This window comes from Streptopelia decaocto (genome assembly GCF_964273445.1).
Source record: "Streptopelia decaocto genome assembly, chromosome: Z".
NCBI classification, from domain to species: Eukaryota; Metazoa; Chordata; class Aves; order Columbiformes; family Columbidae; genus Streptopelia; species Streptopelia decaocto.
The window spans coordinates 40,396,977-40,541,155 of record NC_138657.1 but is presented as its reverse complement, the minus strand read 5'-3'; the positions used below and the strand labels follow the sequence as shown (position 1 = coordinate 40,541,155).

The following is a 144,179-nucleotide window of genomic DNA, read 5'->3' as shown; positions in this document are numbered from 1 at the left end:
TATAAACCATCATACAATTCCTGTTATCGCTGTGGAAGTAAAGAACATGTCCGAACGAATTGTACTGCAGCAGTTTGGTGTGACAAATGCCAGTCTAACAATCATGCTACAAAGACTTGCTGGAGATTGGGAAACGGTCAAGTGAGCGCGAACGGAGTGCGCGCGAGGACACAAAGAACATCTCTGAACCTGTATTACAATCAGCGACCAACCGTGAACCAGGTTTCTTTCACCTCAACAAGCCAAGCACCGCAGGAAGCCTCGGAGTTGATGTGGAGACAGCAGTAGATATAACATTGACCAATACTGCAGTTCATAGAATACCAACAAATGCTAAAGGACCTTTATTTTGACAAGATAGTCTCATTGGAGGCCTATTGATTGGCCGTTCTTCTGCTAGTATCAAGGGTCTTATAGTAATACCAGGGATAATTGATGCAGATTTTACAGGAACTGTTCAAATCCTGGCCTACACTCTGCATCCACCAATTTTTATTCCTTCTGGGAGTAAAATAGCTCAGGTAGTAGCATTAGAAAACTGCCTACCAACGCTTCTAGGAGTTCCTCCAGCATCCTCAATAGAAAGGCGTAATAAAGGATTTGGATCGACAGGTCCTGCAGTTTGCTTCACCTCATCAATGACTCAACGTCCCATGTTACGTGTACAACTATTTCGATCTGATTCTACTGTTGTTGTAGATGTAAATGCAATGCTTGATACTGGAGCTGATGTCTCCATCATTAGTCAATTCAAATGGCCACGAAAATGGAAACTTCAAAAATCAATCTCTTCCACTGTAGCTGGAGTAGGGGGTCAAACTATTCCAAATATAAGTGTTGATCCCATTTCCATTAGTTTCCCTGAAGGTCAATGTGTAACCCTTAGGGTGTATGTAATGGAATTGCCAAGCAGCCTTGAGGCGCTTATTGGACGCGACGTCTTGGGGCAACTTGGTGCCGTGTTAACTACTTCACCTTTTCATTAGTGGTCACTGGAAAGCAGTCGCCCAACCCTCCATTGACCTGGTTAACAGATAGCCCAGTTTGGGTTGACCAGTGGCCATTAACGCAAGAGCAACTGCAAAAGGCACATGAATTAGTAGAAGAGCAATTAGTTGCAGGCCATATCAAGCCTTCTACTCGTCCATGGAATACCCCGATTTTTTGTAATACCAAAAAAGAGTGGAAAGTGGCGATTATTACATGACTTGCGAAAGGTAAATGATCAAATGCAAGCCATGGGTGCATTATAGCCTGGATTACCATCACCTGTAATGTTACCAGAAAATTGGCATATTCTAATTGTGGATTTAAAGGATTGTTTCTTTACCATTCCTTTACATGAACAAGATACACAGCGTTTTGCATTTACACTGCCTTCTGTAAACAAAGCGGAACCAGCTAAAAGGTATGAGTGGGTAGTGCTACCGCAAGGTATGAAAAATTCTCCTGTACTGTGCCAAATGTATGTTGCATGGGCACTTCAACCTATTCGTGCATCATGGAAACAAACAATTATTTATCATTATATGGATGATATTCTGTTCTGTCAACAAGCTGAGTTCACAGAAAGTTCCATAGTCCAAATTACAATCAAACTCAAAGAAAAGGGATTGATCATAGCTCCAGAGAAAGTTCAAAGGTCCGCACCTTGGAAATACCTTGGTTGGTCCATTTGTGATGCACAGATTCGTCCACAAAAAATCGAATTACATACTGATTTACAGACATTAAATGATGTACAAAAATTGTTAGGGGACATACAATGGATTAGAAATTACGTAGGCATTACTAACAATGATATAGCACCTCTTACTTCACTTCTAAAAGGAGGTGATCCAGCTAAGAAAATAAGCTTAGAGTCCGTGCATCTCAAATGTCTTTCTGATATTATACAAAAGGTACAGACAAATAGGTCTAGCCGAAGATTTTCTGATCAACCAATTTATCTTCTTATTAGCAATCTAGAACATCCATGTGCAATCATCTGCCAGTGGCAAAACAAAGATGGGGAATTCCCCATAGATCTTGCTACCGATTCTTCCTTTTGTGCCACTGTCAGATTGAAAACAGAAAATGATTTATGATTATTAGAATGGCTTTTCTTAGTGTCCAACCAAAATTCAGCATTCAAACAAGACCAGAAGCAGTTGGAGAATTGATTCGCAACCGAATCAACTCCCTGCAACAGAACCTTCGGAGCACACAGAGTGAGGCGTAACCTTTGCATTAATTTAGCTGTGACATGTATGTGTAATATAGTTATATAAGTAGGCCTTTAAACACCACTACCTTCTGAGTAAGTTTATCAACACCCAGCACATTGTTTGTTACATGTTAAGTAGGAGTACCATTAAACCAAAGTTCTTGGAATTTGTTTAACCAATCCATTGCGATATTTAAACGGCAATGGAATACCTCAAGTTTACTAAGAAGAAAAATATTAGTGCATGGTTTGACAACCATGATAATTGCTATGATCGCCTTCCCATAGGGCCAGAGCCACAGGAAATCATACTGATTCATTCTTTGAACACCTCTTATTGTATTTTTATAAAAAGAAAAAAGACGATTTTTGGTTTAAAAGGTTTAACAAATTGGCTTGGCCTAGGGGGGTGGATTAAGAGTTTATTGCAAAGTGCATTGTTTATGTTGATTGTTGTTGTAATTGATATGTTATGTATAAGATGTCTTCTATCACGTATCAAAGAGGAATTAGAATGCACAGCTAATCAAGCCTGGCTTGTCCAAAAAGATTTAAAAAAAAAAAAAAAAAAAAGGAGGAATTTGTGGAGAGTTTTTGGGCCATATGCTGTGAACAAGCCAGGGCTTGAGGTGGCTGGGGTGCACTAGGACCATGCAGAAGTAAACAGAAGCTGGTCTGCCCTCGACCCAGGCTGCAGGAGGGTGCCGTCGTCATCGCTGCGCATGTGGACAGTGCCCTGCAGCTAATCACCATCGTGGGGGGGGGAAGAATGACTGCATGTGTAACCAATCGTAGCCCGTGCTTGCCGCATGGCCTTTTGGGTATAGAGTATATAAGGTTTGGAAAAACGTGGTCTCGGGGACATTGATATTCAGTGTTGTTAAGAGTTCATTAAAGGGTATTGATGTTAAATTCATATTGAATTAGATTCATTACTCTCGCCGGCCCACCCGTCGTGCTCGAAGAGGTCCTGCCGGCAATTTTGCATTCTCCACGTCGTCTCATGACAACTTAGATTATATCTGAAGAAGCTCACTTTCTGTATTGCTACTGAGAACCCTCCAAGGACTGCCTGAGAGCTGCAGGACTCCTTTTTCACAGTCTTTGCTAAGCCGAGTCTATTCTGGCTTTGCAGGACACATTCTGGATTCAGCACATCACATGGCAAACCTTTTTATTTAGGAAGACTTGGCACCATGCAGCAGCTCTACAGCCACGTCATCATTTTCTACAGATGGAGGCAAACAGCCTCTCAAGAGATCTCCTGCACCTATCCTAAGAGCAAGAACAAAAAAGTATGTGGTACGTGGATCACAACTGTGTAGGCTTGGCAGATACCAGCATGTCATCACCATCAGTCCATTACATTGCCTGGGAACCTGCTTTATGCCAGCATATAGTCCTGTATCTGCTCCCCCAACTCCTTCCTGCCCCAGTGCTGAAGTCTAAAGGTTTAGAATAACTCCTTGTCCTATGTCTCACTGTCAAAAAAAAAAAAAAAAAAGTCTGGTTTCATATTAGTATAAAGTCACATTGGCACTGACAACAAACTTAGGAAGCTTCAATCTCATCTACAGAAAAGATCTATTAAAAAAATGTGGAAGCTGCTTGAAACTGCTTGTCTAGGCTTAACTGCAGATGTCTAAATGTCCCTAATTGTTATGAAACAGAACAAAATGCACATTGATTCCACGCATGAATCAGCAGCCCTTGAATACTACCCAGCAATCTTTTTTTTTTTTTTTCAGAGAGCTATTTGGCAATTTAAAGCCTGAATGATAGCAATGCTACAAGATTCTAAGGTGATTTTTTCAACTAGCTAATTGAATTAACTAGAAACCAATTATATTGATTCTGATAGTGTGCATCCTCAGCAGCTAGGCTACTGGACTGGGGACTTTTGTTGTGTTGTCCCTCCTCCTCAGATAACCAAGCCTACTCATGAAATGACTTGTCAGTTTCTCTACAAACAACTTGGTAGATCAGATTTCTTACTCTCCTGTTCTATAGGCGTGGTCTTCAGCTCCCAAATTAATTGTGTAGCTCTTTTCTGGCCTTGTTCCAATTCTTCAATGCTCTCTGGAGTGTTGACACTGGACTAAGCAGTGTTCCTGCAGTGGCCTCCCCAGCACATTTCTCCCCTGCTCCCACCACTCACCTGAGGACTGCAGCCTCCCTCTCAAGCTGCAGTATTTGGCTTGGCAGTTGTGTTAGCTACTTATCTTCCAAGTCCTTTGCACCATCAATGTATTCCAGATAAGGCCTCCAGCCTTGCTTGCCTCCATGTTTTGCTCCTAGATTTACATTTAACAGCACTAGACAAGACCAGCTTTTCGGGTGACTCAGCTCTGCTCCCACAACTGACTTGTCGTTTACCTCCTCTCCATCTGCAGAATCTCCATGTTTCTGCAAACAATTATTTGGTATTTACATCATTGACAAAGCCACTGGGTAATGCAGGGCCAGGAACAGATACCTTCTGTACTTCTTTACAAGCATCTTCTTAGCTTCCCTCCTCCCTGGTGAAGGATGACTCTCCATCTGCAGCCATTTAATGAGAATGATCACTTCCCCTGAGCTGTTTACAATAAGCCACTGTGACTTTGTTTAGTATGTACTCCTATATCACCAGAAACAAAGTCAGAAGCCTCCAAATCTATGTATAATTATGTCAACACAATTTTTATCAGCAAAAATCATACTCTTATCAAGAAGTGGGGGATTGTATTTGTCTGACAAGGCCAGTTTCCCATTGAAGGAAACTGGCTAGCATTATCCTGCCTTCTCTTAGCTTTTTACCAGCTGCAAAGCCCATCAGCCTTTTTAAGGTTTGAGCAAACTAAAGTTTGGGTAGCCTGACAAGCTACCCAGCTCCTTGTCCCAGAATAATGCTGATACAGTAGGGTTTTTCCACTCCCTTGGAAGTTTTTCGAGTACCTATATTAATGATTCAAAGACTTCTTGGCTTAGTCTCTAAATATTCTGGATTGTAAGTTAACCATTGTTAATGTTTTGTACATTTAAAAACACTGACATGTAACATTTTTCCTAACTTACAGAAGTAATTTCTTACTGGAGCAGAAAATATGTATTCAAATCTCTGCTACAGAAACACATTCAAAACTCCCTCCAGTAGTCCTGCTGAGATCCCAAAGCAGTTTCTGGAAGATTTCATGTCATGTTTCATTTATGCTTTTGGTGATGGTAGTCACAGATAAAGCTATTATATTTTTACCAGGGACAGCTGTGTTTCTGTTTTTTGAAAATGTGTGCTTTCACTCTCCTATTTGACACCATAACTGCACAATGTAAGAAAAAGACTGCAAAAATGTGAACAGAGGGCCAAAACTGTGGAGCTCAAAGTAAGGAGTGAGGAAGAACAACTCTCACTCTGCTATGTACTTTCTCTTTTCCTACTGGTTGTTTGTGCAGCCCAATCAAATGCAAGTCCTTCAAATGACATCTGATGGGTTTTGCATTTGGATCAGCAGTGATGCATATCTGACACATGTACATTTCAACTTGGATTTTGTTTCTATCTAGCAATCAGACAGAACCCTGATGCTGAACATTCATGGCAAAAAGAAAGTAATTACTCCATCTACTGCAAATAAATGTATACCTTTTAATCTTGGTCAGCCAAAGAAGCAGTCTCCTTTGGAAAGCAAAGGGGGACTCTCAGCTAGGATGGTGGGTTTTTGCAGTTGTCGATGTTGCTCCTTTGAAAGAAAAATACCTGAAGCCATTTCTGAAGCATGGTGAACTTTGTTCTTGCTGTTCACAGCACTGAGAGCTGTGTTAATTAAAGTCACAGATGCTAAACTGGATTCTTCATTCAGTTAGGAGATTCAACCAGCCTGTTGGAGAGCATGTCCATGGGGCTTTGTAGTCAAGGAGCAGCTACAATCAGAGCTGCAGATGGGGTGACACATATCACTAGTCAGGCAGCAGTACTAAAAGTACTAAATTCCTTAGCTTAGCATTGATAGTATCTGCAGTATCAGTTTTGGTTCATGAAAAATCTATCTATCAGATATAGAAATAAATAGAAGTGCAATTTGTTTTTTATATTTTTTGAGTACTTGATGAGTCTGGTTTTCACATACTTCTTTGTGATCACAAAGGGATCAGTGCCTGCTTTATGAAAACTGGTTGTCACCAAGGTCTGTGTGACTCTTGGCTTGGGAAAACAATTAAGTAAGCAATGTTCTATTTAGTTCCATGTGAACTATAAAATTCTGCACAAAAAAAACCTGCTGAAGGCAGAAAAACCTCATCAAAACTATTTGCCTGTGTCAGGGAATAGTGATACTCACTACCTGTGGGATAGTGTTTTTTTCAGGAGCCTCAAACAGCCTGCCTCTTATACCACTTGTGCTTTCCAAGGAGTAGGCTGCTGGCATTCCTCAAACCCATGACATTCACACAGCAGACTCAGAAAGTTCTAAACTCAATACTTGCCCTTCCTGGCTTGCAAGGGTGAAAAGCAGACAGTGTTGGTCCTCACTGAAACAGAACTCGTGACCCTGCAGTCTCACATCACCGGGTTCATCAGGACTCCTACTACCAAACTAGGCTGCTAAACATCACATAGAGAGGGCAAGGGAACAAGAGGCAAGCAGCTATTTTGCCTGTTTAAGACACAGACTATGCAGAGGGAAACTCTCAGAAGATCAAGGTGGTGCAGGCAGTAGCAGCTGCAGGAAGGAAGTGTGAGATGTGTCAGGAGCCTGGGCATCTTTACAGCTATGTCTAGCTTCCTCTTGCCCCCAGCAACACTGGAGAGCATGACAGATCACCAGCTGGCCTGAAGATGCGGGAGGCTGTGGAGACGTTGGTGCGCAGGGAGAGCTACAGGGAAACAAGACCACCAGACTCAGTGGAAGAGGAGAGGCTGCATAAAAAGATCGAGTTTCATAACCCAGCATCTTCACAGCCAAAAGAAACCATAAGCCATTGCTTTTGAAAGAAGACTTATTTGCCACTTAAACACAATACTTACAAATCAGTCCCACAATTCTGCTAACCTGAATTTCAGTTTCCAAGGTGCCCAGCTCATGCAGTCTTGCCAAAAATCACATCCCAGGCTTTCCAGGGTGCTCCAAGCATGGCCAGCTGGAGAATGGGCCAGACTGCATGGGGGCCCACAAAAAGATGTCATGTGGAGAAGGGGTAGGGAAGGTTTCAGGCTAGGATCTCCCCACTTTAAATTATGCAAATACTTATTGTGCAGCGGTACCAGAAGGCACAGCATAATTTACTGGTACAGCACAGAAACATTGCCAGTCTGACACAGTTTCATGTAGGCTTGCTGAGTGGTGTTTCTGGTTCAATGAATGTGTACTTGGCTAAGGACAGCATATATATGTCACTAGCCTCCCTTCCTGTCTGTTGTACCACAAGGTCGAACACTTCCGAGGTGTGTATTACATTACGTGTCGGGTTACTGCTCCTCTGTTCTCACAAGCCTTGCATGTTCTTTTATGTGCAACTCAAGTATCAAGTTTATGTTGTTGTTGCATTCTAATTTAATCACATTTTCACTGAAGTGGTGCCAGCAGCGAGCCATTTCCAGAGAAGCCTTGTCTGTCAGAAAGGGCATAGATGCCACCCAAAGTCAGTAGCAGGAGGGTGTGCAACCTCCGCTGTAATTTACTATGACAAAGTATTCTGTTGAAACAGAAGGTCATGCTCTCACTTGCTGCCCCTGTGTCATCAGATGAGGAGGCTCCTGTGTCAAAAAGCCTGGCTTGTGCAAGTAAGAGCAGCTCCTGGTGACCTTGATTTGTGGCAGAGCAAAGGTCACTCTCCAAAAAGGCCTTCTTCAGCAAAAGACATCATGAAAGATGCATCGAAAGTCACATCTCAGACAGAGCCTGAGTATGCACCAGATGACAGCCCTTCGGTCCCTTTGATTACCTTCTCAGAAGAAAGATACATGTACACTGGAAGACAGGTCAGAGCTGAGCAAATGCAACCTGGTAAGAAGAGGTCACTTCAAGTAAAACAAGGGTATGTTTTATTTATTGGTTCTAGCACATGATGGACCAAGCAATGTGGATGCATAGGGGAGGATAAACTTAGTTGTTTCAAAAAGCTACAGCAACAAAATACCCAAGAGAGGAGGAAAATCGAAAAGAACTATCAAAACATTCAGTTCAATCTTGGGAAGGGACAGGCAACAGTAAAACTGCAACAAGGAAAAGCAAACCTTTACCAGCTTAAATAAATAGATAACAATAAAACAAGGCAAAGACATTGAAACAGCAGTCACTTTGATGTTTCTTTACTCAGCAGGTGGTAGCAAAGCAATCCAGCCCAACAACTTCTTGCATGGGATAAATTTCCAGCCAGAGTCCAGCACCAAAAAAGGAAGAGGAAAAAAAAAAAAGGAAGATATGAAAAAATTCTTGGTTAGGCAGTGTGTCATCTAAAAGCATAGGAACAGTGGAGGGTATTTATCTATGTTTTGCAGACAAGAAACTGAAGCATCAAGCAACAATGTGATTTGACAAAGGTGATGCATAGAAAACATCTAAGTCATGAAATAAGTAATTTAAATGTTGGCTTAATATACCATTTAGAAATCAAGAAGGTGTGAGAAACGTGCAACTATACCAGTCAAGAGAATGAGAATAACTTCAAAAGTCCAGCTGACATGTCTTCCTAACACTATTTTCAGCTATTGCAGATATTAAGATCCCATGCTTTCCTAATGCGTAGAGAGTATATGCTTATAATTTCACTTCCTTCCTCTGGAGAGGCTTTGAAATTACTGCACCATCTGACTTCTGCCATCTGTCATTGCCTTGGAAAATAATTTGTCAGGTCAGTTGGAAATACGCTTCAAATTAAACACTGCTCTGAAAGATAATACACAATTTCAGTTGTTGGTGCCACACTCCTATCACAGGGCATCTGCCTCCCAGGAATTCCCAGTTGGTGCCTGCTTCATCTGTGGGGAAAGAGTTCTTCCAGCAGGATCACTGCTGCTTGTGCCATCTCCTCATTGCAGTGGGGGTGCTTGGCACATGGGTATGCTTTGCATCTCACCCACATGCACTTCCCTGTGGCCTTCTCCCCACTGTCCACCTGGAGATGACACAAACACATCTCATGCTCCAACTCTGTGTGCAAAGGCCAGGCAGGTTCCTCCAGCTTGCCATCAGAGGAGAGGCAGACATACTACCAGTGCCAGAGTGGGAGTCTGCAGCTGAAGCGGCCAAAGCACAGACCAAAGGGCACAGATCACTTCTGTTGCAACTGTGAGCCTATGTGCACAGTCACCTTTACTGGGACCAGTCAGGGCATCATCCTGTAGGGCACTTCTGGGGAGAGAAGGGTCAAGCTCTCTGGTGGGACTAGCTGTGTCCCTTCCTCCCCAGCTTATAATTACAAAGTCATTCTGCAAACCATCCATCACTTTTTCATTTGGTGGCTCCACTCTTGTTCTCTCTCTTCTCCAGGTCTGCAATCCTTTTCCTTGGGAAAAAAAGTTCACTGAACAGCACATGCTACCATTCCAGGCAAACACCTTGTCTGGTGCTTGGCCATTGGAGTCTCTCTAGCTGCTGTAGAAAAGAAAAGCCCATGGAAAAGCAGGAGGATGCATGTGACCCGCCTTTTCCTGCACTTAGAGGCGAGTCATCGTGTCAGCTCTGCCTAGGAGGACTCTCTCAGGAGAGGGAATCAACCTCTGTGAGATGGTATAGGGTTCATTATGCCTCTTGCTATCCATGTAAATAAGCAACAGTATATTTAGATAACTTGTGGCTCACAGAGGATGTGAAAATCTGTTTGGGATTCATGTTGTCACAGAGCACTCCATGCACACTACCTCAGGTATTACCTGTGCAGAAACATTAAGCTCGGCACACACTTGCTACATAGAACTAACTACACCACTCAAATTCACTTGCTAGTGAGTGACAGAACCAATTCGTGTCCACTATGGCATAAGGAATATGGAATCATGTGTGAGATAAGTCTTGCAGAGAATGGCACTGCACTGTATTTGTAGAACCACTCCAAATGTTTTTTCTCTTTATGTGTACTTTTTATGGGTGAGCTCTCCCTTAGTCACTGCATCTCTTCTCATATGTAGTTAGACTTATGAAAATGGTTACAAGAGAGGGTAACTTTCTGTATTCCCTCTAAACACAGATCACACAGAAAGCCTGGGTTTGCAGGTAGCTTTAGGTACAATCCTAAACACACAGCAGCAGGTAATCAGTCAGCTCGTGAAAAATTTGTAGCAGCTGATCCTTTCTCACCAGCTGTATTGCTTCACTGTTACCCAAGAAAAATTTATTGTACTTGAGCTCTGCTACTGTGGCTGTGAAGGAAGAGGAAGACAAGCCACACCCTGTGCTAGTGCTCCACTCTCCCCTCTTGCAGCAATGAGACAGGGATTAATTGCCTTTGCCTGGGCACTGGTTCTGAACAGAAAAGGCAGCAGTGCTGATCAAGGTGGGCACATATTACTGTTTTGCATAGAAGTCAGTCCCTAGGAACAAGCCCACTACACCACAAATGGAGAAGGGACATCTGTGGTGATAATATAGAAATATTACCTGAGTTTTTCCTGCAGAGAAAAGCAGAGTGGAACAGATGATTCCTGGTGAATAATGAGCAGAATGTTTTCTGGAGATCCATACTACCCTACCTGCAGCCTGCTTTCTTAACACTGACAGGTAGGATTCCTGAGGAAGTTGTGGAAAGGAGACACTGATTTTTATGCAGAGCTAGAACAATTTAAAACTGCACTTCTGTGTGTTAATTTAAACTTATAAATCAGAATGCTCCACTTCCCTCCTCCAAGCACACACTGAATAGATGAGCTGGCTATGTGCAGAGCAGGAAGGCTACTGAGCAGTGAATAATGGAGAAACACAGTGCTCAGCCAGGGTCCCATAGAGAGAGAGAGGTGTCGTGTCAGTTTGCACCAGTGGAGAGCCTGGGCTACGTTCTTCAGAACTTGCAAGCAACTTGGAAAACTGAAATTCTAGTTTGAAGATGATAGACACACCCAAGTCCTTGAAGCTGAGACCCTACAAAGCTCCACATGCTGAAGCCAAATGCCCACCTCCAGTCTTCATCACCGTAAGCTGCAGATGCAGGTCCTGCTGGACTCAGCAGTGGCTATGGGCATAAGCAGAGCTGACTTGCTCAGCATTGCACAGTGTGGCCAGGTACTGATGTGCCAATGACCCTGAATGGGATAGACACCAATTTCCAAATCAGTCACCTATGTTAAATGAAGATGAGGTCAAAACCTCTGGCTGTGCCTTGTTCAGAATAGTCATCTCACGCTCCCTGCAACTCAGGGCAAATCAGGAGGATGGTATGCCTGTCAGACTGCTTTTTATATTCCCAATGGGGAGGACATGATAGAGTTACAAACTTTTGCCAAGCCACTATTCACTCTAATTCCACCAAGATTTAAGTAACTTCGTGATTTAGTTGAACCCTCAAGTAATTGTTTTTACCCCCAGTTACCACACAGAGTATTCAAGAGTTAACTTTGCCCTCATGCCCGTGAGTGGGACAGGACAACACGTGGCTCAGTTGCTTCCCTTTCTTACTCCCTTAGCAGCTGAAAAACCCATATTTAATGTGCTGTTGACACAGCATGCCAATATTTTGTGATGCTTCCAAACAAGTGTCATGCCCTGCTAATTATCACTGCATGTCTTTCTTTTTACTGGGTCTGATATTTTGTTTGTATTCTCCACCCTGAGATAGTTTTTAGAACATCTTCTTTACAAGCCATTTGGAGTGTGGAGAGAATGGCATAAGAAACTCTTGCAGTTTAATTTAGGCAAGAGAAGACAGACTCAGTCACGGCACGAGCTATGTACTTTAGGAAGAGACTTCCAGAATATGAGGTCTCATTAATCCTACTGCCCTCCAAAAGCCACTCCCACCCACAAAGCTCAAACAACAATATCTCCCAGCCTTCCCCTAATACCCGATGAATGAGTAAGATTGTACTTGAGTTCAGAAAACAAGGCACAAATGTGTAGCTGCTGTCATTAGTCACTGGGATGTGAAGTCCTAGGCATATAGAAGAGTCTGTATATCTCGAGGATTTTAAGACAAAGCTGGGTGTTTCAGAGGTGTCTCCACTCAAACAGAAGGCAAGGTCTTCCATGGGATTTTTCAAGAGCACTTTTGTAGCCTGAGCTTTGCAAGTTTGAGAGACAAAAAGATTGGTCCTTCATCGTGTCCTGGTGAATAATGTCTCTACACTTGCCTTCAATGGCAATTCTTACCCTGGCTCTGGACACCCAAAAAGCCCATTGCTCCTACACTCAGAAATTTCCAACCCGTATCGGGTGGTAATTTTTAAGGCTATTTTCATTGACTAGGCAAGTAGTTAAAGAGTCCTTCACCCTCATACGTATGAGGCTGGCAGCAGCAAAAAGGCCAGAGCATGTATCCCAGTTCTCAGAGTTACCCATCTGCAGTGACAAACTTTAGAATGAATTTCAACTGAGACATGCTTTATGGTAGCATTTTGAACATGCAATGTCAGTTGAAAGCCAGAGATGACAATGACTGTTGGGCTGAAAAGATCAGTGATATAATTGGATATAAAATGAGAGTATGTTTTGATGTAAAAAGATGTCTCAGGCTCATGCCCTTGTATACTCTCATTGACACCTCAGATCTCTTTATTGTTGCCTTTTAAGGAGAAGCTGAATCAGAGCTCCATCTTCTTTATTGCATCTGAGCACACATTGCATTGACTGTGTTGAAGTGCAGTATTGCACCAATGATCACTAAACCCCACCTTTGATGTTGGTTATGAATGTACTGCTTTGCCAGTGGGAAGAATGTAAACGTATTTGTATTCTGATTATTGTCTGTCATTTCTAGAAACAACAATGAAAGATGGAGAAGAAAGTGTGAATACTTAATGGAATGAAAAATTCTGCTGCTGCCTGTCTCCCACCATCAATTGTCAGGCAGTTTCTGCAGAGGCAAGGCTTAACGCTTGGCACCATGCTGAATTGTGGGGAAAAGGCCCAAATAGGTTACATGGAGCATAACCCCTGGGGAGTATGACCAGCACAGTGGTGTCTGTGATCACTTTGATCACTGTAAAGGCAAAGCACAGCAGTTCCACTGGGGAGGAATGCACTCATGTCTGCAACATGTCCTGGGACACTGATGGATGTGGAAAGACCCAAGAGCTATTGGACTTTCCCCACTGCTCCCCAGTATAGATCCATTGCCTGGCTACAGTCCAGCCCTTTCCAAACTGTCGCATTTCCTGTAATCTGTCTTGGCATTTACATTATGCTTTGCCCTTTCATATCCAACTGCTTTGCAGTACAAGAAAGTCAACTATGTGGCTATATCTGTCACCAGTAAAGGACTGTTATTGCTGAGGACTCTCTGATTTTATGTACCTAAATAAACCTGATGGATGGAGCTTCAGAAGGAATCCCAGCACAGTCCTTTGGTTCTGCAAGGATGAGCAAAGTCTGTGTGCTGTGAAAGAACATTTGTATGGAATAAACATACCATTTATAAAAAACAAATCTTTCCACAAGAGAAACACTAATTTCAGAGAGCAGAATCAAGCAGAATCACAGGATGGTAGAGATTGGAAAGGACCTCTGGAGGTCATCTTGTCAAGCCACACTGCTCAAACATGGAAATGTGGTAGGATGAGTCCCACAACTGGAGTGCTGCATTGGATAAAATCTTCAAAAGTGATAAACAAGGAAGAGAGGAGGTGGGGTAGCCCTGTATGGTTAGGGAGTGTTTTGATAGTCTGGAGTTTGCTGAGTATAATGATAGGGTTGAGTGTTTATGGGTAAGAATCAATGGGAAGGCCAACAAGGTGGTTATCCTGGTGGGAGTCTGTTTCAGAGCACCCAACAAGGATGAAGAGGCAGACAAAATATTCTGCAGGCAGCTGGGAGAAGCCTCTCGATTGCTAGCCCTTGTTCTTGTGGGGGAAATCAACTTACCTGATGTCTACTGAAAATACAACACAGCAGAGCATAAACAGTCTAGGAGGCTCCCGGTGTGCATGGAAGAAAACTTCCTGGCACAGCTGGTCCCACTGGACCTGTGAATACAGGGTAGGGTAACATGTTTGTTGGAGGTCACCTTGGGCATAGTGATCGTGAAGACTCCCCTGGTCGACAAAGTGTCACCTGAGGATGCATTAAAGCTTGAGTCATCAAAATCAAGTGTTTTGAAAATCTACTCTGAAATCCCTGTCTAGACATTGAAGTTCCCATAGCAGTTGGAAAGCTCTGCAATGATCCTGATTTTGCAACGGGGCTGGTAAGGCATTTTTCTACACTCTGAGCCATAGACATCAGATCTCTAGAGTTCTACAACAGCTGAGAGCTGGGATCTCGACTGGACTCTAAAAGCTCCATGTCCCCGGGGAGACCAGGCTCTCATTAGTGAGATGCAGTGAAGGGATTTGCCAGCCGGGGATGGTGACTCCTGTAAAAATAAACGAACAGTGCCCTCGTGTGTTGGAAAAAAAAACAACAATAAACCCTCAGTTGTGTGTTCCACCTCTTCGTGCTCCATGCTCCAGATGCCTATTTCAGCTGGGTCATGGCAGCACCAGAGAGCAAGAAAACAAACCATTAAAAAAAAGTGACGTGGGAGGAAAATTTGAAGGCTGAAGGAAGACTGAGATCTTGAGCTTTCCAGCTCTCACTCCTTCACAAGTTAATCCGTTGTTGTTTACTACCGTGACACTTTCCCATGGTCAATGTTCTTTTCACCCTGTGTATGCGTAGAAACAAAAGGTCACAGACTCAACTTCCTGCATGTATTTAAACCAAACACCAGATTTGTCTTCCTTAGCCCAGGAAGATGTCTCATGGGCTTCTCAGTAGCTGGTATATGACACTTTATACACAAGGAGGGTTGTCCCTCACCTTGGGGTCAGCAGGGACAACCCTGAACAGACTTTTTAAACATCGTTAAAAACTTCTTCTGTTTAATGTTATTGAAATAAATAACTTACGCTTTTTCTATGGATAAACAACATTTAATCCAATTCCTTAACTGTATTCCTTAAACATGTGATCATTAGAGCATAAGCAAAACAGTGCTGGGTGCGCGGGGGATTCGCTCCGCCCAACATGCACACCTTTTAACAATAAGAAGTGTGCTTAAATACAGTAAGGTATTACATATTCATAATAACCCCAGGAATGCCTATACATATTCATAACCTTTCCCCACTTCTTATTAAAATGAGTCTCAGATAACCATTTCCATAGTCTCCTCCCTGACTCTCCCCTGTTGCGCCTGCGCAGTGTCACTTGGTGATTTTGAGGAGGGGTCTTTGGGGGTCTTTGGATGACGGCTCCTTCAGCTTCATCACAGTGGACTTTTTACCTTTGGCTCATTATGTTGAACTGACTGGGACCCAAGCTGCCAAGTCGATTGAAACCAGACTGGCGCCCCCTTTTGCTGTAAATCTTCATTATCTTGTCTCCTCAAGTTTACAGCTAGGTGCAGTAAAACTTCTTATCTTGGCATTCGATGGGGCTCTGTTTTTCTTAACATAAGTTTACATAAAGGTCTAAACTAAGCATTTATTGTTTGGCTAAGCCTTAAAGTGTTAGTTCGTTAGTAGGCACCCTTTATATGTTTAGTTAACCCTTAAAATGTTAGTTCCCTCTGTCAACATAACTTCAGCATAAACAAGTTTCATAACTTTTTACATAGAGCTTAATCACCTTTTTTCTTTTTCCAGGTTGAGAGTCCATGCCTCATTTGGTTATATCTGTAAACATTAAACATCTTAGCCCGAATCACAACTGCATTTTTCACATTATCTTGCTGTGGCAGCATAACATAGCAGAGCTAAAGAGAACAGCATTTTACAAATGAAGAACAGTAGAGGATATTAATTGTTAAGATGATATTGCCAAGACAAAAAAAAAAAAAAAAAAAAAAAGAAGAAAAGAATTTTTTTTTTTTATTATGCGGGAAAACAGAAAACAACATCAAGTTCTATCAGGGCCTTTGTTAAGGACTGTGTAGTTTGTTCTTACATGCCCCATTAACACTCAGCCCAAGTTGCTACCTGCATGTCCCAGTGAGCTTAGGGGATGCCAGGTAAGGGGATCCCCAGGAGATCCCAGGTAAGTAAAATTTCCAAAAAGGAAGCAATTTTTAAAATTATACTATTTTTCTACACACTATTTTTTAAAACCCTAAAATGTAACTACCCTCTACAGCCATCATGCTTTTTTTATCTGTGCAGTGGGGATTTAGCTGGATATCTCCAAGCTCACAGAGATGGGCATATGGCAGCTCAGTCTAAGACTGAGATGAAGCATGTAGGAAAAGTTACAAGGTCTTTTATACATGTTCATGGATGGTTTTAATTTTTCCAGCATAACACAGCTAAATATTTTTGCCTTGATACTTCAATCTCAATAATGAATAACCAGTGATGTCCTTGATTTTTTCTCTTAAATGTTTGTTGTAGTGTACAAAAGTATAGACACACATTTTTTTTCAGATATTTTCTAATAAATTTTCTTTTCAGACGTCCACCAGCTAAAAAAAATAGTGCTGTTTCTGCACCATGCATTTTCACACTTAGTTTAAGCTGATCCAAAAAGTAATGAGCCAAACTTGACCCTTAAATCATTCAAAGGACAGCTGGAAAGCAAAGATGCTTCACACAACTTCTTCCACAAACTAGAGTTCAGGATCAGCCAGAGATGGGCTGAGGTGAGTGTTTAAAACTTGGAGTATTGCTCCAACATTACCAGCAACAATGAAACTTTCCCCAGGTAAGCTGTTCACTTCTCTGAAAAAGATTTAGAAGTCAGGCCAAAGATTTTCTTAACTCTCTCCTCTGATCACGGAGAGCAAATGAAGTAGCAGAGATATCAGGAAGTTCTGGGGTTCCTCTACTGAGAAGGAAATTCTTTCTTTTTATCTGAAAATGAAACAGTGACATTCATTGAAGTAGTTGCACTTCTGCCAGTAGCAGCTTTAGTGTGTGAGTCATGTGTTACAAAAATAATACTCAGATCAGCCTTCACAAAACAATATGCAGACCCTAAAACAAGGAAGATCAGGAAAGATGAGGAATGCAGTCTGCACAAAACTTCAAGTGGCAGCACTGTTAAGGAATGCTTTCAATGCTTTTAAAATTCTATCTTGTCTGAAGAGCTTTTAGAAGTCATCAACATCACATTTTTCTCTGCACTAGAGTGAGATTTTCAAAACAGCTCAGTATAGGCCTCATTCTTCTCCTGCTGATCCCAAGGGTAAAACAATTTCAGTGGCAAGTGCCTATCCTTCTGAAATCCCACTTGCTGATATTCTCTCAAGAGAAAACCTGCAAATTCCAGGGATGAGATGTCTCTATTTATTAGTAGTGAAAAAATACAGGCTGCTGCAGTGCAAAGACCTTCAGGGTGCTCCCCTATGTATGCAGCTCAAGACAGACCTAGAACATTCATGTGCTGAGGCAAAGAATCTGCTCTGTCTTGTCTCAGTTGTCTATAGCTGGCTGCAGTCTCTTCTGCTAAGAGCTTTTCACAAAGTGCAGGTCAGTTTTTCCTACATCCTAACAGATTCGTGAGCACAAATTCCCTGTGAATCTGTAGGTAAGACTTACAACATATCTGTAGCAAATTTGCACAGCTAGCTAACTAACTTTCAAGGTGCCAGTGCTATTAGACAACAAAGGAAAATCTAAAAATGTAAAGAGGTAGAATTGTTACTAATGGACTGCATGTATCTCTTGAGACATAACCTACTTTGCTTTTCTGGCAGAAGCACACACTTCATCCACAGCTTTGCTGATGCAGAGCTACCTAGGTAATATGATAACTTAATGGAAATGCTGCACTGTTCTCTGCTGTATCAGGGAGATGAATGTGGAGATAGCTTTAAGAATAAATGCAGGCAAGTAAGTGGAGTCCAAGGTCAGATGAAGGAGGAGCTGAGATCACTGAACAGGTGATACACACCCTAAAATGTCACCAAAGCACAACAGTAAAGATGTGCAGAAACTCTGGGCATAAGACATGGAGAAGGAGAGGACATGGTGTCAGCCACAGGGTGGGGAAATAAGAATATTCAGCCATGGGGATGAAGAAGCCAGGTCCTACTAGTACAGCTGAGGAACTGTGCAGAAAGGAAAACAGAATACTGCGGAGCAAGTCAGGAGTCAGCGTGGGAGGCAGCTGATGTATGGGGGTACTTATGGTGCTAAAATGACAGTCAGTAGTGTCCTCACACACTGTAGTAGAAGGCACTGATATTTAGGGAAGCTGTTGCAAGAGGAAGAACAGAACACAGATGAGTATGAAGCTGTCAAACCCACAGTCAATCATGACTGTCATGTATTCATCTATGAACAAAGACAAAAGAAAGCAAAAAAGTTAGTTAGTTTATTCCTACTGAGGAACAGAGGAAGCTAGGCAGAAAATTGCCTTTTTCCAAGTCAGCAACCAGAAAGTTTTAGAGCAGAGTGGTTTGGTTTGCTTTTATTTTCTCAGACACTCTAAAAACTGGGTGTCACCTGCTTTCTCTCCTGAGATTTCCAGTAACTTGGTGGTCTGGAATGAACGTAAAGGCTTTCAGCAAACATGTTAAAGCTGAGGCTTTCCTCGATATTAATAGTATTAAGTAGTATTTCCAAGTCTTCACTCTTTTCTTAAAATTTTAAAGACATTTTTAAAAAATATTCTGAGATGAGTCCCTTACTACCATGTATTTCTTGTCTGTCCTCCTTTCATGTCCCGGTAATGTATCCAGAGGATGAAAAAATAATCTCTGTTTGCAAAACTCTGAGCAGAGTTTTACAGATTTAACCAAAATGATATGGAAATAAAGCTCATCAGAAAAAGAGCATGTCCTCTTAACTTTCCCCACAGCCCTAGGATTAGGGACTAAATACTGTTACAGTTTTGGCATTTCCAGTCTGGTACTTGGCCTTTCCCTGACCTGGCATGTCTTTGCTGGAGATCAGCCTCCATCTCAAGGGTTTGTGATGAATCTATTCAAAATCCCTGAGCCTCAAATCACAGGAAGCTGTGAACCTGTTCTAAGAAACTACAATTTCCCTACACTCGCACAGTTCTTCCTTTTACTGAGCATCAGTTATGTGCTCTGCGTGAGAGAGAACAGAGAATTGAGAGACACTGTGTGTCACCCAGTACAGCTGTTATTATTACATTTGCATACAATATAGTGTCTGCAAATCTCATTTACGATAATATTGTGGATATCAGTAGAAAACCATATATTTGATGCGTACTACTGACGAGCTTGGCTGAAATATATACAATTATGGGGATTCTGACATAGATGCTTCAGAAGTGTGAAAGTGGCATGCAATTGCTGTTAATAAATGTCAATGTTGACTTATGCCATGTCTCTACTTTCAGAATCTGGCCTTGCAAAAATCTCAACTTTAACATATCCACATCAAAAGACTTTAATTTTATTGTATCTGTGGAACACACTCATCCACTTTCCTAATTAACAAGCAATGCAGACAGACCAAGAAAGAGAAGGTGCAGGGCAATCATGTCCATATGTTGCATGTTACAAGAATACGGTATTCAACTCCAGTGTAGATTGTACAATGAATCAAAAAGTTTAAACCAAATGAGAGTAGGGAGGATAGCCTTTATCCACGATGAGGACTACTGCCTATACTTTCTAAGCAGAATACCAAATAGCATTGTAATATAAATAAACATTTTATTTAAACAGGTAGGATATCTATATTAGTGCTTCTTAAATCACATCTAGATGTATGCTTGCTCAGCATTTCATGACTGGCAGCAGGAAAACTTTGGTTATCAGTTACAATCTGCAAGTTAATGGTTTGCTTCAGAGCCTGAGTACTGTTTTTCCATTAACATAAAACTTGGGTGAGTGTGGAGAAGGGAGAAGGACCACAGTAGAGTAGGGTGACACAATAGATGATGCGACAAGTTGTTCAAAACTCCATGGTTGCTCTTGCTAAAAAGGCCAAGTATGGCTAGTAATTGGCTGCAGTCCACAGAGATATTAAATACAGAAGGGATGCTCTGTAATAGAATGTCTCCCTACTCCTTTCTGTACAAAACCCATGCCTGACAGCACATACCCCTTATTTATCTTATGTCTCTGCTTTGGTTTGTTTTGCACACTGTGACATGCTGCAAGGTGATACCTAGCACAAAGGACAATCAAAGCTCCGGATAGTAAGAAATACGTCATTAACAGCCATGTACGCAATATGTACTAGCTGCTGTTCTTCAAGCTATGCCTAAACAAAATTTTTCATGCTTTGTTTTTTTGTTTTGTTTTGTTTTAGTTAATTCAGTTAATTCTGTTTTAATTCAATAGAGTTAAAATTTACTACAGTTAAATTTTTTCTTATGGGATTCTAAACTGAATACAGAGAATACAGACCACTGGAAGTGCCCAACCGTTTTGCCAGATCATCTGCAGGGAAAAGCAAAAAACTTCACATTGTATGTTCTGCCTGGAATAGCTTTCACACCAGTACAGGAAAGATTCCCAGCTTCTGCAAAGCCCTGAAAAATGCACATCTCCTTCCAGTTCCTATGCTGACAAAACTATTAGGGTTTTAACTAATTTTTAAAGGAGCTCATTCACCTAATTACTACAGTCAATGAGACTTCTGTTACCAGTAGTTGATGCCTGCCTCAGAAGCAAAAGTGATGTAGGATCCAGAGCAAAGATACGCATACTGACATGTTTTTTTCAAAGTGGAAGATATCTGCATATGTTACAGCATCATCAGCTGCCCCAAGTCATGTAGCAGATACTTGCTACACCCCTCCTAGAATAAGCATGCACAGCATTTGTTCTGGACCCACAGCATGGACTGGGCTCCTCTAAAAGCTAATAATGGTAACTAATGGTATCCTCTGGCCTCCTCAGCTTGCAGTCTCACAATTAAACACAGCACCACATACATCCATGAAAGAAATGAATACAATAGATTGTTGGGAGTGATGTGCTATACAAACCATTTTCGCTAGGGATGCCAGAAGAGAGAAAGAATCAGTACAGTGGTTACATAGCTTAGGCAGAAGTAGTGTGTTGCTCACTGCAATACAATAACATGCTTGAATTCTGCAGGGGGAATGGAAGGAAGCAGAAAGGAAAGCAGAACATCTCACTTCTGAAGTGCTCTTGAAAGCGATAATTATGGCCATTAAATATTTTTAAATAATGTCTTTGAAAACTTAGCTCCCTCTCAGCCATATATTATATTCTTTATATTCCTTTCACAGAAGTTGTTTGGAAGCATTGAAAAAGCTGTGACATGTGGAGCACAAATAACAAAGATATCAAGGCAGCACAGTTTGCATGGGGACCCCACCATCAGCTGCCATCCACACTTGGATTTCTACCTGGGGAGATGGGAAGGCATAAAATTGGTAATATCCTTACAAAGACCTGGTGGTGGGAGGGATGCAGCTGCTGGAGCTGGTCTTACTCGTACAGTGAAGCTGTAAAGGAGAAAGGCCATGAGCTGCACCATACACTCTGGCACCAGTGCAGCAGTGCTAAGTATTGCATCACGCTCCCCACACTGCCAGTAGGATCAATCAGAGATCTCACAGCTGTCAAGGAAACTGAAGCCTGCCCATTTCCCACACAAGAACTGTTCCCAATATGAGCAAGTGCACGTCTGCCTCCCTCAAACTTAGTTATTCACTGTTCATTTGATACAACTGGATTTCTTTGGCTGTTTTCCTTATGTCTATAGCTGAGTTCATTGACAACACAAGAGGAAGGATAGTGCCTGTGGTTTGCAAAGTGTGTGCAAAGCTGTACACTGGCAACACTTTTCTTTTTTACTAAATTTCATGTTTGCCTTCCTGTTCTGCCTGCCTGATGGCACTTGTACCTCTCTAGTTCCACTTTTTGCACCCCAAGCCAAAAATCTGGAGTTGGTGTTTCCACCTATCTGGTCTCACTGGCAGAATTGCCTCTAGAATCAATGAAGGTGCAATACTTTGCTTCTGGCACTCGTTTCTTCTGCAGCTGGGAAGAAAGTGGAGACATGGTGACACTGCTTCCACTCTGTCTGGGAACAGTCTGTGACAGCTCTGCAACCTGGTGCAGTGGGATGGTTTGCTAAGACTTTCTCAGTGCTGGCCTGAGATTGTCTTAGGTTTAAAACATATTCTAGCAAGTGGTGGGTACTTATTTTCACACATATTTTCTGTCTGCAAAAGATTTTATTTTAAGAAGCATTTTTCCCTTTTTATTTTTAATTTTTCCCAATTTACAAGTCATGTTTCCCCAAAAAAATCTGTTATATTTGTCTGTTACATCTGTGCCATACAGAAAATTTTTCCAGAAAGCTACAGCCTGAACTATGCAAAATAGTTTTTAGTTTAGATGCATTTAAGATTTTCTACATCAGGCTGAGCAAGTACAATTTAGCCTAGTGAGTGCTATTTTTGGCACATCTCTTGCACATTATTATTAAAGAGCAATACTAATTCTAAAACAGAAGCATCAATACCTCACTTTTTCTATAGCTGATAGAGTATTTTCCAAAGAGCTGTTCACAATGAAACTGGTAATGGTAAACAGGCAATGAGGCCTTAGTTCCTATCTGCAAGGGCAGTTAATGAAGTCCCCACTGCCTCTGCTCTGTTGACCAGCAATGACTCAGCCCTCACTGCAGCTCTGGCTACAGTACTAGAGGTACTTCTGTGGGTCAGCAGCTTTTGGGTGAACCTGGACATGTAAAACCACGGCAGGGATATGCACACACAGAAAGGTTCATTTAAGCTGTGGTGGAATGCCACCCCCCTCTTTCCCCTTGCCCCCCTTCAGTTTGGAAGGAGTGGGCGCATCTCCCTCTTTCTCTGGTACTTGAGGCTAACAGCTTCTTTTGTTTGGCCCCAGAGCACCCTGGCCAGGGCCATTAGGAGAAGGGAGTGCCGAGGCGCCACTGAGCCGCTGGGTGCCTGCGGCCAGTGTGGGGGACGTTTGGAAGGCTTCAGGGGCACCCACAGTCAGTGTGGGGGGTGCAGAGAAGCTTCTAGAATGCCTACAGGTCAGATCTGATCAGCCTATAAAAACGGGACTCTCGTCAGCTACTCCGCCCATTGTGCGGGTCCCTCAGAGCACGAGCTTGGCCACTGCCGCCGGGAGCCACGGGCCCCCCCACCCCGCTCCCCGGGATGGAGACTCCACTTGCCCTGCCGCCACGTGTGTAAGTAAAACTTCTCGCAGGATTGCGAGCATATTTATACTTTCCGTGCGCATTTGCACATGTATTTCCCGTGCACATTTGCACGGGTACTTTAAATTAATCCTCGCACAGTCGCGAGTGGCCGCTGAGAGCCCCTTGCACAACCATGAGTGTATTTTCCTCCCGTGCTTCCATATAAGCACGTGTAGGATTCCTTGCACACCGGCACGTGTAAGTAAATTATTTCCTCGCACAATTGCGAGTGTATTATAAATTTACCCTCGTGGAATCGCGAGTGCACACTTCCCGTACTCACTACGAGTACGTGCATCTCTTTTAAAAAAAATAATCCTGCACCATGTTTGGCAAGTGTGTGCTTCCCCGGGACCCACGGCCGGCTCCGGCATTGTTTTGGTGCAGCCACGTGCATGCACACTGTGGACCGCCTGTTGTATTAGTTGCTGCCCCCTTCAAATTATTTCCTCAACTGATATCCGAACCTGTATTTAAGTCACTTGTGGAGTGCAAGAACCCTGTTTCTCACTGGTTTAATAAAAGTTGTTGTGGACTCTTTTGTCCCTTAAATTAACCTCGGGGTGTCTCCGTGTAATATTTCGTGACATAAGCTAAGCAGAATTCTTAGAAATGCAAGATATGAAGGCACAAGTCTGCCTGAGTTACAGTGATGCAAACACACAGCCTAAACATGAAAATGTCTCTGGCACTATAGCAAATAATTCCTTCATATGCCACTTAAAAGAAGAATGCTCTTCTCTTCCTATCCACCCTTTTTCTGAACTGCCAAGATACTAATTTCCCTCCTGTCTTGTGTCACAGTGTCTCTCTCAGCCTGGTATTCACAAGTATTCTAAGCATTTTCATCAGTACCAGGAATATGTCTATCCTGAAGGTGTATTCAGCAAAGAGGTAAAAGGTAGCACAGCCTCTTTTCTTGCTATAAACAAAAATATTTCTATTAATTCTCTGATATTACAGAGGCATAAATGGATTTTATTAACTTAAATGACACATATTTAGCAAACATTGAACAAGATATGGTGTCTTGAAAAAAATCCATTCGCAAATCTTTCAGCTTCTGAACTCTCTCAATTTGTATAATTTATATGCATATTTGCCACGAAACAGGAAATTATTTGCTTGCTAGTGAGTATATGAAGTAACTCAAGCAATTACTATCACATATAACTTAGTAATTGTTACAGGACACTCTCTGCTTGGAGGCAACGCATCAAGTTTTTTTGGATGAATTTGTAAAGGAAAAGAAATCAAAGATAAGGACTTTGTGTAATATGTTATTCCTTTCCCTTCTGTCTCACAAATCACAACTCCAAGCTATAGTGTCTGCTTCTCCAGAATTGATGATAAACACAGAAAGAATCACAGAGAAAACTAGAACCATGAAAACTGCAGATCTACTTCAGATAAGTTTCTGCATCAAAAATTTAACAATAAAATTATTCCTTTGAGGGCTTCACTCTGCTAAGAAAAACTTAAGCTTATATATAACAGCATCTTCTGGGAACTTTCACAAAAACTGTAAATCCTCTTCTGTGAACCCAATGGCTTGACTGCCACAAATTTACTCCAGAGGCATTGTACTTCTTGGCAATGTATCTAGAATATCTGTCATGTAAACGTAAGACTAAAGGACCAGGCTAGCACTAATTTTTATTTTCCTGACTTCCCTCCAGTTTCAGGGAACTGGTCAGTCAGTCTCCAGTGTCATGCAGGGTAGCCTCTGGTGGGTTGCAAATGTGCCACCACTCTGTTCTGATACTGTTGTAGCACTCCTGCATCAAGCCTTATTCATACATTTTCTTCACAGTCCTGCCACAAATAGGCTCCTTGTTTACCTAGTAACACCTGCTTGGACACAGGACACCCAGTCCTGTATCAGATATCACTGGAAGCATGCACAAGCATTATCTCAAAACAGGGATTCAACTGAGAGGGAAAGCATGACTGCACCCAGCTAAGACATTCCCACCACTGAGGTCCCCCGGAACCTTCCATGGACTCAGCAGAAGAAGATGCTTCTCGTGTCTCAGTGCCCAGTTTACCATTCTGCATATTGTTTTCTTTAGTTACCTGTTCCACTCAGCTCCCAGAGTCCTCAGCTGACTCATGAAAGACACAGATGACTTGAGAAATCAACTCTTCTCTTGACTCACATGGAGGAAAGATGCCTTAGAGATAATCAGTCACAGATATGAGAAACTGAAAAGAAAAATACATGCCAGCACTCCAGGGTGATAATTCCAATGATATGAAATGGATGTGTTGAAAATAGAATACATCTACTTAAAATTAATACCTTTTAAGGAAATGGATTTTTTTGGCAGAAGAAGAAAGACTGCACATACTAACACACTAGGAAGCCAAATAAACAAGTGAGGATTTCAGGGCAGGTAACCACTTCAGCGTGAAGAGTATTTTCAGTTTACTGTGCTGCAGTTGTACACCTCAATACGTGTATTAGGTACATGCTAAATTCTTTGCCAGGGCTTGCATTCTATTAGGGTCACTAAGTTTTTGGAGCAGGGCTATGATAGGGAGCACCTTGTCACCTAGACTCAGTACCACACTAAGCGCATAATAGCAACTCTGTGTGCATGACCCATATCCAGACACCCATATTTCCTCGTAAAACTGGACAGATGAGTGAGACTTGGTTGGCAAAAATTAGATCTGTGAGTTAAAAAGCATAAGCTGCTGTCCGATGTAAACAGGTATCATCAACAAATTTAAAGACCCTAAGCCACATCAGCAGAACTGTATGCTAAAGGCAGGTAAAAAAGTGTTGGGACTCAGACAAAATTACACATATGCCATTAGTGCAAAATAATTGTGCCTCCAGCTGTGTGAGTGAGGTAATAGGATTTACCACTCAGGTCTTCCCAGCTCTCTAAACAGAACTGATGAGTTCAATATCAGAATTCCATAAATTGTTTAAATACCTATGCTTTTAAGGGGATGGTAAAAATAGATTGTCGTAAACTTTTAAAGGGGTGTCAAAAATAAAACTAAGAGACTGCCATGCGGAAAGAAAACAAAGTTTGAGGACAGCTTTACGGTGTAAATGATTCAATGAGCCTGAGCTCCTTATCACCAAACAAAAATCCAGAAGATAGAAGCCTGGCTTGATTACAGAATACAGGCAGATTCACAGACTAAAAAAAAAAAAAAAATCACCAATATTTAAGGAATTTTAAACACGGACTAAAAAAGACATGCATAAACTCATTGGCTGGGACTTAATGCTAGAAAAATTAGAAAAAAGGAGCAATTTGTAATGGCAAGGATGACTAACCTTTAGGACAAGCCATTACTGTAAGCACTGAATTCTTGTGGGTTTTTTTTTTCAAATTCAGAAATATTATTATCTTGGCAGTTAAGTTTATTCCACAAGGTTATGGTCCTACACACAGCAGTAATAGGCAAAAGCAAATGATCAGGCTGGGCAGGACGTCTGCAGAAGGCTGGGCTGGATATCTCTTCTGGCCTTCATATCTGGCCTTCTCAGGGAAGAACTGAAAAATACCTGACACAATGCTTACAGCAAATAGAGTTTGAGGGCGAGGATTAAACTTGCGAGACTATTTTTATCTAACAATGGCCTTTAATCTGGCTACTAATGGACAGTTCACCATACTGTATCTCCAAAATGAATGCAATTGGGTTAACGTTAAATTGGTGAGATTCCCCTGTTTAAGGCAAGGTTAGCTGGAGTGAGTATAACATCTCAAGTCCTTCTTCAGTGAACTGCTGTGCTAGGGATATTTTTCCTACAGTTTTTTCTAGAGAGCAGAATAACTGCAATCAAAAAAGTGCATCTTTTAGATAGATTCAATAAATATCAATGACAGAAACCTTATGTACAAAATCATAGAAAATGTCATATATTTATAGCCACACAAGTGACCAACTTTTCTACTGTTACATCTGTTACATATAAAGGAATTTTTTTTAAGCTTCATAAGAAATCAGCTTGAACCTTGCCTTTTTCGGATATCCACATATGAACTCCATTTCTGACAAAGTGAACTAGAGTGTACTTCCAAAATTATTCAGCTTGAAGGTCACATCAGTTGACTGCCTGCTTCCTAAATTCAGGCTGGTGAACAGTCCTATTATGTACAGAGGGAGAGCTTCCTGTAGGAGCAAACACAAATCGTCTATGTAGATTTGCTTGGTCACCCAAAAGGATATGCAGGGACCAATAATGGAGCAGCTTTTCCTAGATTCTGCAGAGAACAAGTTATATCTCTGGGAAGTCCTTATACTATGTATGTTTGATGCCTTTCACAATAGCACATATATGTTTTGCATACATACAAACCAGTTATACCTGCTCTCACAGCCTACCAAGGATGGCACCAAACTGCAATGATAGGGCAGTCTCCAGTTGCACAAAAATCAGCGTTTGTTCCCTGCATCATTAATTAATAATCATATTACACCACTGAAGTTTTTTAGGTTGCAGTGTATGGTGTCTTTGATTTGCTAATCCCATTTTACAGCCAGCATCTCCTTGGGTAGTCCTGGATTTGAGCACACTGCACCGGTGAAAGGATCATTGTGAGTTGCTACGTCACTCCCAGACCCTGAGACTGATCATCTGAGCACACTATTGAAAATGAAACTTGTTATTCCTGAGTGATGCCACTTGATGAGTTTGGCCGAGGAACAGTAGCTTTCTTGCTACCAAACCAGCGTATGTGTTTCTGTGGAAATAGGAGCCCGCAGAATGCATGCTCATAGCCACTAATTTGCTCTGGTATCCATGAAAATAATCAATGCACGGGTGAAAAAAGTCATAATGATTACAAAGCAATGACTGACTGGCAGCATCCCTCCACGTTTTTTTTTTTTTTTCCTTCTTCTTTATTGTTATGAAAAAAAGAGGAAACTTATGATGATGTCTCAAATGCTTGACACAATAAGGTCAGGGTAAGAAGTCATGAGAAGAAGCTCCCAAGAGCACAGACAGACCAGCACCAGGCTGCTGAGAGATATCTGGGATGGAAAGTGTGGGTTTGAAGTTTGCAAAGAAAGGTGGGAAAAGACCCACCCATCTTGCAAAGATGGTCTTGTTACATCCAAACACAACCGCTCCCAGACTGCCAGACTTGCAGCACAATGGTAAGCAATGCATCTCAGGGGGCAGATTTTCACTTTCATGCCTGGTGAGACAGCTCAGAGGTGACAGGTGTCTTGGCACATGTATTAAAGCCAAGGAACATTCACCACTTTCTCAATCCCCTCAGGTTCCTAAGTTTTCTTCTCAGATGAAACTGGCTTTATTTTTTTTTTGCACTTCCTTTATTTTTTGTCTCTTACAGGAGTGTAGCAGACTCATAAAATTACTCCAACACAACTGCCTCACTTCCCATGACTTGACCTCCATGACTTCACTGCAATGAAACAGTGATCGATCCTGTGAAAATCAGCTGAGGATTTTCCCATTTTTCTGCATGTGACCTGGAGACTTATCCTATGAGAAGCTTCACAGTAAGCTTTGGCATTCACTCACTCTCTTTTCTTTACTCCCTAGGGTCACTAGCATTTTGACCTATGTGTATTTTTGCAAGAAAAATCCACATGGGCACTTTTTATTTTTGTCAGCAACCACCATTCAGGATTGATAGTTATTGTTTCACCTCATCATGTCTTCTGCAGACATCCTTCTCTCCCAGCTTCTTCTGGTAATGCAGACAGCGATATCCCATCAGGTAGTGGTACACTGTGCAGAACAAAGCCTGCACTGCACTGACATTGCTCTCCAGTTTGTCTCAACACACAGATGGAGACATGCTACCATATCCACAGTACATCAAAGCCCATCCCACTGCCTGTCTTTGGGGATGCAATGGAATCTACTTTCAGCCAACATTTCATTTTGCAAAAATTTTGAAATTATGGCATTGAAAATTCAAGGGAACAGAGTGTCAGGACAAGATGCAATACAACTGAGGAAGACTGGCGATATGGAAAGGTGTCTATTATGTAGTAGAGATGAGATCCTGTGCCCCCGCAGGTATAGTAGTATGGTTAAACTCTTGAAAGTATGGTTAAACTCTTGAAAATTTAATCCTTTACCTGACTTTGACCTGCAAAATCGATCCCAGGAAGCATCCTTACTGGAGTACACCTAGTTCCAGTTTCCCATTTTCTCCTTTGCCTTCAGGGCAATGGATTATTAATAGCTCTGGTGTGGTTGCTGTAACTGCAGTCACAAGTGCTCCTTACTGTGGTGGCTATTTAAGACCAGGAATCCTCCAATGTGCCCCACTGCCTACTTCTGCCACACAGCTGTGGAGTGAGACATTCCCTTCTGGATGGTGTACTCACTTTCCTTTTCAGGGGCAGAGACCTTTTGTGCTCAAGCTGACTGACTGAAGGTATTCAGGTGGTTGTTTCATCTCCTCACAACAAGTACACGTAAAAGTCTCCTTTCTGCTCGGGGAATTTAAATAAATAAAACTCACTGCTAATAATTACTTGACTATAATAAATACATGGCAGGAAATAATTGTGTGACTTACCTGAGGAGCTCAAAATGCCTTTGGAATCTCAGACTAGCAAAATGGGAGATCCTAACTTTCATACTGCTTTCTAGTTGTTCTGTGCCTGCCAAAAAATCAGATCTAGCCCACTTTCAATAGGATTTAGGAACCTGGGGCAGGAAGATATCTAGGGTTCCCACTAGTGGTGAAAAACTGGAAGCTGCAATTATTTTATTGTACTGCCGTAGTGCCTAAGAGCTTAATAGTGAAACATATTTCCACTTCCTTCTTGCCCACCATCTCAGTATAGTACTCTATATTTCCCTAGAAAGTTCAGACACTGATTAGGAGTTATGGGACAGAGGTGAGACAATACTGGCACTAAATATTTGCTGAGTGAGGAAAAAATCAAGTGCAACAATAGAATTCCGTGCCAGAAATGAATTTTAAGAGAAAGCTGTACTTTATTCTCAATTGTGTACTTCCAGAATGGAAAGCCAGGGTAAAGGTGGCTAAAGTAGTTTTAAGTCCACAATCATAATTAAATGCTGAAATACCATTTTTTTCCTTCATTTTAGTAGAACAAAAGGCATACTTGTCTCACTCCAGCTGTCATAAAAGCATAACAGAAAAATTCAAAATCCAGTAGATTAATGAGCACAAATCCAGGAAGTGCCAACGAGCATTATAGTCATAAAAATAATGACCTAATAAACACTTTACAGGCCTTTCAGATTGTTCCTTGTCAGTCTTTCTGTGCCTGTCTCTTCAGTTCAAAAACAAAAAACTGTCCCTCCTTCTCTGAGGTACACACAAAGAACTTCATCCAAGAAAAAGTTTGTTTCATAAATCAATATTTTTGTTAAAAAAATCTTGCTTTGAAAAGCAGCTTCAGAAAGAGAGATCCCATAATATCTAAATCAATGTTAATGTAAAACCAAGATCAAGTAGATCAAGACATAATAAACCCATTTACAGAACAGCTGGGAAAAGCAGAATGTGAAAGATTAGAAGAACGAAAATTTGACACTGAGCAATAGTTCAGCCAAAGTTCCTTGCTTGTATAGTAAAGATGTAGCAGAAATATTGAGAACTTCATAAATGCCTGTTATTAGACGTTCAGATTAGTTGCTGCATCACAGTATCACAGTATGTTTGGGATTGGAAGGGACCTCAAAAGATCATCTAGTCCAATTCCCCTGATGGAGCAGGAACACCTAGGTGAGGTCGCACAGGAACATGTCCAGGAGGGTTTTGAATGTCTCCAGAGAAGGAGACTCCACAACCTCCCTGGGCAGCCTGTTCCAGTGCTCTGTCACCCTTACTGAGAAGAAGTTTCTTCTCAAATTTAAGTGGAACCTCTTGTGTTCCAGCTTGATCCCATTACCCCTTGTCCTATCATTGTTTGCCACCGAGAAGAGCCTGGCTCCATCCTCATGGCACTCACCCTTTATATATTTATAAACATTAATAAGGTCCCCCCTTAGTCTCCTCTTCTCCAAACTAAAGAGACCCAGCTCCCTCAGCCTTTCTTCATAAGGGAGGTGCTCCACTCCCTTAATCATCTTCGTTGCCCTACGCTGGACCCTCTCCAGCAGTTCCCTGTCCTTCTTGAACTGAGGGGCCCAGAACTGGACACAATATTCCAGATGTGGCCTCACCAGGGCGGAGTAGAGGGGAAGGAGGACCTCTCTCGATCTACTAGCCACCCCCCTTCTAATACACCCCAGGATGCCATTGGCCTTCCTGGCCACAAGGGCACAGTGCTGGCTCATGGCCATCCTGTTGTCCACCAGGACCCCCAGGTCCCTTTCCCCTACACTGCTCTCTAATATGTAATCTCCCAACCTATACTGGAACCTGGGGTTGTTCCTGCCCAGATGCAGGACTCTACACTTGCCCCTGTTAAATTTCATTAGGTTATTCCCTGCCCAACTCTCCAGCCTGTCCAGGTCCCGCTGGATGGCAGCACAGCCTTCTGGTGTGTCAGCCACTCCTCCCAGCTTAGTGTCATCAGCAAACTTGCTGATAGTACACTCAATTCCCTTGTTCAAATCGTTAATGAATATATTGAATAATATTGGCCCCAGCACTGACCCCTGAGGCACTCCACTAGATACTGGCCTCCAACTAGACTCCACACCATTGACTACCACTCCCTGGCTTCTCTCCTTAAGCCAGTTTGCAATCCACCTCACTACTCTGTTGTCTAGACCACACCTCCTCAACTTAGCTGTGAGGATGCTGTGGGAGACTGTGTCAAAGGCTTTACTGAAGTCAAGGTAGACCACGTCCACCGCTCTGCCATCATCCATCCACCTTGTTACATTCTCATAAAAGGCTATGAGGTTGGTCAAGCATGACCTACCCTTGGTAAAGCCATGCTGACTGCCCCTAATAACCCTCTTATCCTCGATATGCCTTGAGATGGCACCAAGGACAAGCTGTTCCATTACTTTGCCAGGGACAGAGGTGAGGCTGACCGGTCTATAATTACCCGGGTCCTCCTTCTTGCCCTTTTTGAAGACTGGAGTGACATTTGCTTTCCTCCAATCCTCGGGCACTTCTCCCATTTCCCAAGACTTGGCAAAGATGATGGAGAGCGGTCCAGCAATGACTTCAGCCAGCTCCCTCAGCACCCACAGATGCATCTCATTTGGACCCATGGATTTATGGATGTCCAGACTATTTAATTGCTCCCTAACCCAGTCCTCATCGACTAAAGCAAACTCCTCCATTGACCTGGATTCATCCGGGGTCTCAGGGGTACAGGGCTCCCCAGGACAGCCTCCAGCAGAGTAGACAGAGACAAAGAAGGCATTCAGTAATCCTGCCTTCTCTGTATCTTCTGCCACCAGGGCACCCACCCCATTCATCAGTGGTCCTACATTGCCTCTGGTATTAGTTTTATCTGCTATGTATTTGAAAAAGTTCTTTTTGCTGTCCTTGATGCCTCTCGCCAGCTGTAATTCTAAGGAGGCCTTGGCTATCCTAGCTGCCTTCCTACATCCTCTAACAGCAGCCTTATATTCCTCCCCAGTGGCCAGCCCCTGCTTCCATGACCTGTAAACTATCCTCTTCTGCTTGAGCATACCCAACAGATCCCTATTCAACCATGCAGGCCTCCTGGCTCCCTTCCTTGACTTCCTACGTGTGGGGATGCTCTGATCCTGAGCGTGGAAGAAGCAATCTCTGAATGCCACCCAGCTATCTTGGGCCCCTTTTCCTTCAAGCAGTCTTGCCCATGGGATTTCCCCCAGCAATTGCTTGAAAAGGCCAAAGTTAGCCCTGCTAAAGTCCAGGGTTGCAATTCTTCTTGCTATTCTGTTCCTGCCACACAAGATGCTGAACTCCACCATCTCGTGGTCACTGCAACCCAGGCAGCCCTCAACCTTTACTGCTTCGACCAGACCCTCCTTGTTAGTGAGGATGAGATCCAGCAGTGCACCTCTCCTAGTCGGCTCCTCCACCATCTGCATGAGGAAGTTATCATCAATGCACTGGAGGAACCTCCTGGACTGTGGCTGGTGGCTGAATGGTCCTTCCAGCAAACATCAGGGAAGTTAAAATCACCCACAACAACCACGGCCTGTGACTGTGAGGCCACTCTCAGCTGCCCAGAGGAGGCCTCATCAACTTCCTCAGCCTGATCCGGTGGCCTGTAATAGACACCTACAACAGTATCACCCCTGCCAGCCTGCCCCTTAATTCTGACCCATACACTCTCAACTCGCTCCTCATCTGCTCCTGGGCAGAATTTAGTACACTGTAGCTCCTCTCTCACATAGAGAGCAACTCCACCACCACGCCTGGCTGGCCTGTCTTTCCTGAAAAGGGCATAGTCATCCATGACCACATTCCAGTCATGTGAACTGTCCCACCATGTTTCTGTAATTGCCACCAGATCATAATCTCCCGACCGAACATAGGATTCTAACTTCTCCTGCTTATTCCCCATGCTGCGCGCATTGGTGTACAGGCATTTCAGGGAGCGAGCAGAGCACACCAGTTTCTCCCTAGGGGCATAGGAGGCCACCCGGTCCTCATCAGTTTTAGAATGCAGCCCCACTGGGACAAGCCCAGATACAACCCAATCCCCCTTTGAGCCTAGTTTAAGGCTCTCCAAATGAGCCCAGCATCCTTTTGCCCCTGCGAGATAAACCTTTCCCTTGTAACACTGTCTGGACTGGTGTCTTATAAAACCAACCATTATAAAAAAATCCAAAGCCCTGCCTGTAGCACCAGTCTTGGAGCCAACCATTTAGAGACTGAATTTTCCTATTCCATCCCACATCATCACTTGAAGATGGAAGGAGTGAAGAGAAGATCACTTGAGCCCCTGAGTCTTTCACCATCCTTCCCAAGACCTTGAAATCGTTCTTCATTCCCCTCAGACTACAGGAAGCAGCTTCCTCCCCATCTGTCTGGAAGACCAGCAGTGGGTAGTAGTCTGTCGGGTGCATCAGTTTGGGGAGCTCTCTAGCGATATCTTTGATCCGGGCTCCAGGTAGACTACAAACTTCCCTAAGATGAGGGTCAGCTCCCAGCATTACATTTAACACTGCAATAAAGTTAGAGTGAATTGGGAAGAAAGATCTGCAGGATGAGTCTCCACAGGGTAGTAACTCTATGTGTTGATATTTCCATTTAATGGATGTGTATTCTTTGTGCAAAAGACAAGTGAACTGTGATAGTAAGAGAATTTAAAAAGCATAGGGGAATTTATCTCCAAATCACATGTACATCAAAGGTTGGGCAAGTCACTCCACTTTCAAGAGTGTATGAAAACATAATCTGCATAACACCAGCAATGTCAGAGCTTCACTTTCTATGTTACCCCGAGGCAATACAGATAATGGAAGATGCTCAGATGGAAGATTGACATTGCCCATATTCTGCACTGCCTGCAAAGCTATGCTAAAAATCTCACTTTTCTAATATGGCCATCCATCGTAGAAAAGCTTGGATGGTGTGAGGAAACTGAAATGCACAGGTACCTAGATGTGTGCTACTTCGTTTACTTTACATGGAGCCTGTAGGGTAAATTTACTCAGGTCCACAAAGTAAGAATTATCATACCTGCTTCCTTTGCAGCTGCAGACTGTCCCTGTTGGGGAACTGCCAATCGTCTCTAAAACGCAGGAGGAAACACAAGCTCTCCTGCAGGAGTATGGAAGGTACTGTGGTCCAGGTATAGGGTGATGCCTGCCTCTCCAGCAAGGGTGGCATGTCTGCATCTCTACTGTAGAGATCCAGCCTCTGCAAGCATCCAGAAACACTGCCCTCACCAATGTAATCTTTGTGGCATCCTTAGTTTTGCTGGCTATTCAGACCCCATTCTGCCTTGAGGAAAGATGTCCTGGAATCTACTATGGAACCTGTCACTTACCCTCCCAAACTGTAGAAATGGCCTTCCTTTTCCACAGTTCCCGTTTTCTCTTCATGTTCACCCTAGCGTCAAATTTCCCTCCAGTTCAAAGAGAACAGAAAAAAAACTAACACATAACTACCAGAATAAATTTCTGCCCTTATGTATAGCTTCATTTTTCTCCTAAGACTTCTTGTGAGATGCACTGCTGTTTACACATAAGACTAGAAAAATATTTTTACAAGAGCTGCCACTTTTTTTATCTGTCAGAAACACAGGTAGAAAATCTGAGCAGAGGGCAATAGGTATACTTACAGTCAGTAGGTAATTTTAACTTTCTGCTCCTATACTTTCAAAGCACGTAATTTCTATTTATACGGGCTTCAAAATGATTGCTTCAAATATTTGAATTATGAATTCCTAAACCAAACAAAAGACATGTGTTTCCCATTGCTGTGAAAGCCAGCATCCATTCTATATCCTTCAAGGTTTCTCACCTTGCTAGGCTCCCTGCCATAAAGGGCGTCCCAGCTCCTGAGGAAGGCATATTTCTTGCTGCTGTGTCCCTCTGAATGCTTTCCCACTGAGTGCTTTCCCACAGACTTTTGATCCCTTTCTTCAAAATCTGGACAATGAAGGGTTTCCATGCATCACTGTAACAGCTCTCACCAAATCCCCTCTGAGTCTCAGCTAGCTAATGAGTACAGCAATATCACTGTTTTTTCCTTTCTTCCTGTGAAGTGACACAATAACCTGCCCTGATGCACACAGTCTTTTTTCCAAATTCCAAATTTCCAAATTCGACTTTTTCTCTTCTGCTTCCCCCCTCCAGTATTACTTGAATCCTCTCATTTTTCCATGCCAGGCTCACCAGAGGACCTCACCCTCTTCAAGCTTGGACCTTTTTACCTGTGGAGATCCCTTCAACATAGCTGAAAAGGCATGCTTTATTTCAGCATAAAGATGGAGAAGAGCAGCTTGGTTTGGCTCTGTTTTACTGGCAGCTATAGAACACAACAGAATTTGAATGAGGGTATATGTTTGAGGAAGCAGCCTTCCATCCCATCTGAGGGAAGCTTCAAAAACACACCCCCAAACTGCACAGGCTGCAATGAAATTATCCATACTGGCAATACTAGTCTGACCCAGGTTCCACTGAACTCAGTGGAAGGGCGAGCTTATGTAGCATGATTCAGCAGCATATTGAGAAACCTAACTCAAGAGAAGTACAGGGAACACTTTAGCTTGGCGCTTTACATTGGTTATTCCATTTTACTCTTTGGCTAGACTAATTAGCCTCAAACAGATTGCTGTACTAATACACCTGCACTAACATATCTCTGGAACCGAGATAATGCACAGGTTAGGCAAACTCCAAAATTATTCTAGTTACGCTTGAAGATACAGAAAAGTCTCTCAAGAGGAAAAGCATAGTTTATGGAAGAAAACCTTAGCTTGATTTCAATGAAGAGAGGGATGCATATTAATTATGCAGTGGTCTGGTAAGCAAAGGTAGGATGAAGGAGACAAAAGACAGAAGGAAGACACACAGATGCACTATGTACTTCTCATTAAGCTGACACCAAATATCTCATGTTATCACTTGTCTCCCACAGATTCTACAAAAATAAGTGCGCTTTCAGAATAGATGGAGTACACACATGTTTGTATGGAAATTCTTGGTCTGTGATACCTGCTTTTATCCCAAGAATATGCTGAAAAAGAGTATCAGGTAATACCAATACTTAGTCAGGAGGGGTGACATACTTCCCTTAACTTGTAAATATCAAGGGCAGACAAACCTCTGCAGGGACCCTTGAGTGGAGACACGATGCAGGACCCATGGGTGGAGGAAAGGCTGGATATTGGTATCGTCAAGCCAAGTTTGCATGACAATAATTTTATTTAAGGTAGTTATGGTGCTAATTGCAAGCTTCTACCTCTGTGATCCTGGTACATGTTCATGACATACTTGATACAAGTCCTTGTGTGTGCAAAGCAGCTGGTACCATTAGAATGAACAACAGCTCACAGTTCAGGCTTCATTGCCTTCCTGGTTGTGTTATTGTATGTTACCAACCACACACCCAAAACACTTTAACCTCCACCTCACCTTCTAAAAAGCAACAGCAAAGGTGCCTTTCAGTGTCCCTCATGCTGTAGCAGGTATAGCTGCATTGCATGTTGTTTGGACTGAATTTTTCTCCAACCTCTCCACATTCAAATGGCCCTCATGCCCTCCTTTTTGCTTACACTATCATTCATTACTTATTACCCGATACTTGCTTCTTCTAAGATGGCAAAACAGCATCCCCTCTAGTAAAATATCAATTTGTTACTTTTGGGCATCTGCTTCAGACGTTGTTTTCAGTAAATATTCATATTTTTTTGAAAATTACTTCTGATTTGAGTGTCACATCAGGAATGGGCCTGAGACCTTCCTTCTGTATCTTCTTCCAGGTTAATATGTAAAGGGGATTTTGCTGTAAGAGAAATTTTAGAAAAAGCCTCTCCATCCTTGATTAAATCAGGCTTCTCAACTGCCAAAATTCTTTCACTAATCTCTGACATATTTCTGAAAAGGCAGGACTGAATGTGCTGGTATTACCAAGAAACTCAAAACATTACAGAATTTTTGCCCCTCTCTTTCTGTTTCAGGGTTATGACTGTGAGATATTTCTCAGGGTTTTATGCCTAATAAAACGTTACTGTCTCTCACTAGATTCTGTCACTTTAAATTGCTCTGTAAGACTATAAAATGTGTCTTTTTTTTTCCTTAAAGAAGTTGCTACAAATCACTTTGTTCAGGTCTAAAATAAGCTCTCATTCTGCCTCCCACAGCAAGCAGAAGAATCTCCACACACCCTTGCAAAACTCACATGTTGCAGAATTTTTTGGATTTCTTCTTGGAGTCTAGCCTTGCATGACCATGAGCAATGCCTCTAATAAGCAGCTGGCATTCAGGTAAAATGAGGTCCTGGTGACTAGCCCTGCCTGGGGTGCACCTACAACACCCTACTCCCAGTAAGCCAGAGAAGAAATCCTGGAAGAGCTTGTGGTGCTCAACAAGCATGCACAAGTGGACACATGGCTCTGGTCAGGCTGCTAAGCAGAATAAGAGATGGAAGAAATTGCTTGCCCCTCTGCTTTGCTCTCCAGCAAAACTGATCTTACCACATACAATGGACAAAATCACAGAATCACAGACTGGTTAGGGTTGGAAGGGACGTCTGGAAATCATCTAGTTCAACTCACCTGCTAAAGCTGGTTCATGTAGACCAGATCGCATAGGAATGTGTCCAGGCGGGTTTTGAATGTCTCCAGAGAAGGAGACTCCACAACCTCTCTGAGCAGCCTGTTACAGTGCTCTGACACCCTCAAAGTAAAGGTTTTCTTCATATTCAGATGGAACCTCCTGTGCTTCAGTCTGTGCCCGTTGCCCCTTATCCTGTCATTGGGCACCACTGAGAAGAGTCTGGTCCCATCATCTTGACATCCACCCTTCAGATATTTATAGACATTGATAAGATACCCTCTCAGCCTTCTTTTCCCCAGGCTGAACAGACCCAACTCTCTCAGTGTCTCTTAATGAGAAAGGTGCCTAGGCCCCTAACCATCTTTACAGAGTACTGCTATGAACTGGACTCCCTCCAGTAATTCCTTATCCTTCTTAAACTGGGGAGCCCAGAACTGGACAAAATGCTTCAGATGTGGCCTCCCCAGGGCAGAGTAGAGAGGAAGGATAACCTCCCCGATGTGATGGTCACACTTTTCCTAATGAACCCCGGGATAGCATTGGCCTTCTTGGCCACAAGGGCACATTCCTGACTCATGGCGCAACCTGCTGCTGACCAGAACTCCCAAGTCTTTGTCTGCAGTGCTGCTTTCCAGCAGCTCCACCCCTAAAGTGTACTGGTGGCTGGGGCTATTCCTCCCCAGGTGTAGTACCCTACACTTGCCCTTGTTAAACTTCATCAGGTTCTTCTCTGCCCAGTCCTCCAGCCTGTCCAGGTCTCGCAGAACAGCAGCACAGCCTTCTGGTATGTCAGCCCTTACTCCCAGTTTGGTATCATCAGCAAACTTCCTGAGGGTGCACTCAGTCCCTTAATTCAGGTCACTGATGAACAGGTTGCACAGGACTGGACCTAACAGTGAACCCTGGGGAACCCCACTAACTACAGGCCTTCAACCAGACTCTGCACCATTGATCACAACACTCTGCTTAGCTTCTCTCTTGCTGTTGGTGAACTGATAATGAGGAGGATATGTGTTGGTCCTTATGACTCTCCTGCTGGCTTCTCCTATACTACTCTGCCTAATGCCACAGGCATGCAGCTGTGCTGCAGACTGCTGCCACTTGCTGGTAGTCTTCCCCCTGCATTATGTGAGAGAGCAGCTCTCCCTCATCACCGCTTTCCCCTCCTAAAATGACATAGTCTTTCCAGTAATCAAAAATGCTACAGCCTGGCCTGGACTATTTGCCTGGTCTAGTTTCTAGGAGGTCACTGCCATGCTTTGCTTCATCCTGCTTCTCTCATGCCTGCCCTTGAAATGCATGCTATGCATGCCAGGGTTAGTTTGCACCCTGTTAGCACTTGTAGCTAGCACTACATTTCCCAAAGAATTCAATTTCCACTTCCATTTGGAAAGTACAGGGTCCAACATCTCAGCATCCAGAAACTGTTTGGTCTCTAAGGTCACTGATTGAATTTCTCAAGCTGCCAACATGATCTGGGATATGTCATTGAGATAATGTCCTGGAATGGTCATTACCTTTTGTTTAAGGATAGCAGCCAGCAATGAATGAATTTCAAAAGCTGTTAACAGGAAATTGTGCAGCTATTGCCATTCAAGCACATCTGGATCTCAGAAATGAAGGATGAAAGCTGTACCTTATCATGGTGCTAGCCCACCTCTCTCTTATCCAAAAAATCTTTTGGCCATAACTTTGAAGGCTGAAATGGGGTAAAGTAGGAGAGGTGTGCAGGAAGGAAGAAGCAGAAGTTCAGCATCTGGGTAAACCATGCATTTAAAAGAAGATAAGAGTAACTGAAATATGATGAGTAGGGATTTGATGCCATGAATGGCATGGCCTGCAGATGGTGGGGTGGGGCGATGACTAACAATTGGGTGGGCTTGGGCAGGTGAATCCTACAGAAGGTGGTATTAGAAATGAGCAAGGAATTTAGTAGGAGAGAAAAAAGACTGGATTTTGAAAGTGAGAGTAAAAGAAAACAAATCATACATTAGAAAGTCAAGCTAGGACAAAGCAATGCCATGTGTTGCAAACAGGGGTGATTTGAACAGGTCAACCTTCCAACACAAGAAAAATACACATTACTTAAGGGAACAAGGACAAGTCACTGTAATCATTCAAAACCCCTGGATTTCTACTCTTCAGGTCTCCTTTACAGCCACAATTTGCTGGCCATAGATCCAGCCAAATTGTATTGGTCAAGCTGTGTGTCAGCCCTGACACTGCAGAAGGTGTTGGAAAACATTTTTGCATAAGTACAAGATCACCCAGGATGGAATTTCTTCTTCCTTTTTTAAAAAAAATTTTTTTTTTTTCTTTTCTTTTTCTCCCCACTCTTTTTCCTGATCCACAAATGACTGTCTTCTCCCCAGCTCTTTCTGCCCGCAACATGACTTCTTGTGTTCTTCTGCTATGGGTTAATATCAAATGGGAAAACAATTTTATTTGTAAAATATACTTGCTGTTAGCAATTTGATTTGCCTAAATCCATTACATTGATCTTAGGAAGAGGGTGAGGGGTAGTCTCACTATTATGGAACTACCTTGGGAAAGTTGTGGTGTGCTCAAATAATACACACGGTAACACAGACACAAGAAGACCAAGTCTCATTGCAGAACAAGCAACATCTAACTTGTATTTCTCTCCCTACAAATTAAACCATCTACTTTTTGTTCTTCTCTTCTTGGATACAAAAGACAATAGATGATAATTCTCTTCAAAACAATCCTTTTACTGTTCTGATGATTTACCAAGTCCTGTTCAGTCACTCTGTTTCGCAGATCAAACTCAAGTACTTAACCCTTTCTTGAGAGCTCATGTTTTCTAAGTATTTTATCATTCTCCTTTTGGTTCTCTCTAATTTGTCTGCACCTTCTTAAAACCCGGTGCACAACTTCAAAAGTTACTGAAATACAACCTTACTAACCTTCAATTCAGAAGAATCATATATTTTTTTTCTCACAGACTGTGAAAGAAGGAAATTTGGCTTTTTCATAACAGTATCTTCCAACGAACCCAGGCCAAGGCCCTGATATCCCCTCATCTTTTTCCATAGTGCTTATGTAAGACCTCTTATTCTTCTATTGTAGTTGTGCATTTGATTTCTCTTTATTACTGAATTTCATCTTTCTCATTTAGACTTCTTTTCCAGTTCATTAAGAAAAACTTGATGTATATAAGAAAGAAATCAAGACGTTGATTTAAAGTAGGGGGTTTTTGTTGTGTTTGTTTGGTTGTTTTTTTTTTTCTTCCAAAATGTGGAAATAGGGAAGCAAACACAAGAAAAAAGGAGAAGGTTAAAGAATATTTTTAAAAGGTACACCTTCTTTCAGCTTCCTTTGCTACCACATTTTATTGCAGAGAATGTCCAAATGTTTGTTGCAAAACCAAACATCATCTCAAAGCAGACAGTCTATGGAAGGAAATCAAGAATAGAAAAATCTCACAAGTAGGTCCTCACTGTTCTCCAACCAAGAAAACAAAGTTACAAATTAAAACAGGTGGTCATAGAGGAATATGCCGACCAACAATGCTACCATATCATCATCTGCTCTTGCAGCAGCTTAAAACATCACCAAAGAGCAAGATTCCAAATAAGTGGTGAGAGGCATACCTCACCCTGCCAAATTTAGACACACATACCTGAAGACGGGATGCTAAGTGTAGCAAATGAAAATCTTGGATGTACTGAACTTCAGGATGGTTGGAGTGTCTTTTCACTCTAGGTATCATTTGTAGGTATAGCAGCCAGAGTCTAAGTGAGTTTATAAAAATAAATGAACTACCTAAGACTAAAAACCAACTTCAAAAAAGTTTTTTAGTGGAGTTCAGATCAATAAGAAACTGTTTTCTGGAATAGAAAATGATGGTTAGTAAAAGCAGTAATACTTTATGGTCCTATGGGAAGAGAGGACTTCTGTCTACTTGCAGATGGCAGAAAATACCTTGAAAAGGCTGGAGAAGACCAGGAGGTCCAACTCATCAAGTGTCAGGAGGCGAGTCTCCAACTGTGAATCTTTCAACTTTGATCACTTGTAAGCAATTCCTCATCCATGTTGCTTCATTGTCTGGGTTATGATCATCTGCGCAAGATTTTTTTATGCTAGTACTGGAGAAGCAGAACAGTGCCACTTGGTGGCATTGGAACTTTTGTAAGCCTATAGATGGGATAATAAATTCTGCTGTTATATTGTACCATGTGGCAGCTGAGCACAAGCCTTGGGGGAGGGAAAGGAAGACTGGAAATGCAGATTAGCTGCTGCTGTTTGCCAGATGGGGAACTGTAGCATAGAGATCAGTGGTGTCTTCCAGGCTATTCTATGGGCCTGTGAAAGAACAGATCTGATTCCCAGGTCATGAGTTCTGACTTACCCAGCAGGAGCAAACTGTGTGGGTCTCAATCTGGATTCAGAAATGACAGTGCACATCAAAAATCAGCATATAATCTTTCAGGAAATGCATGCTAGATTTTCATCTTTGCAGATCAGAATAGGGCTACGTCAGCTAAGGATGTGGCATTATGTTTCTTCTAGATCCTTAATTTAATAGCATCATTTAACAGTAGTCCATTTTTTCTGCTGTACTGCAGTGTCGTGAGATGGTTGTCTTAGCAACTGAAATAGCTCATAACTAAAGCTCCCTTTCCTTAATATTGAAGTAATCAATTCATTCCAAGTCTTATCAAATGAAAATACAGTGGTATCAGAGCATAGCATAGAAGGAAGCTTTCCTGCAAGATCATTCCAAAACCTATGCAGTTCAGATTATGTTGTTTCTTTTAACAATTTCAGCATAAAGCTCATTCTCTTTTCATACATTTTTACAATGACTTGAAGACCTTCTGAATCAACCAAATTTTGTGCAACATGTGATAGCACAGTACATAATGTTTAGTATAAAAAATCCATTTCCATTTACCAGAACAACAGTATTGTCAATACAGTATTGTCAAATACAGCAAGTAAATAACTTCAGTACAAATTAGCTGTTATGCTGCATACTTGCCTTCTCTGTGTATTCTGAACAAACAAGTTATTGGCGGGAACATAAAAGGAGTGAGGTCTGTGTGAAAACATACACTGAGTCAACTGTGAATAGCAATGTTTTTCTACATTTTCAATTTAAAGAACGGAATCAAATAAAATCAAATATTTACTATCAAATACTTTCAATAACCAATTTATAACTCAAAAAGGATCTCAGAAACATAGCAAGTAACCTTTTAAAAAATCGAATGAATAAAAGAGTGCTGCTAAACATAGGTGTCCCGGTATTCTTTCTTCACCCTTTTGTCTCTCAGAAAGTCTGACATGTTTTCTTGTAGCAATTTTCCACTTTCAGTAGATATCTATAAGTACTGAAGAAGACGAAATCGTCAAAGATGTATTATATTTTGTTTAGAAAGTGGTTCACATTTCCTTAACTGTAGAGACTAAACTTCTGCATAAAGGGGCAAGCGTACATGCAGATATTGCCAGCAATTTACTGCAGTGCCTACTCAGGGAATACCAGATGAGTTATATGTTCACCGAGTTTTGCAGAAAGCAGTAAATTTGCAGCTTTTATGCTGACTGGATGGCTGAAAATTCATTTGTGGTCGTGCTGGGCCTAAGTTAATGTCCTGTGCCTATGCAATAACTCTTCCCTATGTACATGTTTATCTAGCCATATCTTGTACACTGGATGTGGCTCAGAGCACAGAATGAATGATGATGTATCTGCTTCCAGAATACCATGTAGACTAACCTTCAGAAATGAATCAAAAACAATTTTTTAAAATTTTATTTTAAACAGCAAAAATGTTTTAAGAAAATACATTTCAGGCATAGCTAGATCACCAGTAAAAAATTACATGAATCCATTCTGTGTCTGGGGGCTGTTTCAGGGGATAAATAATCTCTTAGGATTTGTTTTTCTTAATTTTGAAAAGATTACCTATAGACAGCATGTTGTTAATTCTGATTGGTCCTTGTCACTCTACAAGACTGCTGAGGCTGTACGAACGTCTTTTCTGTCACCTTCTTAAGTGCATATCAAGAGTGCCATCAGAGGACAAGTGGGCTGTGTAGAAGACAGCTAACTGCACCTTTGAGCACTTGGGAGAAGCCATAGACCTGCAGTACAATGATGCTATGAGCGTATCACTAATTAATAAATGCTGCATGTCAAATCCTTAGAGGATCACAGAATAATTTATGTTGGAAGAGACCTCTGGAAGTCTTCAGTGCAAGACCTCAGTTTTGAAAATCTCTGTGTTTGGATTATCCTTATCCCTCTGGTCTCTGTCCCAGGGCAATACTGCTTTCAGATAAAGAAATTTTTTTTTCAGTTTTTTCAGTCAGAAATTTCCCTTGCAGCACCTTTTCCCCGCTATTTCTTGTCCGTTTAGTTTGTGCCTCTTAGAAGAGCCTGTCTCTTCTCTGTAACGTTCCAATGAGCAGTACAAGAATTAGAATTACAGAATCACAGAATCATTTAGGTTGGAAAAAACCCTGAAGTACATCAAGTCCAACTCACTGCCAAGTCCACCACTAAACCATGTCCCTAAGCACCACGTCTACACATCTTTTAATTTCCTCCAGGGAAAGTGACTCAACCACTTCTCTGGGCATCCTCTTCCAATGTCGGACAACCACTTCAATGAGGAAATTTTTTCCTGAAAGCAAAGCTAAACCTCCTCTGGTGCAACTTGAAGGCATTTCCTCTTGTCCTATCACTTGCCACTTGGGAGAAGAGACTGACACCTACCTTGTTACAACCTCCTTTCAGATAGTTGTAGAGAGCGATACAGTTTGCCCTCAGCCTCCTTTTCTAAGATCCCTCAGCTGCTCCCCATAAGAAGCGCTCTAAAGCCTTCACCAGCTCTGCTGCTCTTCTTTGGATGCACTCCAGCACTTTAGTGTCTTCCTTGTAGTGAGTGGGCAAAAACCGAACACAGCATTTGATGTGTGGCATCACCAGTGTCAAGTACATGGGGATGAGCACTTCCCTAGTCCTGCTGACCACACTATTTCTGATATACGCCAGGGTGCCATTGACCTTCTTTGCTATCTGGGCACACCAATGTCTCATGTTCAGCCAGTTATCCACAAACAACCCCCAAATTAGACCCCTTGATAGCATTTTCTCTTTAGGGCTAAACAAACAAATTTTCTCCCAATAGATACCATGTTCTCTGCCAACTGCTCCAACCTATACACTAGCTTCTGCTGGACTAACTGCAGGTTCTCAATATTTCACTTGCACTGAAGAGATCAATGTTATACACAACATTGTAGATAAGGCCTCAAATCTGCTGAGTGGAGGAGAATATTTACTTTCCTCCATTTGCTGATTACAGTTTTCACAATGCATCCCAGTATGTGGTTATCCTTAGTTTCTACAAGGGCACACTGCTGACTTATATTCTGCTTGCTGGGTTCCTTTTTGCAAATGTGCTCCCTATCCACTTGGCCTCCAGCCTGTGTTGTTGCTTGTAGTTACTCCAGCCCATGGGCACGACTCCACATTCCTACTTGCTGAACTTCTTGAGATCCTGTCAGCTCACCTCTCCAGATTACAAAGTTCTCTGAATGGCAACCCCACCCTCCAGTGTATCAGTGGTGTGCTCTCATCCCCAATTTGTCACCCACAAAACACAAGAAGTGCACTTCATCCCATCATCCACATCATTTATGAAAACATCTGCTTTGGTATTGACTCCAGAGGAACTCCACTCCCTCAAACCATTAACCTACAGGCTCCCATAAAGTGTATCTGCAAACAAACCCACAGAGTCATTCCTCTTCATCTGCACCAAGACAGGCAGACAGAAGATGTAAAGACACCAATCCTGTTGTCAGCTCTCTTCAGGTCACTGAAGAGAATCAGCAGATTTCAGTTACATGAGATACGACAGGCTCTTTGTGTACTGAGAAACAGAGGCTGTTTGTGCCAGGATCTGGTTTTGGCATTACATTAGTTCATAATGCTAACATCTCACCTCAAATCAAACACGTGTCCTATGCTGAGTTGTCCTGTTCTGTATGTATATTTAAGAACAGATTGTGATCTCATATTAACTTTCTATCAGTGTGAATATGTAAGGTGCAATAGGACGCATTCAAAGAATGTGTTGCTTCCTTTTCAGTAGGACAGATATGGTTTGTGTTTCTGCTCTATGTCCTGAAAAAGAAAGGTAAGGTCAACATGCAAATCTTTATCTGGCACTCTATAGCAATTTCAAGACTACTTTAGTGTTTGTGTTTTCTCTGCTGAAATATTCATTACTTGGGAAACATGCTTGTAATAACTAACTAAATAGGTGAAAAAGGATGCTGGCAGAATAGTTACTCTGGGTTTTCTGGGGCTTTCTCATGACTTAGCATTTACCGACATCAGAACTGTGCCACTGCCTTTGGTGTCTGCTTTATCAAAGATTGTAACACTAGGAAAAATTATAGACATTCATATTTCACAGACAGACCCTTGTAATCTGATTATAACAAAGAGGTGTCCCAGATACCTACTTTTGAGATGGCTTTGCATGGAATGCTCTGAGATGAATATCGATTTAGGCTTTGGTGTCCCAGGCATGGAAGAATAACCTTGTAGCAGCACCACATCAAAAAAGTAGGTGTCAGATTCCTCTGGCATTGTCCTGAGCTTTTGCTGCATTACTGATGCTCCTATTAGCATGGTTTCCCTGTCAGTCTGGAAAAATACCTGATGGTATAGGATAGGGACAGACAAAAAGGGAAGAAAACTTTCACTTCCATCTCTCACAACAAATCTGGATGTTCTTCAGATCATACAGCCACATTATAATCTGCCAAATGGCTGAAATTATAATATTTTATCTCCACCCATGCCAAATAGCCAGGAAATTAGTCTTCAAAGGCTCATGCTGCCTAGAGAGCACACTCTTAGATGGCAGAGATCACTTCTCTCCCATTGCACTCTATTACATAACTTTGTGTGCAATCTAAGAAATGAGCAGATAGCCACAGTAGAAAAAATAAATTTTACCCTGACACACAGAGACAGCCAAAATGTTTGCTTCCTAGAACCCATCACATTTGGGTAGTGCAGACAGTTGTGTGAGTTTCTCTCACCTTTAGCTCATTTTGTGGGACAGGCAGCCTCTGCCCTGGCTACCCCACTGCCATAGCCAAGCAGAGATAAAGGTTCACACTTCAACAGGAGAAACTGTGTTTCAAGCAGCACAGTACATCCAGCACAGACAGAACAACCAACCACCTAATACAGACATACTAATCTGGCTCCACCAGTCATGGGTTCTTCAGCAGTACAAAACACACAAATTTAGGTAGGCTTATTCACATACAATTCTTCAGCCATTTTCTTAATATAACCTCACGCAGCTGTTCGTGACGAGGAAAAGCGAGGTGGTGAACACAATGGGCAGTGGAAAGTTTGCATCTGCTTTTACCATCCAAGCTTGTGAGGGTTTTACTTCTTTCTGGCAAAGCAGGGGAAAGGGAAGAGAGGAAAGGATGCGGCAAGGAAGATGAGGCTGCGGATAGGAAGTGAATGGTAAGGGAGGATTCCAGTGAGCTGGGTTATTCAGCACTTAAAAGCTAGGTGGAGCCCTTTCAGGTTCACCATGTAAAGTATCATGCATTATAAAGCAGCCTATCTGAGTATTTACTACTTAATAATTTGGCCCTCTGTTGTGGCCATTCACTAACAACATTCAGATTTAAAAAAATATATTTCTAAACTTGAAATAAATACCAGCCATGTACAATCCCAATCCAGCTCCTGAAACTCTACACTGAAGCAAGCTGAGTTGTGTTGGATCCCATATTGCCTTCTAAATCCTTTCAGCTACTAGAAATTTGTGCTTAGAGGTATAAGCCATACATTCAGCAGTAGACACAGACTGGCAGTAGAAAAGCATGCTGCCAGCCCAGCAAGGGAAAGCAACAGCCATCAACCATTGCCCTCTGACTGAAATGAGAAAAGGTATCTGCCTTCTCTTTTTATCACCTGTATGATCCCTTGGGATGAATCCTGCCCATAGAAAAGAGTCCCACAGTCAGTCCGGAAGAGCCAAAGCAAATTCCCTGCCTTGATGACTACCCACGGAGTCTTCGCACACTACCACAGCAAAGCTGGAGCCTGAGCAGAGCTTCAAGCTGCTGTAGTAAAGGGTCTCTTATGAGAAAGTTAACATTGCCACAAAGATCATGGCCTTCAATGTTCATCACAGCTGAGCCTGCCATTTGATGAAGGACAGCTAAGGTTCCTGATAAATGCAGACTCTTGGTTAAGTCATTAACAACTTGCCATTGGTGAATACAAAACACTCCATCTCCTGAAAATTAATTGTTACATGTAAGACATAGAGGAGGAGGGGGAAAAGTAGCAATTCCAACCATTTCAGAAACGTGTAGGCCCACTACTGTAGGCTAATGTTTCTGGGTCATCAGACATAGATTTCATCCTTCGGAAGTCTGCATACCCATGCCAGAGCCTTTCAAAAGCCAACCACACAGTTCCTCCTGGCATTTTATGAGACCTGGACTCAACCTTCCATGCTCAATGTTTGTTCATGTCCTTTGTGAGTCTGGCATTCATTATCAGGACAAGCAATGTCGGGCATGTCATTTACTCACCACACCAGGTTCCTCAGAGTAACTGGTAGACACCTCATTTGGAAAAATATGCCAGAGAGGGGGAGTTGCTTTTCATGCCTTTCAGGGTTTGCAAAGCATCATTATGTAGTCATTCAGCAGGAGGAGAGAGGCCATGGTGTAGTTATTAGTTTAAAAGGACAACTGCCTCCTTAGAACATTTGCTCTCAAAACTACTTTCACCCCTCAGACTTTACATATAAAAAGACAGTGAAACTATATGTACCCTACATGTAGTTAGTATTTCTTCCCCATCTTGTTTTCTTAGCAGACAGAGGAAGAGTAAGCAAAGTCCTACCAGGGCGATGGGTGCTCCCAGCAGCTGGAAAACAGCAAAGGACATGTTTCAACAGAATAAGAGCAGTCTGAGTGCCACTCTGCAGCACAGTCACTGGGAAGGTGGGAGATGGTGGTGTCGCTCGTAGGGCTCTAAATGCAGCTGTTGTCAGCAGTTGTCCTTGCAGGAAAAACTCTGCTATTGGGTGGAAAAGTCCTATCCAACACACTCTGATTAAATTTTCCTGTACATTGCTGAAACTCATGTAAGATTTTTGCTGGTGGTGATAAATGTCTTCTGAACTGCAGAACCACACCACACGGTGGAATGTGAATAATTGTTCCCAGAAGTTCCCACACGAAACTCTGAGTGTAGCTGAGAGCTCATAATATTTATTCTTAAGGTCAAGGGTATGTGCACACTTCCCTGCTCTCACCAACATGCACACAAAGACATCATATTAACGATGCCTTTTCCACATGAAAGGAGAGCTGAGGCTGTTTGCTTTTGTGCATCACTCAAAATCTTGCTTATTAGCAAACATACTTTCTCCAATTTGTCTTTTTGTTTTGCAATAATGGCAGTTTTAATAGCAGAGCTTACTTTTAATTACACAGAGGTTATATTCTTACTTAACGTAAAAGTATGAGCCATTGTTCTCAAAATCTGTTTCAATTCCCCAAATACCTTTATTATAGTTTACCACATTCATACCAAGAACAGTCATTACTTCTACGAGGCACTTTTGAAAGCTAATCCTTTAACCTGTGTCTCTTATGAGCAAAGGAAAATGTCTGCTGTTTTATTGCATTTGCCTTCAATTATGTATAATGAGAACAAATGAAATCATATGGAAACATTTACCAGCCTTTTCCCACAGAATTTGCCTGGATCTAAGATGTACTTTGTTTGCCATCAACAAAGGAGGATTTTATCAAACAAGCCCCTCCCAAGATGCAGTGAGATTCATAAGGGGAGATAAAGAAGAGTTCAGAAATCCCTTCATACTGTGTCCATACTACTCAGGAAATGGTAGAGGATAGAAGACTGGACCCTTTGGCCAAGAAAGATCAGGCAACTGGACCCTCAAGGTAATGAATCTTCATTTTATGTGTAAGGTTGGTCTCAGCATCCCTCCTGCTGAAATCTAAAAATGCAGTTAATTTTACCAGGAATGCTGCTGGTGTAGAGAGGTCGTTGTGCTTTCTCTGTTACTTCTAATTGCAGGAGTGCTCAGAGTTAGGCAGTGTGCAACCAAACAATCCTATACGGCATGGGGCTGTGCACCAGCCACACCGTGATCATCAACAGCTCTATCAATCTTGACCGCAATGAATATGGCAGAAGGTCAGTACGCTCTCTCCCTCTCTGTCTCATATTTTAATGCTTCTTCCCTTTGCAAGGAATTAAGTAACAGAGCTTAGCTTCAGTGTATGGCATTATGTGACACATATTACAGTGATACCTAAATCAAAAATTAGTAAGAAAATAAGTTAATAAGAATAAGGGTCATAGATTTTAGGCACTTACCCTTATTAAAATAACAATAAGGTCACAGATGTTAGGCACTTATTAGGCATTAAGTCACAAGAATGGTATTTGTTAAGCAGGAGAAGGTTAGGAGACAATGTGCTTGCTCTCAGAAGATACAGTGGCAAGATCAGCACAAGAACCGGTTCATACCAGCTGAAGAACAAAGGAAGTGTGCTTGCCCAGGACTTGAGTTCAACCAGGGGGCAGCACTAGAAGGGCTACCTTTCTCCTCCTAAGACCCTCAAAAGACCCTCGACTCATTGAACTGCACATGCACAAGGGACATTTACGTATGCTAAGTGGTTTCAAGAAATGTAATGCATACGTAAAGCATTTCCTGGAAATGTAATGAATATGTATGATCTGTGTGGATATAACCTTTGTCTGGAACTCTTTCATGGTCCTTGCTAGGTGGAACTATCCTGTGAGCCTGGTGCCAATAAAGAAAAGCTGCTTCTAAAATCTGAAACTCTGGTTTTAGATGTTTCTTTAATTTACTGATTTTACAATATTAGTTCTGGCGACTCAGATGGAACCCCATTTTTGAACCTCAGCGGTTCCTGGGATTGTAGGACCTCCAGCAGGTACTGACGGATTCTCGAGGAGCCCTTAATCCCTGGATACTGGCTGAGCTCTTGGGCCAATGACCATCACATCAGTTTATAAGTATTGCTTTTTTTCTGGTTTGGATTGCCCACTTGTAAGTCATGGTGAAAGCCTTGCAGGGAATCTTGTCTGCCCATTACTCGAAAGAGCAAAAGCTTCACAGGGTTAGGCTGAAAAATCCAGGTGAAAAAGATTTGGGGTTAGAGGCCTCTAAAAGGTGAAGGGTGAGAGAGACCCTTAAAAAAATAAGGTTTGAGAATAAGGTTGAGGAAAAAAAAAAGGGAAAAAGCAGTTGTTTAAATCCTAGTTTTAGTTTATGAGTGCAACAAGTATGTATTAATTGTTTTATTGGTTGTTGTTACAACTGATTCTCTGTGGTATTGTTCGTGTAAATGTGCTGTAAGCTCCTCTTCTTCCCCTTCCTCCTGTTTTGTGCTTACCCCTTCTCTCCCCCATTCCTTGTGTTTTTGCTTACAATATGGGGTTGGGAATGCCTGTTCCTAGTGGTGTTCTTAAGAAATCAGTATTAAGGTGTGTCTGGGGGGAATACAACGAATCTTGTGAAATATTGTAATAAATGGTGGCCGGTCTATGAGTCATATGATGGGGAAAAGTGGCCGGAGGATGGAACCTTGAATCATAATACCTTAATGCAATTGATTTTTGTTTTTAAGGTGAGAAGGGAAATGGGATGAGGTTAGGTATGCAGAGATGACTTTCTGTTTGTGGAGGCATTCCAACTGGCAAAAAGAATGTGGTATCAGTTTGGCTTTGGAAAGGTGCTGTTCAGCATGTGAACTGCAAAAATTGCAAGGAGATGATGTTAGGGGCTTGGAAGTTGTTCGGAGGATTGTGTATCATGACAGAGATTAGCAGAAAGAAAAACAAGTAGCTCGATTAATTGTGACTCTAGAGGGTTTTACTGTCAAACATCAGGGAGTAAGCCACAGTCAGGGAATGACTCGAGGAAGAATTAAAGGAAAAGGACAAAGGTTAGGCACTGGACACCAGCAGCTCAGAGAAAATCAGTATGCATATTGTAAAGGAGAGGCACACTGGAAAAGAAATTGTCCTTAGTTAAGACAAAGAAGGGTCCAGAATTAAAAGCCGGTATTGGTTTGTTTCTGTGCTTAAATTAGATTGCTGAACTTAATGAATGACAGGGACCAGGGAAATCTTCCCCAGCAGAAACCTTTGCTTTGAATTAAACTGTGGGAAGGATCAGAGGTTGAGTGTCTGGTAGATATTGAGCCTCACACTCAGTTTTGAATACTAAGAATTCATCCTGATTGGAATGTCCTCTGACAGAGCGCCACATTTCCTGGTAACTTTTTTTTAGAAATAAGTAGAATCCTCTTCTGATAAAAGAAAGTCTGAAATTATAGAGTACTTAATTGTGGCTTTTGTATAAAAATATGGGATTCTAAGTTACAGTACTATATTGCATTAATGTAGTTCTGCAGAAGTTTGGAAAAAAGGGATGAAGTACGGTACTGTATATCAATTTGTTCTTACTGTTATGTAATAGTTTTTTGACCAGCACTCTATTATTGATGTTGTGTGCTCAGCTCACTACATGAAATGCCTGTACACCAATGCACACAGCATGGAAGGAGCTAGAAACCTGTGTTCAGTCAGGAGATTATAATCCAGTGGCAATTACAGAGACACGGTGGGACACATGACTGGAATGTGGTCACGGATGGCTATGTCCTTCTCAGGAAAGACAGGCCAGCAAGGCGAGGTGGTGGAGTTGCTCTTTACTTGAGAGAGTAACTACGATATATTGAGTACTGTCCAGGGGCAGATGAGGAGCGAGCTGAGAGACTGCGGGTGAGAATTAAGGGGCAGGCTGGCAGGGGTGATACTGTTGTGGGTGTCTATTACAGGCCACTAGATCAGGATGAGGAAACTGATGAGGCCTTCTACAGGGAGCTGAGAGAAGCCTTGCAATTACAGGCCCTGGTTATCGTGGGGGATTTTAACTACCCTGATATTTGCTGGAAGGACTATTCAGCCAACCATCCACAGTCCAGGAGTTTCCTCCAGTGCATGGATGATAACTTCCTGATGCAAATGGTGGGCGAGCCAACTAGGAGACGAGCGCTGCTGGATCTCATTCTCACTAACAAGGAGGATCTGGTTGAAGCAATAAAGCTTAAGGGCTGCCTTGGCTGCAGCAAACATGAGATGGTGGAGTTCAGGACCTCATGTGGCAGGAACAGAATACCAAGTAGAATCACAACCTTGGACTTCAGCAGGGTGAACTTTGGCCTTTTCAAGCAATTGCTAGGGGAAATCCCATGGGAAAGGGTACTTGAAAGTAAGGGGGTACAAGATAGTTGGTTAGCATTCAGGGACTGATTCTTCCAAGCTCAAGATCAGAGCATTGCGACACATAGGAAGTCAGGGAAGGGAGTCAGGAGACCTGCTTGGTTAAACAGGGAACTGCTGGGCAAACTCAAATGGAAGAGGAGAGTTTACAGATCATGGAAGGAGGGGCTGGCCACTTGGGAATATAAGGCTGTTGTCAGAGGATGTAGGGAGGCAACTAGGAAAGCTAAGGCCTTCTTAGAATTAAACCTTGTGAGAGGGGTCAAGGACAACAGAAAGAGCTTCTTCAAATACATGGCAGATAAAACTAACACTACAGGCAATGTAGGCTCACTGGTGAATGAGGTGGTTGCCCTGGTGACAGAAGATACAGAGAAGGCAGAGTTACTGAATGCCGCCTTTGTCTATACTGCTGGAGGCTGTCCTGAGGAGCCCCATACCCCTGAGGCCCCACAGGAAGTTAGGACAATGGAGGAGTTTGCCTTGGTTGATGAGGACTGGGTTAAGGAGCAATTAAGCAATCTGGACATCCATAAATCCATGGGTCCTGATGGGATGCACCCATGGGTGCTGAGGGAGCTGGTTAAGTCACTGCTAGGCCACTCTCCATCATCTTTGCTAAGTTGTGGGAAATGGGAGAGGTTCCTGAGGACTGGGGGAAAGGAAATGTCACTCCAGTCTTCAAAAAGATCAAGAATGAGGACCCAGGTAACTAGAAGCCAGTCAGCCTCACCTCCATACCTGGAAAGGTGATGGAACAACTTATCCTTGGTGCCATCTCAAGGGTATCAGGGATAAAAGGGTCATTAGGGGCAGTCAATATGGCTTCACCAAGGGGAAGTCATGCTTGACCAACCTCATAGCCTTTTACGAAGACATAACTAGGTGGATAGATTATGGCAAAGCAGTGGATGTAGTCTATCTTGATTGCAGTAAAGCACTTGACACTGTCTCCCACAGCATCCTCACAGCTAAACTAAGGAAGTGTGGTCTGGACGATCGGGTAGTGAGGTGGACTGTGAACTGGGGAAGGAAAGAAGCCAGAGAGTTGTGGTCAATGGCACGGAGTCTAACCGGAGGCCTGTATCTAGTGGAGTCCCTCAAGGGTTGGTACCGGGACCAGTATTATTCAATATATTAATCAATGACTTGGATGAGGGAATAGAGTGCACTGTCAAGAAGTTTGCTGACGACACCAAACTGGAAGGGGTGGCTGACACACCAGAAGGCTGTGCTGCCATTCAGCAAGACCTGGATAGGCTGGAGAGTTAGGTGGGGAGAAATTCAATGAAATATAACAAGGAAAAGTGTAGAGTCTTGCACCTGGGCAGGAACAACCCCAGGTTCCCGTATATGTTGGGGAACAACCTGTTGGAGAGCAGTGTAGGGGAAAGGGACCTGGGGGTCCTGGTGGACAGCAGGATGACCATGAGCCAGCACTGTGCCCTTGTGGCCAGGAAGGCCAATGGCATCCTCGGGTGTATTAGAAGGGATGTGGTTAGTAGGTCAAGAGGATGGAGCCAGGCTCTTCTCAGTGATGACCAATGATAAGACAAGGGGCAATGGGTGCAAAGTGGAACACAGGAGGTTCCACTTAAATATGAGAAGAAACTTCTTCACAGTGAGGGTGCCAGAGCACTGGAACAGGCTGCCAAGGGAGGTTGTGGAGTCTCCTTATCTGAAGACATTCAAAACCTGCCTGGACACATTCCTGCGTAACCTGATCTAGGTGTTCCTGCTCCAGCATGGGGATTGGACTAGATGATCTTTCAAGGTCCCTTCCAATCCCTAACATACTGTGATTCTGTTTAAGAATGCAACTTGTTAAACTCTGATTTGCATGGAATTTATACGCTAGCTGGAGATGTGAGAAAGAAAACTAAATGCTGTGATGAATGTGGACTTGGGAGAGGTTGTATTTAAAAGCTGCTAGAAAAACTGACAGCCCGCTGCTACAGTGGCAAAGGGGGGGCCTTCCCCCCTGCCACAGCAGTTTCACTGCTAGAGAGCTATAATACTGAATAAAGGAGTCTGGACATGAATTTAAAAGCATCCCCAGCAGGTCCCTGGTTCCAATGAAGCTAGGAAATTAAACTATGGATTTTTTAATAGGGTCGGGTGAAACTTATTCTGTGGTAACTACTTGTAAGGGACTTCTTAGTAAATTCACCATGCCATTTGTTGGGGTCATGGGAAAGAAAGAAAGGCCATATTTGAGACAAATAGAATGCTAAATTTGGAACAAAGTTTTAACACAGTTTCTTCAATTTGTCAGTCTTACAGCATCAACAGTGACATTTGCTCTGCACATGGCAGAAAGTGCTTAGGGCCCTGGAGTTGCAGAAATAAGCAAGTAGAGCTGAGCAGGACTCTTTGTTGCTGATGTCACAGCAGGCTGGTAGCAGTCCCTGTGTTCTCCACAGCTGTTGAGGATTTGATGAAGGTGAAGAAAACTACACACATCTTCAAAAGCTGTGCATACCCATGCTCAAATGAACCTTAACAATCTCACTAGAAAATGTGCAACATGTTAACTGGCTGTGGGCAGCATGTAATTTCTGAGAGTTCATAACCCCATTCAATTAAAAACAGTGCTTCTGGAGAAAGTTTCCAAAGTCAAGGTTCCTCAGTGAAGCTGATTTCCAAACTCCTGCCCTGGCTGTTTATTCCAAGGACCTATTAATAAGCACAGGAGGATTCTTTCTGCAGTTGCATAAAGCAGATTTCATAATTCTTGTTGGAACTGGAGAAGGGTGAGTGATGCTGAGACTTCAAAAGAAGTCACCCAGATAAATCACAAAAATTTGTTTGAAGAGGTGTTGAAGAAGCAAGCTAGCAGCGGAGAGTAAGTGTGAGGTCAGGGCATCTTTATTAGACCATGCCACTGTCAGCCCTGTCAAAATACTGCCTCTGCTTTCATGATATGAAACACTGGAGCTATGCCTTAATTGCAAAACAGGCACTGTTTCAGATTGAAGTTTTCTCCAAATAAACTGAATGGTAAGGTGTACCCACTAAATTTGATGTGGGTTTAAATCCAAAAGTTCTGTCACTTTGTATGATGAGATCCTGATCACATGATCCAGACATGGTCAGCAAACAACCCTAACTTACCACTACCTTCTCGGATACTCCACAGGCAGCCTCTGTGGCACTGTCACAGTGACAAGCTCCCACAGCATGACAGAAACGTGATGCTCGTCTGCCAGGCTTGGTTACAGCTTGTCCAAGGATGGATGTTGCTTGGCTGCACCTATCGTTTTGGTGATTGCTCATTGTTGACAGTACAAAAACCTGACCTGTTCTGCAGCAAAGATGTCTCCAAGTAACTCCTGCTGGAAATAGGTGTTCTCCTGCAAAAAAAGCTTGCAGTGCAGCTCAGATCCCACTGTATTTGTCACAAGCACAGTGTTAACAAGGAATGTGAGGGGAGCTCTCCTTCGCTGCAGAATACCTGCCTCATCCTCGTAGGGGTCTGAGAACAATTATCCACTGACCTTTTTAGAAGTATGTTTTAATGCAGGGGAAGACATGCCAAAGACACATTGTCTCATCCTTTGCTTCTGTTTCTCTCTCTGGAAATTTTCTTTCAATATTTTCTGATTGCATAATTTCTCACCTTTAATTACTCTTTTTCCCTCCTGTGGACCAGTCTTTTTCTGCTTTCCTAAAATGAGACTCATCAGTGCTGAGTACAGGACAATAATTGCTTTCTCCACTACAAACAGAGAACCAATCTGCTGTTACCTGTGCTAAGTACTGCTGGCACATTAGGAGGGGGAATCAGGAATCTGTCCCTGTGCTTTGTCTCCAGCCTCAGTCTCATCAAGATGTGAACCCAAGATGGACAGTAAAAGGGGCAGCTACAGAGAATGACTGTCACACTTTGTGAAGTGATTAAAAGGGAAAGTGAGCATTAAAATGGGAGAGAAACAAGCGCAGTCCCAGAAGAGATGTGTGCCAGACTAGTGGGCAGTGAAGAAGCTGTGCCACACCAGAGAGACAGAAAGGCAAAGAACAGATAAAACCACATTTCTCAGTTCTGAGCAGTTCTCCAAGTATCAAGATCTCATGTCTGCCTGCTTTGGTGCTTATGTCTTGGAGTTTGGGGCTTTTGTTTAACTTGCTTCTCTGAAGGCACTGAATTAGACACCATATTACTGTCATCCCCAACATCCATATGGAAAGGGAATAATTCTCGTGGGAGATATCTGGAGTTTCATTTCGGTCATGTTCCATTTAACAACACAAGAAATCAGAAAGACAAAAGAAAATGCCTGCCTGCATGAAGAGGTACATGAGGGGAAGCAGAATACAAACCAACTGCTTCGAAGTAGAGAGGTAGGAGAGAGTTATCAGCAAAATGAAACCCCATGTCTTGCTTAAAGATAAACCTATACCAACAGAGGATGGAGAGGGAGATGAAAGTCCCATGAACATTCGAAGGAAGAAGACAGAGGAGGACAACAAGACAAAGAAAGGACAGGCTTGAGACACAGGTAGGCTATTCAGAAGAGGATAGAGTCCTGAGCACCACCAGGCAATAGAAATCGCATTGAAAATGGAAAGTGCAAGTCACTGAGCATGTCTGGATACCTAGGCACTTCTGCTATGTGTGTTTACGTGGAAGATGAACTTCACTGAAAGTGTGGGCACTTAAGCGTTAAACCATACATTCCCTGCTCCCACAAGCAAAAGACTGCAAGTATCAAGAATTTCCAATGGATGTCATTATGTCATTAATGTCTTTCAAAAACCATTTCCTTTCCTTGGGGATGTAATCTGTGAGCAGCAAGGTTGAGGAGAGTTTGAGTCCTACCTGTGAATCTTTTGTACTCTTGGTTTGTGTGGGAGTCTCTGTGGCAGATGCACTTGATGTCCTCCCCAGACAAACCAGCAGCAGTTTGGTACAGACTCCAAAGCAGATAAAGACCCGAGCTGCAGTCAGGCCAAGAACCCCTTTTAGGAAACCCACAAGGAAGCAGAACCGCACACTGAACACCAATAAGTTGTGGGTGCAAAGAGTCTCGTGCTTACTTTTCCCACTGTGTGCAATTTTACTATGAGTCAACCACTTTATTCCATAAATATGACAGCCTGTGTGAGCCTACTTTGAACCCTCTCTGCTAAACAAGCCGGCTGTATGGCAATGATTTTTTACTACTCACAGATCACTGGATGAGCCCAGTTTAAGTTTCATATCAATCATTTAGCTTAAGTAAATGCGTACTAAGCAGAATGAATCACTTAGAATTATAAGGTTGTGTGATTTTTAATATAATGTCTGCTTCATGTTACTTAGTTAGACGAATTTGCTGAAATCTTATGCTGTATGCTATAAAGTTCTGCTCATATTTACCAAACTTGCATCTACTTAATGAAACAAAGTGGCTACAGTGGACATCTGTGAGATAAGTCCTGTTCTGCACTTTGCTGGAAAGTAATAGGATTCATTCAGTCAAAACAGCACCTTCAAGGCTCTGGATTACAAACAATACCTACCATTAAACAAAACAAAGGCCACCTAAGGTCAGTGAAAAGGTCCAATGAGAAGCAAGAAGACTCCAGACTCAGATATTGCTTTTGGACTGAAGGGTAGGTAAATAGTCTGTACGGGTATAAAACCCCAGAGATTTCTATACTTGGCCGAGGCCTCTGCAAAGGCATCTAGCTTGAGTGAACCCTGCTGTTGTATTATTTCATTTAATCATTTATTTCTACAGACTTCGATGCCTAAGAGTTTGCCTCCAGAGACGTAGGATCCAGACGTAGGATCAGGAGCAACCTGACACCAGGCCCCTGGCGGCGAGGTAAACAGTTTGAAATGCAGAATAGTGAAACTTAGAAATCCTAGCCAAGCGATATAAAGAATTGTGTGTGTAAATACAACCCTTTGGCCATAAATACACATAATCCTTCACCTGTTTTTCCTTACCCTATTTGTCCCCTAGACACCAAGTCTGGGGCTAAGTTTGGATCCAGACACAACTAGGCTCCCCTGTGAGAAGGAGTTTAGAAACCAACGGGATCCATTCTAAACCTTGTGATTCAATGAGAGCGCCCCCCTCTATCCTTTCACATCTCCTGTCTGCATAGAAATCACTCTAAAACAAACAACTCTCACCTAACTCTGCTTGGCATATTTTGTCCATGCAGTAAGTGAGTGAACCTTGCCATCAAACTCTATTAAGTTGCACTTTTTTAAAGTAATCTAAACATTGCTTTGTGGCAAGCACAACCCCAAATCACTCACCTGCAACAGTCTCACAAACACGTCAGTTCCATTTTTAGGGTTTCTTTATCTTCTGCATGTCATGCTGTTGCTCAATAATTATCAGTGTGCCATTTCATCAGGAAATAATACTGTTTATTCTCTGAGAGACTTTGCATGTTCTTCTTCATATATCATAAGCTTCCATTCTGAGGCTTTAGCACCTAAGCAACAAAGGCAAAGGGGAAACATGAGGAAAAAATAGACAGTTGCTTGACATTACATTTAGTTAGCAGAAGGAACTACTCTCAGCAATTTAAGGTTACATGATTTATTTTAGGAACCTGTTCAAAGTTTTGTTTTTGTTTTTTTTTCAGGGCTGCAATGAAAAATAGAAAATGAGGTTTTCAAACATGTACCTAAACCTCACTTCTGTAACAGGGGACAGGTCAATGCCAAATGGTCATAACAGAGCAGGTGTTAGAGAAGCAGTGTAATGACTCAAAAATATACACACACATAACCAGATTAGGCCATAACTAGCAACTACAAAGACTAATGCAGAGTGGCAGGTCTTGTGTGATGATGACTGGACAGTTTCTGTGGTATTTCAGATAAGTCTTCCCACAGTCTTGCTTTTGATAATGCTCAAGCACGGGCAAGTAGGTAAAAATCTTTCTTTGCACACACTAGGTGGAAGTGAAGCCCTCCCAAGAGACTGATACAGCCAGACCTTATGGTGGCTCTCTGAGCCATGGTCAATGTCACATGCCAAACTACGACTGAGCAGAAGTAACACCCCCAAACAACATTCCTAAACTCCACTCTCCCTGATGCAAGCAAAAGCCTGGCCTTACCTGTTATGCCATCACTTTCGGCACTACCTCTGACTGGGAGTCTTAGTATTTCAGTTTCTTATATGCTTCACTGGCTAATGAACTTCTCTTTAGTTACCACATATAAGACTAAACGTAGTCAGGCACTGTTATTAGGATCTCCTGTGTATCTCAATTTGCTTAATATTTAACACTTAACCTCATACTGAGCCCCCTAAACTATTTTGACTCATCACTTTTTTCCAGAAAAGCCTCCCATCTTTTGCTCAAAGACCACACAAGAGAGACGTAATTTCTTTCATGGCTTTGTTTCAGCATGGTTAAAAACACATATAGCTCTCTTCTGGCCTGAAATTCTGATCTGACTTCTAACAGTTCCCTGTATGCCTTTCTTTTCTACACCAAAAGCACCCTTCTGGTACTTGTGTTCTGATGTCACTTGCGGGGATGGAACAAACGTGGTCTCTTGAATGCTTTCCAAGCTTGCCTGCTCAGGGACTATTGGGCAAGATGATCTGAATTAATGCTTAGAGTGACATTCCTTTTGGAAATCAGCAGTCAGAGTGAAAGGCACTGCAATTAAATTTTGCTTCCTTTTCTGGTGGAAGGACTTATTTTATAATGAAGTAAGGTCACACTTTTTGAATGATGACCTGTAAAAAGCAACCTTGCAGACCTCAGCCTTTCTAAAATTCAAACCTGCAGCTAATTCGAGCAACACTTTCAAATATTGCAATAAAGGAAAGGCCCAATTTCTGCACTTCAAGACAGTTTTTGCCTCTCACTCCCTACCCCTGATTCCCACATCATTATCTCTCATCTGCAGTATTTCCTGTGGTCCTGGACAAATGCTGTATTCCTGTGTTGAATTCTCAGCATAATTTTAGTCTTCATTTCTCAATTACATATATCTCCAAAGACAACACTAGATCCACCTGCTGTGGCATCAACTGCATATTCATGTTTCAGCTGTTTTATCTGCTCTGATGCCAAAATTACTTTCCAGGCTGCTAAACCCATACTCTGCAGGTCAGGCCACCATTCCCTGTCCATACATTCACATCCTTGCACTGAACAGTATCAACCCATTTGTCCTCAAATGGCTTGCTGAATAAACCTGATGGCAGTTTTTTGCCCCTGGTTTTGCAGCCATTGTACCTGACATTGTGTAAACTGTATGTTTCAGTGAGTTTGTATTTTCCTTCAGAGATTTAGAAAGATGCAGAATAGGCTCAATAGCAAGTTTTATAGAACACACTGAAATGACACATATTTATGATAACTTCCTTAGACACCACTTGTGGCAGCTAGCTGATTCTTAGTGCCTACACATTTTGAGTGTTGAATAGCACATGTTCCTGTATCAGAAAGATCAAAATTATTATAAGATCAAAACTCATTACAAAGAATCTTATACCTCCATACCTGCTTTCATCAACCAAACTTACATGAAGGAATGAAATAAATTCTGTTTGACAAATCTTACTTTGCATAAAACTATGTTGACTGACATTAATTACAGTCCTACCCTTTATTTCTCTACTAATTGAAATCTGTATCAGTTTTTTTCTATTATGTTGCTCCAGAGTGAGGTCAGGTCAACTGGTCTATAATTTTCTGGGTCATTTAGTTTACCTACTAATAGCTAGCTTTGAGTCTCCAGAAATTGTGTCTATGCTCCAAGTATTTTCATGTTATTTTTTTATACTATCAAGAATATATCTTCTTTTTCAATGAGGGAGAGGGTATTGCCCTTTCTTCTTCCTCTCTTCCTCTCTTCCCCTCCCCTCCTCTCCCCTCTCCTCTTCTCTTCTCTCCTCTCCTCTCTTTTCTTTCGCCTCCCTCTTTCTCTCTCTTTCTCTCCCTCTCTCTTTCCTTCTAGATCATCAGAGCAAATTACTTAGATTGCTGATTGAAAATACCAGTTGACTTACCCTTGGTTTCCAACAGAGTAGGCAGCATTTCATGCTGCTTCTTCCAAGCACAGAAGATAGAAATAGCTGGAATAGTTTTACCTCTTCTGCATTATCAACATCTTTACTGCTCCCATGTAGGAACTTATTTGCCTTATATGCCCCACACTGCCTTGGTCCAGCTAAGCATTGAATTTCTTCTGATGGCCGTGGCCTTCTTCATAAACTTTTTTATCCCTCAAAATAACACACTTACACAGTGTTGCCCATCTTCCTCCCTCTCCCATCTGTTTTTTATCTTCTGTTTTATCTTCATCTGCAGCCCTTGGTCATTGCCATTAAGAAAGGCTTACACAAGCCATCCTGGATTTGCACCTTTGAGGGTCAGCAGATGTCTTTTACTAAGATCATTAACAGCTCTCTCCACACTCTTGTGCTGATCTCCAGTCTTGGAGGGTTCTTAAATTTGCTTTGCTCTTTTCCCCAATAGCAGGAATATACACGCAGAATATTGCATGCACTTTTCTCTGTTTTTCTCTTCTCACTCTATAAAAAGCCATACTCTCCCCTGCCACACACACAGCTGCAGTACCCTCTCCCTTATGCATGTTCTGCCATTTCCTTGCTGTGTCTCCCTCTTCATTCCCAGACTCAGTATCAGTCATTCATATAATTTCAAACTCTCACTCACCCTCTCTGTTGTTTCATTCACACTCTCTGCTATGCCACAGAGATGCTGTGATGCAGGGAGACATTATTTCTACATGCAGCAAATCCCAAGTGTGGTGCACTCCTCTGCTCATCTCATAGAAAACAATAAGGCTGGCAACCTAGTGTCTTTGCAAGCACTTCACAGCTGATGTGAAAAAGCTATTCCAAAAGTGTATTTGAGGAAGCACAAGATGGCTTAACTTAATTGTACTGGCATTGATGTTATTGCTCTATGAAATGAATGAAAACGATTGTCAGAGCTTTCTGTGTTTTCTTGAAGTTTAAGAATGAGGTGTGGAATACTGCTGTTTCAGAAAGAGGAGGTTTGGGAGATACTGCAAGAACATGACAAATGGCAGCTAAAGATAGTCTGTGAAGATAAAACTATCACATTTGGAGGCTTTTCCTTTAAATGATTCCCAACACTGACTTACAGATATATCTCCCAAGGCTGGAGATGGTGATGAAACCAGTATAAAATATGTATATATAATTTTTAAATCAAGATTTTAAACTTCCTAGTATAGAAAACTAATGTCCTCAGAGGATTCTGCACTGAGCCTTATGACTTGCTTCATGTAACTCTTGGCTGAGTTTGAGCTTGGCTCTCAGTTCTGTAAGGACTGTGGAGACCTTTCATGAAAGTTCATGCACAAATACATAATGGAAGGACACTGGCACATCAGGTTTTTGAGAGATCATGTAAGTAATTCAAAAATCATAACAATTTGTTTCTGCTTTTCTGGGAAATTAGCAAGCTTCCAGCATCTTTGGCTCAACATTAAAATTCACACTCCCAAGATCTCATTCCTGGCCAGTGGGTTTTACTGATTTCTTACCTCTGGACCTTCTCACTTCTGCATACATAAGCCTTCCTGATTCTGGTAAAAGCCAACGGTGATTAATATCTCAGTGCAGCTCTTACAGGTTTTGCATGGTACAGGGACAGAAAGGTACCTCATGCAGAGTAAAGTTTGTGAGGAAGTGGTTCAGACTATCACAGTGGCCCTGTTCAGGGGCTTCTGGCGTGTTCTGTGGGTTGATACTTTGAAAGTATGTTCTCCCAATCCCTTGATCCTTCTGTTAAGAAAAAGTGATACTTCTGCTTTCAAAGGGAAGAGCATTAACTGCCATGCTCCATCAGAGACATGCAGGGTCACCACTACTGATGAACACAACACCTCTGTTACAGGCCTGTGTAAGGAAAAAATCAGGGACCATGACTTGTAGCAAGAGCCCAAAGGCTTTCAGCTGGGACCACTGGCACACATAGAGCTGGTACATGGATGAGAGTAAAATGGTAATCCTGGCAGTGACTTCCAAATGCATGCTGTGGTGTTTAGTCCTCTGACATTATGTCTGAAGCTTGTCCTAAAAGGTGACATTCATCTCCCCACAAACCACCTTCCCAGAGGTTACAGAACACTTGCAGGGCCTGTGACTTATGTGATGGTGGTGCCTTGTGATGGAGTACTCCACAGTGATGGCTAACGGGCTTCGGCTGAGCCAGCTGCAGAAACAGGTACAGATGGTCCTGTGCCAGTGATCCCCTTGCCCTAAGGATATATTCTCAGCAAATCCTAGTTATCCTGTGTGTATGCTGTGCCAATGTGACCACTTCTCTTCCAGAAGCCAAGGGATCTCTCACCACACACATGGACAAGTAGCATGCTGCCTGCAGATGCCCTTGAAGACTTCTGTGCAAGGCAACACTGCACAATGTGTACTCATCAGCAGCCTTCATCTGAAGGGTTTCATCAGAGACCAGACAGTGTGAAGGGCAGGCCTCTGTGTTGAAGGATAACATGTCCTGTATCAATAAATACTACTAGCAGACGCTATTTCTGACTGCCTTGCTAACAGCCCGGGAAGGCACACCCTGGTCTGGAACAGGGGGAAGAAATGGCAAAGATCCTGGTTAAGTGTTTGTAAAAGGCACGTGCCAGTACCAAGAGGCTCTGGGTCTGCTACAAGCAGTGAAGCCCCCTTCTGTCACTGGAGTCGGCAAATCTGGGCCCAGGACCTTGGGCTCATCTGCAGGGTCCAGTCTGTTTGGGGACTTCCACAGAGTCTCAGATACCTTATTCTCTGATTAAAAGAATCAATTCAGCAAGAATCTCTGAGTTGTTTGTTTTTTTTTTTCAAATAAAGGTCATTCTGGTTAGATCCTGTGGCAGAAACTGAGGAAAAAGTGACCCAACTGCTAGCAGTTCTCAGCTTCATTTTAGCTGTCCAGTGCTGCATTATGTCAAAGGCCATTGTTTATTCAGAAGAACTAGAGGGTGAGATAGCATCCCAGTTATGTGATAGGATCAGTAGGTGCCTTTTCTATGACAGCAACTTTTTTTTCTATTTTTAAGGCCTCATTTCTGAGCACTTAGAGAATCATTTCTAATGTTGCACCATTATGGATTGTTAAAAACATCAAAGCACTACTAAATTATCTGTTAAAAGACACAATTTTTGCAATTGCTATTATGTTAATCTAGTTATAATCTTTTTATTTTACATAGTCACAAACTCCCATAGCTAAAGAAATCTAACTGCATTAAGACAAGGAAAATAGAGTTTCATGGAAAATTAGTAACTTGTTAGTATAGGTAGTTTTATTTTCCTTATCTTAACTTCACAGGCCAATGGCTTCTTTCTATTAGCTGCTTCTGGGAAGCAAGAAAACAAGATGCACATAGATACACAGGTGCACATATCTCACTTTCCTCTCAAAAAGAGTAACCACCACAAAAATCGCTTCGCACAAATCAGCCACCTTGCTCCTTGGCCAAGTAAAGCAAAACACCTACTACGGCTACTGCTGCTACTACTAGTACTAATCATCATAATCTGATCAAAAGTGTCTTATACTGGCAGAATGAGCCAAGAGAGGGTGAAGTACAGTTTATCAAACAAAACCCATGAAAGAACACCAAGGGAGAGGGACTCATCTTGCATATTTGGAACCTGGTGCAACACAAATCCAATCAAAGCATTCGGCAACCCTGGGAAAACCAGAGACATGTTTCAATCTCTTTTTAAATCATAAGTGTTCTCAGAAATAAGTGAACAAGCTCAGAAGTTAGACTGCAATCAGCCACACAGAAGTACAGGTATATACTTTTACTATGTTTTCATTGAAGAGAACAGAAAGAAAACAATGGAAAAAAAAGCCACTGCATTAGATTAAGTTCTGTATTTATTAGAGAGAAGAGATGGTCACCACAAGGGCAAGGGAGTGTTTACCCTATGCTAATTCAGTCTTTTCTATTAGGTATCTTCCAGTAGAATATATGTCATAAATACCTACAAACCACACAATAACGAGGATGCTTTTTTTAATGCCAGGGCTATCAAGACACCCAGAGGAAGCTCAAGCTGTACCTTAGACAGGCTGCTATCTATACCTACGAGAGAGAAACTGACAATAAATATTGTGAAAGCAGAAAATCCAGAGTACACAGTTTCTCTTGTACCAGGCAGAACTGGCAGCAGAACTGAAGAAAAAGGCAGCATATAAGAGAAGCTTCAGGCTTGTGTCTGCATTTCTTTGGGTCTGTGAAAGGACTCTGCATGTAACCAAGAGCGAATGAAAGCTGTCCAGGCATTTCTGCTCCCAGTGGCATATGAACCTGCAAGCCAAAGAGGGCAAAAGTTATTTTGTCTCCAATACATAATGAAAATAAGGAGAAACTCAAGCATGAACGTGCATGACGTGACACTCTGAGGGGGCAGAAGGAGGAGAAGGAGGGAAATAGGCACTGATTTGTATTAGAAAGTTACCTGTAGCATTGCTCAGACAGTAAGAAGATTGGTTCCCCTGGGAACTCCATTCAGAAAGGGCCAGGATGGGCCAATATCCTGTACTGTACAACAGCAAAACCAACTAGAACTGCTCTCATGAGAAAAAGAAGAAAAACAGGGTTGCTCTCAAGAAAACAAAAAAACCACATGAAATTCCAGGTTCTTCCAGAACTGCAAACCTTTCCAGATTAAAAAGAGCCAATACATGTCTTTGGGAAAACCCCAAATATCTCAAAGCACCCGTATGCAGCTCTTGCTCAGGAAGTATGGCCGTGCACCCACAACTTTCTCAGTAGGGTGTAGGACAGCTGGATTTCATTATCAGCAGCCCAGAGCAAATATGCTGATTTGAGAGGAACACTGATTTTAGGTGTGCTGCCCAGGTGTAGGCAGATGTGCATGGCTGTTGCCTGGTCTTCCACAACAGTTTGTGGGGAGATGTGGCTCTTCCCATCACAGGGATGTAGCAAACTACTTCCCACTATGCACTAGCTGCAGAGACAGACTGAACAGGTAGCTCAGAGCCTGTGTGGTACTGTAGTCAAGTATGCCAAACCTGCAATCTCCCTGCAGCTTCCCTACAACTAACTCTTCCTCTCCAGAGTGAAAGACAGCAGGAAGAAATACAGTGACCATTTCCTTACTGGCCCCAGAAGACATCCTGGTCCTGGCCCACTACAAATAGGTGCTGTACCTTGCGCTGTCATCTATCAGTCTGGGATTAAGGCTGCAAAACCATACTTCAAGCATTTAAGCCTGAGGTTATTATCACTATTACCTGGAAAGCAACCTGTGATCCCTTAACTAAAGAAAGCTTACTGTCACAGGTTTTTAGGAGTTGGTTGTTATAGGTCTGATTTAACCTTTGCTTTACCTGTTTCTCAACATTTACCAATAACATTGCATTAGTGTATGTTGGTATTTAATTGCACAAGTTTTTTATTTCTATACTAATTATGCTATTTTTTTTACTAATTTATTTTACAATGAAACACAATCATTTCCTGTAATATTCCTCCCACTATTTAACCTAATTAACAAATTTCAGCTCCCTGCAACATGTAACATTGATTCTAATTTCAAAAGCAGTGAAAGAATTTTAATTCTTTGCATTCTTATCTCAGACATTTTAGATACGCTGGTCTGAGATCAAATACAGAGCTATGATCCTCCAGACAGGGCAGTTTTGCTTTTAAATTCTTAAAATGTAATATCAAGGGAGAAAATCAGTTAAAAAAGAAAATACATATATATAGAGAGAGTCTTTTGTTTCTATTGTGTTATTTGATTCCAATCTTCAATTAAAAAACGAACTGGCCAGGTGCAGTACATATTCTCAAGCGTTAAGCAGCCAAATGGCCGGTGGTTTCTAATGCTTAAGAATACGTACTGCACTTGTAATATGCAGGTTTTTAGAGGATAAAGAATAGAAGTGCCTTGCTTCCTGCAGCTGAGCATAAATATCACAGTACTCTATAGCTGAAATTCAGGAGCCAACACTGGAATTGTAATAGCATACAGGAGGTTGAATGAGGAATAGGATCTACCATGCCAGATGTAATACACACTCACACATTTCTACAACAAGTATATAGACCAGGCAGAAGGTAAGAAGAAAAAAAGATTAAGTACTTAAGAAAATCTGCCGACCAGGGGTAAAATCAAGTAAAACATTTAGATTGCTGAACACACCTACTAATTAACATTAGCAATAAGTTATGTGTGTCCCTGTATGGAACCAGGCTAGAATATAAAAGAAAATAATCAGGAAAAATATTTTATGGTCTTGATCTGCATATCTGCGTACTTGGCATGCATCTACTTGCTATGCACAAAGCTGCTATTAGCAGAAGTCCTGAGTCCAGCCCCTCTCCTGATTCTTTTCCTATTTGAATTAAATCAGCATCCTGAAAAAGGACAGGACATGCATCCTTGCTCCTGCCTTCAAAGAAGAAAGGACACTCAACCTCCAGCCACAAGTATGGGAAACACCCAGCCGATGCATTTTCCTACCAGCATCTTGCCTTCAGCAATGAGGATTTAGCAATTAATTATACGACTGTCATCCAAAGGCTTTCACAAGACCAAGCTCATTCTCTTGTTTTCTTTTTGTAAATCCTTACCTTGATTCTAATTTATTTCTTCAACAATGTTTTTACTTCCTACAGCAAAACCATAAAGACTACAGTCCTACCTGTACCTACCATAGACTGATTTTTAAGAAAATATGTCTTTACTGGGACCAATTAAGTCCTTTCAGTTAATCATTAAGCAAGTGCCTTAGTGAGCTGGAGAAAGTATCACACAAAAAGATCATAAAACAACAATTTGTGTGCAAGGGGTCGGGGCGGGGGGGGATTTCATTTTTAGAGATGTGTAGGTTTTTGTATCACAAATAATCTTATGAAACATCTCATTAAGTGCCTCGAACTTTTTTCCAACAAATCACGTATTTCCTGCAAGTTTATTGTGCACTGTACTTGATGAAAATAGGCTTTGGTGAATAATACTGTCATGGCAGATATTTCTTTCCTTATACTTCTCAGAAAGCTAGCAGCTGTATGAAAACAAAACCCGCCTAACTGGAAGTGTTCATATAACAGCAGTGAAAGCCTTTCCCAAGTCATTGAGCTACACACTCACACTAAAGAAGAAAAACTGCATTTCCCCTGCAAGGCTTTACAGTCCCAGAGGGCCTGGTACCTAAACGGCCTGTATACCGCATGCAGCTGCCGCCCAAGGCTTCATAAGGCAGCTCTCTGGTAGGCAGAGTCTTGTGTCGCAGTGCTCACAGGGACCTGGCAGCACACAGCCTGGCCCACCCTCCTCTGTGTGAAGGTGTCAGTGTCACCATCACTGCTCCATGCCACATGGCAGAGATACCAACCCCTTCCCTCCCTTGCATCCCTCTTTCCCATCCACCTGCTCTCCCAAACGACTCACAGCTGAAGAGCCCAGGCAGGGTCATTAATACAGCCAGCTGAAAATTACTTTTGTGTGGGAATCTCTAATGATTGGGGTTTAATAGTTCTCAAGGTTTAGGGTTTTTTAAAATGAAAACTCAAAATCTTAAATAAATGCGTAAAATGTCAGTGGAAATCATTGTTTTGAAGAGGTTCAGTCCTCCTTTGACATTTTTAATATACAAAAACTGGGGTATTTTAAAAATATTTTATCCCTTTTTGAACCAAAACTGCTTACCCAACATTGGGATGAATTTATGTTTCATAAGAAATAAAGATACCATTTCAACCATAACAGTTTTTTTCATTTTGGCTAAGAAACCGATTTTCCAAAAGTTCTGGTGGAGGGTTTTCACCTCATTTTGAACAGGAAAAGCCTTCCTACCTCAGGCCATGTGAAGCACATTGCACACTTAATCATGTGTCCCAGCCAACATGACAGACAAATAACTATCACAGCTAGAAAACAGTAAAACTTACACAAAAATAAGTGTGGGATTTCTTTTCACCCTGGATGTTGGAGGATATGAAAAAGTGAGGTGCCTAATAAACTAGAGGTTTTATTCAGCTGCTTCTCTAACAGCAGTTGCTTCTCTTGTTTTATATCATGAATGGAGAATAATAAAATAGGTCTTGCTGTATGCAACGCCTGGGTGGTACTTATTTATAGCTGTACTGGAGGATAGTGTGACTGGCTGGGCAACGCAGTATTGATCATCTTTCCAGGGAGGATCAGGAGAGTATTCTTAGAATAAGAATTAGGCATTAAGAACTGCATTGTGTCTATTTGGGAAAACTGTGCAGTGGGCAGCGTAGAGCAGGGGGAGGACTGTGCCCAGAACAGCCTGGAGGGAGCAAGAGGATATGACAAGCTCCTCTTGGCTAGCCAGCTCTGCCAGGTGCTGCAGAGGGCACAACAGCACAAGAAGAACTGAGCATTGCTTTCTTCCCATGCCCTGCCTTCCTCTGCTGGAAAGGGCCATGAAGCAAAGGTGAAGTAGCACATCTGCCTTCCAGGAAGCAGGAGAGATCCATGCTCCATAGAAAAGCTAGGTGTGGTGTTGGCTGAGGCACTGTTATTGTATGGTTGCCAACTGGTAGCTATGAAATGGGAGATAAAGCATGGAATAAACCCACAAAAAGGTCTTGAAGTACTAGGAGACCTGCAGCACCAAAAAAAAACCCACAACAAAACCACAAAAAACCCCACCCAAACCCAGAAAAGAAAAGAAAACAAAACAAAACAAAAACAACCAAACAAAAAAATCATTACATAAATCTAAAGAGAAAAACAAGCAGCTCAGGCACTGATGAAACTGACAAGAGCTGGCCACGGAAAAGCAGCAGGTCAAATTGCAGCCTGAGGAGTCCAGTGCTCTGCAACCACAAAGCCCAGAGCCAGAAAAGAACAGAAAAATACAGCAGGGATGACTGAACCCTCATGTACAAAGCAGTGACAGCCAGCAGGTGGGGTGCAGCCAGAGCAGGTAGAGGAAAAACCCAGACTTCCCATCAGGAAACCTGGCTCCTCCTGAAAGCAGAGATGCTGGCTGGCACGGTTGGCTCTACACAGCTCTTCAAGGGGTGGGGACCCAGGGGTACCATGCAACTTTGAAAACCATAGGGAATAGTATTCTAGCAGGACATGTCTGTGCTAGAAGATGTCTGCTAACACTGCAAGAATGCCCTTATTACTGCTACAGGCTGAGCAAACTAGAGAGACCAAGGAGAGAGGGTGGAAATGGAGGTCAGGCATGAACAACAGATCAGAACTGTAATGTTTGATATCCTATTGCCTGGTTGTTGTCTCTGTAAATGGAAGCAGTAGTATTTAATTGTCAAAATGGTAATCAAGCTGACTAATTTTTGAACTTTGCAAGAGAATATTTTGGGCTGCTATTTCCTTGAACTGCGTGTATTTCCAGGCTAGATTTCTATTGCAGTATCTTAGCATCACTGAAAGAAATGCCCATTGTGCCTGTCTCCGTTTTCTTTAGAACTACAAAGCAAATAGGTGCTGGCTGAGTGGACTTCCACAAAGTAAAACAGCATCTCAGCTCTTCCTCATATCAAGCCAGCCCCTGTGCCAAATTTCCAAAACGAGATACTGCTCACTCTCCCAGAAGACATTCCCCAGAGCAGAAAAAAAATTATGATTTAACCAATATAACATACTCATAACAGAGTGAGATGTGACTAGAATACAATGAGGTGGCAGATATCACCCCCATAGATGCTAGGAGGGACAACGTATAGGGCTTACATGTCAAAACTGCACACAGGCATGGCTCCTCTAAACAATCTGGGAGAAATACTGCATGCTGAAATGCAGAACAGTTGCTGTACCTCCCAGTAACTCTTTTGTACCACTACAGCCATGGGAACTAGGTTGCATTGGCACAAAAGTGGTGATGCACACACTGCTGGGCAGCCTCTGTGAGTGTGACTATCTGTAACCTACAGTCCCAAAATTTTGAAAGTGAACATTATCTATTATAAAAACAAGGCTGTGTTCTTAATTGGTCAAATCATCTTGTAGTGTGGAAACCTAGGCCAGCAACTTAAAATGAAAGCCAAAGAAGAAATAGTTCAAAGAACAGAGATGGGTTACAGCATGCTCACAGGCAGTAATGAGGGCGCTGAGAAATAGGATTGGTCACCAGTAAGGTGTCCCTGCAACTTCCACATCGCATAAAACACATAATTGCACTCCACAGGTGTTTTTCAGCTCCTCAGCTGGGAGGTTTGAAGGAAGACCCAGGAACAGCACCCAGTCCCTTTAGGCTCCTGATATGCTTGGAGTCCCTCTGAGAGCTTCAGCCCAAGTAACTTGATCACAGAGAAGGAAGCTGAGGATGAAGTCTACCTGGTTAGGCTTCAAACTCCATCAATGTCCAGCCTTGGTTTCTTAATTTGTTATTCAAACTTGATTAGCAGATCTCAGGGCACACTTGTGTTAAGCCTTCAAAAACTGCAGCTCTGCCCTTCTCCCTGTGCTACACACATAGCTGTCCTCTTCAGGGGGTGAAAGGGAAAAGTCAGCTCCCACCACAGCAACCACAGTAGCGTGTCTGCAGAAAATGCAGCAAAAGCCTGAAGCTCAAAATTCCTTTGTCAAATCCTCAACTTGTTTACCCAGTGCTGGCTTGCCTTGTCTCCCTCCCTGTCATTACCCCCACTATTACAGGAGACTGCAGTGCAACTGGAGCCCTGCCACCCACCCACCATTGCCCTTGAAAGCCAGCACCCCCATGGCTCATGTCTCCCTGTGCACAATTGGAAAGTCAGGCAAATGCTTCTCTTGCCTCAGACACCAGATCAAAGCCACAGTGAGGCCAGAAAGTCTAAAGGTGGGCTCAGTTTTTCAGGGCAGATTATGGGATGATGTACCCGCAAAGCTGTGCTGAGCCTGTCCTCTAGGACCAGGATGCAGACTGGAGGCTCTCAGATGTCCCCTAGACTACTGCTGAAGGTCTTCCCAGCAAAAAATCAGGCTCCAAATGTTAGGCTTGTTTGGCAAGTGAGCATGAAATGAGCCGAAAGGGAGAGCCAATGGAAGCATAAAAGCAATGGGAATATAATTATGAAGTGATTCATCTTGCTTGCACAATGGGAGGAGGGGGGCAGGTAAACAGGGAAAACTGAACCTTTCCTTTCTTTTTTTTTTTTGGACAGGAATGGAATATTGAAAAAGATAATTTTGAAGAACAATTTAAAGAAAACATAGCTGGATAGCAAGGATCAAGGAAAGTGAAACAAACCTTTGATTCTGCGTGAGCGATATAGAACTGTGCTTCTACAGTATGCAGTGACTGCATTACTGAGATCACAGATTAAGGGAGTTAGCAGGCATTTACAATCCTATCCTAGGCAGCTGCTTTTCTCCCTTTGTAGCATCAACCTTCACGAAACACAGAAGCTTTCAGCAACCTGAAGAAAAAACTGTGGGATGAGAATTTTCATAGGCAGCCCACCAGTAGCCTATAAATATATTTGAGTAGTGGCAGAGGCAGATTGTAAGCACATACAAGTGATCACATTTGGGAGACCTTTAAAGCATTGCAGAGCGGGTGAACTGCTTTAAAACCTTAAATTGTCATTTTGGATTAAAAGCTCATAGCAACTGTACTTATAAAGGCAAATTACAGGCAGTTGTTACTGGCAGCTGAAGAAAGTGATACAGAAAATACTCCCTGCGAACTGTGTTTGATCAGCCCAAAGGAGAAAGAGCGACCAGGACTCAGGAGCAGTGTGGTTATTCTACATGACCGTCACTCAGCTCCAGCAAAAGGACTTACAATGGGCAAAGCAGCAGCTTTGCCTTCTTTCTAAGAGCCCCAAGATTACTTCTCTGGCTATGTTGTCTTATGACCTCCTGCTCCACCCAGTACAGATCACCCTCGAGAGCTTGCAGGGGACATAGAGATGCCCTCAAAACAAAAGCCCTGCCTCTTCAGTTCCATCCAGCAGGGTCACACCACATACTGGAGGAAGTCACACTGACAAACACTTCAGCAGCCCTGCAGAAGCACTCACCATGATGGCTGGGGGTCCTCACATTTGTACACACAGCCTAAAAGTACATCCCCTTTCTGGAAAATGCAGATAACATTTACAGCCAGATCTTATGGCAACATGTCTGGAACTATGCACATGTCCACCAGTTGCCTAGTGCATGGCTCTGCTATTTTTAGCCTTCTAAAAAACAACTGCAGTGAATAGGTGGTAAATGAATAAAGGTTGATTTTTTTTATGCCTGTGCCAAATTAGTTATAAATGAGCAGCAAAATAAATCCAAAGGGCTCTCATCCTATCTACCAGTCAATAAATTTAAAGTATAAATATACTAGAATGGTATAAAGTGCCTATGGCACACATGCAAACCCAGTGAGCTAAAAAAGGAAGGAAAACATTTCCAGTCTCCATCTGGAGAGACGCCACAGATTTCATCAAGCTAAGCTGCAGGGGAAGAGTTTTTGTAACTACATGACTTTTACAGACATAGGACCTGTCTTGTGTTTTGTCAGCAATCTACCTAGGGGGAAGTATTTTCTCACAGCTACTAAGCAACATTGCTAGCCATGTGTATGCACACATGTATCAAAACTAATGACTCAAGCAGTCTCAATGACTTCAGCAAGGGCAGGAGGCTTATCTTCACACAGTAAAGTCTCTGCCTGGGTAAGAGCCTAACTTAACAGAGATAGGCAAGCCCAGAGATGAGACATTACATACACCAGTTTACAGAAAAATCCTAATGCAAAGTGGTTAAAAAGGATTGTGAGAGAGACAACCAGGTAACCATCTTTTGCACAGTGATACAGAAAGAGCTACAGTCTGCAAATAAATTTTGTGTCTCATAATCCAGTCCAAGAAACATTTGAGAGGTGTGAAAGAAATGGTGCCAAGACAGCAACACCATTCCTGCTCTACTGCCAAACTACCACATTTTTCTATTGGTAGAAAAGAATGCCAGATCAGGAACAATCTCTGGCCATTGCAGAAGCAATCCCTGTGGCACTTAGTGTTGACTTCACCTTTCTGAAGTGACTGGGCAGCTCTCAAATACACTTGCACACACAAGCCAGAGCAAGTTTCAGACTTCCCACAGAGTCCCTGCTGCTCAGGCCAATATCCTTGAGAGTCAGTGGCTGGCAGCTCTTCATAAAATCTTCTGACAAATTTACCAACATCTTTGTTTTTGTTTTTTTTTTCCTCAGATGAAAAGAACCAGCAGAGATTTCACATCGTGCCTTCATTTGCACAGAGCTGTACAGATTAAGCAAAGACAGGCACACCACATCATCTACTGCAGTCTCTTGTAAAATACAAGGCTTGAGGATATTTTGAATAATTCCAAAAGGCTCAGCTTTGCTTTGTTGTAAATTTTTGTGTCTTTATTTTTTAGTCCACCTCTAAGGAGTTCTCTTTATTTATGGATCAGATTTTCTTCTCAAAGCCAAGCAGGGCTTTAGCAGACCAAGTGTGAACACACATTTTAGTTTTCTCCATAATAAATGCAGAAAATTAGTGAGCTGTCTGTGGTAAACCTAAAGTCTATAACTCAGCCACAGGCTTGTCCATCTCTTCCTTAAAGACAGACATGCTGCAATCACACCCCTGTACTTGGTTCCACATCAGCCAGTCCTCTCAGACCAACATGACTTCACTGTTCCCTCCAGCCTCTTAGTAGGTTTTTATAAGTTGGTTGTGGAGCCCTGAATGCAGCCGCTGAACTGGAATAGGTACGGACCATGCCTACTTTCTCCTCTTTCCAAGACACAGTGCTTTTGCTCAAGCAGTGGAGAGAATACTGCATAGTCATTGCTAATTCAGCACTGACAACAGTGGCTTGCTCACTACTCCAGCTTCATGCTTCCCACATTGTTCTCACCCACAGATAACGAGTATGTGCTCCACTTCAGATAACTTTAATTTTTCCCTACTTCAATGTCACTCTGTAAATTTTTCCTCCTTTATTTTTTTCAGATTTTGCAATATCCACATGATGCTATTTCCCTGTCCTCATTATTCTTCACATCCTCACTCTACACTGGACTGTCCATAAATATCACCCACAAAAAGAGCTGTGCTCCCTTTCCAGGTCACAAACAAAGACACCAGCATCAGCTACCAAGCACGTGAGGTAGCCCCATCATATATGTGCACTCAAACTGCTCATTTAAGAGCTACACTTGGTCAATGCCTCATGAAACAGAAAGGCATTTGTGTAAGGCAACCCAAAGTAACCTTTCTCCATTCCTCCCTACCTTGCTTTCTCCTCCTCTCCTCTCTTCCTTCATCTTTCTCACTCCTTCATCCCCTCTCTCCATTATCCACACTATATTGTTATTTCTTGCTTCATACATCACTGCATTGCTGCTACAGGATCACATTTGTACTTCCCTTTCTACATGCAGCTTAGACCTCATTTGTTACACTTCTTTCATCTGTGTCATTCTACTAGTATGTCACAGGAACAGAGCTTTCATCCCAGTGGTGCTAAACAGGCAAACAAACAAACAAATAAATAACAGGCCAGATCTTCATTGGCTGCAGCTCAGCACAGAAGTCCTTTAATTTCACCAGAGCTGTGCTGGTTTATGGGAACTGAGAGTCTGACTTACTGTTACCTGTTTCATGGAGGCACTCTTCATTACTCCACCACGACTGCCTGGATCAACCTCCGTGACAGACTGCTGTCACTGCAGAACTAGCTGATCATATCAATTAACATACATTCATGTTAGTGGGTCAGAAATCCCAAACAGACACACTGTCTGCGGGTAAGAGTATGTGATTTAAAATAATAGCTGTGTTCCAAAGCACATTGAATGTTCTGAGAGAAGGAATGCACCTGAAATGAGAAAATAGCAGTCAAAAGACAAACAGGAATACAGTAAGCACCAGCAAACACAAAGGAACACTGGGTGTGTACAAACCTGATGGGTTCTAGCAATCTGTTTTCTCACAACTTCATAACCTTGCAAGTCCATCCCCAGCACTCTTTGCCACAAAACATTCAGAGCTTTTGTTTGTTTGTTTGTTTTTCTTTAAACATAGCTAGTATGTTGCAATTGAAGTGTTTCTGCACAGATAGTACAATGTTTTAAAGAAGCTGCTTTAGTAAAGCCTCACTGGCCCCTCACACTGGGGCTTCTCAGAAGTTTAGGAATCACTCACATAGATCTAAAACATTAGAATAGCATAGAGCATTTTTGCTCCACCTGGGAAGTCTTCAAAAGCTCTCTGCAAATCCTTTGCCCAGTAACAAACACTGCCCTGAGGTTCAGGTGAACTTCTGTTCCCAAACCACAGAGCAGCCTTGGCCAAACTCCTTGAGATAACAGTGTCTAGCTGGATGCTTCAGGCTGTCTTCGCTACACCTGTCACAGGCTGGATCTGAGACTCCTGTTCTCACCAGTCATATTCTATCCACATTTGCCTTTTAGAGAATGGAAATGCCATCTTATTGGGAAGGCAAACCTGTGAAAACTAAATGTAATCACAATGTTAATCACATTTCTTACTAATTCCTGGTCCTGCAGTGCAAGGGCGAAAAATCATGGACTCCACACAATCCAATATGAATTCAAGCGAAGCCATTTATTAGAGAAACAAGCCTCCTTATATATGCAGTTATTTCCTGATCACGCGTCCATGCTCCAAGCATGCATTAGCTGATTGGATATTGTCCGTGTTCACGAGCTGTCCACGCGCCCAAGTCTCACTGCTAATAGGTCTGTTGATTTACATCGTGTTTTCAGCTTTCCAAGGCGGCCTTGAAATTCTTTTGGGCCTGGCTAGTTTAATAACAAATCTCCATCTAATAGAAACCCATCCACACGTTAACTTCAAGAAAATCCCTCAAAACTCCCACACTGCAGAGCTGAAGCAACTATGGAATGTTCTGTTCAGCCTAACCATCACCTGAAGCATTGTTAAGTACAAGTTGCAGGGTTAATCCCAGTAGATGTAACTGCAAAAACACATGAAAACTGAAAACTGTACATGGAATTTAACACACAGGGCCTTTTATAGTAAAATGCCATGCAAAACTGAACTGCGGTTTGACTTGCAGATCTCACCTTGCATTTGACTGGCTCAGAGGTACACTTTCTCTTTGATAGCTAAGCTCATTTGCTCCGATGGTCAGTGAATAACAGTAAGGGCATTGTTCATCCTTCTCCCCAAACATTTCTGTGTAATTTTCAAGTGTTACTTACACTTTAGACAATCCTCTGTGCCCTAATTGAATCTGTCACAGTGTTTCCTTGTTATCTGAATCAATATGAACCATGTTTAGAAGAATGAGAGACTGATGAGCGAAGTTTAGGCAGCACATGAACTGAATCTGCACACAACTGGGTTGCATGGAGCTGACAGTTGGCAATGGCAAGGTTGAGAGCCTCTGGGTAAGGATTAAGGGTCAGACAAATAAAGCAGATGTCATCATGGGTGTCTACTATACGCCACCCAGCCAGGATGATGACACTGATGAGATATTCTCTAAGGAACTAAGTGAAACCTGCAAATGATCTGCCCTTGTCCTTATGGGGGACTTTAACTTGCCAGATGTCAACTGGGAATATCATACAGCTGGCACCAACAGGTCCAGAATATTCCTGAAACACCTGGATGATAATTTCTTGGTGAAGGTACTGAGGGAACCGACCAGGAAAGGTGCCTTCCTAGATTTGATTCTCACTTACAGAGTGGGTCTCATGGACGATGTGGCGACTGATGCCTTCCTTGGTCACAGTGACCATGATGCAGCCAGGTTTAAAATTTTTGCAAATAGGAGGAAAACTTCCAGCAAAACCTTAACACTAGATAGGAGGAGAGCAAATTTCAGGCTGCTCAGAGAAGTACTTAGTAAGATTCCTTGGGAAGAAGCTTTTGAAGGTGTTTGGGGTCCATCAGTGTTGGTCATTTTTTAAGTACCATCTACTAAGAACACAGAACCAGGCAAGTCCAAAATGCTGAAAATCTAGCAGGTGAGGCAAAAAGCCAGCTTGGTTAAGCAGGGATCTTCTTCTTGGAATACAGTAAAAAAAGAAATTACATGGTCAGTAGAAGCAAGGTCAGGCAACATGGGAGGACTATAGAGATGCTGTTCACTACTGCACGGAGGAAATTCTTGCTGACAAAGCTCAATAAGAATTGAAGCTGGCCAATGCTGTGAAGGACAATAAAAAGGCTTTAAAAACTATATTAATGGCAAAAGGCAAACATCATTACCTGATGAGCATGGTCAACTTATTAACAGGGACACAGACAAAGTTGAGACATTTAATGCTTTCTTCACCTCAGTCTTCAACACCAGTGATGGACTTGGGGGCCCCCATAACCCTGGCTTAGAAAACCATGGCTGTGAGAAGAATAAACTCCCAGTTGATCTGCAACTTAAATGGGATTTTCTACTCCAACTAGATCCCTACAAGCCGATGGGGCCTGATGGGATTCATCCAAGGGTGCTTAAAGAGCTGGCTAACATCACAGCGAGACCTCTCTCTGTGATTTTTCAATGCTCCTGGGAATCTGGAGAGGTCCTGCATGACTGGAAGCTGGCAGATGTCCCAGTCTACGAGTAAAGCAACAGGGATGACCCTGGCAACTACAGGCCTGTGAGCTTCACTTCTTTGCCTGGCAAAATCATGGAGAAGGTTGTTCTGGGAGTTACTGAAAAACATATGAATGACAGTGCAGTCATTTGTGCCAGCCAGTTCATGAGGGGAAAGTCCTGATTGACAAACTTAATTTCTTTCTACAACAAGGTTACCCACCTAGTTGACCAAGGGAATCCTGTTGACATGATCTTTTTGGATTTCAGTAAAGCCTTTGATACTGTCTCTCACAGTATCCTCCTGGACAAGATGTCCGGCATACAGCTGCATAAACACACAATGCAGTGGGTGATCAATTGGCTGATGGGTCAGGCTCAAAGGGTTCTAGTAAATGCAGCTATGTCGGGCTGGTGACCAGTCACTAGCAGGTTCTTCAGGGATCCATCTTAGGGCCAGCACTCCTCAATGTCTTCATAAATGACTTAGACACAGGACTTGAGGGATTGCTTAGTAAGTTTGCTGATGACACAAAATTGGGAGGAGCTGTTGACACTCTCGAGGGCAGAAAGGCCCTGCAGAGGGATCTGGAGAACTGAAGAACTGGACAATCACCAACCACATGAAGTTCAACAAGGGCAAGTGCTGGATTTTGCACCTGGGACACAGCAACCCTGGCTGTACATAGAGACTGGGGAATGAGATGCTGGAGAGCAGCTCTTCAGAGAGGGATCTGGGGGTTCTGGTTGATGGCAAGTTGAACATGAGCCAACAACAGTGCCCTGTCAGCCAAGAGGGCCACCCGTGTCCTGGGGTGCATCAAGCACAGCATTGCCAGCCAGGCAAGGGAGGTGATTGTCCCACTCTACTCTGCACTGGTGTGGCCTCATCTGGAGCACTGTGTGCAGTTCTGGGCGCCACAGGATAAAAAGGATATTAAGTTTCTGGAGAGTGTCCAGAAGAGGGCTACAAAGTTGGTGAAAGGTTTGGAGAGGAAGCCGTATGAGGAGTGGCTAAAGTAACTTGATTTGTTCAGCCTGGAGGAGACGAAGAAGAGACCTCGTCACGGTCTACAACTTCCTCACAAGGGGAGTAGGAGGGGCAGACACCAAACTCTTCTTTTTAGTGACCAATGACAGAACCCATAGGAATGGCAGGAAGATGTGCCAGGCGATGTTTAGGTTGGACATTAGGAAAAGGTTCTTCACCCAGAGGGTGGGAGCACTGGAACAGTCTTCCCAGGGAGGCAGTCATGGCCCCAAGCCTGACAGTATTCAAGAAGAGACTGGACAATGCCCTCAGACACATGGTGTGAACTGTCGAGTTGTCATATACAGGGACAGGAGTTGGACTCGATGATCCTTGTGGATCCTTCCAACTCAGGACATTCTATGATTCTGTGATTCAGTTAAGGTGAGTTAACAACCATGGCATTTCTGTACACATTGTGCAGCTGGCTGACTTTCTTCAATGACAGAATCCCAGAATGGTTGAGGCTGGGAGGAGTCTTTAGAGATACCTATTAATAATCCAAATCCCCTGCTTAGAGCAGGGTTACCTACAACAAGTTACACAGGGTATTACCCAGTCACGTTTTGAATATGGCCAGTGATAGAAACTCTATAACCTCTCTGGCCATCCCATGCCAGTGTTCAACCACTGTAACAGTGAAAAATATAAACAAAACCAAACCCCAAACCACCAACCAAAAGCCACCTTGTGCCTATTGTGCACTTGTTCTTTCATTGGACACCCCAAAAGATTTTGGATCGATTTCTTTATTCCTTCCCAGCAGGTATTTGTACAGAGTGAAGAGATTCCTCCTGATCCTTCTCTTCTGCAGCCTAAGCAGTTCCAGCTATCTCAGCTTCTCCTTTTATGTCAGATGCTCCAACTTCTCCATCCTCTTTGTGGCCCTTTGCTGAACTCTTTCCAGGATGTCTATGTTTCTCTTGTACTGGGGAGCACAGAGTGGGAGCTAGTACTGTAGATATGTCTGAGCAGCACTGAGCTGAGTGGAAGGGTCACGTCCCTGAATCTGCTCGCATCACCCTTCCTAACTCAGCCCAGGATGCTGTTTACCTACTTTGCCACAGAAGCACCATTGCTGACTGATGGCAGAAGATTAGAGATCCATTTGGCACTTATTCCAACTTCATGCCAGTGTTAACTCAGTGATTTCAAAGAAACTATGCCAGCCTAATCCTGGAGACATGCACTAGTGAACTGCAGCCTTTAAGCCCAATTAACTACTTCATTAAGTTTAGCTTTCCAATGCAGATAGTCACTACACTTCAAACCTGTGCCAAACTGCTGGAAAAGGAGCATTCCAAATGGGAATATATCCTGGACCTTCTAGTGGATGGCTACATCAGTGCCCAAGAAACTATTAAACAGTTCAACCAGTGCTTGTGCATGCTTACACTCATTGCGGAGCTGGCCTTCAATCTTCTTCAGCACCAATACCAGAGGGGCAGACTCACCTCACAACTCTTTCTTATCTTTCCGAATTGCAGCAGGGTAACACGACAAACTGATAAGTACTTGATACCTCTATTAAATAGATCTGTTAGGTCAGACTTATTTTGTAGAAGAAAACATCAATAATTTTTACCAGTCATTTAGCTCCTGAGTGGATATCTCTATTAAATTGTGAGATATTTTTCCATTCAGCTACATCAGTCTACCAAATCTAAATCCATTTAAATTCACTCCACCAGTTGAAAACAGACCACTTACACCAAACAGACAAATCCTTCATTAGTGATACAAATTATTCTGTGTAAGAAGGAAATAGAGTTTCTCATTGTCATTTGATTGATGGATGCCTAATATTTATGTGCTGAGATAAGAGTATGTGGCTTCTGAACGCTTAACAGTCACAGAAACGAGCAGAGTCACCCTAAGGAGTGATGGTGTGGGAAAAGGTCCCTTCTTTTGACAGCTGCCCACTGCAGGAATATATGCACCTGCTTTTCTCTCTTCAAACAAGTGTAAATCAGAGCTGTACCAGATGTTTTTGTTGAATAGGCTGCAAGAGCTGCACTGAGTCAGCAGTCCCAGCACACCCCACCAAAATTTCCCTGAAAGTTTAGCTGGATGCTCAGCGACAGAACACATGTAGCCGCTTAGCAAGAAGAAGAATAGGTCACTGGGGACTTGGCTTGACTTCTGCTCCTTTTGTTGAACATGATTTTCCGCTTTCTTCTGGCAGTAAGTACAACAAAGTTCTGTCAGACTTCCCCTCTATGACACACCTATGACTAAGCCGGTGACAAGATAACCATTTAAATTCCCTTCTCAGCTAAGGCTACCTTTAGCACTTCTCTTGTGCATAGGTGCTGTCAAGAATGAGACCTACCCACTCATGGTGCTCTGGCACTATGTAGTGTGACTGCAGATCCCTCCAGAGCAAGCAGGTGAGCCACCACATCCAGCAAGCAGTGAGGAGCCACTGCCTCCTCAGCAGTGCAAAAGTACATCAGTCCTGCATTCATGGATGGGGAGGTTCTGTGAATTCTTTGTCTTGCAGAACACACTCAGAGATAGCCTCTGCTCTGAAGCTCCAGCCAAAATAAACAGGAGAAAGAACATACATCTGGCTTCCATCTCCATATAAAAGAAACCAAAGTCCATCCAAGGCCAGACAGACAATCTATAGCAAAGCCAGGAGTGACAATCAGACCTATTCAGTTCCACTGCTGTTTCTCAGCCACTAGAGTTCTACTGATTTACTTTGTGCGTGATCATTCAGAAGAGGAGAGCACTGTCTGCTAGTGCATACTAACCGTGGTGAGAGGCCCATGGTAGTGCAGCAGTCTGCCTCGTAATACCACAGAGAGGACCAGACCTGTTCTCCTCATGGTCTCATAAACAGGAATAAAGGGACATAAATTCAGTTTAGGACTTATTTATTTATTTATATCCAGCACATTTTACCCAACTTTGAATGATCAGCATCTTGCACAGTCTAAATTAGTGTATTTCAATAATTCAGAGTATTCCTTTTGAAACAGCAGGCAGAAAACATCTGGAAGATTATTGGCTCTATGAAAAAGGAGCTTCTGCATGACTGCTAAGTAGAGCCAGGAGTACTGTGTGATCTATTGCTGGGTTTATGTGGCTTTGCCAACACCTAAATGGACACAGATGCATTCTGTGGGTTCTTAGAATTGTACCCTTTGAATTTGGTTACAACAAAGGCTATGCCATCCAGCAAGAAAGGAGACCAAGTATTACATCATAGACTAAATTATTTAATTAGGAAAAAGTGCCCTGTATGAAAGTAAAAGCAATAATTTTTCACACTTCTTACCACTACCTCATGGACTCATCTCACATACTGCTAGAATTAAACATCAATAAATCAAGGTGTGTATGTTGCATAAATTGTCTGCAAATTCCTATTATCTATAGAAAGGGAATCCCTTAGATTTGCAAACTGCAATGCCTTCAGATAAATTAAGTTTTCTAGTATCAAGTTATATAATCTGTTTAAGAGCTTTAGTTTACTGCTTTTAATAACTATTGTATCACTAAAAATCTCCTGGTTCTTAATAAGCGTATTGATTTCTAAATAATGCAAATTCAGTAAAAAATTATTTTACTTGGTGGAAGAAACATTGTTAACTGATATTCTGCAAAATGCAGTTCTAATATCTCACTGCCATAATATTTAGCCTGGCCTTTAAGCCATGGTAAAGTGTTTATGTTGCTGGAACATGTGTTTTGGGCACAGCTGAGGTTTTAATAAAGTAGCTTTGTGACTTGCCAAGGCTAAACTCAGAACAATCAACAATTCCTTTTCTTTTTTTCACTAACAACACCACCACCAAAAACAAATAAACAAACCCAACCTACCCGAGTTAAACCCAAAACAACGAAAACCCTCTTACATTTATTGAATAAAATATACTTCCCCATTTTCTTGTAAAGACATTGTTGTCCAAAGTGACTCTTAAAAGACTGTCAGATCCTTAGAGACTAGAAAATGTAATGAACTTTTTGTGTTTTTAAACTCAGCTGCATTTCTAATGATATCTTAAAATCCAGCATACATTATCACATTTTCCTTGTGTGCTGATATCCTTCTTCATCTGCACCTGAAAAAAGTTCTGCAGTCAACCGATTTCAACACTTCACAGTAAAAAAATATGGCAAAAAAATATAATTTTTGGAAAGTTCCAGAAATATCAGACAGACAGAAAAGAGAGATCCTATCAGTACTTCACTAAAGAGAAAAATACAATATAAGCTTGATCCTTTTTAGACACTGAAGAACTGAGGCAGAAGACAGCCCGTGCCGCACCCAACACCACAGAGTACCCACCTCTCTCACTCTCCTTTGTGATGTGATGGCAAATAAGGCAGAAAGGAAAGATAACCTTTTTCCATATGTGGGGCAGCTAAAGTCCCCTGCTTACATGTGGCTTCTCCCTCTGTAGCAAAGAGGGAGACTGAGCTTATGTTTGGTATGATTTAGATTTTTTTTAAATAAGTCGGCTGATTGCCCAGCTGTGTTGAACCACATGAACCACTCGTTGCTCACTTTACCATTCTTCCTTCATTTTTCTTTTTTGAATTATATTAGATAATTTCACAAATGCATGATGAGCATGGTTTGACAATCCATCTGGAAAGGATCAGTCTAAACTAACCCTACAATCACCCCAACATAAAGTAGCAGGGATCCAGGAAGTCAGAGACACACCTGTGAAGCAAACAGGCCATTTCGTGTGGATGTCCTGGACTGCTGCTTTATGACTTACATGGCAAATGTGGTCTCCAGCAAAAAAAAAAAAAAAAAAAAAAAAAAAAAAGAAGTAAGTAGTCATTTCTGCAATGGAAGCACACTGTCCATTGCAGTGGACACAATGCACAATGTGCAAGGACCCCTGGTCTGTTATGTCACTGAAGACATGTTATATCCTCCAGTCTTCTAAGGTTGTAGCTGCCCTAAGTTTTTAGCTTCTAGGACTCCAAAGAAAAAAGGAAGTGTGTAAGGCAGAGAGTGTGGAGGTTCACAAGAGTAATATTGTATGAAATAAATACAGTAAAAATTATTAATTGTCAATACAAGAGGACAACAGCCTGATATATACTGGTAAACAGAAAAACAGCCATGACAGTCTTTCTCCCATGCACGCTCATGCCTGAGGAACGTTCCATTGCTGGGAACTTGAGACAGCCAGTGAAACCCTCAGCACACAGACACACAAGCACACAAGAGGTCTGCAAAGTATTTAAGCATTAATAACGAGCAAATATCTGTCAGAACTTGTTAAAAATATAGCAAGCTCTTACAGAAAATCAGAACTACTGCTGGGAGACACCTCTGCAGACCATCTACTTCAAATCCTCCTCCTCAAATCCTTTAAAGGTCCCTTCCAACCCAAATTGTTCTTTGATTCTATCAGCAAATGATCCTGGCTCTTCAGACAACAGGTCTGCAAGAAAGACCTGCTCTAGCAATGGGGAGAGGTAAGCAGCTCCCTGCAGAAACCAGTGGGCTGCCTGACACCAGCAGTGATTGGAGCCCATGTCCCCATGTTCTGAGCTCACCTTGGAAATATGCTCAGCCCCAGAAGACAACAGCTATTTTTAAATAGGCAGTCTTGTGCAGACCACCCTCATGGCTTCTACTCTCCAAGTGCAATGCACATATGCAGGTTGGCACTACCACTGAGTGGCAATGGGGAAGCAAGTTAATTTAATAGAGGGTGCTGGAAGATAAGGTTTTGTATTTCAGATGAGCAGACTGAAACTCCCCACATGCCTGCACATCCAGAAAAGGTATGCAGTCATGAGGAGAGCTTGGTCAAATGTCTTCTGAGGCTTCATCCTTCCCTGTGGTGGGACAGGCTATGCTTTCACTGCAGTCAAAGGGCACGCAGTGGACACAACAAACCAAAGTTTAGTTAAGATACTTTTGGACATAGAGTGACATTACAGAAAGAAAACTATGAAGTGACTAATCAAGGACCTTGCAATAGTCCCTAAATTTTTCAGCCTGTGATAGACCTTTAACATCTGACTATTAGGAAAAAAAAAGGCAATACAGGCTACGAAGAGATTCTTCATCAAAAAGCATTTCTTGTTCCCAAAGAAACTGTGATAGAGAAGTAAATCATAGAATGGTTTAGTCTGGAAGGGACCCTAAAGATAATGTAGTTCCAACCCCCCTGCAATGGGCAGGGATACTTTCTATTAGACCAGCTTGCTCCATCCAGCTTGGCCTGAAACACTTCCAGGGATGGAGCATTCACAGCTTCTCTGGGCAACCTGTTCCAGTGCCTCACCACCCTCATAGTGAAGAATTTTCAAAATAGAAAAATGAAAGTGGTCAGTCAGTCTTTTATTGGAAAGGCATATAAACTGGAAAAACAAACAAATAAAAAGTTAACAACAACAACCCAAAGATTAATGAAAAAGAGATGAAGATTCTTTCAGGCACCAATTTCTGTATTACACCACCAAGTCCTAACACAAGCTGGCTCACAGAAAGAGCTCTTAAAAAGAAGAAAATTCCATTATGATCTACTTGGAAAAATGCAGCTGGAAAAAGAAAAAAAAAAATCTGGACTCTCTGAAGTTTGGATTGACAACATGGGGTAGTTCCCTAAAATTGTTCACTATAATACAAGTTTATACCTTCAGAATCACGCTCAAGTAATTTAGTTAAAAGTACTCTTGTACTCTTGCACAGATTAGAAACACCATTCATGCTAGAATTGTCTTGAGGAAAACAGAAGACAAAGCGAAATCTATTTGAAGGAATCACCAGTCAATAAAAGTAACCCAAATCACTATGGACCACTTCTTCAGTTCTGCAAATAGACAGAGCTAGATATGTTTCCAAAGCACATGATTATCCTGCTTAAGGTTTCTGCTAGCTTAGGTTTTCTTAAGTCACTTTCTAGGGAGGATAAGAGGATATTTTATGGACACAGAATGGAAAAGTTTATTTGAAATTAAATCTAACAAATAAAATTAATTACAGTAAAAAAGCCACAGCAAAAAATAAACAAACAAACAAAAAATACCAAAAAACCAAACCAAAGAAACAACCAACACCACCACCATCAAACAACCAAATAAAAAAAAGGGAACCACCTGTCAATCAGTAAATACAGCAATTTTTTTTCTTTTCCATTACTGTTGTGATTTTGATTCAAAATTCCAGTGCTTTCAGTGATTAAAACTGACCTTTGTGTTTCTTCCTCCTCGTACTGCACTAACATAGCTGGATATTTCATGAAAAGCCACTGTACATAACCTGTCTCCAGAGTTGCTCCAGCTTGCAGATACCAATTGTTAGTCAGATTACTTGATTCTCAAAGCAGAAGAAAGATTATTGTCCTTTTTCCAACACTAGCTTAAAAAAATCCTTTTCCTGGTCATTTTAATATGCATGGGGGAAACTGTAGCTATATGCATATATTGCAGGTGCCAGGCAAGGATGTTCATATCTTTTGCTACCACAGGTGAAATTCCACTGAGTGAATAGGAACCTTTCCACCAACCACAGAGGAAGTTGGCTGAGCTCACAGACCACTGAACAATATACATGGGATATGATTAATTGTATTCTGGAAATGAACTTCACAAAAATCACTCAAAAATTTCTTATCCCTTCTGGTCCGAACTATATTTTCTATCAAACCCATTTTTGATAACTATAAATCATTATCTTGTAAAGATGCATCTGTAGATTGCATGTATTGTAGCAATATTTGGTATGGAAAACCAGTTATTTCATTACAATATCAATCTGCATAAGCACCCGAGCTGTCAGATCTGGTAAAAAAAGTAGTTCTTCATGAAAATATTTCTTCAGAGGAGTGCTTTATGTCCCTTTTTTTTAAATCAGAAATGTATTAAATATGTTAAAATGAAAACACATTACAGAAAAAATAAACAAACAAAGAAACATAACCTATTAGACAAGTAGAATGCAGCTCCACAGCCAATTTGATCCAGCCTCCATACAGTACCCAGAAGTAAAAATTTCTTACATTTTGCTTACATTCATTCCTTCCCCTCCGGGGATTAATGGAGACATTTCATTTCATCTCAGAGAAAACACACACTTCTTGACTACAGCAGCTACACTTTATAATAATCTCAACACTATAATTTTGTCTTATAGAAAACAGCAACTGAAAAAAAACCAAACCAAACCAAAACAAGAAAAATCCATCAATTCCTCTAGAGGCATGCAAAATATAAACATATCCTCAAGACAAATATAAGTGGGACAATATATTGGGAATTAATTTATTTCTTCCTGAATAATTCTAGTTATTTATTTTAGTCTATAGATAAAAACAAAGGCTAGAATATTTTTCCCCTCTGTTGCAGAGAGATGACAGAAGAGTAATGCCTAAGTCATTTACACAAAACACTATGTACAAATATTCATTGCTATTAAGGTGACACTGAAATGCCAGCCCTATGTCTGTCCAAATAATATAACAGGAAATAGCACTAAACAATTACATGGAAAGCTGATAGGAACTCACAAAAGACAAAACTCCTTTCCTTACTATGCAAGTGATTAATTACAACAAGCACAAAACAAATAAGAAAGGTAATATTTATTTTGCACAGTTTTAAATGACATCATGAGGAGCAAAGCAGAGCAGAATGAGCTCTTATCCACACATATAGACTAGTGGTGCTTTTCAGCTGATCAGCTGAGGACACTAAGAAGCCCAGGAATGTATTTCAAAGCTTCTGTTTAGCAAACTCAGAACACTTCATTTGTCAAGACATATGCTATCACAAAAATGCAACATTGCCTAGTAAGACTGCATCTCTGATTTTCTCCATTGTTGAATCTTTTCCTAAAAATCTGTGCACTCTTCTCAAATGGAATAATTCAGCTTGGTCATGCTCGATAACTTTGCATATTTTACTAAACCACTTAAAACTTGTCTCTTCTGCAGTTTAGGTAACAATAATGATCTTCTTCTGAGGTTCATTTCAGGTGGCTGTGATCTTGTACAGACTGCTACCCACATGCAGTTTCTAATGCATTCAAAATGGCAAACTAAAGCATGTCCTAGAGAGCATGGCTCCTGGGTACAAAGTAACCACATACAAACATGACAGCATATACCAGTTCATCTACCCAGACTGGGACTCATCTATCTGCACCTGCCCTTATGCATTCCTGTGAAAATCCTCCTAGATGAAGGAACAGTGTTTGATGAGAAAGGCATTAATGGAAACCTTTTGACATTTATGATTAATCACTTAAATGTCCCACCAAAGTCTTGCTCTGGCTCCCACAAGGTAAGGTATATGTGGAGTAGCACTGCGTACTAAGGCAGCCCTGGCCAAATGAAGTACCAGTGTGCTCCCACTTCATCGAGAACACCCTTTGTGCAGAATTCTGTGCACAGGCTCTGACATGAGATAGTCAGTATTTAAAACTATATGATATTTGGCAGTGTTTCACAATGGAGCCTCAAAGAGCCCATCAGTTCTGGAGAGTCTCGCTTGCAAAGGGCACCTTCTGGGTGACCTGGCATCCCCAAGTACTTGCTTGTATGAGGCCACACTAACACCTCTCTCCACTCAGCTGTCTGAGAGAAGAAATAGTTCTAGAGATGATGCCTTCAGTGTCTTACCTGTGCTACAACAATTAGTCCACCCCTTTGTGTGTCCACGACTTGGTACCTTCTGAACCTTTCTGTGGATCTGTTACTATTTGTAACCACAGAGAGTATGCTGCCTTCCAACTCTTTGCAGTTAACATTCCCTCAATCATCTGAAGCGTTAATGTAGTACAGGCAGTGGGTCTCAAACTTTATTCCCAGGTGTTCACTTGCAAGAGCAGTTCATCCACAGTTGAAAGCCAAGGTGAAATGTGTTGATCAGCCCTGCATTGACCAGACTCCACTGCCACCTGTTTGTCCCATCAACTTGACTATGGAGGGAGCATGGAAACCTACAGCATTTGCCTGTCTGCATGACCAGACCTGGCTGAATGAGCACAGGTTGATCCTGCACTGTGATGCTCCCCTTTCTTTCTGTTGCTTGGCAAGAATATGAAAAAGTTGTGTATTTTAGCAGTGTCACTGCCACAAACCTTTACTAAAAATCACATTATCTGCAAATAATATCTACAGCCCTGGTTAATCTGAACCTAGGCCTGGTTCATTAAAATGACAAAACACAAATATTTTTTTCCCTCCTGAATGGTCATTTAAGATTTATACAATTCTGTCTGCTTGTGTGACATTCTTAATAAACAGGGAGGTGTTCCTCTTCCACTCATAAAATATCCATCATATGTTTTAACTATTCAGTAACTCTTATATGTGAATGATGAAATAATAATGCTTTGAATAATAAGGGTAACCGTGCATGCATAATAAAAATCTTTTCTGAAGATTTCGGAGACCATTCCCCTCTGTAAAGACAATTTTTTTCATATTGTGATTTTCGATAACCAACATTATGACAACCAATGATAAGACAAGGGGCAATGGGTAAAAACTGGAACACAGGAGAACACTTAAATATAAGAAACTTCTTCACAGTGAGGGGGCCAAAGCACTGGAACCGGCTGCCCAGGGAGGTTGTGGAGTCTCCTTCTCTGGAGACATTCAAAACCTGCCTGGACACATTCCTGTGTAACCTCATCTAGGTGTTCCTGCGCCAGCAGGGGGGTTGGACTAGAGGATCTTTAGAGGTTCCTTCCAATCCCTAACATTCTGTGATTCCGTGATTATGAATAAAATGATCTTCTGTTTAGGTGTCAGGGAACACAGAGCTGGAATCAGTGGTAGAGGTGAAAGTGATTTATTCCATCCACCACATCGCTTTCACCAGATTTGTTCCACTCTAGTTTGGAACTGAGGAGGAACAATTGTACACATGTAATAAAGAAGAATTATGCAGGATACAGATACAAAGCTACAGTCTATATCAATATAAATTATACTACTTAAACCTTGTATTTGGGGTCTCATTCAGCCCACAGTGAACAGCTCTAACTTCAGTGAAGTTCTGCTGATGTGTCCTGAGGCTAAGACTGACTAAAATCTTTCAGTTGTCTTTTATTCCCACTTCATGACTCAAGGATAAATGATAATGTTTTGTTTCATGTTATGACTTCCACTTATGTAACAAATTATTTGAAGGTTATTTATTTTTTTTTGTTCTCTCACTAGAAATAATATTATATTTCACCTTTGTTTTTATACACTAAAGATTTTGTGATTTGATTCCAATAATTTAGAGGTGGAGTTTGGATACACCTATTTTGGTATATATAATGACATTTTTAATACTATGTCCATCTCTTTAAAGTACCCCACAGCCTTTTTTTTCCCCCTTTGCAGAGCTCAAAATATCCCCATGTACTGTTCTTAAAACATTTTTGTGCCTGAAGAGAATGCATCAGACAGAAAAGTAAAAAGAAAATCTGCAATACATTTGTTATTTGCCCTCTTCTTAAAGATCCTTCACAGACTTCTGATATTTGTCCTTGTTTCTTTTGTTCTCAAATTGAATAATTTATTGACAGAGTTGTCATCATTGTAACATATGCCTACCCACTCTGAAAAAAGATGTTATAGTTTCTGTTGAGAAAAATTAGGGGTTAGAAACATATCAGATTTTCATATTTATAGGCAACCATGTCCACATCATTTCCAAAGCTTTTTCAGAATCCATTTAAGGAAGAAGAATCTGTGAGAAAATAATTCTCTTAGGGCTAACTCAATAGTGGCATAGCAGAACTGTCAACATGAGAAAGATGACACAATATGAACCTCTGCATGAAATATATCCTTGCAATACAGGGGAAAATGTATTAATGGATGGAAAATAGGCAGTTTGCAGTAGGCTCAAGCAGGGTTAGCTAGTCTTGCAGAAGAATCAGCAAGAAAAACACTGAAGTTTCAGACTTCTGAAATGCAAACTTTCAGACAGTTTCAGACTTTCCAGTGCAGCGGCCTTACTCTGATGTCCTGTGATACAGTGACCCTCTGAGCAAAATCTCTGAGTGCCACTTGGCAGATAGTTCTTGCTGTTCATCCATGGACAATCCTTATTATTTCACAGAACACAATTTTCTTCTACTGTTCTGTTTCGAGGGTATATGCATGCATTAAATTTCACTGCTACCTGGGCCACAAGTCTGATACTATTCAGCATATCCACAAGCACATCAAGCACATCTCAGCAGCATGCCCATGCTAAAATGGTTCAAAGCAAGGGCACACTCCTCCCCTCAAGGCATGCTCTGGGATGGGAAGCTTGAGAATGCTTCATTGCCCCACTGCCAAGTAACAGCAGAGGAGACTGTTCCTTGTAGACATGGTACATATTGCCAAATAGGCGCAGGTAAACACTGAAGAGCTCAGTGGTGCCCCTGTCTTGCTCTCAGGCTGTCTGTGCCAGGAACAAATGCAAAGTGCAACACGAGTTTGAACTAGCAAGAAGGCATGTCAGGCAAGTCAGGCAAATCCATGGAATAAAATCCAGCTTCTAACTTGAGGGATTCCCCAGGCTCTGGAAGGTGGAAACTATGCCAAGAAAGCCTTTCTCCTAGGTATTCACCAGTGGGCCACTGATGGGTTAGAGACACTTTCCGTACCTTTCAGTGTTGTGTTCCTCTGAGTCTATGTTTTAGGTTTTAGCCATAAAACCTCACATTTCCATCCTAAGATGAGCAGTATGAGGCAGAGAATGGAAAGTGGTTGCACTGGGGCAAGGAATAAAAAAATCTATTTCCATCCCAATGCACAGAACGGTGCCAGAAACCCAGAACATGATTGCATTAAATGCTTTCGTTTTCATTGAACCACATGCACTGCAATTATTAGACCCCTCTTTATTTGGATTCTTCCCAGAGTTTTTTATTCTTATCATGCAACAGATCCTCACAAAACCTAGCCTGAGAGGTCCACAAAGGCCAGGATCAGCTGGAGCAGTATAGAGCACATAGACTTCCCCATCAGAATGCCAATAGAGCTCCAAGAAGACAAATACTATCCCACTTGCTTGTATCCCACAAAGGAACATTTTCTCAGTCAGGGGAAAAGGAAAAAATGTGTAGATTAAATACAAACATTATTTCTAACTGAAGAATAAATATTTGGACCATAACAGAAGTCTCGAGTACCCTGCCATGAGCTGTGACCACAAGCATACAAAACCAGCATGCATGATGAGTAGCTCCTAGTAGCTGCCCAAGCCAGAGGTGATGAGCTGTTGTGCAGTCTTCAGTGGACCCTTCTCTCATGACTTTACCCAGCTGCTTTATGAGACTGTATAAAGCTTACAGTATGCATAACACCCTGTGACAGAGACTTCCCTGGGTGTGAGTTCCCTGGAGAGATGTATTTTCCTGTTTGGTCTGAGTGACTACTAGTTACTGTCATTGCAAGCCCTCTAGTCCTTGGACCAGAAGAAAGAGTGAGTTTCCTCTTCTATTTTCTGCTTGACATTTATAATGTAATAGATCTTTGTGTACTCTCCAGGTTTTCAACTTTGAAGAAGCCAAGCTAGCAGGAGCTATTCCTTATTTCATCCATACCACCACCTTTTGTACCTTTTCATCTTCAACTATAACCCTTTAAAGATTTGGGCAATCATTAATGGCATGAAATTTAACAAAAATAAATGCTGGATTCTGCACCTGGGACAGAGTAATGCTGGACATAAGTATACATTGGGAGAGGAATGGCTGGAGAGCAGCCCTACAGAAAGGGATCTAGGGGTTCTGGCTGACAGCAGTTTGAGTCAGCAGTGTGACCCCTGGCAGCCAAGAGCGCAAACCACATCCTGGAGTGCATCTAACACAGCATAGCCAGCTGGTCAGAAGAGGTGATTATCTTGCTGCATTCAGTGTTGCTGTGGCCTCATCTTGAATTGTGTGTGTGGTTCTTGGCCTCACAATTCAAGAAGGATGTTAAGGCACTTGAATGTGTCCAGAAGAGGACAACAAAACTGGTGGAAAGGCTAGAGGCATGTCCTGAGAGGTCCTGCTAAGGATTCTGGGTTTGTCTAGTCTGGAGAGAAGGAGGGTAAGGGGGGTGACCTCATTTCAGCTTCCTGAGCAGGGGAATTGGAGAGGGACGTGCTGAACTCTTCTCCCTGGGATCCAGCAACAGGACATGTGTGAATGGTTCAAAGATGCATGAGAGGAGGTTCACAGTTGACATTAGGAAATACTTCTTTAACCAGAGGGTGGACAAACACTGGAACAGGCTTCCTAGAGAGGTGGTCGGTGCCCAAGCCTGTCAGTGTTTAAGAGGCATTTGAACAATACCCTTTATAGCATGCTTGAACTTTGGTCAGCCAGGATGTGGTCAGGTATTGGACTAGATGATCATTGTAGGTCTCTTCCACTGAACTATTCCATTCTGTCACCAATCAGGACTGTGCACGACACGGACTACCCAGCGAGCACCACAGAATTGTACAGTAAAATAATGGTGTTCTTCATTTGGTTTCCTGCTCCCTTCCTAGTATTACCCAGTGCTATGTTTTTCCATGCCCTTGCTTGTTCCCTTACCACTACAGTGCATTGAGCTCACATTTCCATAGTTCCACTGTAACCCCAAGATCTCACACCTCTGTAGAAATAGTCAACTCAGAGTCCTTTATGTTTAAAGCTAGGATTGTCTTTCCCATGTATATTCCTTTACATTTGCCTACACAGAATTTAAGCTGCATGTTTATTCTCTGCTCAGTCTCATGAGATTCTTCTTTTGTACATCCTTATCTTTAAAACACTGAATAAGGTTAGTATTATCAACAAACTGTTATCACTCTTCACTTCCTTTGCCGTAACAGTTACAAATGTATTTAACAGCATAGGCCCTTGTCTGACTCCACTGGTGACCTCCTTCTACACTGAAATCTCAAAACTGAGTATTTATTTTTCTCCTCTGTTACCCAGAGCAGTTGCTTACAGATCCACAGACCACATGAGGATAAAGTAAAAGTGCTACACTCTTATCACTTACGGTATGAAAATTTACCAACTCCCCTACTGACTTACGTGTCTCGTTTTGCTTCTTACTACAAATTATATTAAAGCAAAGAGAAGCCCAGATGTAGTCAAGATGGTGATTGGGTTAGGATGCTCAGGTTAAAAACATGGCCAACTTCACAACTTCAGCTCTGGCAGTGAAGTATATGTTGTCACTTTATGTTGTCCTCTGGAAAATGTTCAGTATTGCTAAAAGATTCTTAATGCCTGAGCTGGCAGAATTGCTGCAGTCTCTTAAATGAACAACAAGCATTCTTCTGTATAAAAATAACCTGGTTTTGCTTCTTTGTTTTTAAATGATACATGAGAGTTGAATACAAATACCTAAATAAAAACAATCAGCCTTCATCTCATGTGCCTCCCACTATACTGCAGAAAACACATCTACAAAAATTGCAGAGGGTTGCTCAAGAAGGCAAAGCAATCACATAAGTACATTTTAAACTACAGTTTCAAAAATTATTCAGTCACCAAGAAGAATGACCGTCCATGATACTTAGTGCCATTTCTGCCACTTATATCTTGTGTGCATACATTCACACAGAGTAGCACTTGCATGAACTTACACTGTTGTCCAGGACTAAGACTTCTAGCAAAGATAAAGTCAGAAGAAAAGATAGCAAAATACCCCAACACCCAAAACATGGCACAGAAGCCAGAGAAAAAAAAATGCAGAACTGAGCTGGAAGAGTTTCCAGTTGATACCAGTCAAGCCTGGAAAACATACGCTGATATCTAGAGTAGACCTGAAGAACAGTCATGTGTCTGAAAGCTCACGTGGTAGCCAGAAATATAGTTTGTTTTATATATTACACTGGCTAATTAGTAAAACTTAGTACTCATGCTCAAAACCTTGCCTTGTGTCCTCAGAACATCATAGCTACAACAACGCTAGGAAAACAGAAAGTGTCGATCCAAGTGTTTGTACCCCAGTGAAGCAGGATGTCATGAAACAGCTTCGCTTTCCTCAGAAGCAGGACCGAATGAGTCTGCAATAAGTTCAAAGAATGAAAATTGCACTGCTAGAAACTGAGAGCTTACTGCTTTAAACTCTTCGTTAAACCAAGCAAGTTCAGCTGGATTAACAGACAGGCAAATATAGTCTCCAGTAATCAAGGTAAAACATCCCCCCAGCAATTCTGTGTCACAAGCTGTGCTGAACTCCAGTCAGACCTCCTTAACTAACAAGGCTTTTTAGAGCATTAGTTTATATCCAGTCAGTGTATGCCTGCACCAATTCCCCTAATTACTGTCACCAAGAACCTAGCACACCATCTAGTCCTGTAAAGAAAACTTCCAAATGGAAGGAAGTGACATTTTTCTTCTCACAGGACATCACAACACAGCCTCCACCAGCAACACCAGTTGTTACCAGTCTGCGCTTGACCTCTACCTGCCTCGCCCCTCCTGGAAAATTCCTCTCAGCATACTAGCACTCTAGCAAGGACCCACACCACCCACACAGTCTGCTGACAGCAGGGACCCAGTTATACAGAATGGGGATTAGGTACTCAGCAATTTCAGACAAAGGCAGGACTTAATGAAAAACAGCAGAATTGCCAGAGGCTGGCGTCTGTTCTGAATCCCATATACCACCTGAGAAATCCTGTTGGGAAACACATAACCACAGTGACCTGGCCCTTCCCCAGAACATTTTCCTCCCTGTTCTTTTCACACCAGTACAGACAATCTGGCACTTTCCATTGTAATTGCTTTAATTACCAAGGGAGTGCTTGAGTAGTAAGACACCAGAGGGATACCACCAAAGAGCAAGCACTGCTTTCACACACTCTGTCCTCCAGTGTGCTCGTTAGCTGGCAAGTGATTTTCATACCACCATAGTACATAGGCATTAATGCGGTGTGGACCCCAGCATCCATCCACCCACAATGACCACAAGCTTGAGTCCTCACCTCTCATCTCCAGCCTGCGTGCCCTTGCACAGGGCAGTATTTCAGTCAAGGTGGCCAGACAGTTATTCCCAAGCATCAAAACATGATCTTCACTTCATCTGTATGTTGCTCAACTTCATTGCAAATCTAGAAGTGGCAGGATTTTTCCCATGTGTCTGAAAAAAACTAAGGCAGGCAGGCTCAAAAGCTGCTATGCAGCACAACTGAAAATTACTGATGTGATACAAGGTTTTATATATGGCTAAACCAAAATAAATGGTAAGGACCTCACCTAGGAGAAGTCTAATTGATTATACAGTGACTTAGTAATTCAAAGACCAGCACAGATTTATGCCTCTCCTGTCATGCATGTTTCATGGGTCTTTGGACAAATAACCTTTCTAGCTGTCACACTGGTGCAATGGATGATATTTACAAGCCCAAGTACTCAGGTTGCTCTAGTGTAGAAAGATAAGTTGCTGGTGGTGCTCCATAATGATGGCAGTGTTCAAAAACTGTGAAACCAAAGAACATGATATTACAAAAATGACCACAATCCACGGGTAAAGGGACACCAGGTAGTGACAAACCAATATGTTCCTTATCTCCTTCTTCCATTAAAATAAATGGAGAAAGCATAACCTCTCCCCACTTCTACACTACAAGGAATTAGATGGGGTGAAAAAAAAGTGACAGAAATGCAGCTGTATGTCTGCTCAGAGGCTATGAGAGCACAGAAAGTACCAAAAAAGCCAGACAGCTATGTGCTACTTCCTACCTGGGAAGTTCACTCATACCCCTCTTGAAATGTGACAAGAATTGCTCCTTGCCCTGTCAGTCTTGCCCAGGACACATGGCCCTGCAAGAAAAGTATTGGCCACTGCTCTTCCTGTGCCTGCTTATCGCCACATACCAGGACGACTGCAACTGTCAGGTGAGTAGCCAAGGGCTTCCCCTCAGGCACCACATTCTCCATAGGGCTCCATGCCTCAAAACAGAGCACTTGCCCATGAACATCCTTTGAGGTCTTGCAAACAAGTGCATTTATCCCCAACTCTGAAAATGTATTTAATGTCTTTAAGACTGGTATTAGGACTGTTCCTGGCTCCATCATCACGACGCTGCCCTTCACGCATACACAAGTACGCTTATGTTTTGCTCATCCTTGCCAGTTGCTTTTGGACAAGGTCAGAGAAATATTTTTTTTATATAAATAGGGGTGTCTCCCCATAACAATGATTCAAAGCTGTTTGTTGGGATCACAGGAAGTTCCCAGCTTGACAGGAGGCTATGGGGAGGAGAGAGGGACGATTTCCCTAAAATCAGCCTCCCCAAACCAAAGATACTTAATACAACTTATCAAAGAGAATTTAAATGTTCCCCTGAAGGCAATAAAGCTGGTGAACTGTCTGGAGGAGGAGCAGTCTGATGAGGAGCAGCTGAGGGAACTGGGATTGTTTAGTCTGGAGAAAAGGAGGTTCAGGGGAGACCTTATCACTATCTACAACTACTCAAAAAGAGGTTGTAGCGAGGTGGGGGTCAGTCTCGTTTCCCAAGTAGCAAGTGATAGCACAAGAGGAAATGGCCTCAAGTTGCACCAGGGCTGGTTCAGATTGGATATTAGGAAAAAGTTCTTCACTGAAAGGGTTGTCAGGCATTGGAACAGGCTGCCCAGGGAAGTGGTTGAGTCACCATCCCTGGAGGTGTTTAAAAAATGCGTAGATGAGGCACTTAGGGACATGGTTTAGAGGTGGACTTGGCAGTGTTAGGTTAATGATTGGAAAAGATTATTTTAAAGGTATTTTCCAACCAAAAGAATTCTACAATTCTATGATTTCGAAGAGAAATTCATCACTAAACAAATAAATCAAGCAGGATATAATTGGAAGGTGCCAGGCAGGAAAAATTACTTGGGTTCATGATGATATGGTCCTTATTAGGGCTTCTCAAATGGGTGGGTAAGATTGTCTAATCTCTTGCAGTCACTGTCTTTGCTTAGAGTCATGCATTATTATACCATGTAATCCCACTGAAAGCCCTGGTGTCCAAAAGCACACATGTCTCTTAAGCCTTCAGCCTTTTCTGTTTGAGAGGTGTGTTTTCCCCTGTGCTTTCACAATCTTGTTCCCCACAAGGAGACAAAAACCAATACAACTGACCATCCAGAGTACCACAAACACAGGTAAGAAATTTCAAGCACTAGATCAAGTACTTGATGACACAAAGAGCATATGAAAATGCTCTTATGTATCTAGTTTGACATGTCAGCAGGGCTAACACAATATTAAAGAATAAATTACAGTGCATGCAAAAAATTAAGATGGGGCTAGAGTTACATATGAGCAAAACCAGATTGTAATTTTTCCATAATATTTTGCCAGACAATAATCTGTCCCTTAGCAAGCAAATGGATTAACATAAGCCAAAAAGTTATTACTGAACATATGCAAGAATGCCAGAATCTAGCTTGAAATTGTACTCATTAGAGATAGGAAATGCATTTTGCATCATAGTCCTGGTTTAATATTCCAGCATTTTTGTCACAGACCATTCAGCAGAACTTACTAAGATAAATAGGTGAGGATTAATTGAATCTTTCATTTAGATTTACCACTTATAACTTGCTTTCACTGCTGACTTTCTCTGTGTGTCTGTAATTTGCATTCATACAGCTGGAGTCAGCCCAGTGCATCCTCCAGGTACAGCTGTCAGTGCCCCCACAAGTGATACCTGTGTTCCTTCATCCCCCCAAGACATGGTGGTGGAGACAGGCCAGGAAGTTGCCATTACCTGTGCTGCCCAAGGAGATCCACAGCCCACCGTAATCTGGGTGAAAGAAAGAGATGGATATGATGAATACATTTTTCATAATGAGGGTGGTGAAGCACTGGCACAGGTTTCCCAGAGAGGTGGTAGATGCCCCACGCCTGGAGACATTCAAGGCCACAATGGACAGGGCTCTGAGGAACCTGATCTAGTTGAAAATGTCCCTGCGCATTGCAGGGAGTTGGCCTACATGACCTTTGAAGGTCCCTTCCAACCCAAGCTATTCTATGATCCAGAGGTGTTAGGTGTTACATCTTGGTTTGGCAGTTCAGGTCCATTTGCCTTCAGAAGTTTTGCACCGTTATTTTACTGTATTCACCAGAGTGTGAGAAGGAAGAGGGTGCACACAGAGCACCCTGGTGGATCCTGAACTTCAGTGCTGCAGTCCAAGACCTTAGTCTACTACTATCCCCCTACATAATTTGGCATTTCTGGGAAAAGTATATACCAGGTTAAAAATGTTCTGCAGACAACTCCCTTTCAGCACTTCATGTTGTTTGACTGATCTGCACAAGGACATGCATAGTGCAAATCTGTAGAGTGACGAGGTGTAGCTACTGCATTCATAAAACTGGACTAAAGTACATATCACCATACTCTCAATTAGTTATTATCCAATCACAAAAATAAAAGCAAAGCTGACTTCTTCACCATTTTAAAAAAGCCATTCTGTACCTCTAGCAACTGTACCTTCTCCTGGAAAGGCAAGGGCTGAGATTTAGGGCTTTGCTAGGATCAGCATGAGGAAAGCATCTCTTCAAACAGCAGCATATTTTGGCTTTCCCTGCAAGCTCTCTAATCTGAACGGTGGGTCCACTGGCTATTTCACAACTGGCCCTGGCTGCCAGCTGTATTCTTGGTTACACTGCTGATCCCATGCCCACTGAAATCCTTTTCTTCTGCTTCAAGAGAATTAAAATTCAGCAGGTTACAAGTTTCACGGGAGTATTGAAATTATTTTCCTCGCTGGGCCTCAAAATCCATTTTCTTTGAATAGTCTTCGTCAATGACTGAAAATAATTGGTCTAACCCTTTTATCTTTGCAGCAGCCTTTTATGCATTGGTAAACACCAATTTTCTTGCCTTTCTCCCCTGACTGACTGAGCACATCTGACTGACTGAGCACATCTGACTGCCTGAGCTCTTCTCCTGTTTCACAAACTCTTCATTTTTGCAGCTCCCCTCTGAAGGACCTCCAGTTTGTTTCCTCTCTACAATGACCTGAGAACTGAACTAGGGCTTTCCGTATGGCAGTTTTGCTTGTTCTACTCTTTGCTCTCAACTCAGTGCACCGTGATTTTCCTTTCAACTTCCGGACAGCGATCTCATGGTGTTCCCCTCATTTCTGTTCTGCAGATGTACCCACTGGTGTAGATCCTTACCACAGCCTGCGTTGCCAATCAGCTCTTCAGCTGCTCTCTTCCCATTTGCTGGGCTTGATCTAAAAAATACTGCTACCTGCCTTCCCCTTCAGCAAGACCCAGTCTGCTTTTGCACACAGAGCAAGGAACCATCAAATGTGGAGCTAGGGGCAGGGTGTGTGTGGGTGAATTTCCACTCTTTTATAATAGTCTCCAAATTGAAAATGACAGAACATTATCTGCAGCTGAAAGTCCAGGATAGTCACCAAGGCACTCTGCCATTACTGAACCTGCAGCACCAGGTCCAGATCTGCTCCCTTCTCTGGCCAGCACCAGCTCCTGAGTACCTTCATGAACCTGGAAAAGCAGACCTAGCAAACAGCTTATTCTGATTATAAATGGGTGGACCAGCACTGAGCTCAGGTACCTTCTCTTTCCACACACATAAAGTCAGTCTTCCAGCACCCTCTGTTTACCACTACATACTATACCAGGTGCCTGCCATTCTCGGTGGCAACATTTCTTAGCTAAACTGCCTGCCTTTCCCTACCTCATACCCTCTCTGCATCCCCAGCTCCCCTCAGTACAGTTTTTTTCCTCTTTTTAACACATCCCTTGTTCGCCTCTTATTTCAGTTCCTAATCCCACTTGGACTCCTACTAGGGAACACAATCTGAGACGGAAAGTGTCATAGTACATCACTCATGCCGATGCCATCCCCTGGCCAGCACCAGGCATTGTAGCTCTAAGTTGTGCTGGAAACTCCCTGGGCCATGACACATGTGACACAGACATAGGGTCCAGGAAAAAAGGACCAATTGGATCATTGAAAAAAATCCTACTATTATTCCTCCATATTTGCACTGGCCCTGAAATAGACAACATTCACCCTGCAAGTTGAGTACACTTATCAATGAGAGTGTTTAATTCAGTGACTGCTATCACAGTGCCTCTGTGAACAAGTAAAACGAATAAAAAAAGACGTGAGCTTCACAGGGCCACTAGTATATCCTTTCACTGAAAGGGAAACAAAACTGAAAATGTTCTTGGGGAATGCCTGCTCTGCTCCATAATGTTGCTAGTCTGCCCTGGCTTTTGAGGAGAGGCAGTTCTGGAGATGAGACACCACCACTCTACACATAATCACTACTGTGGCAGGAAGGCTTCTGCAACACAGAGACAGCAAGTGTGAAGTTTTGACATTTGTGTGACTGCAGTATTCCATCTAAAGAAAACAATGGTACATCTGTAGAGCCTGTCAATGCTAAATACTTACAAATGGGCACAGTGTGAGACAAACAACAGGGGAAAAGATGCTATCCTTTTTATAAACTCCATCTCCACTGCCAGAGTTCACTGGAGAGGAAACAGCACATAGAACATCAGCCGTGTAATAAGCCACCAGAGAGATCTCCCCATCAGGGGACAGAGGAAGTGAAGATCCACATGTAATTGATATTAGCCCCGTTCTTTGGTCACCACAAAGTTCTGATGCTGCGGTGATTTACACACTAACAGGACAGAAATGGACATCCTGCTGTGGAAACACATGTGTCAAGACCCGCACCCAAGCAAAAGCATCAGCAGTCTAATAGCCACCCTACTATAACCTTTTTGAAATACAGAAAATACACAACCAGCCTCTATTTGCCCTGTGGAGCTCGTCAGGAAAACTACGTGCTTTCTTTGCCCACATGGAGTTGCTATATCTCCAGCTGTGCTGGTCTGCCTTAATGGAATGGGAACAAGACATTAGCTAGTTGGTGACCAGCATCCAGGTCAGGATAGTTTTGTTGGCTCAGTTATGGTGCCACCTTCATCAGTGCCACGGATGACTGGTGGCTATTGCCTTCTTGCCCCATTAATGCCATGGCTTGTTTCCTTCATTTGCCTTCCCCACCATTCCGCTGTCTCTTCCCCTAAAATTATCTTGACAGACACACCCCACCTCTGCATCCCCTGCAGCACTGACTCAGGAGGATGGTAGGTATTTTCCAGGTGCAGAAGACAAGCAGAGAAAGCTGTTGACTTCCCTGCAGCCTCAACAAAGCTGGGCACATGCAGACCTTCAGTATAGCAGCAGTGTCTGTTGTCATCCACAAGCATTCCACTGTTAGGAAACACAGACTCAGAGTTTTACTTACGCCAGCGGTCTGCTCAGCCCAGCTAGAGACATGAAGAGCAAAGACCACTGCAAGCTCCTTGTTCCAGCTGCCAAAGCTATAGCGGCTTTTCTCCAACATAAAGGTGCATATCCAAAAGGCTTCTCTAAACTCTGCACTCTTCCTGAAGTGAAGCCTCACGTTAGTTCCCTTGTTGAACACACACCTCTCTAAACCCAGGTGTACATCAATATTTAGAGAGTCTCACCTGGAAGCCCTTTAGTGACACTTTCACCTAACCTCACTCAGGGTCATGGGCTGGTTCAGGTCCTCCTCATATGAAGGGGCTCTGTTAAATCCTTTTACCTTCTACTTATGCATGTAATATGCAAAGACAACCATACGTCATTCACCAATACTGAATGCCACCAAAGTAAATTAAAACAATAAATATGGTATGATGAAAGGGCTAATTTCAAGGCTTCTATTAGAGTCCATGATGTTAATCTTGAGTCTTCTTTTTTGAAACCTTTTTTCTTTTCCCCTACTTCAACTGCATGATGTGACTGACACAGGCACAGGAGAAATTATTTGGCTTCTGCAGATTGCATTGCTAATGAGAAAATTGTTTGGGTTTACTGCAACTTGATGTATATAAATATTCATAGCAGAATAAAACTCTTGAAAAAAAGTCTTATTTTCAAAGTGTCCTGGGACACAGCAGGGAGCAACAAATTAATTCATAAAAAACTTTTACAAGAAGACAACTCTAGTAACAACTCCAGTGTAATAAAAGCAAATTTTAAACCTCAAAGCCTAGATCACTTAGGCATTCCCATTTTTCTTCTGAGGGATTTACGGCACAGAAGAAATACAAACATGCAAAGCTCCTTCCCAAAATAGAAGGATGGTTCTTGTAGTCAGGCCATTGCACTTTAAGAACAGAGATTAGGGAAGGGAAATAAGAAAGAGGAAATGATCCAAGCATCCAGCAGCCCTAATTAAATAAGTATGTCCAGAAGCCTGGCAGATCAGCTCAGGGAGACTGAATCAGTTTTAGGAATTTTCATGGGAAAAGACTCTTTGGTCTTTTGACCATGAGGTGACTCTTTGGGAAACTGACAAAACAGACCCAGGAATCAAGGCACGGCAAAATGGACAAGAGCATGAAGTGGAGTAGAGGATAAAGAAGAAAAGGCAGAGATGTGTGCAGCTTTATTTCTGTATAATAGCAAAGATAAAACTGAATACACTTACATCTTGAAGGTTTTAATGACTGCAGTCTCTAAGGATATACCCTAGTCTATTTCAATACAAACTAAATCTGAACAGTCCTTCCTAACTTAGACTTTTGCTACATTTTTGGTAACTTTTAAAAAGTGGGAATTACGCCGTGCACAAATTAGCAGTTTTCCCCCTGAGATTTGGATGCACAAGCAATACGTCTGTGTTCACAGAGCACTCTGCACCACTGCAGTCCCTGAAAGCTTCAGAGGGACCTTGATACCCTCTCACTGGATGTAGCAAAGTGGTGCATTCAGCAGAGTGTGCATTAAGTTTAGCTAGCCTAACTATGTATGGCAATGCACTTGAACAAAAACAGTTTAAACTTCTACATAAGCTGATGGACTGCAAGTGAACTTTTATGTTCCATAAAGGGAAATCCCTCTAAGCCACTACACATAATGCAACACAGTCAGATGCTCTGAAGCAGGTGAAGCAGCTACAGTGCGCACACGTGCTACAAACCATTCCACCAGAATGATCCTAGGCAACTGGGTATTTTCTTCTATGTGTAACAAACAGCAGTCTGAGGCCAATGCTTCTCCCCTTGTAGAACAACATGGAGCTTTTCCAGGAGAAGCTGGAGCAGCAGATAGTGGCTATTTTCCTAACTTAGCTTCTCAGCTCTTCACAGGGAGAGACAATGCACTGAAAATTGCAATAAGCTGTAGGCTCAGATATCACTCTGCTCCAAATGCTGTTGCTTTCAGCCTGCTTTCAAAAGTGAGGCAGGGAGTAGGGGAGGGAGGGATGACATGTTCCCCCTCTTTTCCGAAAGGCTACATACGATGGGAAAGGTGTGAGGCTGCGGAAATGCAGAGCACCTGTGGGAGTCCTGCATCTAACAATTGCTCAGGTATAGACATTCTGCTGCTCTCCAGTGCTCTGTCCTCCAAGGCTGAGTTACATGGCACATGAAATGCATGAGTAGGGAGGAATGAGGGGGTTGTATATTGAAGACATGTCCATTCATGCAGCAGAACAGCCTTCAAGTGCAAAGGACAGGGAGTCATGGGAGAGACACCATTTAGTAATGGGACAGCACTGACTTCTGTCTCCTTACCCATCCTACACTCCGCACAACATGCTATGTATTTTATTGTCTGCAATATGGAGCTTCCCAAGACAGGCCAAAGATTGAAGTGTCGTGAATAAGGGAGTTTCAGGTGAGCCAGAAACGAAGCATGCAGTAGCAGTCAAACTTCCAAGTCTTGTGCAGACCACGATGCGCAACAAATCTGAGCAATATGTTCCAGATATACCAGCGAAGAGACATTCCTGAGCTTGCCCATGCAGTTGTGCCTTTAATATGCAATTCAGCAGTCTATCTGTGCAATTTACAATCTCTGTCCCTTTTGATAGCTGAAATGTTTTTAACACTGTCTCTGTGTTCTGTTTTTAAATAAACAAGTTTTGCTGCCCTAGAACACTAACAGCATCTTTCAACTAAATGAACCCCTGCAGTTTGCAAGGCACAAACATCCCTCCAATCTGTCATCCTTGCTTGCTCCCATTTTGCTGAGTGGTGAATCTAAAGATCTAAAGCCTGCACAATCCTCATTACCTCTAATTCAAACGTAGCAGCTATTTCAGGAACTTCATTTTTTCTGCCTCTTTGCCTGGGCTATTAGTGACATTTGTAGCTACACATATATTAGTAACTAGAGGGTTTTTAAACTTCACATTTCAAGTAAAGAACAAGATACAGTCTTGTGCTCTCCCTCTTAGTTTCCACAGGGTACTGTATTAAGCATCATGTGCAGATTCGCAGGTGATGGGCCATCCGAAAGGTCTGAGGATGCCCATAGTCAAGAGAATTCCTCTTCCATCCTCACCAGGCCGCAGCAGAGCAAAGACTTTTCATTCCTTGAAATATTAAACATCAGCTATAATAAAAAGCATTGCAGTGTGCCATCCACTCAGAAAATCAGGCTAAAGAGGCATCACAGCAGGATCAGCTCTACCTGAATGACCTGTAACGGTTGCTTGCCCAATCTCTTATTGGACACTTCCAATAATGTGTTCCCATAGTCATTCCCATAGTCTGTCAAGCTTCGTGTTCCCCAGTTCAGTATCCACACAGCTAAAAAGTTTTACTTTAAACATGCGACTACTAATCTCGCCAGCAGACAAAAGAACAGGTTACTCACTTCTTCAGTGTCAGTCTTTGCCACTTAGAGTACAAATCTCAACGCTTCTTTGAGTCACTTCTCTAAAACAGAGGAAGTCAGCCTGTGGTCCACTCTGTGGGCTATGCCAAGGACAAAGTCAGCATCGAAACTAATTCCCCTTCCCCAATTGTGTGGACAGGCAAAGGCATAAGAACTGCTGTGATAAGAGTAATACATACTCCTAACTTCCTGTGAGCTATTTATCAACAGCTCTACACTATATTCCTTTAAAAACCATGAAAACAAACCCCTACCTGACCTCACACACACATACCCACACCAAGGCTAATTCTCACTATTTGTAGTTTCAGCATTTAAAAAAAAAATTTGCAGGAGATAATATGACTGCTAGCATCACCAAGTGACAGGATTTTCTGACTTTCAGCATTGGCTCTTGCAGACATCAAGGTTTCACACAGTCCTGACTTGAGGAAGAATATGGCTTCAGGAAGAATAGCTCAGTATCAAGGTTGTTTGAAAACCTCATGTTACAAAATCAATATTTAACACATTGGATTTCCTAGTGAGTCATCAGAGATAAGTGTCTGACATTTGAGTAGTCCTGGGTCAATATTAATTGCACATAATTTCTCATCTACATTTACTGCCACTTTTCCACAATTAAATTATAAAAACTAAATGAAAACTCAAAGCTTCATAGTTAAATGTGCATGCTAAGTTAATTAACACTGTAGTTGAAAAATATAAAAACTAATGCCTGTCTGATCCAAGGCCATTAAAATCAGTGACAGGCTTCATTATAACCTGAAGAAATTAATAGCCATGCAGTCTTGAAAAACTCAGAAGTGACGAACTGTTTCATAGATATCAAGAAAATGCTTTGTGTTGAGAACAACTGAGAGACCTTTCTGTGCCAGTGTCAGCATTTTTGGCATCTACTGTGCATACACTTTCTGTTTTTCTTGAACTGGAACATGGGCTAGACCTTGCCATATACACTAGCAGTCTTGCTGTCTCCAGCTGTTCTTTAGGAGACAATATGCTTAGAAATGTGTTAGCCATCATTTAGAGGACCAAGAGCCACCTTCAAATGCTACGCTTAGTTGCAAATGAAGATGACCATTTTCCTTCATCAGAGAAGCAGGGTGCTGGGCACCAGAGTGCTGCAATATGCCACAGTATGCTCCACACACATAAACGGCATTAGCATCTTTCTTTTATTGCCAAACTGTCTTTCAATTAGTCACCTGTTTTATATGACTTCTTAATGCATGACAATGCAGAGCACTTTCCAAAAGGAACAACAAAAGCAACAACAAAATTAACACTAAAAGGAAAAAGTAGGGGGAAGCAGACTTTAAAAAGAATAAAAATAAAAATTTTGGCTCAGTCTTTAAATAAACAAGGTGAAGTGTTATTCACCATATGTGGTACTCAGGCCTTTGTCAAACATCGCATTTACTCATCTAACTAGCTTTGGCAAGTTAAGAAGCTTGTAAATGGGGCACTGAGATGCCATCATGATCAGCAGTTCCCCAGAAGCATCATGTGAAGAGCACCAAAGATGCACTATGAGGATCTTGCACTCAGAGGGAGAGAGTCCTCCAGGTTGCAAATTAATTATGCAGACAACTGAACAACAAATTATTGAATTCAAAGGCACAGTACTGAAATGAAAAAGGGAACACCTGGAACATGAATGAGTTTCTATAACCTGAACCTGCAAATGTGGATTTGTTAGTCACAAAACCTATTAAAGTCAGCTTCAGAACATGGCAGGAGAAGTGTTGCAAAACTTAACATGGTTAATTTGAGTTAATTATACCTTATTATGTATGTGCCATATTGCAGAGAGTTATCTCAAAACAAGTATGGTTAATAGCTACAAACAGCACATATAATATGGAACACTATGATGAAGATTTAAAAAAAAAACATACTAGATTTGCACAAAACCAAAAGCAGAAAATGCCAACTGCTGAACACTAGAGACTGCTCACACCATCCCTCTGAGAACATCTGTGAGGGGCTGCACTGGACTCCCTTCTCCCCCACACTCACTCGCTGAAAGGTGACACCTGTTACCTTCCTCTGTCCAGCCATGTCCGATGGAGAGCACACAGGCCCAACCACCTGGCTGTCACAGAATCACGGATCACAGAATCACAGAATGTTAGGGATTGGAAGGGACCTGGAAAGATCATCCAGTCCAATCCCCCTGCTGCAACAGGAACACCTAGATCAGGTTACATGGGAATGTGTCCAGGCAGGTTTTGAATGTCTCCAGAGAAGGAGACTCCACAACCTCTCTGGGCAGCCTGTTCCAGTGCTCTGTCACCCTCACCATGAAGAAGTTTCTTCTCATATTTAAGTGGAACCTCCTGTGTTTCAGTTTGTACTCATTGCCCCTTGTCTTATCATTGGTTGTCACTGAGAATCCCTCAGTCTTCTCCAAGCTAAAGAGACGCAGCTCCCTCAGCACAAACCCTCTGCACACACAGGTAGTCTGGCATCTGCAGTCCTCCCAAGCTAACAGGAAGTGTCACTACCAGTGAGACCTACTGAGCAAAGAGGCCAAGAAACACTACCCTGTCTCTGTCAGCGAGTCAGTCCTGCTCTAGATCTCTAAGGGGGATGTGACTGATGACCTGATAGTCAGGTCCAGATGTCTCACAAAACCACTGCCTGATGTGCTGCATCAGGAAAATGATGTATCTGAGCACAGCCACCTGGCCTTCGACTGCTAAGGAAGATTTCTCAGGCTCAAAGAAGGCAGTGTTTGTCAGGGAGGGCTTAGGAGAAGAGGAAAAAGAAAAAAATGGAACCCATCACCCAAAGACATTCTTTCTCAAAATGGTAACAGTGGGATACAGAATAGGATTCTGATTTAGTGGGAGACTTATCAGGGGAAAGGGGGGTCATCCCACACTCCCAGTAATGAGTCAGAGATAACTGAGTTTTTTTAGGATTTTCAGCCCACCTTGCTGTGCCTTGAGAGCTCACTTGAGACAAATTAGCTCAAGACCTGCCTAAGAAGCTGGTAAGGGCTGGGGGCAACTTCAGAGCCCCTTACAGCAGACTATATTGATGGAGTACCAACATCTCCTACGTTCAAGTGTTCAGTCACCTGTGAGTCCAATAGGAAATGGGTTTCATGATGGGTTTCATGCACTTAAAATGAATCATTCACCTTCAAGGCACAGTCAGTGTACATGATGGACTCACATCAGTTGGTCTTCCATGGCTGTCAGTTCCAAGATTGCAGATGCATTTTCTCCTGCCCAAGAAAAAAGAACTACCATACAGCATTCCACTTTTGAAACCTGCAACTTTGTGAGGGTTTATCGCCGTCAGAGAAGACTACTGCCTACCAAATGATAGCAAGAATAGTTCACTTACAACACAGGCCCATGTTGAAAGACAATAGGATTAGATCTAGGGAAAAAAATGAAATTCAAGCACACTGAGATATTGCTCAACCAGTTTCTGCTGATTTATATTCTTTCCCCATTCTAGTTCAAAGTTTAGTATCACCATGTCGCCAGGAATAGACATACATAGTTTGAATATCCTTCAAGTAATAGCAAACAGCAAATCCAAATCTTCTAAGAGTTGAGAGCACATAGCTACAAAGTTTTTGATATAAATGTTAGTGTCCTGGACTTGGGCACAAGACAGGCAGTATTAATAACCCAGTGTTAATACAAAAAACAAAAAAAAGGCAACACTTTCACTCATTTTTCACACTATTCTGTTCTCTAAGGCAAGCCACAAAAGAGGTTCTGACACGAGATACTACTAGGAGATAGTAATTGAAGAAAAAATATATATACAGCTTGATAACTGAGTCAAGAATTTAGATAGTCAACAGGCAGCAATGAAAGGATCCAGCAAACAGAAAACAATAAGTTGTCAGTGCAGTGGGAAGTTATTAAATACTTTTAAGATGAAGGCAGGAAAGAAAAGTCTGAAATTATGACAGTGATGGGAAGACTTGAAACAATCATAGACATCAACAGCAGAAGAGAAAGATGAGGCATGCTGAGCATCCTTTACAGCTTTCCTGTGGGAAAAAAAGAAATTCCCTGAGAAAAGCAGCTCAAATTCAAATTGGAATATGCAGCCATACCAGAAGAAAAGAAAGGAAAGAAGGAAATGAGAAGATTAATGAAGATATACAGAACAAGACAGATCTTTAGCTCTGGTCAATGCACATGGCAAAAAAAAATGCAGCAAAGAAAGACTCCCACTAGAGTTGAGGTACTGTTTGTCCCCAGGTAATGGGAAGGAGAATTAAGCAGGAGAACAAGGTGGGGTGGCCAGGAAGAAAGGAGCAGCAAGTGTAGCAGGAGAAAGAAAGAGAGGCTGTATGAAGGAAATACCAAAAAAGAAAGACAGAAGAATTATAAGAGAACAAGAAATCTACCTCTAAACCAAGGAGGGGCAGATTTACACGTCAGAGGATTCTGTAAAAAAAAAAAAAAAAAAAAAAGGTAAGATCCATCACCAGAGAAAAAATTCTGAAGACGAGAGCTGGCAGTCAGCCAGGAGCACCTCATGATTTAAAGAAGAGGGTGAAATGAAACACATGGAAGCACAAGAGCAAGAATGTAGAAAAACCTCACCCAGAAATATGGTCAAGAGTTGGAGAGCAAAGTGCGAATAACTGAGTCAAGCAGAGCTACTATTGTGGTTTAACCTGAGCCAGCAATATAATCACAACAGCTGCTCACTCTCACTCCTGAATGGATAAGTAAATTAAAAGGGAAGGGAGAAACTTGTGGACTGAGATAAACACAGTTTAATAAAACAACAAAATAACACTAATATATTACTATTACTACTAATAGTATCTGTAAAATGGAAATAGAGTATAAAATAAAAGATACTCAATGCAATTCCTCACAAACTCCATCTTCATGGAGCAGTCAGTCCTGGGAAGCAGCACCCTGGTCCCAACAGCTGATCCTGGAGAGAGAAGAGGAAAAGGCAGAAAGGCCCAGAGGCCTCTGCAAAATGGCAATACGGCAAAAAGCCAAACTAGAGAAACTCCTGAACAGAACTTTCCTGAACAGGTCTCCATCCCTGTCCATCCTGACTTCGAACCTGGCCGAAGATCCTGACTCTCCTTAAATATGAACCATATGGAATATTCTTATTGATCAATCTGGATGTCTCTCAAGGTCTGTCTCATCCTTGCCCCCCCTTACTAGCTAACTCACACCTCTGGGTAGAGAGCTCAGGAAAAGTCCTTGGCTCCCAGACACCAGCAATTAAAACATTAACTCTGTCCTGGGGTGTTACCTTCTTTTTCTCAAATTAAATCCAAACAATGACCATGCTAGCTATGAAAAAGAATGGTTTCTAACTGTATGAAGGAAAATTAACTCATTTTAGTCAAACCAGCACAGCTACACTGCACAAAAAATTAACAAGAAGAGCTTGTAGTTATGTGAATAGGAAGATAAGGAAATAACATCTTGAAGTACTAGGCAGCATTCAAGAGACAAAAAAAAAAAATAAATAAAGAAAATTATTTTGGAGCATCCTGATGAATTCCCTGCCAAGCTTTCCATAAAGATGGTACCAAGTCAGAGCAAAGGCAGGACAGCCCATGGAAATGAAATTACTGAAGATAAGGAAGCAATCTCACACAAGGTGGGCCCTGAACTCACAAAGCTTCACAGACCCAAATTGAGATGCATGGACAGCTCCAATCTAGTGTTACAGGAGGACAAGCAGATGCAAACCTGGAGGGTGGGGATAATCATCATAAAACAAAAATTTGGAATATGGAGGAGATAAACAAATTTAAACATACCTATGCCCCTTCTGAAATACAGTAAGAACCAGGCACCAGAACAAGTTGGGGAAGAAGACAGGAGACAACAGCAGGTTGCAGAGTGAAATGAGTGAAAGTAACAAATAAGGTTCTTTGAGGAACAAAAGGAACAACAGTGTTGTAAACACATAGCAGGTTCAAAATATCAGAGGCAAAAGCTGAATTAACTTGGGGACTGGAATAGCAGAAATCGGGGGGAAAAAATCAAACAAGGGGAAAGCTCATTAGTGTCACCAACTGGCAGCCCCACAGCTGGGAACAACAGTGGAGGACAAAGAATGAGGTGCACTATGTACACATACAGCCTCTTGTGGGAAGGACCTGGGTAAAAAGCAATCACGAATTCTAGGGTAATTGGGCAAGGACTTTCCACTAGAGATGAGGAAGCTCTAATACCATAATCCAAGGCCTTGGAAAGACCATGAAAGATGCAGCACACTGTCCTGGTTATGTGCTTAAGGATAAACTCAAACTGCAAAGTATAAAGAGTTTTTAATACAAATAAAACACAAAACCCAACCCAAACAAACAAACAAACAACCCCCCCAAAAAAACAAACAAACAAACAAAAAAAACCCACAAAAAACACAAACCAACCAATGAAAAACACTAACCCACAAAACAAAACCACAAAACAAAAAACAACAGGGAGAAAATATTTGGCCTGCTTAGTCTATAAAAATGAAAGCTCAAAAGGGGTATGTTTGGTGTCTGTAAATATATCCAGAGAGTAAACATCAAAGAACAAGAGGAGCCATTTAAGTTAGCACAGAACAAATGTGTGCAAGCTGGGCATAAAATACATTTAGCACTGAAATAGCTGGGAGGTTTCTAACCATCAAAGCCATCAGGCTCAACAGGCAGCCAAAGACTTCAAGAGAAAAGTGTATTTTTTTCATAAGTGCTATGATAGGGACACAATATGTGCAGGACCAGCAGCCTTCATGGGCTGCTTATGAAGTTCCTTTTTTCCATTATTTGCTAACAATTTCTACCCTTTTTAAACCTTAAAATATTTCCAGTGGTGTTGCAGACCTTTATACAGTGAATTTAAGTCCCCTGACAAAAGGTTACCTTTCACCAATCCCTTAAAAGTAGTCTACAAATGTGCCAGGGACGCAAGAAAAGTCCAGTGCTACCTCATCATCACCCCACAATACTTCTAACACACAGACCAGGCAAGTCAGGATCTGAAACACGAGATGGTGGGCTGCAGTACTGGCTCCTTGAGGGAGCAAGGAATGCAGTTCTGGCAGGAACTCAAAGACTACACCCAGAACAGCCCTGCAATGCGCATGTGGAGGCGCAGTGCTGCTGGAGCCATGCTGGCTTGGCCAGCATAAAGCACTCTGTGGGTGGCTCACTCTGAGGAACCTGGTAGCTAGGCCGGGGCCTGAGAAGGTGACCTAGTAGCCAAATGAAACACCAAGGGCAGTGCTGTGTCTTCAATGAACCTGGCCCTCCTTGGAGAGTCAACTCCCCCCAGCAGCTGCTGCCGTGGTCAAAAAGGACAGTGTGTCCTTCTTCAGCTTTGCTGCTTCATTGCTCACCACTCACTAACCTACATATCTCAGTGATCCTGACTGAAATGAGAAAGGATATGCTTTCATGGGGATCACTTGCAACCACAGTCTAGGGAAAGATCAGACAAAGCATCTGAGCTAGGGACAGAGACCTCTCAGAGTGATGAGGTGCAACATCAGCTAGGACAGCATTTTTGTTACCAAGCCAGGGCAGGAATCACAGCTCACCACACCAAGGCCTCAGGCAGCAGGAAAGTACTTTACAGGCTGCAAATCTGTGTGGGAGAAATCTCACACCATGAAGGCAGGCTGATGGTGGTCTTTGCTTTCAAGGACCTGTGGCGGATGCACTCCGTCCCACCCCCGCCAGCCAAACCAGCAGCAGTTTAGTACAGACCCCAAAGGAGGTAAAGGCCAAAGCTGCAGCCAGGCCAAGAACTCCTTTTAGGAAGCCCACAAGGAAGCAGAACGGCACACCGTACACTGATAAGTTGTGGGTGCAGGGAGTCTTGTGCTTACTTTTCCCACTGTATGCAAATTCACTACAAGGTTTATTCTATAAATATGAGAGCCTGTGTGAACCTACTTGGAGCTCTCTCTGCTAAACAAGTTGGCTGTATGGCAGTGGTTTTCACTAGTGGATGAGCCCAATTTAAGTTTCACATCAATCATTTAGCTTAAGTAAATGCATACTGAATACAATTAATCATCTAGTCACATAAGGTTATGTGATTTTTAGTATACTGTCTGCTTCATGTTACTTAGTAAGCTGTGTGAAGTTCTGCTCATATTTACCATATTTACCAAAAGCTGCTACAGACCACACCGAATACCTGTGAGAAACGGTCTAGTTCACACTTTATTGGGAAGAACAGAATTGACTGGGGAGAAAATGATGACTTTAAGGTTAAAACGAAGACATTATGGACATCTGCAAGATAGGGCATATTCTGTACTTTGTTAGGAAGAAAACAATTCATTCAGACAAAACAGCACCTTCAAGGCTGTGGACTATAAAAAATGCCTACATGTAAACAAAACAAAGGCCCTTCTGAGATCAGTGAAAAAGATCCAATAAGAAGACCACAAACTCAAATATTGCTATTGAACTAAATCATGGTTTGAGGAGCAGATTAATGGTCTGTGAATATATAAAAATACAAAGATTTCTCTGCTTGGCTGGGTCCTCTGCACAGGCACTGAGCTCAAGCCAGCCCTCCCATTATACTACTCCATTGAATTATTTATTTCTACGAACTCTGACACCTCAGAGTTTGCTTCATAAATCGTAGGATCCAAACTTCAGAGCAACCTGACACCCGGTCTCTGGAGGGAAGGTAAGCAGAATTCTGCTTGGTTTATTTCCTCCATGCACTAAATAATACAGTGAACCTTGTCATCAAACTCTCTGAATTCACACTTTTCTTTGAGTGATTTAAACATTGTTCTGTGGGAGGTAGAAACCTAAATCACTCACCTGTGACAGGACCAAGCCAGATTATTCCTTGTCCCAACATGCAGCCAAAGGAAGAAGTCATGATGGAAGTGAGCTATACCTTCCCATCACATCTTTTTCTGCTACAGGTCAGTCCTGGGCAGAGACTGATTCCCATATTTTTGTTTAGGGGATCTTAAGATACATTTTCCCAGAATCACAACTCTGGTTTGAGTGGGCACCTGCTCTCCCCTTCCACTCCTACCTTGCTATTTCTTTCCCTAGAAAACTAAAGGTTGTTCTGGCTAAAAAAGAAGTACCCAAAAGGGGCCACAGTTTAGCATGGTACTCATTAGAAGGTGACTTCCAGTCCCTCCTTCAAGAGCAGATTATGCCCTTGCCATGAAACAGTCATTGGGTAAAATACAATTTTGGTGCATGGAAAACTTTAAAATTCATAAGTAAGGCATCTTCTGAGGATAGACTCCTCTAAGACAAAGTGGCATTGATGTAGGGAGTTTTCAAGCTGTGTCAAGCTCAATACCTAAATTTTGATCTGGGCACATGAGACTGACATCTCATTCAACAAGGGAACAAACAAGATTACCTCTGATCCATCTCAACTCACCTGGAACACCATATTTTCTCCTCTCAGATGCAAACAGGTTCTTTGTCCCAACTCACTGGAGGGTACAATGTCAAATGACAGGACACATAGCTAAGCAATCCTCATTCTCCCAAGTGAGGAAGGTAGCTCACCTTTCCCCAAACCTGGAAGAGGGCCTGCTGATCTCTCAAAGTCCTAGGTATCTTTCTGCAGCATGTTCATTGTGCAGCAGAAGGCAACGCACAGATGTATGATTGTTGCTCAGGTCCTGTACTGAAGGCCTCACTACAATTTAAGAGATGCATCAGCCTTAAGCTTTTGCATAGCATTGATGTCAAGGATAAGGTAGAACATCAAATATGCGGACTAAACAGAGACACATTTGAAGTAACCTGAGAGTCCAAAGAGAAGGATTTTGAGAGACTTTTTGGCTTGCAAAGTGTTCAGCAATCTTATATCATTAACTTAGCAGTTATTGATAAACAATAAAATAATGATAGACAATAATGATACACAGTAAAATACCTTCCAGGTCCCACCATTAGGACTGCAGTTAGGAAAGCATCAGGTACATTTTCCATGAATTGGTCATAATTGAACAATTCTGTGAAATAAGCAAAGGAAAGATCTCCTTGTTTAAGTAATTTATCAAATAGTATCAAATAACTAATTTGACAAATGCCACAGCAAACGTCTGACCTCTCCTCAGAATACCTTGTGCCCTATTCTATAGCCTTGTAAACAAAGAATGTTCCTCACATAATTACCACTTGACTGAAAAGATTAAATCCTACTGCACAGAGAAACCATTCTTTTTCATTCATATACTGGAGCACTTAAACTAAAATGGTAATAAAGACTCTTCTCTGGGCCTCGAACAGGTCTTCTCAGATACTTCTCAGATACCTGAAGCCAGGTCAAGGGAACAAAGACAAGAAAAAAAAACAAGTTCTGAAAAACTAGTTGAAGTGCCCAGATTAGCCAAACACTGCTGACACAGGACATATGGACTGAATAAAGCCCTAAGCAACCTAGTCTGACCCCAGAGATCTCCCTGCTTTGAGAAGGTCAGACTAGACACCTCCAAAGGTCCCTTCCAACCTAACTTACCCCATGATCTTATAACAAATAACCTTGTTGTGTCAATACCCCTAATTTCTCAAATTCTTCTTCCCTTAATCCAATACTCCTGTGGCTAACAGCTGCCAAGACAACCACACACCTCTGGCTTCCAGCAAAGGGTTTGCTTTCTCTACGTTAACTCCTTACATTTTCTTTCCAGCCTCTCTGCTTTGTATTTTAAATGTTACCCATTGAAGCAGCATTTCTAGATGTTGGGTTTTCATCAGTGTCCAGCCACCAGTTAGCTCCAAATCTGTAGCTTGATGTTGGACCTTTCCCAACATGTGTTCCCTTAAAGTATTTTCCATATAATCCCTGCAGAGATGAGTGTTTTATGTAAAATACTGTGAAAGGAGGAGAACAGCAGGCCTCAAGCATGCAAAAACATCCCGGTGGACCTTACAAATGAAAGAGAAGAAGGACTAGAAAGAAACACGACAGGTTCCATCTTCAGAGCTTCAAGTTTCTAATTTCTAATGTTTTCTTAATAACTGTGTGTAAAGCAATTTTTGTAAAAAGACTTTATAGTCCATATTGTCCCCTATAGAAACAATAAGCAACAGAATAAATTATGGGAGGTACACAGCCATCGTTACTGAATAATCAAAGTTCTGACACCTATTTATCAAACTGGCATTGAAATAACAACAAATATATCTTACCATAAATGCAGTGTGGGAGGAGAGGCAGCCAATAAAATAATGCAGTGCTTTGCACTTTGGTGGCATAAGCTGAAGATCTCCATCTATTTTACAAACACACAATTCAGCTTCCAGCCTGGAGAGCAAATAATTAATAGCCATCGTCCTTTGTGTCCCTGAGTCACCACAAAAAGAGGTTGATCTGTACCTTACTGCAAACATACAGCTCTGTGCACACTGAGCAAAGCAAGCAGGCATCGCTGGTTATGACAGTGTCCACTCCTAACCAGCAGCCCCAAGCACAGCCTCTCAGCTCCCCTGTGAGCTAAACAAAAACCTGGACCAAAGCTCCCCACACCTCTTTGGAGACAGGATCTGGCCATAAATTGCTTCTCCTCTAAGACACAGAAAGCTCACTCCATGGTCATGAAGAGAATGTTGAGAACACGTGTCCCAGCCTGGTGGTGTCCCACAAAACCTTATGCATCTGTTCTGAAGTCCACCAAAATATCAAATATTGATCTTTACCCTTGGAAAAAAAATGTGATACTTCTTTATTTGGGCAATTAAAAAGGAAAATCTGACCAACAAAACCTGAAGATAAAACTAACACAAAGAGACTCAAAATATGGGACATCTGCCATACTTTATTGTCCACTGCTGTAGTACAATTCCATCAGGTTCTGACTTTGCTATTAACTGAGGGTGACAGACCAAAATGCCTGCAGTGACTGATTTAGGTGACAAACTAATATGTCCAAGTAGCTTAGTGTTCTCTAAGCTTTGGTTGCACATAGATACTCCTTTTTCAAGCAGGCAAACCTGGCTGATGAATCAAATGCACATATATCAGCTATGAACATGCAGATGGGCATCATAAACTTGATCTGAAAGGGCTACTAGCTAGGACTGAGATGATCAGCAGTACCCTTTGGGATCCAGAGAGCTCTCCAGTGACCTTTATTTAGGTTGGTATGTCAGGCACTTTTACAGTCATTCCCATCAACAAATTATTCAATGTAAAATACAATTGTGATAGAGTATTTTATAGAGTCTTATGCCTACTATTATTAATGTAACAACAATTGTGTTTTTAAACATTTTATCCAAAGACAATTGAACTTCAGTGTGCAGAATACGCTAAAGATCTTAGACTGTGTGCTTGTGTATTTATATCTTCTTCCTGAAAATGTGCTACAGTGCAAAGCTGTAAATAACCATATGAAAAATTGTGCTAACTCTGCATGACATTGAAACACAGCAAGTTTATAAATAATAAATAACAGGTTGGGAAGTATGTTGGTAGTGATACTTCTAGCCTGGCATATTGAACACGGTGCTTGGAAGACGAAGAGTCATTTTTAGGAGAAAGGTAAGATTTGGAAAAGGTTAGCAGTAGCAAGTTGCTCCACAGGAGGAATAAAGAGGTGTAGCAGAATTACTAATTTGATTTTTAAACTCGTGTGTCAGCCTAGCCTCTCACAATGCACAGCATTTAGGGGTGCTACCCAAGATCAGCCTCCTGTCACAAACACATGGAAAGATGGGCTCTTTCCTTAGAAGACGACATTCAAGATGAGGAAAACAACTGAGACAGCTGTAGGAACATGTGAATGTCCATGCTGGAGAAGCCTTGCTGCCCACTTCTGGCAGCTGCTAAAAGAGGAAACAGGAAGGAAACGTGAGGAAACTCTTTGCATAATAAAAGAACAATGTGCCCCCAGTGAAAGGTTTGCTTTTCCTACCCTAATCACTGCCAATTAAAGGCTGATTAGTAATTTAATGCATGAGATTTTGTATTTATCGTTAAATGAATGTTCTCACTATTCATAATAAATAATCATTTTTGAACCCCATTATGCTCTTGACAGTAACAATGAAATTAGACAAATCACACATTACCCTCACATGTAAGTTTATGTTGTGTGTGAGAAACTAAGGCACTTTGCTCATTCTCCACATAATTAGTAATTAAGTGTTTACAATCCCCTAGCTATAGCTCCTTTCCCTCCACACCCACACATGCAGTGTGTCTCCCAGGGCCCTCTGGAATGGCAGCTGGGTTGACAGTTTACATGTGCTTTTCAAGGCAATGTTTAGAGTTCAACAGAGACCTCAGGGGATGGGTGCTGTATTTCATAAAATGCTGTCTGCCCTCTATGTATTTACTTTTTAGAAGCCACGAGGATACAGAATGAGTTTTTCTAAAGACACAAAGATCTTCCCCAGCAGTCCAGGCACTCACCACAAGCAGAGCCAAAGTCTCAGGTCCTACACCAAAATCTTCACATGGCCACGGATTAGCAGACCTACACATCCTAACCCTCAGGTGCCAGGGTCATCCGAGATGACTGCGGGTGGCATGCCCAGCCACCCCCTCTTAGAGGGACACAAGAAGGTTGATCCTGCCCCCACAGCCAGGGCTACAACCTGGCAAGGGCGTCAAGGTAGCCACAGGTTAGCCATTATTGGACTACCAGGATTGCCATGTTTCCTCGCACAGTGCTCCATGTGCCCTTTGCAAACAGAAGGAAGGGGGCCAAAATTCCCTTGTCTGTGTGGCCCCAAGGGGCAGGATGGTATGTCTCAATGGAGCCCCTGATACTTCTGGATGGTGCCCCCACGGAGGCATGGAATCCAAGCAGGGTGGCATCCCATCAAAAGCCCCCATCAAAGGCCACTGCCCCATGTAGAGCCCAGAAACTGCTTTAAAGGAACGTGCAGCTTCTGCAGCAGAGCTGTGTTCTCAGTTGCTCAGCCCAGCTGGGAACTGCAGCAGGGTGCTTGTGTTGCTCAGGGAGGTGCCAATGGGGCCTGCCCTGATGGGACAGAGGAAAGAGGGTCGCATCCCTGGAGAAAGCTAAACACGAGATCACACTCCACACACACTTCTAACCACCAACAGGTGCATTGGCCCTGTTGGAAAGAGAAGACGGCTTGGAAAATGGCTTTCTCTCTCTCGCTTGCTCCCCTGAATACTAATCATCATCAGTGGCTAAAAATACCCTGAAAGGCTGGTGCACACACAGCAAGAGAAAATGGGGGAGCAGAGGTTCCAGCTTCCCGGAAGGAAAAGGAACAGTCAACGAAGAGACTTCCTCAAGACCCTCTTCCCCATACGGAGCCCAGCTGACAGCACAGGCATGGTCCCCCTGCTCCCCACTTCTCCCTCGGAAGGCCATCCCAGGTGCTTCCCGCGGAGCTACCCGGCCAGCCTGTGCCGGGGCAGGTTGCGGCTCCCACCCCAGAAATGGCTTCCAGCCGCCGGCGCTGCAAGTGCTTCCGGACGGGGAGTCCCGGAGGCGCCGCCGCGGGCTGTCACCCCCGAGCCCCGTCGCCCACGGAGCACCGTGCACGGCGCGGCAGGGAGCAACCCCACCAGAGCACAAAACAACAAGCAGTGCTATGTCCTGCCACCTCCGCGAGCCCGGAGAGATTGCGCGTGGCAGCGCGGAGTGATTGCGCGTGGCAGCGCGGAGAGATTGCGCGTGGCAGCGCGGAGCCATTGCGCGTGGCAGCGCGGAGCCGGGGGCTCGGCCCGCTGCATCAGATCTGCCGACATAACGCAACGCAGTCGCAGGGATGTATGGCGGCCCGCCGGTATCTCGTAAAAGCAAGCGATAAAAAATGAGAAGACGCAAGCAAGGAAACAAGCGGCAGCCCTCAGCGTCAGAACCGGCACGGGGGTGTAACCTCCTGCCACCCCCTGCCCTAGCTGCGCGTCCCTCGCAGCGCTCCCCGGCGACCAGCCAGGCGGAGGGTGGCCTGCGCACCCCCTCGCGCCCTACGTGCCCCGTCGGGGGAAGACTCGGTGAGCCCCCCTCACCACCCCCGGGCCGAAGCGGGCCGAGCCGGGGTTCGCACTCCCCCTAGCTCACCCGCGGCGGGCCGCCCCCCGCCCGCCGCGTCTCCCATCCATAATTAACCGCCTCCCCGCAGCCGCCGCGATAACAGAGGGCGGGCGGGGACGAGGAGGCGGCGGCGGCCAAGAGGCGGGGGTGAGTGGGGGGAGCGTGTGCGCTCGCTGCGCCCCGCTCACTGCGGCCGGCGGCTGCCTGCCGTGCGGAGCGGAGCCTAGGCGCCCCGTCGGGGAGAGCCGCGCTCGCATGGCCGCGCCGCGCCGCGCCGCCGCCGCCGCCGCGGGGCCGGGAGGGGCCGCGGGAGGAGGATGAGGCGGACGGCGGGGCGGCGGCGGCGGCGGCGGCGCGGAGGATGAAGTGGAGCGTGCGGGGAGCCTGCGCCGCGCTCTCCAGCTGCCTCCTGCTCGCCTGCGCCCTCAGCGCCGCCGCCGTGGGCCTCAAGTGCTTCTCGCTGGGCTCCGAGCTCAAGGGCGAGCCCTTTCGCCTGGGCACCGCCGCCGGCGCCTTCTACTCGGGACTGCTGCTGGCCGCCGGCCTCTCGCTGCTCGCCGCCGCGCTGCTCTGCTGCCACCCGCCCGACGAAGCGCCTGCGACGCCGGCTCCGGCTTCCGACCCATCGGCGGCCTCGGCCGTGGCCCCGGCCGGGGACTCGGACCCGACGGGCGGCGGCCCCCGCGCGGGGGACGTGGCGGCCGCCCCGTTAGAGTCGGTGGAGCAGGCGCCGCCCGGGGGGCGGCAGAACTTCCTGCTGCTGGGAGTGCTGGTGTTCATGCTGGGCGTGCTGAGCGCCTTCGCCGGCGCCGTCATCGACGGCGACACCGTGTCGCTTGTGGAGAGGAAGTACTCGCACTACTGCCTGCTGCAGCCCGGCGGCGCGGCCCGCCCGCGGAGCAGCCCCGCAGTCCCCGACGGTTCCGCCGCGGCGCTCCGCTGCCAGAAGCTGCGGGACTACCAGCAAGGCTTGGTGCTCTCCACCGTCTTCAACGCACTTGAGTGCCTCCTGGGCCTGCTCAACCTGCTCCTCGTAAAGAACTACAAGGCCTCGCAGCAGCGCGGCCGGCGGCGCCGGCGGCGGCGAGCGGCCCCGACGGCCGCGGCGCCGGCGGGCGGGCGCCGGCGGCGGAGACGGGGCGGGAGCGGCGGGCGGCGGGCGCCGCGCCACAGCCAGGGCTCCTTCTTCTCCGGCGGCGAAGCCGAGCTCAGCCCCGGTGATTGCCCCTTCCAGGCCGTCTCCTACATCAACGTGGGCGTTTTCCACGTCCTCGACGAGGCCGGCGTGGAGGTGCACTGCGGTGGTCATCCCTCAGTCGAGCTGCCAGGCTACTCGCCTATGGACCCCGAGCTCAACGCCTCCTACCCCTACTGCTACCCGCTGCCCAGCGAGCAACCCCCCGCATACGAGGAGATCTACCCCGGCGAGCACTGCGCTCACGGCACCTAGCGCCGACCGCCGGCGGGACGCCTTGCGCCCTCCGGGGCTCCCAGTTCGCCGTGACAGCCGGGAGCGGGACCTGGAGGACTCGGGGGCTGCCCTTGCACGACCAACGGGATGGCCTCGGCACAGCGGGCCGCGGGCGGGCTACCGCCGTGCCTGTGGCTCTGCGGAAGTTCTTCTCCCTCCTTCCCTGCTTTCCCCTTTTCCCCCTTCTCTCCCTCACACCGACCTTCTGGCCGTCTGTCTGTCGGTTCTTCCGTCCACCGGCGGCTGAATTTTCCACAGGCTGCGCAAGAAACACCTAAGGGTTGGTTCCTCCCGCCACCTCTCCTCGATAGCCAAGTTTAGTTCCCTTCAAGTGATTCATCATTCTCCAGCTTTAGCAGTCCAGAGTTACCCATTTATGATAACCAGCCAGTGTAAGGAAAAGGTGTCATGAAGCTTCTTTACCTCTCAAAAGAGCTAAATTTCTAAACAACGCAGAGACATTGTGTCACGTTTACCAGAGGTGTTTTGGGGATCTTTAACGTTTACACTACTCCTTGGGAGAATTGAGTTCTGTTTTAAGGTTTAGTGAGCTAAAACATTTGTTGGTCTCGTAGGATGCACATTGAGAAAAACCTGCACTTTGAAAAAGAAACAGGAAAAAAAATCAACAACGTTTTGTACACTAACGTGCCTGCTTTTGTTCATAACTTCTTACTGTAAAAGCTTTCAGAAGTCTGTAGAGAAAATGTTTGGTAAATTCACTGCAGTTTAAAATTGATTATTAGTTCCTTTACTAAAACAACTGAGATGTTGCTAGGATATGGCAGATAAAAGGAAGTCCAAATGTCATACACGTTCCTTTTTGTAAACAGGTTCTGTGTTTTTAATGCAAGGCAGGATTTCTTTTTGTTTTACACAAGTGAAGTGTTTAATTCTATTTTGTACAACTACATGGTTTACCTTTTAAAAAGTTCCATTTTACCTGTTAGAATTCATCAATCTGGTACGCTTGAATATTAAGAGTTTTATTTGAAATATATATATATTGTGAAACAGCCTTAACTGGTGCCATGGTCACAGTTTTAAAGGAGAAAAAAAAAAGATAAACTGTCTTGGAAGACATCTTACACATGTGTTTTCAAAATCTTATTTATACTCCTATTACAAAGCAAGAATTTTCTTTTTTGTTTTTTAAAAAAGGCCACTTTAATTCCTGAAGGGGGATGGAGGAGAGATAATGGGATTGTATGCTGTTAACTCTTTCTGAACATAGAGGTATTAAAAAGGCTTTCTGCAAAGAGGAAAAACTGCTAAATCCTCCTTTTGGATTGTGCTGTGCAATGCCAGTACCAGATAGTGTGAGAACATGCTAATTAAAGAGAAGCAGGTATGGCATATTTTATTATAACATTCAAGAATGTGTAAAGGTTTAATGTCATCTTGCACAAAGAACCAAAAAGCAGCTCTTCATATTGCATTTGGTTCAGTACCTGTTTCCCCAGTTATGCCATACGGAAATTAAGTATAACCTTTCTGTTAACATTTGTTTGGAGCCTGCTGCATAATGCCAGTGTATCAGCTACCCAGAGAGAGAGAGTTAAGAGAATGCAAAGTTACAGTGTATTTCTGTGTTCTGTGGAAAACTATTTTTAAATTTTTAGCTGCAGAGAGACTGACGTAATTTGCAGCCTTAGAAGTGGAGAGGGGAGATTTTAGCCTATTCAAATCTCTCTGCACTGTTGTGATTTCTAAAGTGTTTTGACTTGCGCACTTTGCATAATCTAAAATGCAGGATGCCTTAGAAGTTTTAAAATTGCAACTTGATTGTCTGTGAAGCTCACAATTAAAGCTCTAATCTAAAGACAGTTAAAAGCAGCAGTTGGTCATTTGTAGGTCTAAACAGCAGAAATTTAAAATACAGATTACCTTGTGCAAAATGCCAGCCTAAAACATATGCCCTAGCTAAATCACATTTTAGTTCTGAAGACTGGTTTTGTGCTTGGCTTTCTGCAGATGGACTTCCCTAGCCCGTTACAGGGAAATGGCTGGGAAGTCTTGTAATCTTTACCTGTTAGTAATTTAGGCACAAAACCAGTCCTGTAACATACTGTATTGCTCATCCAGCTGAGATTTTGCAAAATGATTATCTAAAGCAAGCCAAATCCTTCTGTAGGTCTCGGATGAGTTTGTGAGATGGCATAGTGCCCTGTACTGAATTAAATGGTAACAACTGGGCTGCAGGGTGATTTTGAAAAACAGACCAGCTAGGTGCCTACATACAAATGCAGAAGCATAACAGTAGATGTTTGCTTTAAAAAAAAATGGCTATATACATTGTAATTCATGAAAGCTGTATTTTAGTTTTACTTAAGGCATTGATTTTTGACATAAAAATACAGTATTTTACTTAAGATAAATACTTTAGGAATTATGAACTAGAAAATTCTGAGACTCCAGATGTTCCAAAGATCAGTGCTCAGGGAAATAAATGGAAAGTCAAGAAAGCTACCTATTATACTCAATTGTTTAAATGTAAACAATTTTAAACTACAAATTTTTAAGATTGTTAAATTCATAACTTTTTTTTGTGTATGCGTGTGTGTGTGTTTGTATTTAAGTCTATTCAGAAGGCCATTGCATTAGATATTTATTTGTGGCTCTGTTTCAGTTCCTGAATTTCTGCTTTCCTTCGTTTGGGCTTTTATTCCCTGTAATAATTTAGTTTAGTGGTGGACAGATTGCCAGAATAATGTCCAAATTGGACTCGCACAGAAGCCAGTAGGCATCTTTTCATTGACTTTGGTGGGTCTGGGCACAAATGATACGTAATGCCTACTCTAAATAATCTTTGAAGTAATATTGATCTTCTGGCATGACAGGATGCAGCAGTGGCATACTATTTCTCAGCTATTTATTATTTGTATGGACAGCAGTATTAAAGGAAGTCACCTACGGTATTACACACATTTAAAAAAAAATGGGAAAAATAAGGCAGGCGAATTGACCAAACAAGCCATGTTTTCTTAAAGACGGTATACAAGTATTTCAGGTGTCTGGTGACTAACTTTTCTGATAAAACACCACATGTATTTTTTTCTCAGTGAGAATAAACTTATAGATACAGGATACAAGATGAAGCTTCACAAGCATGATTGCAGTATTGTGAAGCCATTTTTAGTAAACCTGAATCATCACTCTATCTTCTGAGCAATAATGTTAGAGTGTATAAACTGTACTGTGCTGAAATTGAAAATAGGCTGGTGTGGGAAGTATCAGAGCGTAGGTTAATTACCTGAGAGGACTCATACTGTTCCTTTATTTTCCAGTCCCTGTCACATGATTGTCGAGGCAAATGCAAGCCTGATCGATTCACATCACTGGAGGATGTTAACTGCAAGGCTTTTGCCTTAAGTAGTAAAAACAGGGAGAATGAAAGAGAAACAACATGTATGTGCTATCAAATCTCCATTTTGCTTAACTGAAGTAATGACAAGATGCTTTTTGCTCCACAGTTGCTTGTTTTAATTTGCTCACAGCTTTACTTGCATCTGTTCAAACAGAGGGAAGAGTAGACGCAATACTGCTGTTTAGGTCACAGCACTGATTTGGTAGCAGACTGCTCCCAGCTTTCCTGTCCCTTTTGCAGGTAATAGCAGCTAGTCAAGGGATAAAACAGTGGGAAATCAGGTCTGCTGTCTTTGATGGAATAGTATTTGCCTTCATGTGGAAAAAATGTATTCCCACCAGCCTATTGGCAATTCACATGAATTATTTTCACACTCCAACATCTTTGCTTAAATCTGTTACTTATACTTTGCATTGTAATTGACAGACAGAATATATGTGAATCTAAAAATAAGAAAAAAATTATTTTAGAGGGAAATTGTATTAAAGTAGTACAGATTTTGCTCAAAAGTTCGATTTCACTGTAGGACTTCTTTGGTTCACCAAAAAGCGCTATGGTGGCTGGTATAACTTAGATATTTCAGACATACTGTTCAATCATCAGAAAAGGTTCCTGAATGTTCACATGAGAACAACAATCTGTTTCTGCTTTTGGGCATAGTACATATGAAAACCTTTTCTTCATTTTGCCATCTGATGCAAGATTGATCCTCAAGAAAATGTCAGTAATTGATCTTGTAATTTTAGGATCAATAAAATATGTTTTAAAGCACAGCATATCCTATAAGAAAAGCCTAATGCTCTTCATTTAATAGTCTTCATTGTCCTAAACAGATGTATAATAGTATAACTGAAACATGGGATTTAATTGCCACTTTCATTACAAAAACATGTTTTTCAGGGACTTACGGTTTGTACAAGTGGAATCCTGACATAAAATTCCAGATTCTACCATGAAGTCAAGTCTGTTTCTTTAAGTTGGCTGTTTCTCGGTTACATAATGTTCCAACATTTTAGCCAAATTCCATTGGTAAAAAATCTAGATCTGTTAATTTCATATGATGATACTCTTTAAGTGTGCTAAAGTTACCTCTCCTTAATACAGGCTTATATTTCCAACTAAAATGTGTAATGGTGATTACTCAATCTTATGACTGAATTCCATATGATCACTGTCCAGTTTTTAAATTTTGTAATTATCTCTCAGTACTTAATGGCATGTGACTAGTGCTCAGCGTATGTTCCAGGATGAGTACCAGCTGATCTAATAACAGTTTAGCAGATTGAAGATGGTCCCCAGGAAGCCCACAGGCTAATATAGCACTGGAAAAAAATCTTCAAATACATGTTGTAACGATTCAGTTTATGGCATGTCCTGCCCAAAAGGAGACACTGCCCAAACAAAGAAACCAGAAGAAGTCTGAGAGTTTAAGTTGGGTGCAGGGCATTTGTGTGTTATTTCTATTACAGTATAGATTCTGAAACTCTTTGCCTGTGTAGCTTCCTAAGAGTGAAATCCACAAATTGATGTTCTTGAAATTTGATTCAAATACCTGCCTCGCTTTCTGCTGGCCAGCTGTGCTATGTACTTTCCACCCAGTGTTCAGGAACCTGGTGAGGTTCTGCTGAAATTTATGGGTATGTCACCCTGATGTCATCCAAGATAATCTGAGACTGAAGATCAAGTCATTTAAGAAGCCAAAAGACTATCTTAAGAAGTGCATATTTTGCTTTACAGAGCAAAAAAATCCCAATGTCCTCTTTCATTCATTCTTCAGACCCAACTACTCTGAACTTCGGTGACTTACCCTGAGATAGGGATGGACATGACATCACAGACTGCTACTCCTTCACTCATTGAGGTTTAGGTATCTGAGAGACCTCCATAACATCTTCGGAAGGAAACACTTCTAGTGAAAAACACGTACAAAAGGGCTCTGGCTTATCACCAGATCACAGAAAATTCTATGTCCTGAATGGAACTATCCAGTAGATGTATACCAGTGGCAATACAACCTAGCAGAAGTTCCCAGTGTTTCACTTCTGGATTTCTGCTCCTGGCATGATTCTGTCTAATGGGCATGTTAGGAAGTTAATTTCATGGTCTTTGCAGATGAGCTGTTTTATTCACTATAGCATGTAGGGATTAAACACCTACTAAATACCACAAGCATCATCACCAGTTGGTCTCTGTGGCCATTGTTAGCAGAGGATGAAGTGAAGTGTGGGAGGAAAGAAAGCTTATCGTGATCCTCTTAATGAGTTCAGAGGACTAAACATTCCAAAGCATTCATTAGTTTTATACTGAGACACTGAATTTGGAGATAGAAGAATACCTATAATATCTAAAAGGATTATTTTCCAGGGATATATTTTTGAAAACCTAATACTTGGGTTTAGACAAAGTTCTTTCAGAATTTGCTTTTTCTTCCAGGTTATACATTTTAAATGAATGCTCATCACACAAAAATACTCAGCAAAATCCCCATGCATTTAAATTATTAAATTTAAGGAGATTGAGTAGAGCTGTCCTACAAATTACTGAGTGCCACCAGTTCCTGTAAAGGTTATGTCAGGAATCTGGCACATGGTGCATTTCAGGCCTTAGATGCCAACATCCAAATTTTGGAACTTCTTCATGGAGGAGACAGCAGCACAAAGTCATGCTACAGAAAGGAAAGCTCTAGACAATAACATCCAGTCCCAGGCAGCCATGCAGTCATGGACTTTGGATGAGCTACATACAGTCCCAAGATGTATGTAATTACTATGCTTTAATGATTAAAATGAATGCCCTCACAAAGATATTCACAAGGGATTGTCATTGGTGGATCTCAGTAGGGGCTCATCTTGCTAGCTCCAGACCAAATGACTCCTATAAATGTGGAAAAGTCCTACCAAAAGCAGCTCATGCTCACACTGGAAAAGAGAGCTACTGAGAAATTTCTACTTTGTAGCCTGTCTCTTCCCAAATGACTCAGAAGTTACTAGCAAGCAAGCATTGAAAAGTACTCAATCTGTCCAAAATTTTTGGATATATAATCAAGACCTGCATTAATTCCAGGAGCAGTATCGCCTGACCTGAGCAGTCGAAACTATTAGTAACTGAAAAAATTGCTACCACCACAATAAGTCTGGTAGAAAATCATATACTGCTGTCTGACTTGTATCTTGCTCTAAATCAAAAAGAAAGAAATTCAGATACAGCTTTTTGTGAAACTGTTGCAAAGAAATATGATTTGTTATGCTGAATGGAACAGAGAGGTGCTTCTCTCAACAACGTGGGAGCAGATAGCTGCACAGAAATGCACTTGGCTGGCAGAGAGACTTCCTCTTCAATAAAGTTCTTTGGAGAGCTACTAGAAAATATTGAAGGTCACCATCTTCATCCAATTATTTAGTGTGTTGAACTTCATGTTCCTATATGCAGTGGATCACACACTGTCTTGTCTCTCCAGTAGGAACGAGCAGCTGTCTCCTGTGACAACACTAAGCCAGCGCTTGCTGGATACATACAGGGAACTTCTGAACTCCCAAAAATGGGTGTGCTGTGGCACTGTTTTGTGTGTATCTTGAGAGGAGGTAAGACAGAAGAAGCTGCTGCCCAGGTGAAATGTTGTCCTGTGTCCACATTGCTTTCATGATGCCAAGGCTCCAGGCTTGTTACACAGTGTTCTTGGCTGCAGAGTGGCCTAAGCTGCATATAGGGAACTGCTCCTGACTCACAAAAGCAAAATGCCCAAGTCAAGTGGAACAGGGAGAGGAGAACTGTCGCTGTCCCCCATGAACAAAACGGAAGTGATCAAATTGCAGACCTTGACAACAGAGGTGTTAAGTTCTGTCTTGTGTTCAGTTTTCATCCTCTGCTCCCCCTAGCAACTTCTTCAAAGGAACAGCATGCACACAGGTTCAGGATGGCAAAATGCACATTCTCAACTGCCTCCGTGCTTAGGGCAAGAGTCTGCCGATGGTGTACTGAATTATGCAATCAGCTGATGAGGCAATAAATAGAAATGAGCAAAAAGACATGAAAACCCTTTGCCTGTGTTCTGTCTTTGGCACATTACAAGAGCTGTCTGACACTTCGGGCTATCCTTTGCTGAATTCTGTGGCAGTTGTTATCTGCTTAATGTCTGCAAGGTCCAGAGTTCTAAGAATGGGGATTCCTGTTGGAAGTTTTCTTAGACCAATTTATCTCAAAAGTCAAAAAGCAACCCTGACCCTGTTTCAATAAATGCATCCCAGCATCCAAGCATGAAAATAAAAAGCATAAACAGGGCAGAACTGTTCATTCATTTATAGCTCATTAATTTTTTGTCAAGGGTAGCAAAAAGACAAACATTAGTGTTAACATCTCAGATCTGGAGAACTGCTTTATTGTAAGAGGTTTTGAAGCTTACTGATAAGGAAGCAGCAGAAGGTATTTACACCAAAGGAAAATGGATATTTCACAATTCTGCTGTCACCCTGTTTACAATATGCAGCAAAGGCTAACAAAAACAGGAATTTCCACTTGCCTTAAACATTCATCTGGAAATGCTTAAAATCTTCAGATGACTACTCAAAAACTATTTCATACATGAGTGGACTAGACTTGCAGTCTGGTACCTACTGTGTTCATAACTACATATTGGGAGTTTTTAGCCTTGTGTGTGCACAGCTAAAATGTGTATGCTGGCTGTGGATAATGACTGTCTTCATCAGCTAGATCACTGCCACTGATGAGGCAAGCTCACCCGTTCTTTTTGGCACTGCAGTGGAGCAGGACAGCACTGCCGCTCAGCCACGAAATCTCAGCAGAAGTGCAGGCACTTCCAGTATCATGGACCCACAACTGACTCTTCCCCAGTCATGCTCCACAGGGGCCTCAGTGAAACATGCAGGTCTGCGGATAGGAATATACCACCACACTTTTGCACAGATCTCACAAGGAAAAGAGGCAAGAGGGGGTGCAGTTGAGCTCTTCAGCTGATTGCCTTACTCTCAAGGCCAGTGAGATATTCAGTAGCACAAGGCCTCAGTGCACCATGAGGCACAGCACACCAGAAAGGTGCCACAAGAAGTGCCTTTCTTCCCTGAAGGAGTTATCAGTGTTGCAAGACAACACAGAAGAGAAATTAAGGCAGTGATGTCTGTAACTTACAGAGCTGTGTAGTTTGAGACAGAAAGGGCCACGACATTGTGCTGTGATCCCCAGCCACTACAGCTCATCAGCTGATGCACAATCATACATGGGAATGCAGGGCGAGTGGAGTGACAATTTTGCATTTAACCAGTTAAATAAAGCACTGATGGACTGGAAAAGGGGCAGAGATGGAGTTAAAGCACACAGGGGCATCCTTGTCCTCACCTTGCCCTGGGCACATACCTGGAGAACTTTGATAGATAGGGAATTTGTGGGGAGAAGCTCTAGTTGCATCAAGTGAAAAGAAACACTCTTTCTACAGTGGAAATGTCCAGATATTCTGAGAAAAAAATTGTCATTATAGCAAAATGGAAACCCACAAGGAATTTCCAAGAAAGGTGGTTCAAGTAGAGAAATCCAACTAAAGCCCACACAGAGTACAAGCTGATCTGTTAAAATTTCACATATTTTCTTTCTTTTGGAACAATCACGTCAATTTCTTCTTTACATTTGCAGCTCCAGCTCCCAGGCAAGATAGAAGCTGGTATGAGGCAGACACTGATAAAGGCTCTACTGGCAAAGTGTCAGGTAAAAGGAAACCATTTTTACATTTCTGCTCTGACAAGAGAGGACAACATATTCTAGCCTGGAATGGCAGAAGCAGCAGTGATTAATTGCTCTAATTAGGGCTCCAAATAGGAAAGAGCAAGTTTCCTGAGCTATTGCATACTAAATTTCCTCACTTCTATGAATAACTGTATTGCTCAGAGGAGACAGGCATCAAAGTGCATCTCCAGAACAAACATTTACCCACTTCAACTTAGAAATACCACTGGAACCTCAATACAAATAACAAATACAAAGAGACAACAGGCTATGTCAGCACTTGGGAGGCAGCATAACAGTCCAGTTCAGCTGTTTCCCTAAGGACCAAAAATGCCTGTATGAGCAACTACACTGAAATTGTGTGTGTTGCTGGTCTACGACACCACCACTAACAGGAGACTTCTCAGCAACAGGGCTGGTACCTTGATCCTTTTAATTCTGAGGCTTGTTCCCTTCTACCTCCAACTGTCTTTCAGCTAGCACTGGCCTTTGTGCCACCAATGGATAAGTGTGAGGTCTTGATCCTGAGCTCTCTGATGAGGGCAAATGGAAAAAAAAAACACTGCAGTCAATAGAATTACATGAAAAAAAACTGCCTCTTTTCACCTGAAGGAGAGCAAAACATGTAAAGTGCTGACTGTCAGCTTTGCCAAATGCCTTGTGGGAAATTCTGAATGAATTTCTTCAGAAAGAGAGCTGGAAGATGTTTAGCAAGAAAAAAAAAAAGTTGGAATATATCCTACACAGTCTGGGAGTCAGCCAACTTTAGCAAAACTCTTTGGTCATATGCAGAAAAAGCTTTTGCTTCAGCTGAGTCAAGCTGCCTCTTATTGACAATCTCATATACTGGCACAGAGCATCTTAATCTGGATTGTGGCCATCTACAAGTAGCTAGAAGCACACAAATAATAGGGGTCCATCATTGCACACTGATTGAAAAGAGGAGGTCAGTAAGGTGCATATGTCAGTTATTTTTCTTTTGGTGTTTGTTTGAACTGCTCACTTGCCTGACTAATGAAAAGTACTAACAGAGGTCACCAGGAGAGGAGGTGCTCAGCATGGGTGCATGCCAGCAGGACTTCACATTCAGTAACTACGAGACTCTTTTAACTGCCTGTGCATGTCAGAGGAGTTTCTTCAACAATACATCACCAGAGAGCAGGCCATCAGGGCTGCAGAGGATTGCAGACTGGTCTTAGAAATCTTCCTGCTGGTGAAGCAAAGTAGAGCAGAAATAAGCAAAACAGACTCCACTGCTGATTATACCCTCTCATTTGTATGCTCAACACTCTTCCAGTAATGAATCATCAGCCTAAGTTCTGCTCAGCTCATCATGGCTGCAAATACTGCAATATGACTAAACTGAGGGGGACATTGATTCATCTCCAAATGACTGAGCACAGGGGATGCTGGATGCCCATGAAGCTGGCAAAATTTTACACTGCTGATGTGGAAAGTGGTATAGTACACAGATATCTATAGCAGAGTTGAATAAAGGAGAGATATGCCAAGGTGTCTGCAGTGCAATGTACATGAGTGGTAAAGCAAATTTTATTCCCCTTTATCACAGTATCACAGTATGTTTGAGATTGGAAGGGACCTCAAAAGATCATCTAGTCCAATCCCCCTGCTGGAGCAGGAATGCCTAGGTGAGATTGCACAGGAACATGTCCAGGAGGGTTTTGAATGTCTCCAGAAAAGGAGACTCCACAACCTCCCTGGGCAGCCTGTTCCAGTGCTCTGTCACCCTCACTGAGAAAAAGTTTCTTCTCAAATTTAAGTGGAACCTCTTGTGTTCCAGCTTGATCCCATTACCCCTTATCCTATCATTGTTTGCCACCGAGTAGAGCGTGGCTCCATCCTCATGGCACTCACCCTTTATATATTTATAAACATTAATAAGGTCACCCCTCAGTCTCCTCTTCTCCAAACTAAAGAGATCCAGCTCCCTCAGCCTTTCTTCATAAGAGAGGTGCTCCACTCCCTTAATCATCTTTGTTGCCCTACGCTGGACCCTCTCCAGCAGTTCCCTGTCCTTCTTGAACTGAGGGGCCCAGAACTGGACACAATATTCCAGGTGTGGTCTCACCAGGGCGGAGTAGAGGGGAAGGAGGACCTCTCTCGATCTACTAAGCACTCCCCTTGTAATACACCCCAGGATGCCATTGGCCTTCCTGGCCACAAGGGCACAGTGCTGGCTCATGGTCATCCTGTTGTCCACCAGGACCCCCAGGTCCCTTTCCCCTACACTGCTCTCTAATATGTAATTTCCCAACCTATACTGGAACCTGGGTTGTTCCTGCCCAGATGCAATACTCTACTCTTTCCCTTGTTAAATTTCATCAGGTTATTCCCCACCCAACTCTCCAGCCTGTCCAGGTCCCGCTGGATGGCAGCACAGCCTTCTGGCGTGTCAGCCACTCCTCCCAGCTTAGTGTCATCAGCAAACTTGCTGATAGTACACTCAATTCCCTCGTCCAAATCATTAATGAATATATTGAATATTATTGGCCCCAGTACTGACCCCTGAGGCACTCCACTAGATACTGGCCTCCAACTAGACTCTGCACCATTGACTACCACTCCCTGGCTTCTCTCCTTAAGCCAGTTTGCAATCCACCTCACTACTCTGTTGTCTAGACCACACCTCCTCAACTTAGCTGTGAGGATGCTGTGGGAGACTGTGTCAAAGGCTTTACTGAAGTCAAGGTAGACCACATCCACCGCTCTGCCATCATCCATCCACCTTGTTACATTCTCATTAAAGGCTATGAGCTTGGTCAAGCGTGACTTACCCTTGGTAAAGCCATGCTGACTGCCCCTAATAACCCTCTTATCCTTGATATGCCTTGAGATGGCACCAAGGATAAGCCGTTCCATTACTTTCCCAGGGACAGAGGTGAGGCTGACCGGTCTATAATTACCCGGGTCCTCCTTCTTGCCCTTTTTGAAGACTGGAGTGACATTTGCTTTCCTCCAATCCTCGGGCACCTCTCCCGTTTCCCAAGACTTGGCAAAGATGATGGAGAGCGGTCCAGCAATGACTTCAGCCAGCTCCCTCAGCACCCGCGGATGCATCCCATCTGGACCCATGGATTTATGGATGTCCAGACTACTTAATTGCTCCCTAACCCAGTCCTCATCGATTAAAGCAAACTCCTCCATTGGCCTGGATTCATCTGGGGTCTCAGGGGTACAGGGCTCCCCAGGAGAGCCTCTGGCAGAGTAGACAGAGACAAAGAAGGCATTCAGTAATCCTGCCTTCTCTGTATCTTCTGCCACCAGGGCACCCACCCCATTCATCAGTGGGCCTACATTGCCTCTGGTATTAGTTTTATCTGCTATGTATTTGAAAAAGCTCTTTTTGCAGTCCTTGACTCCTCTCACCAGCTGTAATTCTAAGGAGGCCTTGGCTATCCTAGCTGCCTTCCTGCATCCTCTAACAGCAGCCTCATATTCCTCCCCAGTGGCCAGCCCCTGCTTCCATGACCTGTAAACTATCCTCTTCTGCTTGAGCATACCCAACAGATCCCTATTCAACCACGCAGGCCTCCTGGGTCCCTTCCTTGACTTCCTACGTGTGGGGATGCTCTGATCCTGAGCGCGGAAGAAGCAATCTCTGAATGCCACCCAGCTATCTTGGGCCCCTTTTCCTTCAAGCAGTCTTGCCCATGGGATTTCCCCCAGCAATTGCTTGAAAAGGCCAAAGTTAGCCCTGCTAAAGTCCAGGGTTGAAATTCTACTTGCTATTCTGTTCCTGCCACACAAGATGCTGAACTCCACCATCTCGTGGTCACTGCAACCCAGGCAGCCCTCAACCTTTACTGCTTCGACCAGACCCTCCTTGTTAGTGAGGATGAGATCCAGCAGTGCACCTCTCCTAGTCGGCTCCTCCACCATCTGCATGAGGAAGTTATCATCAATGCACTGGAGGAACCTCCTGGACTGTGGCTGGTGGCTGAATGGTCCTTTCAACAAACATCAGGGAAGTTAAAATCACCCACCACAACCATGGCCTGTGACTGTGAGGCCACTCTCAGCTGCCCAGAGAAGGCCTCATCAACTTCCTCAGCCTGATCCGGTGGCCTGTAATAGACACCTACAACAGTATCACCCCTGCCAGCCTGCCCCTTCATTCTGACCCATACACTCTCAACTCGCTCCTCATCCGCTCCTGGGCAGAATTTAGTACATTGTAGTTGCTCTCTCACATAGAGAGCAACTCCACCACCACGCCTGGCTGGCCTGTCTTTCCTGAAAAGGGCATAGCCATCCATGACCACATTCCAGTCATGTGAGCTGTCCCACCATGTTTCTGTAATTGCCACCAGATCATAATCTCCCGACCGAACATAGGATTCTAACTTCTCCTGCTTATTCCCCATGCTGCGCACATTGGTGTACAGGCATTTCAGGGAGCGAGCAGAGCACACCAATTTCTCCCTAGGGGCATAGGAGGCCACCCGGTCCTCATCAGTTTTAGAACACTGCCCCACTGGGACAAGCCCAGATACAATCCCATCCCCCTTCGAGCCTAGTTTAAAGCTCTCCAAATGAGCTAGCTAATTCCTGCCCCAGCATCCTTTTGCCCCTTTAGTCAGCATGCTCTAGAGAAAAGCAAAGTCACCCAGCTGTGGTCATGTCTCCTTTAGTCAGGAAAACTCTTTATGTCAAGACAAGGGAAGACAATGCATCCAATGGGAGAATGGAATGCTCTATCCCTTTCCAGTTGTCAGAATAATCTGGGGAAAAACACCATGATTTGAACAAAACAGCTAGTACATTCTCCAAGCAGAAAGGCAAACTCAGTTCCAAGTGTCTGCAACTCTTATTTGAGAAAGATGCCTGAAAGTTACAGTCTGGTGAGCAACAGAAAGAAGCTACCCATCCCATGGATAACTGGGACCAATTATGAACTCTTTCCCAGCAATCCCATCTCTGGAAGAACACACACCTGCGTCTGCCAAGAACAGAGCTTGCATGTGGAGATGACAGTACAACATGGTGTTTTTTCAAAACTTCATGAAAAAAAGACTAAATTTGGGGAAGTTTGTTTGTCAACAGCTCAGCTTTGGTTATAGATGTTTATGTGCCAGTCCAGCCAAGTGAAACAAAGCACAGTGCTGGAAGAACTGGAGGGACACAACCAACTCTCAGATACTACCTTCATCTAAAGCTGAACATGTATAAAGTGCACATTGTCATGGTGCCTTTCAGAGGAACTGCATGAGGTGAACAAATCCAAGATGTAGAGGAAATTAAAGATGCACTGATGGCCATATAATGAAGCGAGTGGGGTGGGGAGCATGGTACCTAAGCACAATTTCAAAATCAAAAATCTAAAATTAAACTTGCAAAGTGACATTTACACATGGAGCCATTTGTGTCCAGTGTCAGCAGTCTTTCAGTTCCTAAAGGACTTTAGTACCTGCTTGTTGCAGAGAGCTGTATTATGTCTTTGAAAGCTTTTCCATCAAGGAAATTTGGGATCCTTAATAAAGCCAGTCCTGAGGGAACAGAGAGGATACAGTTTCTTATTTTCTCATAATGACCCACCTATTGCACAGCAAGAAGAGAAACAATGGCAAGATCAGGTATGCCATCTTGAGAAATAAGGAGACATTAGATTTGGATGAAGGGATGATTAAATGGAGATAGAAGAAGAAAGAAGGAACTTGAAAAGATGGATTTTTGAGACCATGGGGAATGGGGGGTCACAACAGCTTTAATCTGTAAGATACAATGACTCGCTGTGCTCTCAGCTAATAGCTGGAGAAGAATTTCCTCATGGAGCAATCACATGGTTCCTTAGACCATGATTGCTCTTTTTGCAGCCTTTGCCATTTTTGCTCCCTCGCTCTACTGTTGAAGGAAGTAGCTTCTCTCCATTCCATTACAACCATGACAGATAGCGCCCATGGGACAACAGCCCTCCACCAACGCACTTGCTCCAGGGATTAAGACATTTCCTTTTCCTGCTGCATTGTTGCTAGGGAGCTCCTGAGGTTCCCCTGGATACTGTGCAAGGGGTAATAAAACAGTGTAGTCTACCTGACCTGAACAGTAACTGCTGTCAGCAATTCTGCTTGCTTCTTATCCTTTTGGCTTTGTTTGCTTTACCCCATATTTGTTCCAAAAACAAGGGTTTTGCCTAGGGTTGGCATAGGCAAGAGAGCATTAAATCCACGCCTTGTACTGCAGCTGTTGTATATGTCAGCAGCTTAGACTGAGCCTGCTGGGAGAGGCAAGGATGTGTTCAAGGCTGTGATCAAATACTTACATCAAGCCCAGGTCCTCCACGCTTACATAACACAGCAGCACTTCCAGCATGCATCCACATCACATCCTTGCCTCTTAGTCAACTCTCCTGAGTTTTCTACTGTCTTGCACCTCAAAATATGCATAGTGAGTTAGTGTTTGAGATAAAGAGATCAATATCTTTTTGTGAACCACTACGACCCATGTCCTGCCTGTGAGGGCTCAGGCAGCCTGGCTGAAATAGGCTTTGGGAAACAGCATGCCTGAAGCAGAAGAAGAAATACCAAATCAGCTGAAATTATGAAGTAATGCTAGAAAAGGGAAAATGCTCCAGATACATCTATGATTCCTCTGCCAGCAAAATTTGAAGAAGATGGTTTCATCTCTTGGATTTCCAAACAAGCCACAACTCAAACACACAGCATCCCTGAAGTCTTGTTTGAGTAACTTTCATCTTCCTGGAAATCTCAGTGTTTTTCTATATCCCAAATACCTCATGTTTAAATGACACCACAGATCTTATCTGCAGAAATTGCACAATGGAAAAAGCTGCAAGACCAGAACAGCAGATACAGACAGCCACTGTATGAGATCAGGTACCAACAGCAATTCATCATGTCAGCTTAAACAGTAATAAAAATATGTTTGCGGAAGGCTCTTACTGCCCTAACATATTACAAGTATACTAAAATCTCAGCGATTTTAAAATAAATATACCAGACAGATCCAAAAACTCCTTGATACTCTTCCATTGCTCCTGGACCCACCCATAGCCCTTTCTTGAAGGCAGATAAGCACACTTCCAGCCATTCACTGGGAGGCATACTGCTTACCCTCAAAGCCTGGCATCCCTAGTGAAAATTTATTTCCTGGCTCTCTTCCAGGAGAACTGAACTTTCTTGGAATCCCCAAGATTAGCCTGAGGGTAGATGAAGTCCAAGCAGTGTGATCCCTCACTCAATGCATTTTTCTAAGCCAAGAACGAGATGCTGAGTGACTGATATTTGCACATCTGTTTTCCTTTGGTGAAAACCTGTGACAGGAGGTGCCTGTGGTTCTCCTTTTGAAGCAACTTACCCTGTAGAAGAATTACATCAGGCCCCACCTTAGGACAGCTCCCCACTGGAGCACAGAGCCTAGCCCTTAGGGCAGAGGTGGGATGCAGCAGTATTCTGTGCACCCAGCTTCTGCCTATTTATAAACTGTTGACCACAACACCCACTGAGCTCTCACCAGCATGCTGGATAGAGCAGATTGGTTTGCCTCTGTGCTAAAGGGAAGGAAGGGAGTACCACGTCACAGCTTCCAGCAGGTCCTGAACTCTAAGATACCACCTGAAGCCTGGTGGTGTCTCTCAGCTGCTACAGCAACGTCATGTTTCAGTCAAGCTCAGCAGGGACTGTGGGGTAGGTGCTATCCTTCCTCCTCTTGGCCTAGCAGGGAGTCAGCAGCTCGGAGCTCAGCAGGAGCCATCTGTCCACTGCATTCAGGTCTGCTTCAAGGCTCTGGCAGTGCATTTACCAGCTGAAAAACCCAGAGAAGCAGCTGGGCTAAGTTGCCCAAATCCAGGCTTTTCCTGCAGCCCCTGTAAAGACTGGGCATAGGCACAGAAAACCAATTTATTTGCTTCCAAGCTTTCCTCCTTTTCTAACAACCTTTTCATCCTGATCAGCAGCCAGGGAAATAACAGTGGCATAAAGGGGTATGAGTCCCAGGCCCATGTGCAAATGAGTTAGGAGAAAGATACCAAGAAATTCACAGAAAGCATCCCAGAAATTGTCCAGGTGTGACTCTAGTCATTGCACCTTGCCTGCCTGACTTCTGACCTTACTCTCTGCTCAAAAAACCCATAGCCCTACCCTGAGCAAACTGAGAGAGCTGTGCAGCCATTTTGCGTGGGAGGAGAAAGTACTACAAGCAGCATCCTATGTTGCTGGTATCTGCTGCAGGAGATGGGACAAGAATGTGGTACTCACACAAGTTCTGTCCTGCGACAAGGACATGAGGAGCTGGGGGAGACAAAAGGATAAGACCACACATGAAGTTTACTACATGCTGGTGGCTACATTCGTCAGCTACAGCAGACCAAGATAATTTAAGGTGGAAAAACACTGTGCCACAAATACCTTGCTTCTGCAAGACACCTGGGACAGGAAAGGTTTCACCAGAACTATGCCACAGTTAGCCAGACACATCACACAAATTGCTGCCTTCTACATGTCAGAGAGAAATTAGCACTGAGTGCTCCCACCTTCTTCAGGGTTTTGATGGCAGAAAAAAAAAAGTTTACAGTAAAAATAAAAATGTCAATTAAAAAAAATCTGCACAATGAACTGATTTTTTTTGTACTTCCTCACAGACCACCACTGATGAAAATGGTCTCTGAGGACACATCACCGAGAATTCCCTGCAGAGAAGGAAACCCAGGCAGGTCTTTGTAAGTGTGACTAATACTCATGTCAACATGGCCCTGATTCTCTTGCTTCCTTTATAACCCTCAGCCATGCACAGCATCTCCTGTCCTGTTGCTCATCTAGGCATACCCTTGATCTGTATTTCTGAGATGATGCCTTCCCACAGGCCAGGAATATGTGGTGTTGACTGCTAGACATGCAGCCGGGGAAATCAGTAGTATATAAACAGCACCACCAAAGTTAAACATGTGATCTGGAAGCATGTACTCTGCAGTCATTAGACAGAGATAAAGGCTCTTTCAAAGCACAAAGCAGGCAGGAACAAAATTTAGGTGCACTGAATTACCCCCTGGAAAAGTACAAGCTGCTTGCTGATAATTACGAAGATAATCTCCCTAGATAGCTGAGCATTTACCATAGATATACAAAATGATGTGGCATGCAAGCTCACAGACACAGGGAACTCACCAAGGGCTGAAGTGGAGATTGGCTGCTCACAAGGGAGCCCACCTGCGGGATGGGACACAACTCTGCCCAGGCATAGTCCTGGTCTCCCAGCAGTGGAGAGGGAATGGCCATTAACAGCTCTCTCAATGCCCACGGGTCTCCTGGGGTGGCCAGCAGCACATACATGCCCATCCATGGTCGGGTCCCTTAGCATTTTCATTTTCCTGAACTTCAGCTCAGGGGAGGTCTGTGCTGTACCATCATGCAGCACTTGGGAATCAGCAGTACCTGCAGCAAAGTACAGCCCTGCTCCTGGTCAGCAGCTGCTCAGAGGGTGGCTTCCATTACCACCCAAAGCCAGTCCAGGGAAGTAGAGCAATTCAACTGAATGGCTAAAAATAGGAGGAGAGATTTCCCTTTCTCTCTTTTGCCTAGTCAGTAAAAGCTCTCCACACTAATCCAAGCCACTTTTAACAGCTGTCTGCCTTTTTCTTTCCCTAGCCTTTCCCAGCTCTGACCTGCCATTCTGTGCCACTGCATTTCATACCCAGCTTCCCCAGCCCTTCTCTGCCCTGCCACTTCAGCCTTTGTCGTCTTCCCTTGCTTCTATAGCTGTGTCCTTCCCCTGCAAGTTCCCTTCCCACATCGGGATTCCTACTGGCATATTTAGGGCATCACAGATGCAGATAGAGGGTATATGAACTGTCATTTTGAGTACAGCCTCATTGCTACCATGACTTCTAATGATGACAGCTGGCAGGAACCTAGGTCTGGTGTAAGCATCTGGGCCAGTGGTTCAAAACCTCTGCAAAGGCACAGAGCAAACAAGGCACCAAGGAACATGAGCCTGCATGCAGCAACCATTTGCCTGTGGCCAGCACAATATTGGGCTAGCATGTTGCTTGAGTGCTGGGAAGAAAGGCTGAGAGGAAGGGAGTGAGGCATGTGGCAGCTTGGAGCAAACTCAGGTGCAGTTTACAGTAGCTGTATGTGAACTAATTTTGCTTAAATTCTTGGATTTGCTCCACACTAACATTAGCCCAAATGAGATCAGAATTTGCTGTTATTAGAGTTCCTAACATTAGAATTCATAGGTAGAAAGATACCTTCAGGAGCCATTTGTATTCTGGTCCCAAAGCTGCCACATCATGCTTATATAAGAAGTGGAGTGCTGACCACTTTTAGAGGCATTAATCCACTCCGCTAATGTTTTTCAAAACACAGTATTGTCAGAACTGTGCTGTACAAGAAAAAAAAAAAAAAAAGACAAATTTATTATAGTAACATTGGCATAATGGAATTATTCTACTGAAAATATGAATCACTGCATATTTATTCTAGATGTACATAGCAGAATCTGTCCCACTCCTCTGCAAAAACTCCAGTGAAAAACAGAACTTACACTAGCTGAAGCAAAAC

General features: G+C 42.8%; 1 protein-coding gene and 1 long non-coding RNA gene across 2 annotated transcripts; one reads left to right on the top strand and one right to left on the bottom strand.

Moving 5' to 3' along the window:
• Positions 1-60,245: 60,245 nt before the first annotated feature.
• On the bottom strand, positions 60,246-123,134 carry LOC309451542. Its single transcript, XR_014186267.1, has 3 exons — positions 123,101-123,134; positions 108,071-108,164; positions 60,246-60,382 (listed from the first exon to the last, which is right to left on the bottom strand). It is a non-coding gene; the product is annotated as an uncharacterized lncRNA (long non-coding RNA).
• A 147-nt stretch (positions 123,135-123,281) lies between these two features.
• Positions 123,282-128,684, top strand: TMEM271 (transmembrane protein 271). The gene has a single exon (XM_082075265.1). The coding sequence runs from the start codon at positions 123,435-123,437 to the stop codon at positions 124,521-124,523; it is 1,089 nt and encodes a 362-aa protein (XP_081931391.1). The 5' UTR covers positions 123,282-123,434; the 3' UTR covers positions 124,524-128,684.
• Positions 128,685-144,179: the final 15,495 nt, after the last annotated feature.

Bases quoted from the DNA above. Each gene is read 5' to 3' on its own strand.
- TMEM271 (XM_082075265.1), top strand. From the start codon at position 123,435: ATGAAGTGGAGCGTGCGGGGAGCCTGCGCCGCGCTCTCCAGCTGCCTC.